This window comes from Notolepis coatsorum (assembly GCF_963971535.1).
Source record: "Notolepis coatsorum genome assembly, chromosome: 14".
NCBI classification, from domain to species: Eukaryota; Metazoa; Chordata; class Actinopteri; order Aulopiformes; family Paralepididae; genus Notolepis; species Notolepis coatsorum.
This window is the reverse complement of record NC_140178.1, coordinates 57,334,038-57,478,216: the sequence shown is the minus strand read 5'-3', so window position 1 is coordinate 57,478,216 and position 144,179 is coordinate 57,334,038. Positions and strand designations below refer to the sequence as shown.

General features: G+C 43.7%; 3 protein-coding genes across 3 annotated transcripts in view; 2 read left to right on the top strand and 1 right to left on the bottom strand.

Moving 5' to 3' along the window:
* The first annotated feature begins 28,534 nt into the window (after positions 1 to 28,534).
* Positions 28,535 to 124,526, top strand: nde1 (nudE neurodevelopment protein 1). The gene is made up of 9 exons (XM_084329796.1): positions 28,535 to 28,726; positions 29,984 to 30,150; positions 34,750 to 34,903; positions 93,156 to 93,304; positions 108,871 to 109,007; positions 114,154 to 114,402; positions 118,653 to 118,738; positions 120,015 to 120,166; positions 121,889 to 124,526. Exons 2-9 carry the CDS (start codon positions 30,062 to 30,064, stop codon positions 121,935 to 121,937), a joined length of 1,065 nt encoding a protein of 354 aa, XP_084185922.1. The 5' UTR covers positions 28,535 to 28,726; positions 29,984 to 30,061; the 3' UTR covers positions 121,938 to 124,526.
* Positions 124,527 to 136,161: 11,635 nt separating this feature from the next.
* Positions 136,162 to 136,659, bottom strand: hoatz (HOATZ cilia and flagella associated protein; the record flags this gene model as incomplete). Its single annotated transcript, XM_084329114.1, has 1 exon — positions 136,162 to 136,659. One exon carries the CDS (start codon positions 136,657 to 136,659, stop codon positions 136,162 to 136,164), a length of 498 nt encoding a protein of 165 aa, XP_084185240.1.
* A 7,305-nt stretch (positions 136,660 to 143,964) lies between these two features.
* LOC311240534 (myosin-14-like) overlaps positions 143,965 to 144,179 on the top strand; it is a gene marked incomplete at both ends in the record, with an annotated part of 182,806 nt that continues 182,591 nt past the window's right edge. The window contains one exon of the mRNA XM_084329113.1: positions 143,965 to 144,129. Coding sequence (XP_084185239.1) covers positions 143,965 to 144,129 — 165 coding nt within the window. The remainder of the gene's footprint in view (positions 144,130 to 144,179) is intronic.

The window sequence follows — 144,179 nt, the reverse complement described above, 5'->3', positions numbered from 1 at the left end:
AACAGTACGACCCCACCAAATCGACGACCCCAGCCAGCACAGACGGTGTATGTTGAGTTTGCCTCTTTTTTTTTCTTGTTCCCTCTAGCTCCCCTGTTAGCCCTGTTAGCTCCCCTGTTAGCTTGTTAGTCTCCCCTCTAGCTCCCCTGTTAGCCCTGTTAGCTTCTCTGTTAGCCCAGTTTAGCTTCCTTGTTAGTCCTGTTTAGCTCCCTTGTTAGCCTGTTACCCCCCTGTAGCTAGCCATGCCCTGGCAGCTAACCCAGTCCCTCAGCAGAGCCCCTGTCTGCTAGCTTAGCCCCGGCTGCTAGCACAGCCTCTATGTTTATGCAGCCCTTGCTGCTGGCATAGGCCCTGTAGCTAGCCATGCCCTGGCGGCTAACCCAGTCCCTCAGCAGAGCCCCTGTCTGCTAGCTTTGCCCCGGCTGCTAGCACAGCCTCTATGTTTATGCAGCCCTTGCTGCTGGCATGGGCCCTGTAGCTAGCCATGCCCTGGCAGCTAACCCAGTTTCCCTCTGCATGGCCCCGGTCTGCTAGCTTGGCCCCGGCTGTTAGCACAGCCTCTATGTTTATGCAGCCTTGCAGCGGGCATAGGCCCTGTAGCTAGCCAGGCCCAAGCAGCTAACCCGGTCCCTCTGCATGGCCTCCACTTTTTTGTGTAGTTTATCTCACACTGCTAGGACTGCCCTTCAGCTAGCAAGGTCAGTATTCCCACAGCTAGGACTGTCCTTCCAGCTAGCTTGTTCTCTCATGCTGGTCCAGCCCTGTCTGCCAGCCTAGCTCCGGCAGCTAGCGCCGCCTCTATGTTAATGTAGCAGTACAGCTAGCATAGGCCCTGTAGCTATCAGTGCCTTGGCAGCTACCCTTTCCCCCTGCTAGCCTAGCTCGGCAGCTAGCGCAGCCTCTATGTTGATGTAGCAGTACAGCTAGCATAGGCCCTGTAGCTATCAGTGCCTTGGCAGCTACCCTTTCCCTCTGCTAGCCTAGCTCGGCAGCTAGCGCAGCCTCTATGTTGATGTAGCAGTACAGCTAGCATAGGCCCTGTAGCTATCAGTGCCCTGGCAGCTAACCTTCCCTCTGCTAGCCCTTTCCCGGTGCTACCATGGTTACCCCTTTGCTACCCTGCTTGCCCCTCAGTTCCTCTAGACCAGTTGCTCTGGACCAGTTCTCTAGACCCAGTTCCTCTAGACCAGTTCTCTAGACCAGTTCTCTAGACCAGTTCTCTAGACCAGTTCTCTAGACCAGTTCTCTAGACCAGTTCTCTAGCCCAGTTCTCTAGACCAGTTCTCTAGACCAGTTCTCTAGACCAGTTCCTCTAGACTAGTTCTCTAGACCCAGTTCCTCTAGACCAGTTCCTCTGGACCAGTTCCCCCAGTTGCCCCTCTGCTACCCTAGTTACCCCTCGGCGACCCTGTTTCTTTTGCTAGCCCCACTCTTGTGGTGGCTTCCCCTGCTGGCTTGGCCAGTACCTCTTGTTTTGCCCCCTGCCACTCTGTCTGTATTTGTTTTGGGTCGCCGGGTGGCTCCCGTTGAGGGGGGGGTACTGTGAGGTTTTGTCCGCTGCTCACCAACTTTCTCTGTTTTCTTTAAGCCTACTGTTAGGAATTCCCTACTCACTCTCTCTAGCCCCCACCCTCTCGTTCTTTACTCTCGTTTACTCTCAGTGGCCACACCTGGACTATTTATCAATTACCTCTCGCACCTGTGGTGGCAGGCTAATTAGTTCCCCTGTGGGCTTTAAATACCAGGGCTCTTCCCCTCGTTTCGGCGTGGGGTCGTGTTGTATACTTGCAGAGTCATATTCTCTAAACATCTAGACTCTTTCGGGAGATCCTCTGTCTGCCTATGCTGTTCCATTCTCCGGCGTCGAGATGTTTGCTCCAGCCTTCGCCAGCTGTCGCCGTTGCCTGTGGGGGAGACTGGTCCTCGCTCCCTGTACTTCCACGGGAGGCACCCCAGCGTTCCACTGCAGAACCCCGCGCAGCTGTTCGTCCTGACGCACATCCAGACCAGCGCAGACGCTCTCCAGTCCTCAGCGCGCAACGCGCATCTTCCAAGGACGCTCGAGCTTGGCACGCTCTCCAGACCAGCGCGCAACGCGCATCTTCCAGACCCTCGAGCTTGGCACGCTCTCCAGACCTCAGCGCGCAGACGCGCATCTACCAGACCTTCGAGCTTGGCACGCTCTCCAGACCAGCGCAGACGCGCATCTACCAGACCTTCGAGCTTGGCACGCTCTCCAGACCAGCGCAGACGCGCATCTTCCAGACCTTCGAGCTTGGCACGCTCTCCAGACCTCAGCGCGCCGACGCGCATCTTCCAGACCTTCGTGCTTGGCACACTCCTCCACGCACACGCACCAGATGCGTCTCTCGGTTCCGACGCGCACACCAAGGTGTGGCGCGCCACTCTGTTCCTCGGCTCCGACAGCGGCTACCCGGTGGACGACACCCTCGCCACCGCCGCTGTTCCAGCACTCTGTTCCTTGGCTCCGACAGCGGCTACCCGGTGGACGACACCCTCGCCACCGCCGCTGTTCCAGCACTCTGTTCCTTGGCTCCGACAGCGGCTACCCGGTGGACGACACCCTCGCCACCGCCGCTGTTCCACCACTCTGTTCCTCGGCTCCGACAGCGGCTACCCGGTGGACGACACCCTCGCCACCGCCGCTGTTCCAGCACTCTGTTCCTCGGCTCCGACAGCGGCTACCCGGTGGACGACACCCTCGCCACCGCCGCTGTTCCAGCACTCTGTTCCTCGGCTCCGACAGTCGGCTACCCGGTGGACGACACCCTCGCCACCGCCACTGTTCCAGCACTCTGTTCCTCGGCTCGGACAGCCAGCCACCCGGTGGCGATGCCCTCGCCCCGCTGCTGTCCCTGTACCATTACGCATACGCCTGGGTGAGTTTTGATTGTGATGTCACTCACCCAGCGTAATGCCTTTTGCCCCCGTCCCGCTGCGTTTCCTGTACCATTACGCATACGCCTGGGTGAGTTTTGATTGTGATGTCACTCACCCAGCGTAATGCCTCTTGCCCCCGTCCCGCTGCGTTTCCTGTACCATTACGCATACGCCTGGGTGAGTTTTGATTGTGATGTCACTCACCCAGCGTAATGCCTCTTGCCCCCGTCCCGCTGCTGTTTCCTGTACCATTACGCATACGCCTGGGTGAGTTTTGATTGTGATGTCACTCACCCAGCGTATTGCCTCTTGCCCTCGTCCCGCTGCTGTTCCTGTACCATTACGCATACGCTTGGGTGAGTTTTGATTGTTAAGTCACTCACCCAGCGTAATGCCTCCTTTTTTGTTCTCACTTAGTTAGTAGTTCGGACATTTCATCTCCCACTCTGTTTTTGTTCTCACTTAGATAGTATCTTTGGACATTACATCTCCCCCTGTGTGTTTGTCACACGAAGATATTATTACTTTGTTACTTTGTTTATTTGGACTGTTCTGCATCTGCTCTGTTTGTTCCCTTTTGAATATTAACCCTCTCCTCTGTTCTGCAGAGCGGCCCAGATGTTTTCCCACCAGTCCCCAGTTCCTCCCTGTCCCCAGCCCGCCTCCACGGGCCTCAGTCCCCTCTGTCCCTAGTTCTCCCCTTTCTAGTTCCACCTAGTTCCTGGTCCCAAGTTCTCCCCTTCTAGTGCCACCTAGTTCCTTGTCCCTAGTTCTCCTAGTCCCTAGTCCTCTGTCCCTTTTGTCCCTAGTCCTCTGTCCCTAGTTCTCCTTGTCCCTAGTTCTCCTAGTCTCTAGTTCCTCTGTTCCCTAGGCGTTCCCTTATACCTTCCCTTAGTGTTCCCTTTTCCTGCCCGCCTCTTAAAGGCACTTTACCTTCCCCTCTTTTGTTATTCCAGTGTTTTGTGTTTTCTCCCTTAAAGGGACAGTGCCCTTTTTCCCTGTTCTCAATAAATATCTGTTTCTTGGCAAACCATCATACCTGTCTTGTGTTGTGCGATTGGGGTCGGTTACAAACCATAACAGTACGACCCCACCAAATCGACGACCCCAGCCAGCACAGACGGTGTATGTTGAGTTTGCCTCTTTTTTTTTTCTTGTTCCCTCTAGCTCCCCTGTTAGCCCTGTTAGCTCCCCTGTTAGCTTGTTAGTCTCCCCTCTAGCTCCCCTGTTAGCCCTGTTAGCTTCTCTGTTAGCCCAGTTTAGCTTCCTTGTTAGTCCTGTTTAGCTCCCTTGTTAGCCTGTTACCCCCCTGTAGCTAGCCATGCCCTGGCAGCTAACCCAGTCCCTCAGCAGAGCCCCTGTCTGCTAGCTTAGCCCCGGCTGCTAGCACAGCCTCTATGTTTATGCAGCCCTTGCTGCTGGCATAGGCCCTGTAGCTAGCCATGCCCTGGCGGCTAACCCAGTCCCTCAGCAGAGCCCCTGTCTGCTAGCTTTGCCCCGGCTGCTAGCACAGCCTCTATGTTTATGCAGCCCTTGCTGCTGGCATGGGCCCTGTAGCTAGCCATGCCCTGGCAGCTAACCCAGTTTCCCTCTGCATGGCCCCGGTCTGCTAGCTTGGCCCCGGCTGTTAGCACAGCCTCTATGTTTATGCAGCCTTGCAGCGGGCATAGGCCCTGTAGCTAGCCAGGCCCAAGCAGCTAACCCGGTCCCTCTGCATGGCCTCCACTTTTTTGTGTAGTTTATCTCACACTGCTAGGACTGCCCTTCAGCTAGCAAGGTCAGTATTCCCACAGCTAGGACTGTCCTTCCAGCTAGCTTGTTCTCTCATGCTGGTCCAGCCCTGTCTGCCAGCCTAGCTCCGGCAGCTAGCGCCGCCTCTATGTTAATGTAGCAGTACAGCTAGCATAGGCCCTGTAGCTATCAGTGCCTTGGCAGCTACCCTTTCCCCCTGCTAGCCTAGCTCGGCAGCTAGCGCAGCCTCTATGTTGATGTAGCAGTACAGCTAGCATAGGCCCTGTAGCTATCAGTGCCTTGGCAGCTACCCTTTCCCTCTGCTAGCCTAGCTCGGCAGCTAGCGCAGCCTCTATGTTGATGTAGCAGTACAGCTAGCATAGGCCCTGTAGCTATCAGTGCCCTGGCAGCTAACCTTCCCTCTGCTAGCCCTTTCCCGGTGCTACCATGGTTACCCCTTTGCTACCCTGCTTGCCCCTCAGTTCCTCTAGACCAGTTGCTCTGGACCAGTTCTCTAGACCCAGTTCCTCTAGACCAGTTCTCTAGACCAGTTCTCTAGACCAGTTCTCTAGACCAGTTCTCTAGACCAGTTCTCTAGACCAGTTCTCTAGCCCAGTTCTCTAGACCAGTTCTCTAGACCAGTTCTCTAGACCAGTTCCTCTAGACTAGTTCTCTAGACCCAGTTCCTCTAGACCAGTTCCTCTGGACCAGTTCCCCCAGTTGCCCCTCTGCTACCCTAGTTACCCCTCGGCGACCCTGTTTCTTTTGCTAGCCCCACTCTTGTGGTGGCTTCCCCTGCTGGCTTGGCCAGTACCTCTTGTTTTGCCCCCTGCCACTCTGTCTGTATTTGTTTTGGGTCGCCGGGTGGCTCCCGTTGAGGGGGGGGTACTGTGAGGTTTTGTCCGCTGCTCACCAACTTTCTCTGTTTTCTTTAAGCCTACTGTTAGGAATTCCCTACTCACTCTCTCTAGCCCCCACCCTCTCGTTCTTTACTCTCGTTTACTCTCAGTGGCCACACCTGGACTATTTATCAATTACCTCTCGCACCTGTGGTGGCAGGCTAATTAGTTCCCCTGTGGGCTTTAAATACCAGGGCTCTTCCCCTCGTTTCGGCGTGGGGTCGTGTTGTATACTTGCCGAGTCATATTCTCTAAACATCTAGACTCTTTCGGGAGATCCTCTGTCTGCCTATGCTGTTCCATTCTCCGGCGTCGAGATGTTTGCTCCAGCCTTCGCCAGCTGTCGCCGTTGCCTGTGGGGGAGACTGGTCTGCGCTCCCTGTACTTCCACGGGAGGCACCCCAGCGTTCCACTGCAGAACCCCGCGCAGCTGTTCGTCCTGACGCACATCCAGACCAGCGCAGACGCTCTCCAGTCCTCAGCGCGCAACGCGCATCTTCCAAGGACGCTCGAGCTTGGCACGCTCTCCAGACCAGCGCGCAACGCGCATCTTCCAGACCCTCGAGCTTGGCACGCTCTCCAGACCTCAGCGCGCAGACGCGCATCTACCAGACCTTCGAGCTTGGCACGCTCTCCAGACCAGCGCAGACGCGCATCTACCAGACCTTCGAGCTTGGCACGCTCTCCAGACCAGCGCAGACGCGCATCTTCCAGACCTTCGAGCTTGGCACGCTCTCCAGACCTCAGCGCGCCGACGCGCATCTTCCAGACCTTCGTGCTTGGCACACTCCTCCACGCACACGCACCAGATGCATCTCTCGGTTCCGACGCGCACACCAAGGTGTGGCGCGCCACTCTGTTCCTCGGCTCCGACAGCGGCTACCCGGTGGACGACACCCTCGCCACCGCCGCTGTTCCAGCACTCTGTTCCTTGGCTCCGACAGCGGCTACCCGGTGGACGACACCCTCGCCACCGCCGCTGTTCCAGCACTCTGTTCCTCGGCTCCGACAGCGGCTACCCGGTGGACGACACCCTCGCCACCGCCGCTGTTCCAGCACTCTGTTCCTCGGCTCCGACAGCGGCTACCCGGTGGACGACACCCTCGCCACCGCCGCTGTTCCAGCACTCTGTTCCTCGGCTCCGACAGCGGCTACCCGGTGGACGACACCCTCGCCACCGCCGCTGTTCCAGCACTCTGTTCCTCGGCTCCGACAGTCGGCTACCCGGTGGACGACACCCTCGCCACCGCCGCTGTTCCAGCACTCTGTTCCTCGGCTCGGACAGCCAGCCACCCGGTGGCGATGCCCTCGCCCCGCTGCTGTCCCTGTACCATTACGCATACGCCTGGGTGAGTTTTGATTGTGATGTCACTCACCCAGCGTAATGCCTCTTGCCCCCGTCCCGCTGCGTTTCCTGTACCATTACGCATACGCCTGGGTGAGTTTTGATTGTGATGTCACTCACCCAGCGTAATGCCTCTTGCCCCCGTCCCGCTGCGTTTCCTGTACCATTACGCATACGCCTGGGTGAGTTTTGATTGTGATGTCACTCACCCAGCGTAATGCCTCTTGCCCCCGTCCCGCTGCTGTTTCCTGTACCATTACGCATACGCCTGGGTGAGTTTTGATTGTGATGTCACTCACCCAGCGTATTGCCTCTTGCCCTCGTCCCGCTGCTGTTCCTGTACCATTACGCATACGCTTGGGTGAGTTTTGATTGTTAAGTCACTCACCCAGCGTAATGCCTCCTTTTTTGTTCTCACTTAGTTAGTAGTTCGGACATTTCATCTCCCACTCTGTTTTTGTTCTCACTTAGATAGTATTTTTGGACATTACATCTCCCCCTGTGTGTTTGTCACACAAAGATATTATTACTTTGTTACTTTGTTTATTTGGACTGTTCTGCATCTGCTCTGTTTGTTCCCTTTTGAATATTAACCCTCTCCTCTGTTCTGCAGAGCGGCCCAGATGTTTTCCCACCAGTCCCCAGTTCCTCCCTGTCCCCAGCCCGCCTCCGCGGGCCTCAGTCCCCTCTGTCCCTAGTTCTCCCCTTTCTAGTTCCACCTAGTTCCTGGTCCCAAGTTCTCCCCTTCTAGTGCCACCTAGTTCCTTGTCCCTAGTTCTCCTAGTCCCTAGTCCTCTGTCCCTTTTGTCCCTAGTCCTCTGTCCCTAGTTCTCCTTGTCCCTAGTTCTCCTAGTCTCTAGTTCCTCTGTTCCCTAGGCGTTCCCTTATACCTTCCCTTAGTGTTCCCTTTTCCTGCCCGCCTCTTAAAGGCACTTTACCTTCCCCTCTTTTGTTATTCCAGTGTTTTGTGTTTTCTCCCTTAAAGGGACAGTGCCCTTTTTCCCTGTTCTCAATAAATATCTGTTTCTTGGCAAACCATCATACCTGTCTTGTGTTGTGCGATTGGGGTCGGTTACAAACCATAACAGAGGGTTAATAATTATTATTTTCAATCATTTCACAATAATTGCATAATTGTGTTTGAATAGTAATTAAGTAATATTATACATTTGTCCAAAATAGCTGGTTCAGATATGGTTAATCCAGCTGCCCTGTGATCAGATGAATCCATATTCCGACATCAAAATTTGTGTAATTTTTTATCGTACAAATATTGTCATATTTATTTAAATTATGATCAATTAATTCCAAGGAGGCCTATAGAGTTGACATGAATGAATTACTATGATTCCTCCCAAATAAGCCGAATCCAAGCTTAGGGATGGTTGGTGAATCCCAAAATCTAAGATGTCTTAAATGCCCCTAAGAGCACATTTTTGTCTTAAGTCCTTTGGAGAATGAGACCCAATGGGAGGTGAAATGATTTGCTGTCACAATTCCATGCAAGCCATTCCGTTTACTTGCACAGGCTGTAGTAATATTAAGAATAAGTAATAGAACTGGTTGAAAGGACTTGCGTGTCATTCTGAGAGAAATGGATTATGCCAACAGACTTGTACTCGCATTTCTAACAAGTGTTAAGAGGAGTGATACACATGGCAACGTTTTGAGGAATAGTGCCAAAAAAAGGGCACTGACAAAACAGGGTCTCATTCCCGAACGAAGTTACGACAAAAAATGTTGTCTTAGCCAGATTTTGGCCCATTTAAGACATATTAGGGCTGGGAGTGGGAGTCCCCAAATTTTCCTGAGATCAGATTTGATCGTGGCTGAGAGCAGATTTAAGAGTGCTGAGGAGCACTCTTAAATCTGCTCTCAGCCACGATTAAATCTCATGATTGATTCACTAATTTAAAATTTCATTATAACTTGACAGACTGTGTTCTCATAGTGATTCCTTCACGTCAACACTACAGGCCTCCTTGGAATTAATTACTTAATCATAATTAAAATAAATATGACAATATTTGTACGATAAGAAATTACGCATTTGATGTCAGAAAAATAAATAATATGGATTCATCTGATCACAGGGCAGCTGCTTAACCATATCTGAACCAGCTATTTTGGACAAATGTATAATTACTTTAATTACTCAGATATTCAAACACAATTATGCAATTATTGTGAAATGATTGAAAATAATAATTATTTAATGCCTTCTGTGGAATTTGTATTTCTTATTTGTTACACATCTGTTTTAATGATTAATTATATACATTTGAAAGAATGCAGGTCAACATGCAATGTATCCCATTGATTGGTATACAATGGGACAGACCTTTGTTTGATTGATTGATTGATTGAAAACTTTATTAACAGATTGCAGAATGGGTACAGTACAGTACAGCTCAATACATACAATTGCTAAGGGGATGCAGACCAGAGAAATAATTTCATCTTGTTTACATCAGGGTCCCCCATTTTCAATTCATCATAACATATATGACACACACGACACAGATAAACAGTACTGCTACATCTATACATTTATGACATACCAGATTTGCAAATACAGTACTGTTTGTGATACAAAAAGAGTCCAGAAAAGAGAGTACATTTGACGTAGAAACTGTTGGAGGAGGTTGTGTAGGAGGGGTGGGTGGGGGATAGACTTACACTGTACAAGCAAAACTGTACATTGGAATATTGACAAAACCATACTTGGTCATTTACTGTACATTGGAGGGGGTTGATATAGCTATAAACCTGCATTCCTTCGAATATATCATTAATCAATTAAACTTATATTTAAATACACTATATAGCCTATACACCAACACTGAAATGACAGTGGATAAATAAATAAGAACTAAAGCTAATCGGTGGAAATAGACTGCATTAATATTCCATAACAAGTCTTGTGTGCGCCTACGAATGAACAGTAGCCTATAGGTTTAATTATGGAATAATAAGCCATACTGCGTTCATTCATTACGCCCGCCGTAGGCTATATATATTATATTTCATTCATTCATTCATATACAGTACTGCGCTCTCGCGTGTGTGTGTGCGCGCGCGCGCTGTGGCAGGTGTACCGCGAGCTGTATATGATGCCAATACATTAATCTAATCTAGTTTTGATGGCGCGCGAAAGCGTGATTACGAAACCTAGCCGCATTTCTCGGAGATGCTCTCTGATTGGCACTGACTGACGCTAGGTTTCGTAATCACGCGGCTCGCAAGACTCGCAAAGCACTTCCGCCATTCCATTTGCACACAGCTGCGTCACTAGTTGCCTTATAAGGAGCTCTGGAGGCGTTGTTTTGTATGCAAATGAAGTGAACGGGAACACGCTTTCGAGTTTAAGACAGAATGCCATTCTCCAAGCAGATATCAGATCATATAATTTGTGCGACCTTTTCAGCCACTTAAGACATATTACCAGCACGTTCAGGACTCAGAGTGAACTTGTCATTGATTATGTCTCAGTGGTTCCAAGATAAGTCTTCCAGAATATATCTTTGAAACATTTTCGGGAATGAGACCCATTGACCTTTACTTGTGTTTCGTCCATATTGCTACCCTAAAGGTGGTGATACACTGGTCAACGTTTGGGCGACTGTGGGACTGTCCCCTCCCCCTCAAATACCTTCCCCTTTGTCCCTATGGTAGCCCCCTCCCCTAGTAATTGAACCTACCTTGAATATTTTTCCTATCCCACCTTACTATGTCTATCTCCCTCCTTCTAGTCACCCTCCTTTGTTTCCCACCCCCTGTCCTATCCTATATCCTCACCTCCTCTCTTCCACCTGGTTACCTGGCCCCACCCCTTCTATCATGGTATAAAGATCGACGTACACAATGAATCTAGGAGATATTCCGGGGTCCGCAGGCCGCGTGTATGCTTTCCGCAACGGATTTCGGTTTCCGGGTTCCTCTGATTGGCCGCGACCCCCATGTGACCGCTGCCGCTCTGCTGTGTGTTGTGTTGCAGCGCGCACCACAGCGGCAGAGGTTCCTGCCTTCCTCAACAATTTATACGCATGGAAGTATTGACTACGCCGTAACGAATAATTAAAAAAATATACCGGTAACGGGAATATGTTGTGCCTTTACACATATGTTGGATTATGTAATTGGTTTGTCATGACAAACAAATAAAAAAATCGCGATTTACCCGCTGGCTACAACAACACACAGTGACTGCATGTAGTCGCCCTCCTCAGAGGCAGGAATACTAAGCTCCCCCTTAAGCTCCAGGAGAGAGAGAGGCTGAAAACCCGCAGTTCTTGCCTGACTGATGGGAGCCGAATCCCCGGATCCGATTTGTCTGATGAATACCCCCAAAACATGGAGGTCCCGAATGCATGGAAGTATTGATTGCTCCGTAACCAATCATTAAAAAAAGATACCGTTAACTGGAATATGTTGTGCCTTATCACATACGTTGGATTATGTAATTGGTTTGTCATGACAAACAAATAAAATATCGCATCGCCGGCTGTCTCTGGCTTGCTCCAGCGGACTCTGGTGTCCTCTGGAGCAAGCCAGAGACAGCCGTGTCCGCTGGAGCAAGCCAGAGACAGCCGGCGATGCGATATCTTATTGGTTTGTCATGACAAACCATATTGTGCCATATGTGTAAAGGCACAACATATTCCAGTTAACGGTATATTTTTTTAATGATTCGTTACGGCTTGGTCAATACTTCTATGCGTATAAATTGAGGAAGGCAGGGACCTCTGCCGATGTGGTGCGCGCTGCAACACAACACACAGCAGAGCGGCAGCGGTCACGTGGGGGTCGCAGCCAATCAGAGGAACCCGGAAACCGAAATCCGTTGCGGAAAGCATACACGCCCCCAGGCCAGGGACTTTCGGTGGGTCCTCTAAGGTTAACTCCTGTTTTACCTAATAAATAAACAACCAACTATTTGACCAGAAAATGATTGCCTCCGACATCCACGACAGCAACGTTGGACAAGTGCGTGTTTCTACAGGTTCATACTGATCAAATCAAATCAAATGTATTTGTAAGGCCCGACAACACACGTTAATGTCCCCATGGGCCGGACACGTCTTCTTTAAACAAGTCAAGAAGAAACATCACAATAAGTCAAGAACAAAACAAGTCAATTTTTTTTTATTAAATGCAAAATAAATAAATGCAACACTCCCAGACATACCCCACGCGAAGGTAAGGAAAAACTCACTAAAACCTAGCAATAGGAAAAAATGCACCACAGGCAATGTGGAGGAGAAAACCCTTAGAAGGGCCATTCAAGGGGGGATCTCCCTTATAGATGTCGGTGATAGTAGTGTTGCAATAAAACAGGTGAACAGTTGGTAGCCATGCCATGATGGCATGGCAACCTCTATGTACAGTACAGATATATTCTATTGTGTCTTTTTCTCTCTGTCGGCAGCACATTGCCCTATCATGTTGCCATGTTTATCGCCATCCTAACAGAAGGCTATATGGCCAATTTCTAAAAAGAAGGCAAAAACACCAGCATGAAAACCTTTTGAATTACCTATAGTCTTTTTTAACGTTTTATTTTATTATTATTAAAGGAACACACCAACATTATGGGGAAATTAGCTTACTCTTTTCCAGAGTCAGACAAGAAGATTTTGTCCTCTTTGTGCGTTCAGTAGAAAGCTATCCGGCTGCAAGCTAGCCTAGCTTAGCACAAATTAATGAAAGGGGATATGGACCAGCTAGCGCAGCTGTTGGCCAAAAAAATTTCTCCCGGAGTTTTATGTTAGGCTAGTTCGCTAGTTGTCCGTATTCGCTTCCATTCATTTGTACTAAGCTAGGCTAGCCTGTGATTCTGGAGAAGACAATAAACGCGTCTCCCATAATGTTGGCGTCTTCCTTTAATAATCAATAGGATGGGCCTCCCCTTTTGTGCTCAATCTTCTAGTCTGACTGTTGAAGTCAGAGGCTCTGTGTAGGATTGTTAGTAACTGTCTAACTGCATATATAACTGTTTCCAATAGAGGGCGCTCTAGGCGGCGCCACTCAGGAACACCACCAGGTGGCGAGTATAAATATAGATGTCTCCTCCCACTCTTTCTCTTTCCCCCCAGCCTCTCAGTGAGAGGAGAACTATAGAACTGCTGCTCTGCCATGTATAAGCATTACATCACGCGCAGGAGTGGTTTGTGAAAAATAAACCATGCCTAGGGGTGGTCGTTAACAAAGTCGTTCACAAATCACGACTGCAAGTGGTGTAATGCTTTTATACAACTGCCACATTCATCCAACCTTATTGCTATACAATAAACACACATTAATCGAAGATTTATTGAAAAAAACATCCGCCACAAAAAGTAGTTCCCACAACAACAAAAAAGAGAAATTGCCTCCATGTGGAAGCAGCTCGGAAGTGCATCCAACCAACTAACACATCCAACTGTCTTTCAACTAAGACATCCAACCAACTAACACATCCAACTGTCTTTAAACTAAGACATCCAACCAACTAACCCAACTGTCTTTCAACTAAGACATCCAACCAACTAACACATCCAAATGTCTTGCAACTAAGACATCCAACCAACTAACACATTCAACTGTCTTTCAACTAAGACATCCAACCAACTAACACATCCAACTTTTCATTCGTTTTTAATTATGAAGTTAGCGGTTGTTATTGGAATGATTGATTGATTGAAAATTGTATTACCAGATGCAGAATGGGTACAATACAGTACGGCTCAATACACACAATTGTTAAGGGGATGCAGACCTACTTTCTATAGAACTTCATTCTTAGATGCTTCTATAGAAAGTAGGTAAAACAAATTAAAAAGTTTTCTTTGCCCTATAGGAAGAAAAAAAGTTTTCTTCGCCCCTTTTTTTTATTTATTTTTTTAAACCTACTTTAGAGGGCCTAAACTTAACCAGTTGGAAACCAGGCATACAGTAATAAAATTAGCAATCAATCAATCAATTCAATAGGCCATGCTCACTTAAAACAGCGCAGCACTCAGCTGCTTCTATGTCTCTCAGTCCTCCGCCGTTGCAGACAGGAGTGTGTGTGTGTGTGTGTGTGTGTGTGTGCGTGTGTGTGTGTGTGTGTGTATGTGTGTGTGCATGCGCGTGTGCATGTGCATGTGTGTGGGTGTGCCAGACAGTGTACGCGAGTGAGTGAGCTCTGCAGTCAGGGGCAAGGAAGAAATTATAAAAAAAAAAAATGCAAATAATCAATCAATCAATCCACGATTTTTCTTTTGTTCCACAATGACTCATGACCCATAGATTACACAATCCAACATTGTGTAAGAGACTGTCACTAAGACATTCGCCGTGACAGAATCGGTTATTAGTCGTTATGACCAGTGGTGCGTTATTGAAATCAACTGGGGTTGCACGCACCTAATGGCGCCACATGCACGCACGCTCGCGGCGCATGCGCGCGCTCCCGCGAATGCGCATTTAATGTCCCCTCGCTTGAGCACAGACTAAAGACTCTACGAATGGCATGTAACACATGTCATCAAGTTGTGAATGTATCTGAGAACGTATTTAACACACCTGACGACCGGCGCTATTGATATGCAAATAGCGAGTACTTATCTGGGGTTGCACGTGCAACCCCGTCCCATGAACAACGCATGCCTGGTTATGACGCTATCAACATATCCATTTGTAAAGATTATTGTCCGCCATCTTGTTTTTGTTTTTAAATCGCACGCGGAGTGATAGTGATTCGGTTGTGGGCGGGTCCTGGGATCAAGAGCGTGGAATTGTGACACATACATAGGTGTAAATTGACTGTTTCAGCCAATCAGAATCAAGATATTTGCATGCCGTTGTATAAGAATAAATAAACCACGGCAGTTAAAGGCTAAAGATAGAAACCATGCCTCTTGACCACATTATTGTCGCCCTATAGCCGGATTCTGTCAACACTGACCGTTGGAGCTAGTGTCCTAAATCCTGTCTTGTTACTTGAAATGTCTCTTTAAGAATAGGTTGCCATCAACCCAGAAACCTTATAATGCAACACATTCAATTTACTGTAGTTGGTCTCACCTAAACCCATGCTTACCCAATTTAGAGTATTGTATTGTATTCTACTCTATTCTAGTGAAGCTGTGACAAATTCTCAGTTTTCATAATTTACTGGATCTAATAGAGAAGTTGTGGAGAAATACCTTTGCAAAGGTTGAATACTGTTATAATGTGGGTTACTTTTCATTCAGGCAGTCAGACCTTCACCTGCAGGGTCCCATGCGGGTCCTACTTAGGTACTGTAGGATAATGAGTAACAGCTGTGTATTGCAGTGGACCTGTATTGCACTTGACAGCTTGAAATAAAGATCACAAAAGAGAATTCGAACTGGACCTTTACATTATTACATTATTACTTTACAATTAACTTGTCGAATGCATACATATCAAACATGCCGCAAGGAAATTGATTGGTGTGGATGAACTTGTATATAGGCTTGGTTCTTCCTACCATCCTGTTCCAATGGAATACTGTAGTCTTCTACCAATCCTTTGTACAGAAAACAATGGGCCTCATTCACGAAGCGATATAAGAACAGATTTAATCTTATTTTGTTCTTAACTAGCATTTCTTCTTATTTTGTTCTTACCTGGGATTCAGCAATGTTTTTTTGTTTTTGCTTTTCTCTTAGGCAAGACCACATTTTTAAGAGTGGTCGAGAGCACTCTTACCCAGATAAGAAACTCTTACCCAGATAAGAAAAATTTTAAAAGCCTACCATTGGTCAATTGCCCCCAAATACGACTGTTTTATTAGGTATTATAGTAGTATGTCTTACTGTAGAACATGACATATTAGCATGACATCTCATTAGTAATGTCAATACTGAACGAATGCGAGATTGGCTACTTGACAAGCACACAGTCGTTCAGTATTGACATTACTAAATGAGATTTCATGCTAATATGTCATGTTCTACAGTAGGACTTTTAACTATAATACCTAATAAAACAAGTCATTAGAATAATAGAAGCTGTTGAGATCAGAGGTTCTGTGTAGGATTGTTAGTAACTGTCTAACTGTACATATGGCTGTTTACACTAGTAACTGTTTACCTGCATATATAACTGTCTCCACCAGTGACTGTTTAGTTGCATATATCTGTTCCCACTGAGGGCGCTCTAGGCGGAGCCACCCAGGTACACCACCTTGTGGCGAGTATAAAAGCAAATGTATCCTCCCACTTCGTTCTCTCCCCCTATGTCTCTCAGTGAGAGAAGACCTATATGTTACTGCTGCTCTTTCCATGTGAATAAAAGAAACCACGCCAGTTCAGGCTCAAGATAGAAACCATGCCTCTTGACCACATTATTGTCGCCCTATAGCCGAATTCTGTTAACAGGTTATGGGCCCAGATAACGCCGGGGCGAAAATAGTGGAGGTACTGTAGCAAGCTTAGCTGAAGTATAGGCTAGGATAGCGCCGGGAGCACCGCGTGGCTAGACGCTAGGCCAACAAGAGCAAAAGCTAAGCATACCATTAACGAAGAGGATGGAAAACAAGAGAAGAGACAAATGGCCAACATTCAATGGAAAAGCAGAGAACTATGAGTTCTGGGTAGAGCGCATGCTGTGCTGCATGCATGGGGCGGGGCTGAAGGAGACGATCCTGGGGGCCCCCACGGGAGAACTGACGGCGGAAGAGCAAGCCCTGGACGACCAGCGGAACGCAATCGCGTACTGTGAGTTAGCGCCGATGCTCGACGACACCAGCCTGGGGCTGATATTCCGCGACACTAAAGACAGAGGCAGAGAAAGCCTGGCGGTATTGAGAGAGCATTACATCAGGCGAGGAAGACCCAGAGTCGTGGCCCTAGCACTAATGGGCCTGAGGAAGGGGACCACCGAGACCGTGACCGAATACGTCAACAGAGCGGAGCAGATCACAACGCCATTGAGGAGTTCCGGAGAAGCACGAAGCGATAGGCTAATGATGGCGATGATAATGAGAGGACTACCGGAGCTGTACAAACCGTTCACACTCCTGGTAACACACGGTTCAACGGACATGACGTTGGGACAGTTCAAGGCTAAGTTAAGGAACTTCAAGGCCTCAGAAGACACCCACCCAGTCGCCGCGGAGGAGGGGGAGAGGGTGCTAAAGGCCCGAGCAACGCCAAGGGAGAGAACCAGGACCACGACGGAACTGGCGTGTTGGCGATGCAGAGATAAAGGCCATCGGAGAAGCGAATGCACAAAGACTGTCTGGTGTAGCTTCTGCAAATCCACGGGGCACACAGACAGAGCGTGCTGAAGAAACACAACCAGAGCGTGCGATACGCACATGGACAAGATGGCGGCTACGGACGAGACGACGGCCATGAACGAGGCCGAGGCCACGGACAAAATGGCGGCTACAGACGAGACGAAGGCCACGGACAAAATGGCGGCTACGGACGAGACGGAGGCCACGGACAAAATGGCGACTACGGACAAGATAACGACTGTGGACGGGGTGACGACAGCGGACACGATGACGGCGACGATCGACGTGAGATGAATCGAGACGACGCCCGGAGAATCGATGGCGGCGACGATCGACGTGAGGCAAGTCGAGACGACGCCCGGAGAATAACGGGACAAGAAGACTGCGCTTTTGGAGCGCAAACGGCGGGCATCGCCGGAACGGCCCAGCTGCAGCGGGCCCAGAGAAGGGGACTGATCGTGGACACGGGTGCGTCGTCCCATGTCATCAACGACAGGAGTCGGTTCAAGAACTTTGACGACACTTTCCACCCGGAGAGGCACTGCATGGAGCTGGCGGACGGTAGACGCATCTACGGATTGGCACAAGAGAGGGGAGACGCACAGGTATGCCTCACGGACAGCAAGGGGCGCCGGCGTACGGTGACGCTCAAGAACGCTCTATACGTACCATCGTTCCCACAAGGACTATTCTCTGTAATAGCTGCTACTGCAAGCGGCGCCAAGGTATTCTTCGATAAAGGTAAACATTTTCTTGTAGAACCTGACGGTACCCGGTTTGACATAAAGATGTACCAGAGAATATTTTATCTGAAAACGGAATGTAATGACAACGACCAGTGTAATGATAATGATAAGGGTACCACTTGCACTAGTTGACATGGACCTAGCAGGCCCAGTAAGCAACGAGTCCATAGGAGGTTTTAGATATGTACAGTCTTTTACAGACGTGTGTACAGGGGCAGTGTTTGTTTACTTTATCAAAGTAACACACTCCAGGCCACAGAGAAATTCCTGGCAGACGTAGCCCCTTATGGTACAGTAAGATGTTTGAGGTCCGACCCACGAAACCGAGTTCACAAACAGAGAGTTCCAATCACTGTTGAGAAGGTATAAGATAAGACACGAGATGTCACGTCCATATCCCACACACCAGAGTGGGGTGGCAGAGAGGAAATGGCACACCCTTTTTCGAAATGGCTAGGTGTAAGCTAGCAGATAGTAACTTACCAAAGAGCCTGTGGCATTATGTGGTGCAAGAAGCCGCTTACACCAGAAACAGGTGCTTTAATAACACAACTTTTTACAATATCAACACCCTTTAAAAATTTTTATTATTGAACTCTCCCCTCACAGGTCAAGTCTCTGGACAGGTTTAACAGGTCTACCAGACGTGGTTTGGATCAGTCCATCAGTGTTCCTTGTTGGACCAGGCGAGCCATGGTTTGGGCTCATCTGAATGTCAGGTGTGTTATTCCTGGGATTTGTGTGGTCATTCGCTGGAGGCCCCGCTACGGGCACCACTTGGAGATGTCGACGGTTACGCCTGTACAGAGCACCCTGCTCTGTCTCGATGAGATAAGACCTCTGTGTAACCCTCTCACCTGCCACTACTGCAGGTGTGGACCAGGTCTTTTGATTGTCCAGTCTGGTGAGAACATGGTCTCCTCGCTGCAGTGGTGTGAGCTCTCTCACGCCATGGCGCTTGTTATAGTAGAAGGCCTGTTTGCTCTTCTCCGCAGCATCTCGTGCTCTGACGTGATGTTTGTTCGGCCACCTTGGTTGCAGGTTCTTGGCCAGAGTGGGCAGCGTCGTTCCTGATTTTCCTGCCCATTAGGAGCTCTGCCGGACTGACACCCGTACTGCTGTGTGGAGAAGAACGGTTAACCATTAAAGCAGGTAGGGGGTCCTTTTGTCTCAGAATCCCCTTGACCGTTTGGACTGCACGTTCAGCATAACCGTTTCCTTGTGGGTTGTGGGGACTAGAGGTTGTGTGCTTAAAGTCCATGTCACAGGCAAAGCCTCTGAAGACATCACTGCTGAACTACGGTCCGTTGTCACTGACAACCTCCTCCGGTATTCCGTGCCGGGCAAACGTGGCTCTCAGCTTCAAGATCACATGTGCACTAGTCGTGGTAGGCATGTGGAGTATCTATCTAGAGTAGTAGTCAGCTATGACTAGGTAACTCTCTCTCTCTCATGTTCACATAAATCTATGCCAATTCTCTTCCACGGCCTGTCTGGGAGAGGTGTTGACAGGAGAGACTCCCTGTTCTGTGCTCTCCTCTGCTCATGACAGTACATGCAGTTCTCAACTTTGTGTGTGATCTGTGTGGCTATGCCAGGCCACTACACCGAAGTGTTGGCCCTGTCTCTGCACTTGTTAAGACCTTGATGGCCCTCATGTATGCGTTCTAGTATATCCGGCCTCAATCTCCCTGGTATCACTATTCTACTCCCTCTCACTACCCCATCGTGCATAGACAGTTCGTTCCTAACGGGAAAGTACTCCCTAACACAGGTGTTTATATGTGCTAGGTGTTCAGGCCACCCCTCTTGTATATACCTGATCACTTCTTGGAGCTGTTCGACCGCCGCCGTCTCTGCGTGGATGCTGTCTATCTTTTGTGGCGATGCTGGAATGCTGCTCATCACAGCTGCTACGTAACACTCCACGTCTGTGTCTCTACTGAGCCCCTTGTCTGCCTGTGGGCTCCTGGACAGTGTGTCTGCCACCACCAGAGTTTTCCCCGGCGCATACTCAGCCTCCGGGTTGAACCTCATCAACCGCATGAGGAGTCGCTGGCAGCGGAGTGGCACATTGTCGAAATCCCTGGAGTTCATCAGTGGGATGAGGGGTTTGTGATCCGTAATCAGTTTGAATGCTGGCAGGCCATAGAGATACATCTGAAACCTCTCACACGCCCACACGCTCGCCAGGCACTCTTTCTCTATCTGAGCGTACCTGGTTTCAGCGTCGCTCAGTCGCCTTGAGCAGTATGCTACCGGTCTCCAGTCCTCGCCATGGAGCTGCAGCAGGACACCGCCTATCCCATAACTGCTTGTGTCTGCTGAGACCACTGTGCTCCTGTTAACATCATAGTACACCAGGGTAGGTGACGTTGTGAGGAGCTCTTTAACTCGCTCAAAGGCTGCTTGTTGCGCCGGACCCCACATCCACACTGAGTCTGCTTTTAACAGTGCATATAGTGGCTGGCCCACTGTGGCGAGGTCTGGAATATATTTCCCCAGGTAATTGATCATGCCGAGTGCTCTCTTTAGTTCCTGCACGTTTTCTGGTGGTTCCAGTTTGCTGACTGCAGACACTTTGGCTGTGTCGGGTCGTACACCATCTTTGTTGATCACCTGACCCAGGAAGTGCAGCTCCTCCTTTCTCAGCACACACTTCTCATTGTTCAGCTTCAGGCCTGCAGACTCCAGCCGATCCAGAACCTTCTGCAGCCGCTCATCATGTTCGCTGGTGTTGCTGCCATGGATGATGATGTCGTCCATGTAGACGGCAACGCCGTCCAGCCCTTCCAGCGTCTCCACCATCTTCCTCTGAAATATCTCAGGTGCACTGCTTATCCCAAAGGGAAGACGTTTAAAACAGTACCTTCCGTACGGCGTGATGAAGGTGGTCAACCTCTGGCTGTCTTTGTCCAGTGGGATCTGACAGAACCCTGACGCTGCGTCAAGTGATGAGAAGACTGTGGAGCCGCTGAGCTGAGCTACCATACCCTCTGATGTCGGCAAGATGAATCTCTCCCTTTTGACAGCCTTATTAAGCTTCTTTAAGTCCACACAGATGCATGCTTTTCCAGACTTTTTCTGGACTGGCACCATGGGTGCGCACCACTCTGTTGGGTCAGTCACGGCTTCAATGATGTCGTTGGCTTCCATCCTCTCCAACTCCTCTTTCACTGCACTCAGGAGCGGTATGGGGACCCGGCGTGCTGTGCATACTGCATAGGGCTGGGTATTGTCCTTTAGAGCTATCTTCACAGGCTGTGTTTTCAGTAGGCCAAACTCCTGTTCACTGGTGTTGACCTCGCCCACTCGCTTTACTAACCCCATAGCTACAGCTACTGGCCTGCTGAGTAGGTTATTCACACTCTGCCCTCTAATGACATAGAGCCTGCATGTGTATGTTTTCCCCTTGTAGCTGGTCTGAGTTATAAACTGCCCTAAACAGTTCAATCCACCCCTGGACCACTCAGCACCTTCTTTGGCCTCTGTAGGACCCGTTTTGGCTCCAGTGTTTTGTACACAGTTTCACTTATGATACAACAATCGGCTCCAGTATCTATTTTAAATTCTACAGGTGAGCTGCCAATCTCTAATGTGACTGTCCATTCATTATCATTGTGAGGCATGCTATTAACTGAGCCCAGATAATAATACTGTCCATCTTCTGATCCCTCACCCTCAGTCACTTCTCTCACCTGCTTGCTTTTGCACACCCTTTCCCAGTGTCCACTTTTCCCACAATTATTGCAATTAGACCTCCTTGCTGGGCAGTCATCCTGCTGACTGTGTGGCATTTTGCCGCACCGCCAGCACTTCCTGTGGTCATTCTCACTCTCTCTCTCTCCTTGCGCCTCTCTCTCTGTGGGTGCCGCCACTTCTGTGTTGCACCTCTGTTATGCCGTTGTGCTACTTCTTGCACGGCGTAAGCCTGCTCCCCCTGCTGGTTAACTTGAGCTTTTACCTCCTCTGATTGACGCGCCTCTTGTACAGTCATCTCCAGAGTGAGGTTAGGGATCAGCTGTAGCCTCTGAGACAGATCCTTATCTAGAATCCCCACCACGATTCTGTCTCTTATGTTTTCCTAAAGAGCCGTTCCGAAGTTGCAATGTTCCGACAGCTCATATAGTGCGTGGATGAATGTCTCTGCGCGCTCTCCCGGGCGCTGCACTCTCTGGTTGAAACATGCCCGTTCATGTATAACATTGCGTCTCGGGATGAAATATGCATCAAATTTGGCCAGTACAACATCATACTGCGAGTCATTTTCCCCTTCCCCGTAGGTAAAAGAGCTGAGAATGTTCTCTGCTTCCTTCCCGAGCGCATACACTAGCGTGCTTACTTGTACTGGACCTTCTTCTTTGTCCAACTTAGTAGCTGTCCTGTACCGTGTAAACCATTTCTTCCAGTCTGACCATTCGGCGGGTTTCTCGAAACAAAAACTCTCTGGTGGTTGAAACTTTGCCATCCTCGACCACTTCAGACACCATGATATCTTGGATATTAACGGACAACGGAACAGTTGGTTGGTAAACAAGACGCTTTATTACTACCTCCCATGGTTCATCAATCCCAACAATGACTACCTCTCGCGCCACTCCCACTTACTGTCACTGTGGTAAACATGTCGTAACGTATACTCCTCTTGTAGTCAGTTAACATGACAGTGACATACTATGACAGACAGAGGAGCCAGAGCTGGACTCCAGAGCAAGGTGTGTAGAAACAGAAACACATCACCCCAGTGTACTTAGTACAGTTGCGCAGACAGACAATCAGCAACCCCCAGAGGGCGATGACGAGGAGCACCTGAGGGTGACGTCAAGTGCCCCAAGCAGTGGGAGGTATCCCCCAAGGGAACACAAACCCCCAGAATATCTGCCAGACTATGCCAGGAAAGGGAGTGACGAGGAGGACAATACACCTACCCCCGTTGAGTACTACTACAGGGTAGTCAGTGGGGTGAACCCGACCTTTAAGGAGGCCACATTGTCCCCCGAAGAGGGCAGACATACAGTGGGAGGGAAATGGGTGTATTCAACCAAGTTACCAGAGGGCAGACAGACAGTGGGAGGGAAATGGTTGTATTCAATCCAGGAGGGTATTGCAGACCACGGTAAATACAAAGTATGGTTCGTAGAAAATTTATTAAATGCTGAAGGAATAGAATCCAGGTTTGAGAGTCTGACTAGAGACCATGTTAAAATACTGAAATGGATCTTATGTTTAACCCCATGTTTAACTACAGAGGTGGGTGGTTTACAATGTTTAAGTACAGAGGTGATTCAATGTTTAAATACAAAAGAGGATCTATGTTTAAAATACAGAAGTGGAGGATTTGATCATCGCTCCAGACCACAAAAGAAAGACCTAGGCAGGTTAAACCATTTTATAGGTATGGACTTCAAACAGTCTGCCAACTGTGTAAAAATATCCCAGAAGAGATATGTGGGAAAAGGTCCTGAGATGTTTTTGACTGAAGTAAGAAATGTATAGATAAACTGTGGGTAGCTTCATTCTGTTGGACAACATGTACTCGCCCTGACCTATGTTCTTTAGTGAGTAAGAGTGTCATAGTATTTTTGTTGACCCCACAGAGAATCATTGAACTACGTCAAAAATATGTTTTTCATTATCCCAGAGGTACAGCAGACGGACAGCAGTGTTTCAGGAAAGACAACAAAGGTTTAAGGCTTAAAGCCTACAGCGATATTATCATCCGGTGAAGCTGAGTATATGTTTTTAGCTATGACAATGTGTTTATCTAGAGCAACTGCTCAAAATGCAGTAGGTAATTGAAATGTATCCTCTATACCGAATATGGTGTTTTTGAAGAATGGGCGTTCTGTCAAAACCGTTTAAAATGATGGACATTGTGTATACGGAGACGGTTGTTTATGGGGACAACCAGGGGACCATTGTGATTGCTAGGAACCCAATGTGTCAATATAGATGTAAACATGTCATTATAAATAATATTATCTCATCAGGTATGTCATCAGATAAGAACGAATGACACCGGTTTACTGTCCAATGGACGGCAGAGTAGTAGATACTATGAGGGAACCTGTTTCAAATTAAAATTGAAGGGATTTGCAAGGGTCATGTTTAATGTGAAGATATTAACTGTCATACCCTATTGATGTTTTTGGTTTGTAAAATGTTTTGCCAAGATGTCAGCCAGTGTGCTAATACAAACCTAAGTGGGAGTGTTGAGATCAGAGGTTCTGTGTAGGATTGTTAGTAACTGTCTAACTGTACATATGGCTGTTTACACTAGTAACTGTTAACTAGTAACCTGCATAATACTGTCTCCACCAGTGACTGTTTAGTTGCATATATATCTGTTCCCACTAGAGGGCGCTCTAGGCGGAGCCACCCAGGTACACCACCTTGTGGCGAGTATAAAAGCAAATGTATCCTCCCACTTCGTTCTCTCCCCCTATGTCTCTCAGTGAGAGAAGACCTATATGTTACTGCTGCTCTTTCCATGTGAATAAAAGAAACCATGCCAGTTCAGGCTCAAGATAGAAACCATGCCTCTTGACCACATTATTGTCGCCCTATAGCCGAATTCTGTTAACAGAAGCCTACTTTGCTGGAACGATTAATTTAGCACATGTACAGTACGTGTGTGTGTGTGTGTGTGTGTGTGTGTGCACGCTCGTGCGCTGAGCCTGAGGCTGCCTCACTAAGCCGTTTCTCCACGCATTTGGATGGGGATGTGGTAGGGATTGATGTGTGGGTGTTTTGCGGGGACTGACTGTTCCGGGGGGGTTCACATGCCTTCAAGCGACATTGTACTTTTGTACTTACTTTATGCCATTATTAAGTCTGCATGTTTACATTGCACTACTTTTATTGTCTTTTATACCTATTCTTATGTCTGCAATTTATGCATTGTTTTTTTATTCTGTCAATCTGTGTGCTGATTTTATGCCTATGTTCATTTTATACTATATAGATAGTTATTAATATTTATTGTTACATTGTAGAAATGTGTGCATTGAAATGTCTAAAGTCTTGACGACATTGAAAATGAGGGTGACCTCAATTGTCTTTTAGAGTATAAATAAAGGTTGATGATTATTTCCCATAACCCTACTAAAAGTGTGTTACTTTTACTTTGCTCATTGAACAGTGCATTTATGGACTATCTGAGTGTATTGCATACTTAGCTTGCTGAGTAGCATTAGCCTAGCTCCCTTGAGCCTTCTTTTTCTTTATATCAGAGTGGCCTATTGTGGCGTGCTAGTAGAATGTAGAGCTTTGTGTATGTTTCCACCTAGTGCGAAACTCGCACATTTGTTGCAGTGATACTAACACTGAATATTAACCCCTGCTGTTCAGACAGTAAGTGTGTCAAGTATAGTGGGTCAGGGTCATTTGTCTCCTCCTGTTACTGCCTGTCCACAAGAGGGCCCCCCCAACACCCCCAACCTGGTGGGAGAGGCTTTGGCTGCGCCTCCCACCAGCTGAAACTTTGATGTGTTGATTGTAATAAAATGCATTGTTCTGTTTTTCACCTGTTGTGTCTGTCCACTCTGTCTCAGAACCTACCACCCCAATTTATATACGTTCAGGTCCATTTAGGTAAACATGTGACAATATCATCATCCTAATGGAATGTATCCAGGGTTGGTTCAGGTCCAAGGTCACGGCAATGTCACCTAAATGCTAAAAGACAGACGTTTGGAGCATTGTAATCTGGTGTTGGTATATAGACAAGTCCTCATAGCAGCTAAAAAAAACTAGCTATGCCGCCTGGACATGGAGCAAGGACAGATAGAGTAGATTGGATTTGTGTGTGTGGCAGCTTTATGCTCCAGTGATGGTGCGTGTGGATTAACCAGGATCAGATAGGCCTGGTTAATCTCTCTGAAACGGACATCGTTGTTGACCCCATACAACCTCTGACCTCACAAACAGGAAGTGAAACTCTCCAATAACCAAGACTCTCAGGGTCACCCTGTATGCCCAGATTCCCCTCCTGTCTCCCAGAAGTCGCCACTCTTCATACCCGCCCTTCAAATCCTGAGGGAGGAGTTAGCTTGTGCACATGTTTATCAATATCCAAACTGGTAGCCTACTTAGTACTGATACTATGCACTGTGTTTGTTTCCGATTGGTTTGGTCATTTACGCTTGTCTAATGTGAATTACAGAAGAAATATATAAATATGCCTTGATTTGGTTGCAGATATTTTCAACTGGGATGTATTAATACAAGATGTAAAGACAATTTTATGTAGAGTAATCTTTTCTTTAATAATACACCCACAGAGCTTTTAGAAATGTGCAGAATAAAAGTATTGCTTTTCCCACCAAGAAATTATTATGAATGATAATGAATTTATCATACAAACATTTTTGCAGGTCCAAAATGTATGTTGTTTAAATGTTGCAGGCATGTATCCCCTCCCTACTTCTTCCCATTTCCACATGTGGAATACACCTGATTGGATAAATTACATGCTGGTGCTCTAGTGAGACATCTGGTGGCTATCTATAGCACCTTTAACCAAACTATATCTTTCTTGTGGTAGCTTTGCTGTGGTTCAACTTATTCTTCAAGTAATTGATAGCTTGTAAAACTATGCTTTCAGAGTAGCTTATTCAACACTGCCAATAATACATAATTTGGAATGTAGGGCTATGTCCTGGTGTAGGCTATGTACTGGTATGCCTTCAATTTACTTCACTTTAATTTGACACGGAATTTGGCACGGAACTAGGCAAAATCTGCATATGGCTCGCTGATAACAAACTATCATTACACATGGGCAAAACAGAGTCCATTCTCTTCGGTTCAAATAACAAACTCAGCAAGACCGACGGTTTCTCAGTTACAGTGGGTGACAATATTGTCACAAGGAAAGACGAAATTACCTACCTGGGTTCCATCCTAGAGGCAAATCTTTCCTGTGACAAAATGGCATCCAATGTAATAAAAAAAGTCAACCAACGAACTAGATTCTTGTACCGGATCTCCTCTCTGGTAAACAAGAATACCCTGAAGACTCTGGCAGGAGCACTCATTCAAGGGTACTATGACTATGCGTGCACCTCATGGTACCAAAGCACCTCAAAGGCGCTTAAAACAAAATTACAAACATCACAAAACAAACTGGTCAGACTACTACTTGACCTGAACCCCAGAACCCACCTCACCCCTGCCCACTTTGCCAACCTAGGATGGCTTAGAGTAGACGACAGAGTACAGCAACTTGCAATGGGCCTGGTCTACAAGATACACTACGCGACCAAGGTACCCATGTACATGTCAAAATACTTCCCAAAGGTCAGTGAATACCACAACCACTACACCAGAGGAAGCTCAACAAATCATGTTAAACCCAGATTCGGCTCAAACAAGGGACTAAACACGTTCCGCAATTATGCCACAACAATGTGGAACGCCCTACCCAAAGCTGTAAAGGAATGTGAATCCCTGCCCACATTCAAAACCGCCCTTAAAGAGCACCTACGGGAGGCTGCAATTCGAAACTGGCCACCGTAAATGCCCAAAACCCCCACCACCTCCTAATAGACAGTCTCCTCCCCACCGCATGTATATATTCCCTCCCCGCCGTATGTATATTTCCCTCCCACCCACCCACCCCCTCCTAATGTACAGTCCCCTCCCCATCATATGAATATACTCTGTCAGGATCTAGGGGTAACAGTACTGTATATTTGAATACCGCCTATGTCACAAATGTATCAGTACTAAATACCTATATGTCCCTATGCCATAAATGTCATGTATGTTGTGTATGTCATAAATGTCTATGAATTGAAAATGGGGGACCCTGATGGAAACAAGACAAACGTCTTTCTCAGGTCTGCATCCCCTTAACAATTGTATGTATTGAGCCGTACTGTATTGTACCCATTCTGCAATCTGTTAAATAAAGTTTTCATTCATTCATTCATTCACACCTACTCGACATGTCCTGTCTGTCAATACAATCACAATCATATTATGGAAATGGTTTTTTAACTAGTCTTTGTATGGATTTGGCAGTCTGAGATGTTATTTAGGAAATAACATTTAAAATTACATTATTTACCTAGCTGTTTCAAGTCGTCAGATTAACAAGCCTAAACAAACTGTTCAACAAGCTGATTCCCTCTGTGATGTCAAAAGGGGGACCCAATGAATTTGCTTTGATTAATCAATTAGCTGTGCTTTTTGGAGCAAGAAGCACTGCCTACCTAATGCACTGCCCAGTTTGTAAAGTACATTTTACTGTGTGGTAGCCAGACAGGGAAGTAGATAAATAATGTAACATTTGGTGTGTGCTACACGGCTACACTACACCCACTAAAATCTAAATGTTTATTAGATTTAGACTAGTTTCTTTGCACAAAACGTAACGAACATTTCCACATATTCAAGTAATACTCATACAATTATTGATATATTCCCTTTATGTTAATACTTCTACTACAATAGACTGTGATTATGGTATGCATAATGCATCTAACCTCGTTCCCAGTTTTATCAACATCAGTAATCCAATTGGCCAATGATTCTGGGACTGCCCCTCGACATGATTGTCAGTCAATTGGCCAATGGTGAGAGGGAACGAGGTCGACAGCTGACTCGTGGTTGGTGGATACGTGTGCACAAAAATAAGAAACGACTTGCATTGTTCGTCTTTTTTAGAGGAACTTTGTTGTCACTTGTATCCAAGCGGATTTCTAACTTTGGACAGCTCGCAATACGTTGTAATTCACCTTACTGTTTTCATTGTTAACCGTTAAACGGACACTAACAACAATCACTCGATTCAATACAACAAGTCAAGGGGGGCGGAACAAAAGTCCCCGACAGAGCGACCCGAAGACGGCTGACGCTACCCGGCTTGGTAATGTGTATGTGGTTGTGTGTCATCTGGGATTTAAATGGTTAATGCTAGGATCGCATGACAGCTAAATGCTAACGCTAGCTTGACGTTGGTCCGACTTATCATTTGTTTTGTAAATTCACGTTAGAGAGATGACCGTTAGCAAGCTAACACAAAGCTACTGATCTAAGCCAACATAATCATAACAATGTTCTTGGTAACTGGTAGGTTGACATGAATCCAACTAACGGTAACGGACGGTATTCAATCTGAGACAGAGAGAGAGAAAGCCACAAGCTGTCTTCTAACGTTAGGTGACTTAATTGTTTGCAGTCGAACTTGACAGTAATGACACGACAGCCAACCTAGGATGGCTTAGAGTAGACGACAGAGTACAGCAACTTGCAATGGGCCTGGTCTACAAGATACACGACTACACCACTAAGGTACCCATGTACATGTCGAAATACTTTCCAAAGGTCAGTGAATACCACGACCACAACACCCGAGGGAGTTCCACAAATCATGTTCAACCCAGATTCGGCTCAAACAAGGGACTAAACACGTCCCGCAATTATGCCACATTGATTGATTGATTGATTGAAAAGTTTATTAACAGATTGCAGAATGGGTACAGTACAGTACATCTCAATACATACAATTGTTAAGGGGATGCAGACCAGAGAAAGACTTTCGTCTTGTTTACATCAGGGTCCCCCACATCAATGTGGAACGCCCTACCCACAGTCGTAAAGGAATGTGAATCACTACCCACCTTCAAAACCGCTCTCAAAGAGCACCTACGGGAGGCTGCAATTCTAAACTGACCCCCGTAAATGTCTGAACCCAGCACCCCACCCACCCACCCCCTCCTAATGTACAGTTCCCTCCCCCTCGTATGTATATTTACTGTTAGGATCTGTTTAAAATTACTGTATATTTGCATATCGTGTATGTCACAAATTTAACTACTGTATATCTGTCATAAATATCATGATTTGATTAGATTAGATTATTATATCTATCTATGTACAGATGTTGTGTATGTCATTATGAATTGAAAATGGGGGACCCTGGTGTAAACGAGACGAAAGTCTTTCTCTGGTCTGCATCCCCTTAATTGTACTGTACCCATTCTGCAATCTGTTCATTAAAGTTTTCAATTCAATCAATCAAAACAGTAATGACACGAAAAATCGTGTCATTACTGTTGAGCTAAAACAGATGTAGAGATCTGTTTGCAATACTGTCTAAATTACAGTATGTGTCTGGTTTTAGGTCTGACTGGAGTGTAGCTAGAAGAACCTGTAGTGTTTTCTGCCAGCATAGCCCCCCTCTACCTAACCGTGGCCAGAGATGGGGGAGACGCCGGAGCCTGCTCAGTTTGCGTCGCTGGAAGAAGAGCTCGAGTACTGGAAGGAACAAGCTGCCAAACACAGCCAGAGGTGTGTTGTAGACTGTCTTTCAGAATGGAAAGCAAAGTATTCTTATCTGTGGTTATTTCCCAGTGTCCCCTTGGTCAGCCACCTTACACCCGTTTCCAAGTCCTTCAGTCGGTTTTGTGATCTGCACAGTGTCAGTCAGCTAATCACCCAACCCACAAGAGTGTGTGATTCAACACAAACTACCATTGATCTCATTCTGACCTCTGACAAGTCCAGGATCTCCAATAAAGGGATTATAGCATGTGGGTTAAGCGATCATTATGATATTCTGTACTAGCAAAAAGCTAAAACAAAAGGCTGGCTGTCACAAAACAGTCACATCTAGGGACCTCAAAACCTACTCTAGCGAGGCCTTTAACCAAGAACTGGAGAGACTGGTCAGATCTCCAAGCCCACGTGGTTGAACTTAAACAACAAAGAAACAGACTAAGAAACGATGTAAACACCATGATCAAATCTGCACACAAAAAATTCATCAATGACAAAACTGAGGAACAAAAACAAACCCAGTGAACTTTGGAAATTACTCAACAACCAACTAGGCTGCAGTAAAAAACTAAACCAGATTTATAAACATAAAGACAGAAAACACTCATCACAGACAAGCTGGATGTGGCCAATAACTTAAACATTTTATTTACAAACATAGCCACAACACTGGTTAATAAACTACCCTCCCACTCAGGGCATTTTGGGGTAGAACACATCTTAGCCTTCTACAAAAACCTAGGGGTCCGCAAAGATGACTTCAAACTTGAAACGGTAACAACAGTTGAGGTACTCAAAAAACGAAGTGTCTCTATTTGATCAACCACATCAAACAAGAGGTGCACGCAGGCAAATACTGCGGCATGGTCATGCTGGACCTCCAAAAGGATTTCGACACTGTCAATCACTCCATTCTGATTGCCAAGTTAAAAGCAATTGGTTTTGATAGTTCATCAGTGAGCTGGATGCAATCCTACCTGGAGGGAGAGAATAGATGGTGGAGGTAAACGGTACACTATCCCCCCCCTCCCAGTGACTGTGGTGTTCCACAAGGAAGCATACTAGGACTGTTACTGTTCTTAATTCATGCAAATTACATGTCATCTGCTGGTCTCTGACAGGGACAAGTTGCAGGTTGAAAAAGCCCTCAGCTCTGAACTCGGCAGATTCTGCACCTGGCTCGCTGATAACAAACTATCATTACACCCTCTTTACCCTGCTCCCCTCGGCCGTGTCATCAGCCAGCATGGAATCTCTTTCCATTGCTACGCTGATGACACACAACTGTACATTAAAACGGACTCTCCCCCCTCTGCAGCCCTGCCATCACCACCACCCCCATCATCTCCAGCCCTGCCATCATCATCCACCCTCACTTCCTGCCTGGAGGAGATAAAGTCATGGATGAAATCAAACTTCCTACAGTTAAACAGCTCAAAAACAGAAGCCATCCTCATTGGTACCCCACCAGGTCCAATCTTCCCCCATCACCAGCATCTCCTTCTCTGCCAGCCATGACCTTCCCCTCTCATCCACCGTCACCAACCTCCTTTTTCCACCTCAGGAACATTTAAAAAAAAATCCGTCCCACAGTCACCCTCCCAGATGCTGAAAAACTGGTCCACGCCTTTGTCTCCTCCAGGCTGGATTACTGTAACGCACTTCTCATCGGGATTCCTAGCAAGAGTCTCCAGAGGCTCCAATACATTCAGAACAGCGCTGCTAGGATCCTGATGAGAGTGCGTAAACACGACCACATCACACTAGGGATGCTCGATATTGGCTTTTTTACCGATACACCGATATTGTCCAACTCTTAATTTCCGATACCGATATTAACCGATACCGATATATGCAGGGTCCCCCCCCCCCCCAAAAAACTTAATAATTTCAGGTAATTAACATTACATCTCTTGTCGTGTAATTAACACAACATTATGCATACTTTGACAATAAATAAAATAATAATTTGTTCTTACTTGCTTGCCTGGGTAAATAAAGGTTAAATAAATGTAAAAGAATTTGAAAACCGATACCGATATTTTCCGATATCACATTTTTATGCCAATATCGGCCGATAATATCGGTAGGCCGATAATATCGGACATCCCTACCAGCGTTTCCGTTAGCCGGTAATTACCAGTATTTGACCGGCAAAATCTGTTGAAGTCCGACATATTTAATCTCTCTGGTCATAATGTCCGGTGAAAATAATTCCCTCTAAGCACAATTTGATTATTTGAATTGTATAAAATAGGCTAAAATTAAATAGCCTATGCGATGAACGAAACAATCATTACATTTGTTTCATCGTTGCTTCTAATAATGACAACGATGTTGTCAGCGAGAGCTTAGTGCTGGGTTTGCGAGTGCATGTGCAGCTGCAGAGCCACAGCTGCACACCAGCAGTGCCGGCACAGTGCAGTACTCCAATTCAGCCATTGGCAATTCAGCTGTTGGGTGGGGGGCGCTGCTGAGCGGTCCCCAGATAGGGCCTGAAAACAGCTGAATCTGCGACTCTGCAGCGGCATACTCTCGCAAATAAGTCGTTGGGAGGTGGAGATTCATCACGCAAACCCACGATAATGTTGCCGTCTCTCTCTGCAAAATTTCTCAGTTCTTTGCTTGATATAATTAATACAAATGTCCAATATAACGGAATTCGTTAGCTCATAAAAATGTGATTATAACAGACTGCTGTTTATTAATGTTGGGCCGACTGCCCACAGACACCTATTTGATTTAAAGTCAGCAGCAGCATGGAGTCTCGGGACTTATTTTATTTGGAATATAATGACTGTATACGCAAAAGTAGCCTAGTTTTAAGTTAAAATATTATAAATCTACATGCCTTGAGGATGTCATTCTTTTGTTTTGTTGTCATTCTTTTGTTTTGTTGTCATTCTTTTGCCTATCAATTGTTTTTAAGCTCAATAAACTCTGACCGGAATTTCTCTCATTTGACAGGTAGATTGAAATCTACCGGACACTGAGGCCAGCAACAATTTTTCTAACGGAAACCCTGATCCCTACATCACACCCATCTTCCACTCACTTCACTGGCTCCCCATCACCACCCGGACTGAATACAAAATATCCCTTCTGACCCATCAATGCATCCACGGAAATGCCACCCCCCTACCTCAAAGATCTCCTCACCCCAGAACCCTCCACCTGTAACCTTCGCTCCGCCAACACAAACCGCCTCCTTCCCCCCAGGACCAAGCTTCTTCTGCTCAGTTGCTCCTCGCCTATGGAATGCCCTCCCTCCCTATTTGGTTTCCAAATATAGAGTGCACTATAAATCGAATGTATTATTATTACACCTGGGTAAAACAAGAGTCCATTTTCTTTGGATCAAATAACAAACTCGGAAAGGCCAACGGCTTCTCTGTTACAGTGGGTGACAATATTGTCACAAGGGAAGATGAAATTACATACCTGGGTTCCATCCTAGAGGCAAATCTTTCCTGTGACAAAATGGCAACCAATGTAATAAAAAAAGTCAACCAACGAACAAGATTCTTGTACCGGATCTCCTCTCTGGTAAACAAGAATACCCTGAAGACTCTAACAGGAGCACTCATTCAAGGGTAATATGACTGCTTGCACCTCATGGTACCAAAGCAGCTCAAAGGCACTAAAAACAAGATTACAATTTGTTGGGGGGACTCGGCATTCTAATTTGTTGCGCTCTGTGTTTACTCGCCCAATAATTAATTGCTGCCACTGGCAGTCAGCTCTTGTTGTCATAGTATCAAATCCCTTTCAAAGTTCTGTCAGAAAACGTATATTTAGTTAAATATCTCTACTTTTCCATGAGATTCACATGGACCACATTATGTGTACGGATGGGACATACGCAGCCAAACAGAGCCAGGTGTGTTTACAATTGCCTAATTACCCCTCACCATATTTGTGATAAACAGAAGTTTTCATGTGATAATGGTGCTGCTGTGTTTGCCATCCAGTAGAGAATGTGGTTCGTGTGAATCCTGTGGAAAAGTGGAGATATTTGATTAAATATGTTTTCTTCCAGAACTTTCAAAGCAATTTTGAATAGCGCCCGGAGTGAATTAAACGTAACACCGGGTGTGAAAAAAGGTTTTGGTTTTGAAGGGTGGGCGATACTGCCACCTATCAGAATGCGGCTGGTATTGCACTCTAGCGATCTCAGAGTGGTGCCCTATGGTAACCCCGAGTTCTGTGTGAGAGAAATTAATAAAAATATCGAATAAAATAAATAATGATGAAAACCCGACTATATTCGGGTCTGGCGCTGAACGGTTGGCGAGTTAACCCGACTTTCCTCGGGTCTGGCGCTGATTGAGTTAAAAGCTCTGCTGTAGTTCTTCTGTGATTTACAAACACGTACACAAAATCTCCCCACCCACAGAAATTATGACCTTTTGTGAATGGTTCAAATGAAACCTGGCTAATATTTCATGAACTCCATAATTGTCCACTCTTGAGTGGGTGTTTTTGAAAAGACAAGTTTGAACAGGTGTCTTTACCTGTTCCATTGTCCTTTTGTATGAGCTGCAAGGTGGATGACTGACCTTTTGGGAACCTCCCCACTTATTGTGTGTGTGTTCTCTGCTTGGCCCACAGTGCGGAGGAGGCCCATGACGAGCTGCAGGAGTTCCAGCAGATGAGCCGTGATTACGAGGTGGAGCTGGAGACTGAGTTGAAGCAGTGTGAGGCGAGGAACCGGGAGCTGCTGACTGCTAACAACCGCCTCCGCATGGAACTGGAGAACTACAAGGTGCACAGAGAAGGTCTAGGTCCCAGGATGTTGAACTACAAGGTGCACAGAGATAGTCTAGCTCCCAGGATGTTGAACAACAAGGTGCACAGAGATGGTCTAGCTCCCAAGATGTTGAACTACAAGGTGCACAGAGATAGTCTAGCTCCAAGGATGTTGAACTACAAGATGCATGCACAGTGTTAGTCTAGCTCCCAGGATATTGAACTACAAGGTGCACAGAAATAATAATAAACTTTATTTGTATAGCACTTTTCATACAGAAACTGCAGCTCAAAGTGCTTCACAACAGAAAAAAGACACATAAAATGAGCACATAAAGTTCAGACATATAAAATCAGTTTTTCACATTAGGATCTAACATCTCAACAGGCCAACTTGTTTATGGTTTGATTAAGTTTTAAATAGACAATAATAAAAATAAAAAGGTAAGATAAAATAGTGCAATTGTACAGTGCAATAAAATAGTTCTGGATTACTTTTTAACAGTTAAAAGTCGTCTTTACCTCCTCTGTTTGGTATCCACAGTTTACAACTTCAGTCTTCCCTCCTGTTTGACCCACTTTGACCCTTCAAACCTCCCACTCAGGGCAACCCTCCCTCTCAGGGCGCAGTTCCCTCTCTCAGGGTGCAGTTCTAGGCCTGGGTCCTAGACAGTTTTAAAGCCCGACAGTCTTTCTTGTTTGATACCCACACAGTTTAATACCTGACAGTTTTGAACCTGTAATAGACAGAGTAAAATAGTACAGTGCAATAAAATATTAGAATAGAATAGATAGTAAAATGATGGTTTATTGCAGTGCAATAAAATAGAAAAAATGGACAGAGTAAAATAATGCTACAGTACAATCAACAGTGGAGTGTATTAACACTTTGATCGCCGGGGTTAAATTCATAATTTACCATCCCTCGCCAGCCCTATTTAACATGGAGAAGTTCCCCTTCTTTGCAGGGCTATAACTTTTTAAATTGTATTGCTAAATTGACATTACTATGGCCCATTCAACGTCCTATATCTATTGTTCAGGGTGTAGCAACGTTATACTTTTTCATTCACATATTCATACTAAAATACGGTCTAAAGTATAAGTATGTTTTTATCGTTTTCTGCAGCTTTCTCCAGAACTTGATTTATAGCCCCAAATGCATTATATTGATGATGAAATACAGTTTGATAGGAATCTGTGCGAGATAAAAAATGTCAACTGGACGTGCTTCTAGGAGTTACTAAGTATGATCTGATGTTGACCGGATGGGCGGGGGGTCGTTTATAATTCCGTGGGCAACGTTATATCATTCATCTAGTGTGGGTGATATGATCATTAGAGCAGTTAGTAAAGAACATGTTGAAAAATAACGCTGGATCTTACCGTATCTTCCTCGCGCTGTTGGACGAAGAGCGTGGAACTGAAATATTCCTATTATGGGATGTAGAAATATCCGATCCATTTCCAGGTTGTATAATAGTATATACGTCCAAATCATGTTGTTTATCGAGTTATTTGCAACCGATCGACATCCAGTGTGTCAAGATGGAGTCCTGCTAACGATAGCGAGTGCCCGGACGAAATATGGGTGAGCACCACTTCATCCGCATCACTTCCTGTTTGGGCGATCGGCCGATCGGCCACCAGATGGCGCTCTTGAACCGTTGGAGAGTTGAGAGGGGCTCACCAGTACATATAATGTCTCCGGGGGAGAAATATGATTTCGATCACAGATTTTTGAAATATTGATATCAAAGACGCTGTCCAGCGTCTTCGGCAGAATAAGCATGGCGGGGAAAGACGCTGCCCAGCGTCTTCGGTGATTAAAGGCTATGGTGAAGAGGTAGGTTTTTAGCAATTTTTATTTTATTTTTTTTTAATATTAAGAGATCTAGCTTCCCTAATGTCCATACTGTAGGTAGTGTGTTCCATAACTTTGGTGCATAGTTTGCAAAGGCTGCATCCCCAATTATCTTTAGACTGTGGCTTGGAACCTTCAATAGATCACTAGTAGATGATCGCAATGTTCTAGAAGGCACATATTTGACTAGAGAATTTGCAATGTAGCTTGGTCCTCTGTATATATATATGCTTTGTATATAAGGAGGAGGACCTTGAAATCGACGAAATGTTACCGGAAGCCAATGTAGGTTAACTAATACTGGACTGATGTGGTCTTTCCTCTTGGTTCTAGTTAGTAGCCTAGCTGCTGAGTTTTGAACGAGTTGGAGTTTTTTTTGGGAGGCCGGTGAGGAGTGCATTACAGTAGTCAAGTCGGCTTGAGATAAAGGCATGGATCAGTTTTTCAGCGTCTTTGATTTATAAATGACCGTACCGTAGCTATGTTTCTAAGGTGGAAAAATTATGTTTTCGTCACCTTGTTGTGTGATTTAAAGCTTAGGTCTGAGTCTATTATAACACCAAGGGCGGGATCCACAAAGAATGGATTGCACGGTGCTAATTGCACCCTTACTTACAATTCATTATGAATTGAAAATGGGGGACCCTGATTGTAAACAAGATGAAAGTATTTCTCTGGTCTGCATCCCCTTAACAATTGTGTGTATTGAGCCATACTGTATTGTACCCATTCTGCTATCTGTTAATAACATTTTCAATCAATCACCTGTGCAGTGATTGATTGATTGAAAATGTTATTAACAGATTGCAATAGATTACGGCTATAATGCTGTGGGTATAGGGTCAATACAGGAAGTGGAGGAGTTACATTCCATGACAGTTTTGTAAAGCTCAGTTCATGTAATGCAAGCGAATTTTCCTATGGTTACTTTTTCGCAGGGTTTGCTGATGGTGTCCATGTTTGTTTCAGGATAGTCTAGCTTCCAGGATGTTGAACTACAAGGTGCACAGCGTACAGCAAACGCCTCATGTTGACAATGGCGTCCATTTGCATGTTCTTGGTATCTGATTCTAGGGACATCTATGGATCTCAGGGAATGTATTTTTTAAATCTTTGACTTTGAATTTGCTAACACCATGCTAAAATTGACCAGACCTGAAAAATCTAAGCAAATGAATAAAGGGAAGATGATTAAACAGAAGGTTTTGTAGATACAGTACTCAATTCTGCCATCCGGACACATATTTGAAATATGATTATAATTATATGAATATAAGTTCTATAAATGACCTTATTATGGCCAAGTTGCACATCTATGGATCGGGCCAAATCTCCCCTTTCCAATGGCAGAGTTCAATCTGGTTTTAGTATCACCAGGCGTGATTCACAAACCGTGAATGAAATCTACTGTAAGTACAGTTACTTTTTTATAATGTACATTTCTTTTTATAAATTTCTTTATTACAGGAAAAGTAAGTTGTACATTTACAATTGGAAAAAACATCATTCATTTTCCATCTTTTTCTCTTTTCTTCCCCTTTCATTTCCCCTTCCCCTCCCTCATACCCACCCCATCCCCCCCACACCGGAGTTGTTGAAAACACATCTGCAAAACATCCAAACATACAGCATAGATGCTATTGGGAAAGAAAAACAAAAAAACAATAATAATATCAATTAGACCCACCTGTATTATGCACAAACATTTAGATAAAAAGAAGTAAAGAAGGAACTAAAAACACAGAAAGAAAACTCTCCAGCACGGCTGTGGCTGTGGAAGAAAGTCATCAATGAGATTATTTCGCTCTTTCCCTCACCCCTGTCTATAGTATTGTGGTAATTCTTGGGTAGTTTGACCTTCTGCAGCTGTGTCTCCCGTTCCCCTCTCCCTCCCCCAGTTACCCACCCAGCCCCCGGGGGTCTCATTCACACCCATATACATACCAGGACAGGTGTAAAGCTCTATCCTAAGTCTCTTCATTGATAGTCAGGGTATCGATGTGTTGCAGAAATGGTTGCCAGGTCACATGGAATGTTTCAAGGGAGCCCTTTAGGGAGAATCTGATTAGCTCAAGCTTAACGCAATGTAGTATCTCATGTATCCATCTGTTGTGAGTAGGTGGGGAAGGGTGTATCCATTTAAAGAGAATAAGTCTCCTAGCGAGGAGGGTAGTGAACGCCACAACTCGTTTTGCAGCCCTAGATGCAATCGTAGGGGTATTCGGGATACCGAAAAAGGCAGTGAGTGGATCAGGGTCTAACGTCACACCCAGGACCCTACTTAGTGTATCAAATATTGCAGTCCAAAACTCTGAGTTTGGGGCACGTCCAAAACATGTGCATATAATTGGCTGGACATTGTTTACATCTATTACACGCATCCGTTCTATCCGGGTATATCTTTGCTAACCTCGCATTGGTGTAGTGAACCCTATGCAGGATCCTACACTGCAGCAAACTGTCTTGCACATACTGTATAGAGGAAGTGTGTACAAGGTCTAATATATGATCCCATTGTTCATCTGTAATGATAATTCCCAGATCTTCGTCCCATTTGGCTTTTAGGGAGTCTAAGCAAGTTGGGTTCATCCAAAATATTTTATCATATAAAATTGAGACGAGCCCTTTCCGCCCGGTACCGAGCGATAGGAGAGGGTCAGTCCTAGAGTCTGGAGGACCGCCAGGGAATTGTGGGAATTGGTTCTGAACAAAATGCCTGATCTGAAAAAAACGGAAAAGGTGACAATTTGGGAGACACATTTTTTTTGATAGTTCTGCAAACGACGAGAACACACCTCCGGAGTAGAGGTCATTAATGGTTAGCAAACCTTTGTTCGCCCAGCTTCTGAATACAGGATCAGAACAGGACGGTAAGAATAGGTGATTACGAGAGATTGGAGCTAGCCCCGACGGAGCGTGTAGGCCAAATTGTTTCCTAAACTGATTCCAGATTTTCAAAGTGTCCGTCACAATTTGGTTCCGAGCCACCTGTTTAATAGGGATCGAAATGGGTAGTTGAGATGTTGCCACAGACCAGAGTGAGTACTTTGAAGAGGAGACTTCCATCCGAGCCCATTGGGGTTGGTCTTCTTCCTCCCTCCTGGTCCTCCAGTAAAGGAGTTTGTTTATATTACATGCCCAATAGTAATAGCGAAGATTGGGCAAAGCCAAACCCCCTTCCGATTTGGGAAGTTGCATGATCGTCCTCTTAATACGTGCTCTTTTGTTACCCCACAGGAATGAACCTATAAGTTGATCAATTGAAGTGAAAAAGGCTTTATTAATAAATATTGGTATATGCTGAAAAGCGTATAGAAATCGGGGTAAGACCACCATCTTTATCAGGTTAACCCTTCCCAGAAGCAAGAGGGGGAGAGAGGACCATCTCGTCAGATCTAGCTTAAAGCGATCCAGCAGAGGACGAAAAAGTTTTGCGAAGAGCTCTGTCTGTGATTTGGCCATAAAAATCCCTAGATATGTGAATCCTTCCGTGGCCCTTTTTAAAGGGGAAAAGCGATTGAGGAAGCCGTTCCGCAGATGCATTAACAGGTAAATATTCACTTTTCTGGAGATTAAGTTTGTATCCAGAGAGCTGCCTATGTTGTTCTAGAATATCCAGGATAACAGGGATGGACGATGACGGATTGGAGACATAAAGTAGGAGATCGTCGGCATACAATGAGAGTTTATGAACCAGGCCGAACCTCTCAATCCCCTCAAATCTGTCCTCCCTGCGAAGCCATATGGCTAAAGGTTCTGCGGCGAGCGCGTAGAGCAAGGGAGAAAGCGGGCATCCTTGACGAGTGCCGCGATAAAGCGCAAACTGGCCCAACTTGGTACCATTCACATTAACCGAGGCCACTGGGGACGAGTATAGGAGTTTTATCCATGAAATAAAACCCGGTCCCAAACCGAATTTCTCAAGAGTATGGAACAGGTACCTCCATTCCACTCTGTCAAACGCTTTCTCAGCATCCAGGGAGAGTACCATTTCTGGCGCGCCAGTCGTGGTTGTGAAAAGGATATTTAACAGCCTCCTGGTGTTAAAGAAGGATTGCCTATCCATGATGAAACCCGTCTGATCCGGGTCTATCAGGAACGGGACCACCTTCTGAAGACGGCATGAAAGGACCTTAGCCAATATTTTACAATCCACATTAAGGAGGGAGATTGGTCTGTAACTGCTACAAAGGAGAGGGTCTTTACCTTTTTTGAACAACAGGGACAGTGACGCCTCTGATAGCGTGGGCGGCATTTGGCCCTTTAGAAGGGAGTCATTATATACTCTCAGTAGAAAAGGAGCAACCAACACAGAGTAAGTTTTATAAAATTCTGTAGTATAGCCATCTGGCCCGGGTGATTTGCCACTTTGTAAAGATTTGATTGCCTCAGTCACTTCAGAGATGGTTATAGGCGTGCCTAACTCTTCAGCTTCCGCTTTATTCGCCTGAGGGTATTTGAGAGACTTGAGGGGGTTTGGGCGATCCCAGTCCTGCTGGGAGGACTCCGACGTGTAAAGTTTGGAATAGTAGTCAGAGAAAATTTCAGAAATTTCCGTAGGGTCTGTTGTAGTGACACCTAATTGGGATTTTATCCTGGGAATCAGTCTAGAGGCACTCGCCACTAGGGATGGGTACCTTTCACATTTGAACCGATACCGGTACCTGTGAATCGATACCGGTACCCAACGGTACCTTTTTTCTGTACTTTAGTCTCAAGAAATTTAATTTACCTACCTCAGTCGTAAAAAGAAAATTCAAACTTCAAATAACTACAATTTCGACAGTTTTCGGCTTGTCATTGCTCCGACTGCTTTGTTGTTGAATCAAGTCAAATCCTAGGTAAGCATATATTGTGCGTGTGAACGTTGACATGAAAAAAAAAAAGTTAAAAAACCAAAAAAAAAAGTTAAAAAAAATAATAATAACAGTTTTTTTTAAATAAAAAAAAAATAATTTGGTTTCTCACTTGATTCGATACTCGGTAGTACCGACGTGTTTCGGTTCGGTGCCTCAAAAGTACCGAATTCGGTACCCATCCCTACTCGCCACTCGTGCTTGGTACGCAAGTAATTTTCCGACCTTATCCCCCTGCTCGAAAAAACGCTGCTTGGTGTGCAGGAGTAGTCTCTCGATCTTACTAGTTGAGAGCAAATCATATTGTGATTGGAGCTGGAGTCGTTTCTTATATAGAGCAGGAGTTGGTTTAGATGATTACTGGATGTCCAATCGTTTAATCTCATCTGATATACCCGTTAATTTGGATTGTTCCTGCTTCCCAAAATGAGAGGTAAAGGAGATGGCCTGTCCACGGAGATATGCCTTAAAGGCCTCCCAGAGCATGTCACTGCTAACTTCAGGTGTGTCGTTTATCTCAAAGAAGATTTTTATTTTTGCATGAATAAAATCCTTAAATTCAGGTTCAGATAATAAGTGGGAATTGAATCTCCAAAATTTTGAGGGTGTTCTACCCTGGGGGAAGTTAATTTCAACGGATGTCGGGGCATGATCGGAAATGACTATACTATGGTACTTAGTAGAGACTACATTATGTAGTAGTTTTTCATCTAGTAAAAAGAAGTCTATCCTCGAATACGTGTGGTGGACATGGGAGAAGAAGGAGAAAAGTTTATCGGTAGGAAATTTTGCTCTCCAGGGGTCTATAAGGCCAAGCTGTTCCATATGAAATTTTAGGATGCTCGCCGCTTTGGAGATGGTAGTACGTCTATCCGAAGACCTATCCAGTTCCATGTTTTGGACCTGGTTAAAGTCTCCTCCGATAATTATGTGATGATCATTAAGGTTGGGTATCGAGGAAAATAAATTGGATACAAATTTATCATTGTCCCAATTCGGTGCATATATTGAGGCCAAAACCACCGGAATGTTCTGCAGCTTGCCCGACACTATAACATATCGTCCGTCAGGATTAGGGGTGGGAATCACCAGTTTCATCATGATACGATACGATATCGATTCTTTGGACAACGATACGATATTTGCCGATATCACAGTCTCTCACGATACAATACGATTAGATTAGATTCAGGTGCCTGCAATCGATATGAGATGATATCATATGCCCATTTAACACAATCGGTAACATTTAGATCAACTAAAAAAAGGTAACGAAAATATCATTTGACATTTGTATTTTTGAGCTCTTCCAGACATTTAAAGGAAAATCAATCTATTGTTTTTAATACAAATAGACCTCCTGTTCACTGTAAAGTGCCACGTTTTGATATATTGAGCTTTAAACTTTAAGCTCCATTTTTTGGAACTCAAAACTCAACCTAAAACCCCTCCCTACCTCCCTCTCCCAAACCGTTCCTACAACAATTTGTTGATGTTGCATGATCATGTATAGGCCTACATTTATTATGTATTATATTGTTTATGTTTAAATAACATTTAAACATCAAACTCCTCTGACCTCATCTGGTCTTTCCAAAGACGCGCGCACACACACACACAGAAAGGGAGAATGCTATGCTGTAACGTCTACACACACGGAGCTACTGCTGTTGTTCTTGGGCGGATATGAGACTCGCCACAGGATTTTCAAAATAAGAGTATCGATATGAATCGATCTTATTACATTGCATCGATCCGATTCGATCGTTGATAATTACATCGATGTATCGATCTGGATCGATGTATCGTCCCACCCCTAGTCAGGATCAGTTAAAATGGTGGAAGGCTCGAAGGGTACATCCCTATATATAATAATTGCAGCTCCCCTGGCTTTTGCTGAGAATTTAGAATGAAAAACGTGTCCCATCCATGCTCTCTTAATGCGGGGGATATCTGAGATGCAGATGTGTGTCTCTTGTAAAAAACAAAGGTCACCCTTGAGGTGTCGTAGATGGTTAAGTACCTTGTTAGCCTTGGTGGGGCGGCGTGGCTCAGGGGTAGAGCGGGTCGTCCAATGATCGAAGGGTTGGTGGTTCGAATCCCGCTCAAGCCCATGTCCATCCCACTGCCGTTGTGTCCTTGGGCAAGACACTTAACCTACTTGCCTCGTATGAACGTGTATGCATGTGAATGAATGTTGGTGGTGGTCGGAGGGGCCGTAGGCGTTGATTATTCGCCACGCTTCCGTGAGTCTGCCTCAAGGCAGCTCTGGCTGCAATTGTAGCTTACCACCACCGGTATGACTGTGTATGAACGAATAATGGACTCTGTAAGCGCTCTGGGGTCTCTGGGGTGTCACAAAGAGCGCTATATAAATCCAATCCATTATTATTATTATTATTATTTGATAGAGTTGTTCATCCCTTTGACATTCCATGAGACGAAACGGATGTTCCTGCCCGTCACTGCCATGTTCTGTTAAGTATATACATACCTGAGTCGAAAAGATAAAACATTGGAAGAGAGGAGAAAGGTAGAGGGGGATAGAGAAAAGGGGGGGGGGGAGGGGGGGGTTGATGCACACACATACACCCACACAACCATACACAAACATACTCACCCGGGGGTACATCCCTTGGTCCCTAAGGGAATAGCAACAGCCTCTGTACCTCTCCGGATACATTCCTTCCGGTGGAGACTCCATCCTCACTCCCCTTTTCCCCCTCTCTCCCGTCAATTCCGAACAGCCTCCAATACTGTTATGGATAAACCTTTAAATTTGAGTTAAAAGAACATTCGAACAGCCAAAGAAATAAGAAATAAAAACCAAAATAAAAAACGGGATGCTTAAATTCAAAAATTTAAGATTGGGATAACAATGAAAGATATTTGCAACACAACTCGAGGCTCATCCATTAGAGCATGGGCATAAAAGCGCTACCAATGACTCCCAATAAGGAGTGTGACCCATAGAAAGTAGAGGGTGAACAAGTAAACCGAGGTGTTCCAGTGTGTGTAGGTCAGCCTATAATTCAGTGGACCTGGGCAAAGCCCGCCTCCAGCCTACAACAGCTCGGGGAGAGTGTCTTTAGCCCCTGCTACCAGGCCCACTAGGGATATAAAGATTGCAAAACCAAAACAGAGTTGAAACAGAGGTGCCACTCTTCTTTTCTTTTCTTTTTCCCCCCTTTCTCCTTCTGTCTAAAAAAAAATATATATATATACATACATTTAAAGAGTAACATAGTAATATAAACATGAGGTATATGCAGTTACAGGGGTTACACGATTCAGGGACCTCACAATGTACCTAAAATATGTATAGAGAGGTAATGAGGTTAGTTACATCCGGCAATGTCAGAGACCTGTACCCTAAGATGAATTGAGAATGGGGGACCCTGATGTAAACAAGACGAAAGTCTTTCTCTGGTCTGCATCCCCTTAACAATTGTGTGTATTGAGCTGTACTGTATTGTACCCATTCTGCAATCTGTTAATAAAGTTTTCAATCAATCAATCAATCAAGACAGTAAAAAGAAGCGTGTACAAGTCGAGTTGGCCCAGTCAGTACCTTGAGTGCTTCCTGAAACATGCATACAAAACCCCTACTCAACAGATACTATCCGGCTTGTTTGTATTGAGACTAGGGATGTCCGATATTATCGGCCTACCGATATTATCGGCCGATATCGGCATTAAAATGTGATATTGGAAAATATCGGTATCTGTTTTATTTTATAATTTTTTTTCTATAGAAATGATGTCCGATCATCGAGAGGTTTTGTTTCAGAATTTTATCATCAATTACTAACGTCCTCGTATGAAACCCTCCAACTTGACTCTGTCTGGAGGAGGGATATACCAGACCTGGAAAATGACTTTGATTGGCAAGGAGCCTGGGCAAATGTCCGACTTACATCAAGGAACCCGGATCATCAACAAATCAATCTTAACTATATTCACAGGACATACTTGACTCCTATAAGACTGTGCCGAATGGGGCTCAAACAAGATTCCAAATGCACCCAATGTACAAATGGGGACGAAGGGACATTTATGCACATGTATTGGGACTGCTCACCAGTTAAGGCATTCTGGAAAGATGTGACCCAACAAATATCAAAACTCGTATCTTGGAATATACCTGTACACCCCTCGGTATTGCTGTTGAATGATGTTTTTGAGTTTGCAGTGAATCCACAGCTAAAGAGATTGGTTTTATCGGGTATCACAGTAGCCAAAAAGCTGATCGCATCACGCTGGTTTCAACCGGAAAAAATGTGCCGTAAAGTTTGGTTTCTTACATATCTCGATGTAATTTACCATGAAATATCTACAGCAAGAATTCTGGGTCTCAATGAATCCAAAATGTCAATGTGGTTAGAAGTGGTGGAGAGAATAAAAGCTAGCTTATAATGGTAGTGTCTGGTTAGGTGCGAGGGATAGTGGAGGTACTTCTCAAGGTGGGGTCCGGGAGGGGGGGGTTCGAGCTGAGCATATGTATGTAGGGTTTTTTTTTTTTAGATAACAGGTATTATGGGTATATCTTATATAAAACAACTAACCAAAATGTGATCTCATTGGATGTGCCCTGACAATTAATGCTTGTATATCTTATCGTGTGTTGTCATGTTTGTTTATATGTTTGTTTTAAAAAAGAATAAAAAAATAAAATACAAGAAATGATGTCCGATATTATCGGCCTACCGATATTATCGGCCGATATCGGCATTAAAATGTGATATCGGTTGATATCGGTATCGGAAATTAAGAGTTGGACAATATCGGTATATCGGTATCGGTAAAAAAGCCAATATCGAGCATCCCTAATTGAGACCCTCAAATATTAGTATGTGCACCCTGAGTATGATCACCCTGCATAGAGAGTCATATGTATATAAATCCATACAAAAGAAAAGACAAATTAAGTTAAGAAAAAAAAGGGGGGGGCAAAGACAAAAAAAAATGAAATAGGGAGCAGAAGAAAACGGCATGCAATCATTCACAAGGTCATGGCTATAGCAACCTGGTTGGCATAGGGTTCCTTTTGAAGGAGTCACTCCGATTGAAATAACAATATTCCCCTTCTGAGGCATAGGTGGCCAATCTATAGTGACTGGGCACTATAACATAACCAAGGTCCACAAGTTCAGCCGAACACTCAGTACGTCGTAATCATGCCTATTGCTGTTGGTGTTGGTTTCAGCTGGCCCCGAATTGTCCGTTAGACCTAGGTAAATGGCATAGTAAATTCAGGCCCAGTCTCTGCGCAATGAATACTCCTAAAGCATACAAATAGAACCTTCATTATCCCGTCAAACAGTTCCATTCCATGTATCTAGCAGCCTCTAAACAGAGGGAACGTCTACAGTTTGAATGCGAGAGAGACGCATGTAAAAATAAGGGCTATTAAAGAATATTAAGAAAAACAAAAAGGAGTTAGAAATACGGGCAAATATAATCCGCGTCGGCCATTTGGGAAGCATAAAGTTCAGTTTCAGAAGCCAGTCCGCTTAATGTCGATAGCCTCTCCCCATGAGGTCTCAGTGTCAGGCCTAACGCGGTCGACCAGTTTAGCCCAACCAATGTCTATAAATTCAGTCTCGCATTCTACATTCATTGTTCATTGCTCCCGGCGTCGGGTTAGCTTACCGCTGGGTACTCGCTGGGTAGCCGTCCACACTAGGCTAGCTTGGTCTTGAGGTACGCTTCGGCATCCCCAACAGACATGAAGCGTAGCCTGTCCCAGCTCTCTTCCGTAATCATCAGTTTGGCCGGGTAGTGAAGACTAGGCCTCAGTCCCCGCTTGTAAAATAGTGCCATCACATCGCGGTACGGTGCTCGCTGTTCCAACACAGCCGGGGTATAATCCTTGTAGAAGGCAATTTGTTGACCGTTGTACTGCATCTCCGCTCTTCTCTTTCTGGCCTCCCGGATCACCAGTTCTTTAGTTTGATAGTTATGGAACCTGATGATAACAGGCCTAGGCTTTTCACCCTGCTTCGGTTTAGCTGCCAGAGACCTGTGTGCGCGGTCCAATTCTGGAGGGTTAGGGAGGGTCTCTGCCCCAAGAACTTGGGTTAAAAGGGTGGGGAAGAAGGGTGTTTGTCTCGGGCCCTCAATCTGCTCTGGTAGTCCAACAATCCGAAGGTTGTTACGTCGTCCTCGAGCCTCGAGATCCTCCGCCTTAGCCCTTAGCATAGCCTGGCTAGCCCTCAGATCACCACATGTAGCCTCTAGCGACGCAATTCTTTCGCTTACAGAATCCGCATTCTCCTCCAGGGACTTGACCCGCTGTCCGTTGTCGGCCACGTCCGTTTTCATTTGGTCAAGTTTATTTTCCAGAGTGGTAATGGCTTTTCTGAACTCCGTGGTAATAGCTTCTTTGTGGCTCTCAAGCAGGGTGGCCAGCCAGGCCTTGCTAACACTGTCATCGGCCTCCTCCTCATTTTGAACATCGCCCCGTTTTGGAGTCTTGGATGACATCTTTGCAACGATAAATATTTAGTTAGCTATATCGATACTTGCATATAAACAAGAATTATGAGGGTTTGGAGTCTTAAAACGTAGAATAAAAAAAAAAACTTGTTGTTGCTTTTTGTAACTTGTTGTCTCTACAGCGAGCTGGGAGAGTGTAGCGGACTAGCGGGGCTCGCTCAATGTGAGAGAGTAGTCCGTCTCGTCCAGCCCTATGAATTTCATGACTTTTCTTGTGATCGCCTTAGCCTTCTGACTATCATGGTTATACGCACGGATGCTCTCTAAAGTGGTTTGCGTTAGCGGTCGTTTTGGTTCTTAATCTGCCTTTTTCTTTTTACTCCGCGGTAAACATAACAAACGCCATGCTCCTCTGGGTGATGGGACTTCGAGTGTCTTATTAAATTTGTTGTGTTGAAACTTTTTACATTGCTTCCCCCACGAGGTATTTTATCCTGGCATACATTGCAGATCTGTCTCAGACACTTTGTAATAGTTTTAGGTTACTTAACCTGCGACAATGACACCAACTCCACTGAGAATTGGCTCATGTTTTTTGCGTCATCGATCAGTTTTCGCAATCGGCGACTAGAAAGCATTATCGGAATTCCCCAATCTCATATTTATACTGAATATCGGCCGATACTGATCGCTGGCCGATCGATCGGGGCATCCCTATTGACGGGCTGGCATGAGCTGGGTATCGAAAGCCCTTAATTCATACATTCTGTAGAGATGGATTTATGGCGTGAGGTCATTTGCAGTCCAGTACCGAACTGCTCGGGCTTAAGAGGTTAACCCTGTGAGGCCCAAATAAAAAAGACATTAGCAACTTCAGAGGATGGGACCTATAAACACATTTACTATCCAATAGCATTGTGAGGCTGAACAACAGGACCCATTGACTATGTACATGTACTTACATTTCTTTAAATAAACATTTACAGACTTTCTTTTAACTCATTCAGCGCCGGGGATTAGTTGGGGCCCTGTGGTCACATTGCCAAACGTTAAAATATAGGACTGAGTCACCTTGTTTGTAGAGCTATAAATTCTATATTATAGCTATGGATACAATACTATGACCCATTTGACATCACCTATCTTCCGTTCAAGATGCAAAAAAGAATTTTTTTCCATCCATACATTCCTGTTTTATACCGTGGTGAATATAAGTATGGTTTTAGAGCGGTCTAGGGTAATTCATGAAATCCTGATTAAAGCCCTATACGTCGATTCCACTATACACGTTGCCATGTCTTGCCTGTATACGCTATTATCCCGATATCAAATCTAGATCATAGCTATTATGTTCCATCATGAATGCATGAAAGGGGGGGGGGGTCGTTTCTGATTATTTGATTGTCAGTAACGGCATTCACATTGAACACTAAAAAACGGTTATCAGCCCGATCGGTATGAACGCATTGCAGGATCAAGCTAAAATGTATGTCAAATCGACCTTACCTGTGGCCGGGAGTAATCCAAAAATAATATTCCAATTGTTTGATCGCCATCTGGTGTATCCAATGTCCATTTCGTCAACGGCATAATTCACCCCAACATATGGATCGGAGATATTTGACGCGCTTGGATGGACCCGGGACAACCGTTCGCCTCGCCCAACAAGGAAAAATGAAACCCGAGACCTGGGGCCATCCCACAGAGAAAGATACAAGGGTAGAAAGGGTGCTCAATACCGCCGTCTAGCGTGATGCGGCCGGTATTGCACTTTTACATTATTATGAGGATTCCCCATGTTAACCCCGAGTCCGTGCGCCTGTAATGAATAGAAATAACGATCAAATAACGAGACGAGTATACTCGTTGTTGGTGTTCAACGATTGGCGGCCAGTAACGAGTATACTCGTCAATGGCGGGGAATGAGTTAATGGCTAAAAGTGATTTTGTAATTTTGCAACCGTGGGTCTCACAAGGTACTTTTAACCATGTGAGGTCCAAATAAAAAAGACATTATACAATGGCATGCACATTTCTTAATTCTGATTGGCTGAAACAGTCAAGTTAGACGTTGTTATTTCTCATAACACACTCCACGTGATCCCAGAACCCGCCCACAACCGAATTACAATCACTCCGCCGTTCGTGGTTTTAGGAATGAAACCAAGATGGCGGACAATAATCTTTATGAATGAATGTATTGATAGCGTCATAACGACTCATTCAAAAATGATTCTGTCACATGGAATGTGTTAGTTGCTTACACAATGTTGGATTATGTAATTGGTTGGTCATGACTCATTGTGAAACAAAATATAAATCGCGCGAAGTGTGTTGTTAGATGCCATTCGTTATGGAACCTCCCTCTCCTTCAAAAGGACACTCATTTCACTGTTAATAACATTTTCAATCAATCAAACCAATAACAACCGCTCACTTCACTGTTAGACGGCATGCTTTGAAGCAACCTATTGCTTCGAAGTGGTTATGCTTTGGCCCTCTTTCGAAGTGGGTTATGCTTAGAGTTTATCTTTAGAGCAGGGCGATAGACCACCAGCCCAGCGTGGTCAGTGGCGGAGGGGTGATACGTATAGTGAGAGAGAGAGAGAGAGAGAGAGAGAGAGAGACTATTTGCGCACACTGGGCTGTTGTTGATATGCAAAGACAGCTGTGGTACTTAGCGCTGGGTGCTCACCTGGCTACTTGACTTTCCATGACAATCAGAGATGGCCAAGCAGCCGTTTTCCGTGTGGTCCTATCACGTCGCGTCACCGTTTATTATCGTGCAGGGGACACTAACTGCATTCTGAAAACATGCCGGGGACATGTCCCCCCCCATAGTTACGCCCCTGCGCTCACTTCATTCTTAGACGGCATGCGTTGAAACAGCGCACCTAGGTGGTGCAGTGGGCAAGGCACTCACCACCAATGCTGGAGACACTGGGTTTGAGCCCAGCTCTCCACATTGTTTTCAGTTTGGCTGGTCGTCCGTACTAATACAATTGGCAGTATTAGGGGGAGGGAAAACTGAGGGGTGGGGATCGGACGTTGTGGACAGCGACTCCTACAGGTCGGTTGGTGCGCCTGCGCAGTAGAATCAAGAAGCGATGGGGGCGGCGTCCCTCCAGAGCACAGACCCCTGACGCTGAAAGATCGCGCCGCGCAGGTGAAAAGATGCGATGGCTGCTACCTCGAGTATGGGAGGGGACTCGTGCTATGTATGGCTTCGTCCACATTGCAGCCGGCTTGTGGGAGGCAAGAAACAGCGTTCGAGACAGGGGAGGATTGAATTGGACGATACGAAATTGGGATGGGAGAGAAATAGAAAATGGGAGAAAAAGTGGATAAAAAAAAAAGAAACGCCGCACCTCCGAGCTGCTTCTACACACAGAGCCAACTTCTCTTCTTTTTTTTGGACCTACTCTTTCTGCGGATGGTTTTGTGAATAAATCTTCAATTAATGTGTGTTTATTGTATAGCAATAAGGTTGGATGAATTCGCCAATTGTATAAAAGACATTACACCACTTGTAGTCGTGTGTTATGAGAATTAGAGTCTAACGACCACCCCTAGGCATGCTCTAATTCTCATAACACACGATGTAATGCTTAATTAGCAACTTCAGAGGGTGGGACCTATAAACACATGAAGAGTGCCGTGACTGAAAAAAAGGTTGAGAAACGCTGGTATAATATTATATATCATATGGTGTGGCTCTTTGTGGTACCACAGTAATTTTTGTGGCTCTTAGTCTCTGAATGGTTGGCCACCCCTGACTTAGACCATTAGTGTGCGGTCATTGGACAAAAAATATTGAGATGTATAATACATTTTTCTCCTTAGAGCGATCTAACATGCTTCTGTGTGTCAAAGATTCCGTGAATAAAGTCCCTTTTCATTTAGATTTCTAGCATTAGGTTACATGTTTCTTGGTATCAAGATTTTAGGGTGTTATTTGGATAAACTGACCACATATTGGGAATCTATTTGCTTTATTACCTGAACAAATATTAGAACTTAATAAAGTTGCATAATAATTGGTCCTAGATCGTACATTACTGCTGTGTCTCACAGCATTCAGCCTTCTGCCATCGCTGCTGGTTGTTGTGAAATGCATTCTGGGATACTTGGCTGTCCTGAAGGATCCATCTGTCCAAATTTGGGGGAAAATAAGGCTGCATTTCTCTGTGCAACATTTGAAGTAGCCTTCGGAATGGGACAGCTCTTGTCCATCTTTTTATGTAACCTAAGCCACATTATAAAAGGGCATCGAGATCTAGAATGTTCTGCATCTAAATTAGGGATGAGTTAGAATTTTCTAATAGTCGTGCCAGTCTCTACATTCGATTTTCATGTCTGAGTCGCAAAATATATTATATATATATATATATATATATTTTTTTTAAGTGAAGCAAACTATTCTTATTTAATACATTTTTATATTTAGAGGCAGCCTAATTTTCATAGCCTAATTGATCTAAAAGATGCACATGCTACTGTTTCTGTTTGTTTATTAACTCATTGGCTGCCACGCTGTTTCCGGGATATGGGATATTAACTCATGCGCTGCCACGCATTAAACCAATGGAGTCCATCACCTTGTTTGCAGGGCTATAACTATATTCTATATTATAGCTATGGATGCAATACTATGGCCCATTTGACATCGAGTATCTATCGTTCAAGATCTGAAAAAGAAATAATTTTTCCATCCATACATTCCCGTTTTATACCGTGGTGAATATAAGTATGGTTTTAGAGCGGTTTAGGGTCATTCCTGGGAGGCTAGTAATAGCCAGCGTTGCGACGTGTATTATACTAAACCATTGGCATTTCGTCCCTACACACGCTACAATTAAAAATTCAAATGCATATGATCGGTATTATGTTCCATCATGAATGCATGAAAGGGGGGGGGGGGCGGGGTCGTTTCTCATTAATTAATAAAGAATATCCAATTATTTGATTGCCATCTGGTAGATCGTATGTCCATTTGGCCCACGACATAACCCACCACAGCATAATGAATCTGGTGCGATCGGGTGAAGCCCTAGGTTCAGGTTACTAGAAAAGTCCGCCCGGACCAATATAATTGACGCACAGCCCAATACAGAGTTTCAAAGGATGTGCAATACCGGCCGCATCCTACCAGGCGGCGGTATTGGACTTTTGCGATCTCAGACTCATTCCCTATGGTAACACCAGGCTCCCTGGATGGATAATTAATGGAAATATCGAATAAAAGAAATAACGATCAAATAACGAGTATACTCGTTGTTGGCGTTCAACGATTGGCGGCCAATAACGAGTTTAATCGTTGTTGGCAGAGAGAGTTAAAACCAGTTGATAGGCCAATGCAATGCTGTTATTATAGGCTACGATGGTGAATGGTCATTTTGCTTTATTGTCGGTCAGTTGAGCCGATCAACGTTCTGAAGGATTATCTGAAGTGCCTATTTATGTGCAATACCCTTTGTTTTTAACACATTCGGGGCCATTGGGATGAGTCTAATTAATCTCAAGAGGACCGGGGAATGTAAACAAACGTGGGGCTGTTTGTACAGCTAAATCTATATTTTATAGTATTGCTATCTGTCCATTCTCATTGTCAATTGAGTCTATAAACCGTCCCTTCAAAATTACTTAAAGAAAAAAAAAATCATCAATAGGTTCTCATTTTATAGCGCCATGAATATAAGCGTTATACCGGATTTGGGTCTAGTATATTTCCTGGGAGGCGAGATACAGGGCTAATAGCTAATAACGTTAAATCCAATGGCATTTCGGTTATAGATACGCTCCAGTTAAAACTCAAACTGCATATGATCGGTACGATTCTCACGCATGTATGGATGAAAGGGGGGGGGGGGGGGGGGGGCGGGGGACGTCGTTTCTGATTATCGATTACCAATAACCGCGTTAGCCTCATTAGCCACATAGGCCGAACGCCTGGTTGGCTATCAAAACAAGGCCAGATCGGGATGTACTTTACGTGAAAAAGATCTTACCGTGGTCCGGTGGGATCGTCCCGAGCATTTCCCCGTTATCGATCGCCATCTGGTAGATCGATATGTCCATTGGCTGATGATAAATCCCCTTATTGCATGGTGAAATCTGCGATGCAAAACGTAATCCAAGCTACTATGCTACACATCCAGAATCCTGCTACTGGAAACTCACAAAAAAAGTCAAAAAAAATAGTCCACCGTTCGGCCACAGGGAACACTGCATTATCGCGATAGCGCCCCTAAGAGGATCTGGCCGGTATTGCACTTTGTCGAATTCATAGAGTAGGGTAGATCTGCAGTGCCGCTCGTTGACCTTGAATAGGTTATTAAAATCGAATAAAAGCAATAACAACTTGCCACAGATTTATCCGTGCCTCTGTCCACAATGGCTCAGTGGCCTCGTGGGTAGAGTGTCCGCCCTGAGTTCGGGAGGCTGGGAGTTCAAGCCCCGGCCGAGTCATACCAAAGACTATTTAAAAAATGGTACCCATAGCCTCCCTGCTTGACACTCAGCATCAAGGGTTGGTTTGGGGGGAAGTCCTTGCAACATACTAGCGTCATGTCCAAGGGGTGTACTTGTACATCAAGCTGCCTCACGCTACGGAAACAGGAGATAGGCTCCTGCCCCATGTGCCGTTACGGCTCGAGAACCATTGGTTCTCAAAGGTAACTTCTTCTGTCCACAACGGGTGGAATCGAAACACGGAGATATACGTCCTTGGGCGCCATTGTGTTAATCAATTCTATTAAAAAGAATAACTGAATTTAATTGAAACTGAACATTTTAACTGAATTTAAACTGAAACAGAAACAGGGGCTTCGCATTTTAGAATATTCTGTCTTAAGAACAGTAGACTATTCGAAAATGATTTTGGTCAGTCATGCACATCCCTAAATTAAATCTGATCTTTGAACCCAGACAATGTTTCGTTAAATGCTTCACACAAGCACATGATAACCCTTCAGAGAAGTGTATTTGACTGGGGATTTTGATATCGGAAGCCAACTTGCCTGCTGGAATAGATAGGGGAGGGCTTGTGTGTGACACACACACACACACACACACACACACACACACACACACACACACACACACACAGGGCTGATTCAGTGATGAGAAAGCAGCTGATGACTAGCTGTGTCTCTGGAGGGGATTGGTGCTCTTGTTATGGATGCATTCCAAACATTTCACAGCTGAGTCTGCCAGTTTGTCTTTGCTCATTATTAGTTGAGCTGAAATCTGATCTGCACCACTAAAAAGCCCTTACAGGGGAAAGGTCCTACTTTAAACGGTAAATTATTGTCTCATTCGAGGCTTTCAAATCCCAAGATTCACTTTGTCGCTCAAACTGGGAGAAAACTCTGCATTTTATTAATTTATATATATATAAAATATACATACTTTTTTAAATTAATTTATATAATGTATTACAAAAAATACATATGTGATTGTCTATAATTATTTTTTTTATGAATACATTTTTTCAATTACTAACAATAATAATAATGATCTTGATGATTGCTTTTGGGTGCATCTTTTCTTTTTAACCAAAGGTCTACTGACCACAGCACATTATCTTAGATCAGAGACGGGCCCCAGCACAGATGTAAGGACAGTGGAATGAGTGTGGAATGCACAACACTCTGGAACTTGCCTAAGCTTGACGTGATGCCATGTTGCAATGCCTGATACAGGGTTATTATTATTATTATTATTATTTTTTTTTTATAATTATCATTTTTATTTAAAAAATTGTTAGTTTCCACTGTTTAGCTAGTTTCAGTTTAGTTTTTATTGTTTACAAATGTTTAGTTTTTTTTTATAACTCTTTATTTTGGTTCATTTTTTCAGTTTATCCACGCACATTACAATAAAAAGACAACCACCACCACATAACAAACATGACATACATGACATAACAATGGTGTATGGGAGGGAGCTGTTTTCGTTCTTGGTTAGTCCGGTCCATTTTAGTTTAAACTGTGGTGCTCTTTATTTGCCCATCAGCCTATATAGAATCCACTTCAGCCAGCGTCGGTCGTGATACTTTGCTTTCGTTCTCAGAGAGTAAGTAATTTTCTCCATGTATTTCCTTCCCTCTGGGGTGGTCTCTTTGAGCCAGCTCCTTGTAATGGCATTTTTTCCCACGAGTGACATGATCTCTAACAGATAAAAGTCTTCTTTGTGAATGATCTCCTCTGAGAGCAGGCCCAGGTAGACTATCTGGGGCTCCATGGGAAATTCATAGCTTAGAATTTTATATATTTCCTGGATGACACTTGTGCGGGAGCTTAGAGGACTGTATATAATTATCACCTTAGGGGGTGTGGTAGGATGCCTTAACTCTTAGGCCCCGTTTAGACGGAAACGCTAGCAGGTGAATCCGCAAAAATATTTTTTCGGATGTGCCTTTCGTTTATACGGAAACAGCGTTTTTACGGGGTGAAACCGCAAAAAAGTGAGACTACCTTCCAGGGTGGAATTCCTAGAAACGCAAAAGCTTTGCGCTCTCGTCTAAACTGTTAAAACGTATATAAATCTGATAAAACGATGACGAAAGGGTTGTCACGGCTCTGGTCGCGCGTACTGCTTACGTCACAGGTAGCAGGTATGCGCCAGTAACCGAGACGTAAACAAAGCAAGTATGTCTGACTTATATCAACGGAGATCACCTGAAGGCTACATTGGCAGTACTTTTAACCCTTTCACTGCCACACGACAGAAGGTTAACCCTTTACTATCACACAACCGGCTGTCGTGTGGCAGTGAAAGGGTTAAATACACAAGAATCTGTCCCGCGGCGTGAGTGGACCCACTGTCTGTGAGTGACTCTGCTTTGGTGCAATCACATTCCCCATCCACAGTCTGCGAATCAGAGGCAGAGTAGGGCGGGTCTTCACAGCACGTCATGTGACATATGCGCCAATCGTGTGACAGTGGGGCTCCGTCGTCTCGAGTCGTTACAGCGTCGTCTGCACGCAGAATTCCATCCCAAAACGCTTGTCTAAACGTAAAATTAAAAGTGAAACCGCAAGATGACTTTTGCGGTTTCTGTTCACAAAACGCTCGTCTAAACGGGGCCTTAAACTAATTGTACCAAATACACAACTGAGTGAATAACTTAAAATGGAGTCACCTAAACTAGAAAGAGCGAGGAAACTGTTTGAATCATAATGCTTTTATATAAGCAAAAAAGGGGAAAAAAGATACATACAAAATATTGTTATCACGTTACACAATGCCTAATTAAATACTATTACTAAATTTAGATGGGCGCCCAAATAGTTCTATTAAAGTGTTCTGGCCAAACGTTGCCGCGGTTACCACTGTCAGAGGAACAATTCCCTCTGCAGGATGAGAGAGATGGAGAGAGTTAATAATCCTGGGGGTGAGAAAAGGACCCGGATGAGTTCTGTGATGAGGAGTAGTAGACCGCTGCGTGGTGATGAGGGCGGGAAGACGCTGCCCGGTCCAATAGGCGCCACCAGTCTAGATGCTCCGCTGTGGTGGATCCGAGTGTCTCGCTCCGCTCCGTGGTGCTGCACGGCGCACGCCGACAGCTGCTGCAGACACGCTGGTCCCCTCTGTACCACAGGCTACTGCTATGGCTACTACTTAGGACTAGTTGTGTCCTTTTACAGCGACACAGACCCTATCTAAATGTTCTCTGGTCTGTGTTATATATCGACTGATATGTCCAGTATAGAGCAGCTATCGAAGCATGAGCCGAAGCTACTTTAGGTATTAGCGCCGAGCTAGCTAGCTTCGGCTAACTGGTAACGATAGATGGGGAATACTATAGTCCGCTGTAATATGCTAATCCCAGACGTTTACTAAACATCGAATTAGCTGGGTACTAAAACTCACTCTCTCTTGGTGGTATAATGTCCGCTTGGTAAGCCACTTTACATACTTGGTCACCGTCAAACTATAACGTTAACAAGAGCAACGCTAGGTGTACGTTTTCTCTCTAACGTGTCCGGTCAAGTTCAACGTCAACAAGCTCATAGAGGAAGTGACGCAGATACGAGGGAACACTACCACCTCTGGCCTACTAGATGGCAGCACTGTCATATAACCTGAGATGCCATCAATAGGCAGACAGTGTAACATTATGTGGTAAATAATAACTTAACTCCCACATATTAACTTAAAGGGGGATTATTTTAGGTCTAATTTTACCTAATTGCAGACCCTTCAGCACAGCCGCCCCCTGATTTGCGGCGCTAATCAGTACTGAGGTCTGCTGAATGTCTAGTAGTCACTCAGGCTGGTCAGAGTACGGGGGTAGTCGGATCAGTCGAGCCACTGGTCTGGTATGTTCTTCCTCCGACATCCACGATAGCAGAGCGGACTCTTCCGTCTTGCCCTTTTACCACACTCTTCACCCCTCCGGTGAGCCAGCGGGCTCGGGGGAGTGCCTGATCCACGATCATGACTGGGGTTCCTGGTTCTAGGTTGCCTCTTTCAGTGATCCACTTGCGGCGGCCTTGCAGCAATGGGAGATATTCGGTGGTGAACCTCTTCCAGAATTGGTCGGCTAGAGCCTGACTATACCTCCATTGTCTTCTTTTTTTTTTATATTTTTTTTATTATTGCAAAACAGAAATTATTAAAAGTCAGTACTCAACACATAATGCATAATGAAACTAACAGTCAAGGTGGTTAAAATTACATGCAAGTACAGAAACAAGACAAAAAAAAAAGTCTATAATAACATTTTAACCGTATACAGTGTATATCCAGCGAAATTAACAATTATATAAATGTTTATATAGGACATACCCCTAATACCTATTTTCTAAAACCCTACACACATATGCTCCAGCTCGAACCCCCCCCCTCCCGGACCCCTCCTTGGATAGTACCTCCATTATCCCTCACTCCTAACCAGACACTACCATTATAAGCTAGCTTTTATTCTCTCCACCACTTCTACCCACATTGACATTTTGGATTCGTTGAGACCCAGAATTCTTGCTGTAGATATTTCTTGATATATCACATCAAGATATGTAAGAGACCAAACTTTCCGGCACATTTTTTCCGGTTGAAACCAGCGTGATGCGATCAGTTTTTTAGCTACTGTGATACCCGATAAGACCAATCTCTTTAGCTGTGGATTTACTGCAAACTCAAAAACATCATTTAAAAGCAATACAGAGGGGTGTACTGGTATATTCCAAGATACGAGTTTTGATAATTGATGGGTCACATCTTTCCAGAATGCCTTAACTGGTGGGCAGTCCCAATACATGTGCATAAATGTCCCTTCGTCTCCATTTGTACATTGGGAGCATTTTGAGTCCTGTTTCAGGCCCATTCTGTTCAGTCTTATAGGAGTCAAGTATGTCCTGTGAATATAGTTAAGATTGATTTGTTGATGGTCCGGGTTCCTTGATGTAAGACGGACATTTGCCCATGCTTCTTGCCAATCAAAGTCACTTTCCAGGTCTGGAATATCCCTCCTCCAGACAGTGTCTAGTTGAAGGGTTTCATACGAGGACGTTAGTAATTGATAATAAAAACCTGATACAAAACCTCCCAATGTTTCTCTTTCATAGAAAAATTTGTGGTATCTGTGGTGTTCAACTGGTATGTGTAATGGAACACCGTGAGACTTCAAACATAGGCGTAGCTGTATGTAAAAAAGCCATGTGGACTCGGTGAGGTTAAACTTTGTGCATATTTCTCCATAACTACAGAAGCCCTGGTTATTAAAAATATCCCCTAATGAGTGTATGCCTTGCTCTTCCCATATAGGGAATCTTATAGGACGTTTTCCCATTAAGAGTGCATTGTTATTGAATATGGGAGTGTGATTATGCCATTTTTGAGGGTTAGGATATTTTTTTTGTGTTTCCCGTCATGTTCTGATTGCATGGGTAATTATGGGGCCAAATTTCCGCTCACAGTGCTTGATTGGAAGTTTAGTGTGTGCTATGTCCTTCAGTCTCTGTGGGGCTACTATATTTTCTTCCAATTCTCTCCAAGATACCAAAGCCTGGGGATCAAACCATATTGTCAATGGTCTTAATGTGAAAGCCTTAAAATATTGTAAAAAATCTGGAACTGCCATGCCACCGTCTGCTTTATTTCTCTGTGCGGTGGATCTTTTTATGTGAGGTGGTTTGTTATTCCAAATAAATTTGTATGTGGAGGAGTGTAATCTTTTCCAGTAGCCCTCTGGAGGGGGTAACGGTAGCATTGAGCTGATGAAGTTGATTCTTGGTAATACATCCATCTTAATTATTGATACCCTTGCCTGTACTGAGTTTTTAAGTTTTGCCCACCTGTCCAGGTCGTCTTTGATTTTGTTCTGTATTTTTGTGTAATTGTGCTTCACCGTTTGTCTTATGGTGGGAAATATTTCCACACCCAAGCATCTAAAATGTTTTACCATGGGTATCGCACCTGGGAGGGTTGTGTCTTTTTTTGCATGGATGTTAAGTGGAAGGAAAGCCGACTTCGGCCAATTTATTTTAAATCCCGATAAATCACCAAAGTTCTCTATCAACTTGAGTAGATGCGGCAATGTGGTGTTGGGGTTTTGCATGAACAATATTACGTCGTCCGCATATAAACTAATTTTATGTTGTGTGCCCTTGATTACGATTGGTTCTATGTATTGGGATTGTCTTATATATTGTGCTAAAGGCTCTAATGATAGATCGAATAGTCCGGGACGCGTGTTGTTTTTTAACAGCGCAGCAGTGCAAGAATGTGACAATTTGACCGCGGCAACGCGGGAGAGCGGCAGTGCGGAAATAGGCTGTCTCTAAGACAAACTCTAACCTTAACCAGCTCCTTAACAGCGCCTAAACTTAACCGTTCTAACCTTAACCAACTCCGAAACAATGCCTAACCTTGGCTTAACCTTAACCTTAACCATGCCTAACCTTAACCATAGAAAGAATATTGCCATTCTCTAAGACAAACTCTAACCTTAACCAGCTCCTTAACAGCGCCTAAACTTAACCGTTCTAACCTTAACCAACTCCGAAACAATGCCTAACCTTAACCTTAACCTTAACCATGCCTAACCTTAACCGGCGAAAGAATACACGTTAAAAAAAAAATCATGTTAAAAAAAAAAAAATTATTGGATTCGAACTCGTCAACAACGGACCGCAGGACCGCAGGACCGCTGCTCTGCCAGGTGAGCTGAAGCGCCGAATGAAAATCATGGCGGACATGACATAATTCCGCTCGCGCTCTGCCGCTCCGCTCGCTCTGCCGCTCCGCTCTGCGGTTGCCGCGCCTGCCGCGGGGCATGGCGCAGCCAATCAGGGAAAACGCGGAAGCAAAAGCAGCACTGCTGCGCTGTTATTAAACAATAGGCGTCCGGGACTAAGAGGGCAACCCTGTCTGGCTGAGCGTGATACCGGAAAGATTTCGGAGATGAATGTGCCTGTTGTAATCATGGCCGATGGGTCCTTGTATAATACTTTAATCATATCAATGAATCCTTTTCCTAACCCCATCCTTTCTATTACTGCCCATAGAAACGACCATTCCAGCCTGTCAAATGCTTTCATAGCATCCAGGGATAGCATCGCCTTAGGTGTGGTGTCCTCTTTGTCTGCATCTAGTACGTGCAGTATACGTCTTATGTTATCATTGATCAGGCGACCTCTTATGAAGCCAGTTTGGTCCGGATGAACTAAAGACGTCATATGCTTTTGCAATCTGATGGCTAATACCTTAGAGTACAGTTTGACATCGGTTCCGAGGAGGTTTAAAGGTCTGTAACTACCGCACTCGGTGGGGTCTTTGTCTTTTTTGAGAAGGACTGAAATGAGTGCGATATTGTGGTGTTTATGGAAGCTCCCCTCCTTGACTGAGTATAAGATCATATTTAGTAATAAGGGTCCAAATATGTCCCAACAAGAAAGGTACATTTCTGATGGGATACCGTCTCTTCCCGGAGCCTTACCATTTTTCATTCCGGATATGGCCTTCTTGAGTTCTTCTAATGTGATCGGTGCTTCTAACTGTTTAGCGTCGTCCTCCGAAAGTTTAGGGAGAATAATTTGATTAAGATATGTGTCCAATTTGTTTTGATCAAAGGTCGTTTCTGAATTATACAAGTCGGAGTAGAATTCTTTGAATGTATCGTTTATTATTTTGGGGTCTGTTACAAGTACTTGTTGTTTTCTAATGGCAGTTATATCTGCAAATTTTGCATTAATTCTTAATTGCATGGCTAATAGGTGACTAGGTTTAGAACCTTGGAAATACTGCTGTTTTGTGCTGCGTATTTGCATTTCCGATTTTTGTCTGTATATTGCATTGATCTCTGTTTTTAGAACGTTAACTTGATTTTCTAGTCTAGTTGAGTTGTTGTATTTTAAAGAATTAAATAACGTTGAGTAAAGCGTTTCCATTTCAGACAGTTTTGTGCATTGATTTTTGCGCAATACGGAGGAAAATCTATACGTGAAATCCTTGATCATACCCTTTACCGACATCCATATTATTCTGGGGTCTTGCACCGCGTTTGCATTCTCCCGTAGGAATACTGTGAGAGCTTCTTTGAGTTGTGTAATGAATTCCTTGTTGTTAAGCAGCATAGTATTAAAACGCCATCTTGGGGCCCGGGAAGATAGTATACCAAATGTTGCTTTTAGGATTAAATAACAGTGATCTGAAAGCGCATTGGGTATCATTTCCACTTCATATTTATCAAATAGTCTCGGGGATGCAAAGACGTAATCAATTCTGGATAATGTGTTGTGTCTCGCCGATCGACAGGAGTACTTTCGGGTCGTGGGATTAAGTGAACGCCATAAATCAATTACCCCTGTAGTCTTTGACCAATCTTTTAATGCTTTAGATGAATTTTTTTGTTCGCTGGAAAAGGCAAGGTAAGATTTGTCCATCCTTGGATTCCAAATGGCATTAAAATCCGCACCTATTATAAACGAGTACTCGGGATGGTTTAACATTTCATCGGTTAGTGAAGTGAAGAAACCCACTTCGTACAAATTTGGGGCATATACCGCTGTCAACGCTATTTTCCTGTTATTATGTACAATCCTAGCTATAGTTATACGCCCCTCAGCATCCGACCATACCCCTTTTAATTCAATATTTAATTTACGTCTGACGACTATGGCTACACCTCGAGTTCTCGTACCAAAAGAAGAGTGACTAATATTATGGTATATGTTATCCGCTAACGTATCTATGTCTTCCTCTAAAATGTGCGTTTCGCTTAGTAGAGCCACGTCCACATGTTCTTTTTTCATCAGTGTGAGCACGCTTTTGCGTTTGTGTTGTTTGTTTATCCCACCGGTGTTCCATATCATTATATTCAAACTAGCCATAATCTATGCATGTTTTTGTATAGTTTTTGGTAATGCTTCTGGAGTGCGAAGCTACAATAGATGTACATCCAATTAATGAGGTCCCGTTGAGAGCCGAGCTTAAAAACATATTATATACAAATAAAAATCCCCTATTTTCCCCTCACCCAGAGAGTCGTACAGGCCTGTGTTCCAAAAACACATCCTCCGCGTATGACTTTCTCCCTTAGTCCACCGGATTGCCCAAACTGAGCATTGTAATCCTAATCTTCCTATGCTAATTGCCATAGGATCTAACATTTTCATTCTAATACAATAGAATGTCGCTTTTGGTCTTGCACCTTCCCTTACTGTAATGAAATATTGTGAAAAAAAAATTAGAAAAAAAGAGAATAAACTTTCATCGACATATTCATTTGAACCCTCTACTAACATGTAGGAAAGTCAGGAAAAAGGAAAAGATTGTAGAGAAATATTGACACCTTAATGTGAAGAACAATGGAAAAGAACAATGTAAGTTAAAAGAAAGAGAGAAAAAATAGAATAATAAAAAAAATATATAGATAAGGAGTGAGAGATAGAATAATACTCAACGTGGAGAAGCCACTAGAACCGAATTAAGTGATTCGATAAAATAGAAAAACAGAGCCTTTTAGAGCTTCAATGTGCCAGTCTCTTCATCAGTGGAGTGATTACTTAAATTGTTAGAATAACCTTGTTGTGTTCATACGTTTAGGTGTGGTTGATTTTTTAAGTATTATTAAGGACTGATTGAACTTCAGTCAATTGATTATATGCTATGTTTATACACACCGGATGTTTAATGTTAGAGTTGCAGGCCTTCGTTGTCATGGTGCATTATATTCTAGAAGGTTGTAGAATACACTAGTACTAATAGACTGTTGTTGTGTTCCAGAATGATCTAAGAGACCCAGGGCAGTCGAGCGATAAACCCAGAATATTCCAGATTGATCTTATTGCCAATGATATGTTCTTGTCTCCCCGGAGACCAGAGGTCTGAAATTATAATGTATAACGAATCGTATTATACACAATACGCATTGGTATAGACGGCCTGCATATCATCTGCTACTTTGATGAACACAATAAAAGTCATTCTAATACTGATATACACAGAGAAAGATACGCATTGGTATAGACGGCCTGCATATCATCTGCTACTTTGATGAACACAATAAAAGTCATTATAATACTGATATACACAGAGAAAGAGGGAGATGAATCGGCTTATCTGTTTTCAGACAATGTCGTTCTGCCTTGGGGTATCTGCTCCATATCGATTCCAATAATCCTCAGCCTCTTTAGGTGTGTGTAATCCAAACCTGCGGCCGTCCCTGCCCACGATCGATAACAGCGCCGGGTATGTTAGCCTTGGCCTGTGGCCAGACTTGAACAATTTTTGCATCACCTCCTTGTATGGTAGACGTCGAGCTAGGGCTGGGCATTATAATTTTTTTATTTTTTTTTACCTGCAACAGGGCAGAGACAGTGGACAGACTTGTCTTTCTTGCCTGCAACTTAAAGTAATGGCTTTGCTTGTCCAAATGACAATACTGACCAAATTCAGATTTCTTTTTCTCTTGTCCATTTATTTTGTTTGCTTTCTAATTTAAAATACATTGAAACCGTCTGTACACAGTAGGCTATGTGTGCTAGCAGAACTAGACTCCAGTCACGAGTCACGGTGCACATGTGCGGTGGTTTGTCCACCAAAAAAGCGCCAAAAGATCGAAAATAAACTAGCAGAGCCAGAACTGTTCAACTCCTCTGGAGCCACAGCCAGCAGAGAAGCCGGTTTACTTTAGCTTTTAAACCAGCTGCAGCCTGAGAACTGGAGTGTGAGGGGATGTAACACTAAAGATGGCGGCAATGACAAAGAATTGCTGCAAAATAAACATACATATTGTTAAAAAAAAAAAAAAATTATACTTATAACAATTCGATAATTATCGATATCGAGAAATAAAATAAAATTATCATATCGTTATCGCGATATGATTTTTTTCCATATCGCCCAGCCCTACGTCGAGCGATGGCGTCTTTGCTTAGATCTTCGTAGCAGCGTTTCCGTTAGCCGGTAATTACCGGTATTTGACCGGCAAAATCTGTTGAAGTCCGACATATTTACTCTCTCCGGTCTTAATGTCCAGTGAAAATAATTCCCTGAGTCTAAGCACAATTTGATTATTTGAATTGTATTAAAATAGGCTAAAATTAAATAGCCTATGCGATGAACGAAACGATCATTACATTTCTTTCCTCGTTGCTTCTAATAATGACCGACGTTGTCAGCGAGAGCTTAGTGCTGGGTGTGCGAACTTTTGTGAAGCTGCAGAGCCGCAGCAGCAGCGGCACAATGCAGTATTCCAGCAGTACTCCAATTCAGCCATTTTCAGCCAATGTTGGGTGGGGGGCGCTGCTGCTGTGCGGTTCCCAGAAAAGAGCCAATAACAGAGAATCAGCTGCTCTGCAGCGCCATACTCTTTGCAAATAAGTCGTTGCGAGGTGGAGAGAGTCGTCACGCAAACCACGATAATGTTGCCGTCTCTCTGCTTTCTCAGTTCTTCGCTTGATATAATTAATACAAATGTCCAATATAACGGAATTCGTTAGCTCATAAAAATGTGATTATAACAGACTGCTGTTTAGTGTCGGACCGACTGCCCACATACGCGGTCTATTTTATTTCAAGTCAGCAGCAGCACGGAGTATCGAGGGACTTATTTTATTTGGAATATATTAATGACTGTAAACGCAAAAGTAGCCTAGTTTTAAGTAATAATATTATAAATCTACATGCCTTGAGGATGACATTCTTTATATAGCCTGCCTATCAATTGTTTTAAAGCTCAATAAACTATGACCGGAATTAATCTCATTTGTCCGGTAGATTGAAATCTTGCAGGTCACGGAGACCGGCAACAATTTTTTCTAACGGAAACCCTGCTTCGTAGATAAATATTGAATGATCACCATGTTTCAGCTTCCCACGTTGGCTGCGAGCAATTTTGATGATGTCATCTCTTATTGATGTCTTCCGCAGAGTAACAATGATGACTCTTGGCCCGTTGTTTCTTTGCTCCCGAGAACCGATTCTGTAAACTTGGTCCACTTTCGGCACTGTGTTTGGAAAGTTGTTACCCAAAATCACTGATAGCACTGTTGGAAAGTTGTCGTCTGCGCAATTGACTGCTTCATCAAGCCCTACAATGCGGATGTTATTTCGCCTGTGGTAGCGTTGGGTTTCGAGTAGCCTCTCCATCGCTTCATCTTTAACCTCTTGTATTTCCCTCCGGCATGCTTCTTTCACACTTTCTATCTCTTTTGCCATCTCTGTCATGCCAATGCAGATGGTGTTTTCGTTCGTGTTGACTGCCCGTGTAATATCGGTCACCGTATTCTCCACTGTCGTGATTCGCTCGGACTGTGCAGCGACCGCTTTCTTAACTTCTTCTAATTTAGCATCGATGTGATCGAATTTAGCATCGACGTGTGCTTTGAGTTCCTCGATGTGTGTAATCTGTTCTTTCATCAGGTTAGTCAGTGAGTTGAAATCGGGTGGTGTGGCTGTACTGCTTGTGTCAGTTGGTGGTATAGGTGCAGTGACGATGACGATGGATTTGTCTGCTATTATCTTCTCAAGATCAGCTGCTATATCTCTCACGGAGCTTGTTCCTGTCGCTCCTGTTATGTTGACAACTATTGTCTCTCTGTCGGGGACAATAGTCGATGGTCCCGGTGTATTTTCCTCTTTATTCTCCTCGTCGGGGCTTGTCGCCAACGGATCTGTATCCGCGACGCTTTGAACGTTTCTTCTTGATCGTGTTTCACTCTGCGCCGCTGAAGTTGCCGTTTCTTGTTTCTTTCCCGTCCTTCCCTTATCCTTAACCATGTTGTCTTTTGATATAGTTAGTAGAAGGTCTTATCAATACATATGATGTGGTCTAATCTCTTTTGGTATTGTCCAAATAAGGTTTTTAAACGAAATTAACGTTGATGGGAGCGGAGCTATTGCCAAATGCGTGCGCTACATATTGCAGCTAAACCGGAAGTCAATACCTCCATTGTCTTCTGCAGATGATCTCGGTGGAGGCGTAGACCGCAAAGGGAAGGGCCGCGTCTCGCCGCCCCATCAAAAGGCTGTTGGGTGTTATGGGGTCGAGATCGGCTGCGTCGCTACTGACGTACCCCAGTGGCTTGGAATTCAGAATGGCTTCAATCTCCACCAGCACGGTGTTGAAGACCTCTGCCTTCGGAACCTGTCCTCTGAGCGCGGCTGCTAGAGCAGCCTTTACTGACTTGACCTCTCTCTCCTACGTTCCACCGAAGTGGGGTGCATTTGGAGGGTTGTAGGAGAAGGTGACCTGTTGGGAGGCCAGCTCGTCCCTCAACTCCTCACTCATCTGGTGGTAACTCTTGATGAGTTCAGCTTCTCCTCCCTTGAAATGCGTCCCGTGATCAGACCATAAGGTATGGGGTCGCCCTCTCCTTCCAGTAAATCGACGGAATGACTGGAGGAAGCTGTCTGTTGTCATTTCAGCCAGCACCTCGAGATAATAATTTATAATTTATAATTTAGGACCTGCTCCGAGGTCATCAATTGGCACACATGCGATGCATGCATGCAATTCGTATCTGCGATTAACCCATCCCGTCGTCCTTCCCCCCCATGGGCACCCGGGAGCAGACAGGCGTCAACGTGAGCCGCGCCAGGGGACCAATCCAAGTGCTCCTGTCCGTCTTCGTCAAGGACGCCACAGCGTTAGCGATCTTGTTGTTGTGCATGTTTTTCCATTGGGTTTATCTTATCGGGGGGGAAACCCTTGCGAGCACGGGGAGAACATGCAAACTCCACACAGAAAGGCCTGGGAGATACCCCACCTGGGTAGCGGGAATCGAACCCTGGACCTTCTTGCTGTGAGGCGACAGTGTTAACCACTACACCACCGTGCCGCATGGACGGCTCTCGTGGTGAGGCACTTGAAGATGATTCCCCATCTCTTAGCAGTTGCTCTCCCGATCTCCGCCTTGATGGTGAAGGGCCCGAAGCAGTCCATGCCCGTGTTGTGGAAGGGCGCTTCTTGGAGACGGAGGCGGCAGGATGGGAGGTCAGCCATTCGTGGCATGATGGGTTGGGCTCTGAGCTTCTGGCAGTCTGTGCATGACCGTTGGTAACGCCGCACAGCCTCCCGGCCGCGAAGTATCCAGAACCTTCTCCTGAGCTCCGCGAAGAGCCGCTCCGCTCCAGGGTGATACAATTTGGTGTCATAGTGACGAATCACCAAGTTAGTCACCGGATGCTTCGAGGGGAGTAGGATGGGGTGTTTGCTGTCCTCAGTGAGGCCCTGAGCCCGTCGTAGGCGGCCTCCGACACGTATGAGGTCTTTCTCGTCCAGTTCGGGGGCCAGTAGCCTCAGCTTGCTGTCTCTTGGTAGCTCCATCTTCCGTCCCAAGCACGCCATCTCGATCTGGAAGACCTCCCGCTGCACCCTCTGCAGCGACATGATCTCAGCTGCGGCGTAGTCGTCGGCGCTGAGAGGGGTCGGGTCTCCGGGACCGGGGTTCCAGTGGTGGAAGGTACATACTTGGAGCTCTTCTAGGGTCTGGCAATCCTCAACCTTGGGACCGTCAGTATTTGAAGGGTCTTGGAGTCCAGTGAGGCCGCAGAAGATGGACTTCTTAAGTTCCACCTCCACCTCTGCGTTCTCCAAGTTCGGAGGAGAAGGCCAGTCTTCTTCTGGCTTGCGTAGGTAGTCGGGTCCACGGTGGTAGAGGTTGGGACGTGCCAATTCCTCGAGGGTCGCACCTCTGGTGATCACGTCCGCCGGGTTGACATCTGTCGAAACGTATCGCCAGCAGCTGATCCCCACAAGCTCTTGGATCTCTGTCACCCTTGTTCCTACGAATACTTTATATCTGCACGAAGTCGACTGGATCCACTGGATGACTGTTGTGGAGTCAGACCACATCGACACCGCGTGAAGGGGGAGGTGCAGCTCTTCCTTCAGCATCTTTCCCAACTGGGCTCCACTTAGAGCTGCGCAGAGCTCCAGCCGGGGAATGGATTGCTGCTTCTTGGGTGCAACTCTTGAGCGTGCAAGAATGAAGGAGACGTGGACTGTCGTCGGGCTCCATCGCGCGCAGCTACGCTACTGCACCATATGCCTTCTCAGACGCGTCACAGAATACATGAAGGGAGAGCTGGCTGCCGGTCAGACTGACGCTCGAGGGAAAGTAGCTCCTGGGAAACTCGATCTGTTGGAGGGTGGGGAGCTCTTCTTCCCACTTCTTCCACTTCGCCCCGAGTGTCTCTGGTAGGGGGTCATCCCATCCCTTCGCCTCAGTCCACAGCTCGCTGACCAGAGCCTTGGCACGAGTCGTGTAGGGGTTGACTGTAGATCGACCTCCTGGTTACGTAATGGCGAGTTTCGATTTTCTTTTGCCGGTAACACAGGGTGTCAGACTTGAAACGCCAGAGGAGACCCAGAGTCATTTCCTGGGCATCCTCACTTGACTGGGAGAGCCAGGTCTCGCTGCTGTCAGCCTTTGCTTCGTCTGGGAGGTCTCGGACGACCTCAGGGTCGTTGGTGGCCCACTGGCGGACCTCAAAGCCAGCGGTGGCCAGGAAGGTGCGTATGTCATGCACCAGCTTGTAGGCCTCTTCCGCGGTCTCCACGCTGTGGAGGCAGTTGTCCACATAGAAACTGTGGTGGACAGCATCGGAGACTCCGGGGGGTGCGGCGCCGTCGTCGACATGAAGCTGCAGGGCGTAGGTGGCGCAACACGGGCTGCAGGTCGTCCCAAAGGGCAGCACCTCCCACTGATAGATGGACGGTTCCGGGTCGTCTGGGTTTTCTCTCCACAAGAACCTCATGAGTGGCTTATCTTCGTCGAGCAAACACACCTGATGGAACATGCGTTTGATGTCGCCACTGATGGCGGTCTTCTGTCGTCGGAAGCGCACCATGACTCCGAGGAGAGGAGGGGTCAGAGTCGGACCGGGCAGGAGATAGCGGTTGAGGTTCTGCTGGCGCACTTGAAAGCTGCAATTAAAGACCACTCTGTTCTTTCCGTTGTGCTTAACGTTATGGTGTGGAAGGTACCATGACTCGGTACTCCTTTCCGCCTCCTCAGGCTTCAGCCTCCTGACGAGTCCAGACTCTATGAGCTTGCTCATTTCTGTGGCGTAGGCGGCAGCCGTCTCGGGGTCTCTGCTGAGTCTTCTTTCAGTGCTAAGCAGACACGGCTTCGCTACTCCTGGGGGAACCTTGAAGGTCGGCATGGGCTCTCTTCTCAAGAGCGGTGTGGCGTATCTGAGGACACCGCGCACGCAGACACGCTTGGTCTTGGCTTGGAGAAGATCCATCGCCGCCTTATCTTCTTTGGAGCGAGTGTGTATCTTCTCGTTTTTGTATGGAGCAATGTCCAGCTGCCATAACCTCTGAACATTCTCCAGCAATGCCTCGTCTTCGTGCCCCGCTCCAATGAAGAGGCAGTGGGTCTGACGGGCGTTCAGATTTCTTAGACTGATGGGGCCCTGCAGGGTCCAGCCTAGCGGAGTCTCCAGGGCGACGGGACATCCGGGTGGACCCGGGATGATGTGCTTGGGTAAAGTGAGGTTCACATTATCGGAGCCGAGCAGGAGGGTGGGCTTCACCTCCATTGCAGCGTTGATCCCCAGATTACGGAGATGTGGGTACCTCTTCATGAGGGACTCCATCGGGTAGCCGTAACTGGAGAGGCACAACCCGGCAGTTGTGAATACGCGGCTCACTTTGAAGACTTCCTTCGGCCGGTGTGAGGGTAAGGGCCACACTTTCTCCTTGAATAGTGGTGCGCCCTGGTTGGATGGTGAGGAGATCCAGCTCCTCTGCGTCGCCCACGAGTCCAAGGGCGATGACAGCCTCACGCATCAGCAGCGTGCGCTCCGAGCCATCGTCAATAACCGCGTAGGTCTCCAGAGTCTTGTCGCGGTTCCGCAGGACCACCGGCACAATCTTCAACAGCACGCGGGGAGTGCTGCCCCTCACGGGGCCCACGTAGTAGTTGCGTAGCTCTCTAGAGGGCTCATCACGGACTTCCGCCACATAAGGCTTAGCCTTGTCGTCTCTATTGTTGAGGTCGTGGAGGGCCGTGAGGTGGATCTTCCCGCACCCGCTCTGTCTGCAGGGTCCCTTGAGGGTGCAGTCCTTTGCTCTGTGCTCACGGGCGCACTTCCAGCACCGCTTATTCTCTATTATCCACTGTTTCTTTTCCTCTGTAGTCTTCTCCTTGAACAAGGGACAGTTGTCTAGCCAGTGGACCTCTGTGCAGCACTGGCATGGCGGCGGAGTCTTCTTCTCTCCTTTCTTCTGGGAGGAGAAGCCTCGTTGGCCTTTCGGGGGCCCTTGGTGCTCCTTTGATCTGGTTTCATGTACGGTGGTCAGCACCCTAACGGGCCGCCCCGTTCGGTCGGACTTGTCTCGTCCACTGCCTCTCGGCTCTTCCCGCTTGGGGAGGCGGATGTGCCTCATCTCCGACTTCAGGAACTCTGAGAGCTCCATCAGGGTAGACAGTGGCTATTGGGGGTGGAGACGCTCGTGTTCCCGTCGGAACCTCTCTTCCCTTTCCTTTGGAAGCTTCCTGACGAAGCGTTCTACGTTGGAGCCTGCATAGAGCTCAGTGCGGCCGGCGGCTCCTTGAAACGTCAGGAGGCTCACCAGGGCCTGTACCTTCAAGGAGTATGCGTCCAGGGCGTGGTCGTCCTTTATGTCTGCCATTTCTCCCAGCTCGTGGATCTCATCCAATATGTGGTCCCACGGGCGTCCCCAGCGCTCGTCCAGGGCCTGGATAGACTAAGTATAGGGGGTGGGGGAGTATGCGTTGGCAGTGCATATGAGCTTGGCCGCAGGCAGCGTACAGTGCATAGACAGCTCGAGGAACTTCTGTTGCTCGCTGTGGTTGGCGGCGCCCAGGAGGAACTCCAGACACATCCTCATGTCATGGTACTGACTTCTAGAATTGTCTTTGAAGAATGGGATGGCGCTCCCTGGTGGGCGCTGTGGGAGCGGGTCGTACCTAGGGGCCGGTGCAGTTACGGGCCAATGTTGATGGGATCTGGAGGTTGCTCTGTGTGTGGCGGGTAGCCGCTCACATTGAGAGCGGGGTGGCACCTCTCTTGGTGCCGTATATTCCTCCTGCAGACGAGCCAGTCGCCTTTCCAGGTCTTCGGAGTCGGCCTTGTCCCTTCTTCGGGGTCGGGGATACGTAGCCGGGTGCTCCTCCCTTTCAGGCTGGCGGCGCTGGGGTGAGTTATTCCTAGTGGATGCTCTTGATGATTGCCTGGAGGCAGAGGCCGATTGCAGTTGGGCGGTAGCGAGCCGGGTGTACTCCAAGGCCTGGGCTGCCGCTCTATCGCGCTCCCGCTCCAGTGCTTCCGCGGCTCTTCTCTCTCTGTCGAGCGCATCTTCGCGTTGTTGTTGCATGCATTGGAATATGAATTCTGTTTGGCTGGTAACGCTCCCTCTGCTTTGTGCTCTGCTGGGGGGCCTACTAGTTCTGCGAGTGTCTAGGAAGAACTCTCCTGGTTGGAAGTGATTGAAGTCCTGCCTGCCGCGTGGCTCCACTCTGTCTGGGGGATTGATATCCTCTCCAGGTTGCGAGTCGTTTTCAGCGGAGTCACTCTCCTCTTCTTCTTCAGGCTCATCTTGCTCATACTCATCTTGGTTGGCGGTATCCAGTGGCGAGAAGGTAGTTATGTCTTTACTACACGAGACTGCCACCTGGTGTCTCTTCTCTTCAGGCCGCTGGGGGGTGTCAGTCGGGTCTGACTCTGTTCTCAGAGTCTGATCTAACTGCGGTGTGGCAGCAGCACCCTCTACTAGCTGGGGTGTGCCTGCCATCTGATCTAACTGTGGTGTGGCAGCAGCACCCTCTACTAGCTGGGGTGTGCCTGCCGTCTGGGTTGTAAAGTCCCCTACTGTCCGGTCAGCTGATGTGTTTAGCACATGCTGATTGCTCTCCGAACTAGGGCTAAGATAAGATAGATAAGATAAGATAAGATAAGATATTCCTTTATTAATCCCCTTGGGGAAATTCGTGACACACACATACAGCTCAACGTCTCATTAATAATATTAACAACAACACAATCATTACATTTTTACAGTAACAATGGCACAGCATAAATTCAACAGACATGTACATTTGTTGACACATGTCATCATTACAGGAGGCCTGAGACACTGTATGCGCGATAGTCGGCTGCATTCACACCATGTAGAAACAAAGTGGATCGCGCCTGGTGAACTGGAGGGAGGACGGAGTGGAGGGGGGGGGGGGGGCATGGGAGACTCGGGTACAGGAATTTGGTTGTGAAGCAGTCTAAGGGGCCCCCACTGACGCGCATCAGAGGCAGCCGGCCAACAGCATTGGCGCCAGTTAACTCACGACGACAGGGGTGGGTGGGGGGGGGGAGGGGGGCCTCATCAATCTTATCGCTTCCAGACAGTACAGTTCGTCTCCTCCTTCCCAGAAATCACATCGCCGGAGAGTCACTCCTCCGCGTTGACCCTGGCCTTGGTCTGTTCCACAGCAGAAAGGGATAAGGGGGGGTGTGGGAGGGGGGAGGGGGGGGGGGGGGGTGATACTACATGCAGCGAGGCAGATAATGCCGCATATGGTCAGAATCAGGTCAATTTTGTCTAATCATCGTCACCATCATCGTATCCCCTATTAGCACGGTACGGTGGCATCTTAATTTTCACGTCCCTAATTTCCGACATGATGTCCAGAATGGCCTGTGACCGCGACAGTTCCTCTGCATGGTTAGAAGCAAGTCTCTCAAGAATTGTCTTAAAGCACGACTGTTCGTCTACATGGTAGAGTTCGCCCCTTTCCAACATGGTCTTGGAGCTCAATTGTTCATCACCGCGCAGGGTACTTAGGTCAGCGATCTTCTTAAACAGTTCCATTTGGTTTTCCTTGATCCCGGCCAAATCCCTGGCCAGGGAAATCAACTTCTTCCGAATTAGCTTCAGGCAGTACCAGATCCAACAGCTGACGGAGCCCAGGCCGAGCAGCATGACAATTAGAAGATATACGTCCTCAACGTTGTTTATCTCCAGCGGGAAAAAGCATATCGCGAGCCAGGTCCCGTATGAATTTATGGTGTATCCCGCCTGATAGCTCCCAAGAGGGCATAATGGGTCATCCGCATTCTGCTTCCTTGTAGAGAATATGCGATCAATCGCTGTAAAAGCCCAGCTTATTAGATCCATATTGCGGTCAAAAGTCAAGTCGAGTTGAGGATTCTGTTGTAAAAAAGAAAGAAGAAAAAGGTCAAAAACGTCTGAGCGTCTCCAGCGAGTGCAGATCCAGGCTCCGGTGAAACGAGCTGTAAGGGCTGGTACGGACGTCTCCAAACCGATAAGAGAGAGGCCTTGAGGTGTTTCTCTGGAGGAGGGAGAGGAGATAAAAATGCGACTGCTTCTGGGAAGAGAGTGAAGGGAAATCTAGTTGGGAGGGTAATCTACGTTCCCTAGGAGCACGTGTCTTCCCTTCAGGGAAGGGGGGGGGGGGACCCTTTGAACCTACCTCGCTCTTTCGTGACATCCTATCTGGTTTAACTCCGGCTCGAAGTGACCAAATTGTGCGGGAGCTTAGAGGACTGTATATAATTATCACCTTAGGGGGTGTGGTAGGATGCCTTAACTCTTAAACTAATTGTACCAAATACACAACTGAGTGAATAACTTAAAATGGAGTCACCTAAACTAGAAAGAGCGAGGAAACTGTTTGAATCATAATGCTTTTATATAAGCAAAAAAGGGAAAAAAAGATACATACAAAATATTGTTATCACGTTACACAATGCCTAATTAAATACTATTACTAAATTTAGATGGGCGCCCAAATAGTTCTATTAAAGTGTTCTGGCCAAACGTTGCCGCGGTTACCACTGTCAGAGGAACAATTCCCTCTGCAGGATGAGAGAGATGGAGAGAGTTAATAATCCTGGGGGTGAGAAAAGGACCCGGATGAGTTCTGTGATGAGGAGTAGTAGACCGCTGCGTGGTGATGAGGGCGGGAAGACGCTGCCCGGTCCAATAGGCGCCACCAGTCTGCTCCTGCAGACCAGATGCTCCGCTGTGGTGGATCCGAGTGTCTCGCTCCGCTCCGTGGTGCTGCACGGCGCACGCCGACAGCTGCTGCAGACACGCTGGTCCCCTCTGTACCACAGGCTACTGCTATGGCTACTACTTAGGACTAGTTGTGTCCTTTTACAGCGACACAGACCCTATCTAAATGTTCTCTGGTCTGTGTTATATATCGACTGATATGTCCAGTATAGAGCAGCTATCGAAGCATGATCCGAAGCTACTTTAGGTATTAGCGCCGAGCTAGCTAGCTTCGGCTAACTGGTAACGATAGATGGGGAATACTATAGTCCGCTGTAATATGCTAATCCCAGACGTTTACTAAACATCGAATTAGCTGGGTACTAAAACTCACTCTCTCTTGGTGGTATAATGTCCGCTTGGTAAGCCACTTTACATACTTGGTCACCGTCAAACTATAACATTAACAAGAGCAACGCTGGGTGTACGTTTTCTCTCTTAACGTGTCCGGTCAAGTTCAACGTCAACAAGCTCATAGAGGAAGTGACGCAGATACGAGGGAACACTACCACCTCTGGCCCACTAGATGGCAGCACCGTCATATAACCTGAGATGCCATCAATAGGCAGACAGTGTAACATTATGTGGTAAATAATAACTTAACTCCCACATATTAACTTAAAGGGGGATTATTTTAGGTCTAATTTTACCTAATTACAGACCCTTCAGCACAACACTTGTATTTTAGTACATAATAATAATAATAATAATAATAATAATAATAATAATAATAATAATAATAATAATAATAATAATAATAATAATAATAATAATAATAACTTTATTTGTATAGCACTTTTCATACAGAGGTTGCAGTTCAAAGTGCTTCACAACAGTAAAAAATACAGACATAAGCGAGCATAAAAATTTAAATTTTAAATACAAAGAGATAGAGAGGTAGCAAGGTTAGGCAAATCACAGTTCTTCAGCAATACAAATAATAAAATAGAATAGATTAGATGGAGTAAAAAAGTGCGGTTTGATTCAGTTTAAAATAGGCTAAAAATAATAAGATAGAACGGACAGTAAAAAGTGTGATAAGATTGTTCAATAAAGAAAAAATATATATAACAACAGAGCAGTGTATCGCTCTTAGTACTTTGAGTTTCCATCGCTCTTAACACTTTGAGTTTCTTTACAAAGTACAGTTCTAAGTTACCTTATAGAACAACAGCAGTGTGTCGCTCACAACAACAGAGCATCACTCTAACATCATAGAACCAACATATGAATTTCATTGGAAGTGTATGAAAGTAGGTAGGGTAAGAATATAGCAAGGTATGGTAAATCACAGTGTTTCACATTAGGATCTAGCATCCCAATAGGCTCTCTGTTTACAGTTTGATTCAGTAATACAAATAATAAAAATAGTTTAAAATGATTCAGTTTAAAAATAGTCATCAGTAAGAAGTAAAAAGTGTGATTAAAATAGTTCTCTTAAAATTACAGTGCATACAGTAGGAGGTAGTGAGATAAAATTAGCATAGAACCGACATGAATTTGATAGGCAGTGTATAAAAGTAGGCAGGGTAAGAATAGTGCAGGTAAGTACAATTTGTGTCAGGATATCCCTGATGTTTCTATAATAATATTTCCCCTTGCCACTAGGTGGTAGCAGATATCTATCTTCAAATATTTGCCTGCATTACCCCACAGTGAAATGCCTGAGCAAAGAGATAGGTTTTAAGCTGTTTTTTTTAAAGATGTCTAGCGAGTTGGCTTCTCTGATGTTTTGGGGTAGTTTGTTCCACAGTTTTGGGGCATAGTTGATAAAGGCTGCATTACCAATCCTCTTTTGACTGTTTCTGGGAGCCTCTAGTAGTCCAGCAGTGTTCATGCTGGTGTGTAATTCATTAGTGTTGGCGATGTAGCTAGGTCCCTGTCCATTTAGAGCTTTGTATGTAAGGAGAAGGACCTTAAAGTAAATTCTAAATGTTACAGGAAGCCAGTGTAAAGCAGCTAAGACTGGACTAATGTGCTCTCTCCTTTTGGTTCTAGTTAGCAGTCGGGCTGCAGAGTTTTGGATTAGCTGAAGCCTCTCTGTGGTTTTCTTAGGGAGACCTGTGAAAAGTGCATTACAGTAGTCTAACCGGCTAGATATGAATGCATGAATTAGCTTCTCAGCATCGTTCTGATTAATAAATGGTCGTATTGTAGGCGGTCAGGTGGCGTAGCAGAGATTGTGTTTGTCACCAACGCCGGAGACGCTGGATTCGCCTGTTCGAATCCAGCTCCCGGCGTTGTCACCAGCTTGGCTGGCCGTTCACACTAATACAATTGGCAGTATTAGAGGGTGGGAAAGCTGGCGGGGTGGGTCCGGGTCGTTGTAAACAGCGACTCCTACAGTTCGGTCGGGGTGCCTGCTCAGCGCGGATAGGATCTAAGGGGGGTAGTGTGATCCTTCCACACGTTACACCCTCTCAGTGAGAGTCCGCGCTGCCAGGTGAAAAGAAGCGGTTGATTGGCTAGACGTGTGTCGGAGGAAGCACATGATAGCCTCCACTCTCCCAGACCGCGCAGCGACCAGGAAGGGGATTGGGAATTGGCATAACGACTAACATTGGGATGGGAGAAAAATCGGAGGAAAAAGGAGGGAAAAAGATCAATATATATATAAAAAAAAAAAGACATTGTCGTACTTTTGCTATATTTCTGAAATGTTAGAACGATGTTTTCGTCACTTTGCTAATATGAGAATTGAAGTTCAGTTCTGAATCTATGATAACCCCGAGACTAGTGACCTCAGATTTGATCCAAGGGGTTAGTCCTCCCAGGTTCTTTATTAATGTTTCTTTTTTAGTTTTGGGGCCGATAATTAGAATTTCAGTTTTGTTCTCGTTTAGTTTCAGGAAGTTCTTACTCATCCATTTATTTATTGCCAGTAAGGAGTCTGTAATGGAGCTAATCGCTGTATCATTTGGTTCAGCAGATATGTACAGTTGTGTATCATCCACATAGCTATGGAAATCTACATTATGTTCTCTGATTATATCACCCAGCGGTAACATGTAAAGGGAGAAGAGTAAAGGACCTAAGCAACTCCCTTGTGCAACTCCATAGTTGTTGTCGTATATATCAGACATGTGATCTCCTAGTTTAACATAGAATTTTTTCCCTCTGATGTATGTTTTAAACCAGCCTAGCACATGTTCTGAGAAACCAACATGATTTTCAAGACGATCGATTAGAATATCGTGATCGATTGTATCAAATGCTGCACTGAGAGCTAGCAGGATAAGGATGGAGATCTTATTCTCGTCAGATTTTAGCCTGAGGTCACTGATTATTTTGGTGAGGGCAGTTTCAGTGCTATGATATTTTCTGAATCCCGACTGAAATTCTTCTAAGATGTTGTTTTCTTCAAGAAAGGAATTTATTTGAACTGAAACTATCTTTTCAAGTACTTTATTAATGAATGGTAGGCTTGATATTGGACGATAATTTGCCATTACATTACTATCCAAGTTAGGTTTTTTTAGTAATGGCTTTACAACTGCTGTTTTAAAGGCATCTGGGAAAATACCAGTTCTAAGGGAAGTGTTTATGATATCTAGCACAGGGGTTGAAACACTATTAAACACCCGTTTGAAGAAAGCTGTAGGTATAGGGTCAATGTCTGAGGTGGAGGAGTTACATTCTGAGACAGTTTTGCAGAGTACATCTAATGTGATGCATGTGAATCTTCTCATGGTTACATTGCGCGGTTTGCTGCAATCAGCTTTATTTCCATCATGAGTAATGCTGGCCCTGATCAAGGTTATTTTGTTGTTAAAGAATAGTGCAAGTTCTTCACACTTAACCGTTGATTACTGATGAGTTGTAGGGCAGCGTTTCCGTTAGCCGGTAATTACCGGTATTTGACCGGCAAAATCTGTTGAAGTCCGACATATTTAATCTCTCCTGTCATAATGTCTGGTGAAAATAATTCCCTCTAAACACAATTAGATTATTTGAATTGTATTAAAATAGGCTAAAATTAAATAGCCTATGCGATGAACGAAACAATCATTACATTTGTCGTTGCTTCACCAAGCAGCCGGTCTAATAATGACATCCTGTTGTCAGCGCGAGCTGGCTGCTGATATATTTGCGAGAAGCATGGCTTGGCAGGGTGCAGTACTCCAATTCAGCCATTGGCAATTCAGCTGTTGGGTGGGGGCGCTGCTGAGCGGTTTCCAGACCGGACCTAAAACACCGCTGCTCTGCTCTGCCTGCTCCATGCTTCACGTAAATATATCAGCAGCCAGCTCGCGCTGACAACATGATGTCATTATTAGACCGGCTGCTTGGTGAAGCAACGACAAATGTAATGATTGTTTCGTTCATCGCATAGGCTATTTAATTTTAGCCTATTTTAATACAATTCAAATAATCAAATTGTGTTTAGAGGGAATTATTTTCACAGGACATTATGACCAGCACCAAGTCGTTGGGAGGTGGAGATATACATCACGCAAACCCACGATAATGTTGTCGTCTCTCTCTGCCAAATGTCTCAGTTCTTCGCTTGATATAATTAATACAAATGTCCAATATAACGGAATTCGTTAGCTCATAAAAATGTGATTATAACAGACTGCTGTTTATTAAGGTCGGGCAGACTGCCCACCGACCAGGCCACGTGAGCGGATCGGCGCGGCCGAGAAATCCGCTCTTCGCTCTTTAAAGCTTGGTCCGCTCCGCTAATCGCTCATGTTGACCCCGCCCCCAAGTCGCTCTCCGCTCGCTCCCCGCTCACCTTGAATCGAGCGCTCCCCGCGCCAGATCGCTCGGCATTTTTTTTTTTTTTTTTTGGAGCATGGTGTAAATTAGCTCAAACTACAACAGTCTACACCCCCTGGGCCCCTTAACAATTGTTTGTATTGAGCCGCATTGTAATTGTACCCATTCTGCAATGTTAAATAACATTGTTTATCCATTCACTAGCTCTATTAAGCGATGATAGGCTAGCCGAGCCACAATGCTATGGTCGCTGCCATTAACGTTAGCATGTAAGCTAACGACAACAACAATGGCGTCGATACTTTTTCTAACAGGAGTGAGTGAAGGAGGAGGAGTGAAGCCTGAACCGGATATCACAGGTTCACCCTTCTCATTGGTTGAAAATGGCCTTCATGTTTGTACATCGCCATCTGTTGCTTTGGCATTGTACTGCATGTATATTACATCAACAGTGTTAAACCACTGTGAGCGGCCTGGAGTGGATTGGAGCGGAGGAGAACTCTCGCTCCGGACGTCGCGCCGACTCATTTTAAAACCCACTCCTTGCTCACGTCAAAACCGGCCGCTCCGCGCCCCGCGCCGCTCACGCTCCGATCCGCTCACATGCACTGCCACCGACACCTCAAGTCGGCAGCAGCACGAAGTCTCGAGGGACTTATTTTATTTGGAATATATTAATGACTGTATATATGCAAAAGTAGCCTAGTTTTAAGTTAAAATATTATAAATGCCTTGATGATGTCATTCTTTATATAGGCCTATCAATTGTTTTTAAGCTCAATAAACTCTGACCGGAATTTATCCCATTTGTCCGGTAGATTGAAATTCTAACGGAAACCCTGGTGTAGGGGCAGTGTTGAGTAGTACATTAATAGTGGAAAAAAGGATTCTGGAGTTTCCAGCGTTTTCTGTAATGATCTTAGAGAAGTAGTCTTTCCTTGCTAAGCGGATGGTTTTATTATAAGCAGTTAAAGCATTTTTGTATAATTATATCACAGCATATGGTGTTTTTTGTTTTTCTCCATTTTCGCTCTGCTGCACGACATTTCCTTTTTTCTTTGTTGACCGTATTATAGTTCAACCAGGGCGAGGCTCTGGTTTTCTTCTTTTTAGTTTTTAGTGGGGCGACAGAATTTAATACAGATGACCGTGCATTATTGAGATTTTCTACCATTTCATTTAGAGAGCTGTCATGATTGTGTGGTTCATGTAGTCTGATAAGATCAGTGAACTTTGATTCAGCCTTGTCGTTTAGGGGCCTCTTTTGAACTATGATTTATTTTTTTGTTTTAGTAAGGGTTATTTGAGTATCAAAAAATACGGTCCGAGAGAGGTAATTCAGTTATTGAGAACTTTTTTATGCTTAGCCCAGTTGTTGTTATAACTAAGTCTAATGTATTCCCAAGCCTGTGAGTTGCATTTGTTATATGCTGTGTTAGGTCAAAGCTATCCAGTAGATTTTTTTGTTCTATAGTTTTGGAGTCCGTTTTCTTATTAAAATGGATGTTCAAGTCTCCATTTAGGATCACCTTATCATATCCGGTAACACATAGTGAAATCAGTTCAGAGAGCTCCTGTATAAATATTGGTGAGTGTCTATTCGGGCGGTATATTGTGACGATAATGGTTGATTCTGTTTTGAGTTCAATGGCAAGATATTCCATCGACATGAACTTGCCTAGTTCTGTGATTCTAAACAAGAGTTTTGAGGAGAAAATTGCTGCAACCCCTCCCCCCTTCTATTTTTTCTGGGTATTTGAAGAAAATTATAGTCTGGTGGACAAGCCTCTATCATTATTGATGTAGCTGTGTCATTATTTAGCCATGTCTCTACTAGGCAGATGCAATCTAAGTTATTTTCTTTAATCAGATCATTTACTAAAAAATTTTTATTATTCAGTGATCTGACATTTAGGAGGGCTAATTTCATTTGTTGGACTTCTTTAGAGGAGGTCTGCTTTGGCTTGACCTTGATGGCCCTGAGGTTAATAGCAGGTAAACGCATTGATGGTGTATAGTTTTTACCATGCCATTGGCTGGTTATGATTACCGGTATGTTTTGAGAGATGGCATGGTAGTTGTACTATACTGTACTGTACTCAGGATGGGTTGATTTGATTGGCAGACTGTCCATCTCCTCTAGTGCATGATGACGAGCTGATTTGATTAGCTCTTTCGGGGACATTAGATCAGACGAAATGGCCTTGTGTGATATGGGGGGGAGGGGAGGACGCCTTGTGCTGCTGCTGCACCTCATGGCGAGATTGTGTCCTTCGTGATTATCTCTCATGCTGGTATGAGTTTGATATCCTTGGAGGCCATTAAGGCATGACACATGTTTGCTGCCAGAAGCCTCGATCCTAAGCGATTTGTGAAGAAGCCATTTCTTTGAAAGCGTTCTGGGTTATTCCAGAAAACATTGAAATTGTCAATGAATTTCAGGCCGTGTATAAGACGGGCAGACCCTAACCATGAATTAAAATTTAGGAGTCGACTAAAGGCTTCTTGTCCTCTGCGAAAGCATGCAATTGGTCCACTGATGGACACATCCAGGGTTTCCGTTAGAAAAAATTGTTGCCGGCCTCAGTGTCCGGTAGATTTCAATCTACCGGTCAAATGAGAGAAATTCCCGTCAGAGTTTATTGAGCTTAAAAACAATTGATAGGCAAAAGAATGACAACAAAACAAAAGAATGACATCCTCAAGGCATGTAGATTTATAATATTTTAACTTAAAACTAGGCTACTTTTGTGTATACAGTCATTATATTCCAAATAAAATAAGTCCAGAGACTCAGTGCTGCTGCTGTCTTTAAATCAAATAGGTGTCTGTGGGCAGTCGGCCCGACATTAATAAACAGCAGTCTGTTATAATCACATTTTTATGAGCTAACGAATTCTGTTATATTGGACATTTGTATTAATTATATCAAGCGAAGAACTGAGAAATTTGGCAGAGAGAGACTGCAACATTATTGTGGGTTTGCGTGATGAATCTCTACTTCCCAACGACTTATTTGCGAGAGTATGCCGCTGCAGAGTCGCAGATTCAGCTGTTTTCAGGCCCTATCTGGGGACCGCTCAGCAGCGCCCCCCCACCCAACAGCTGAATTGCCAATGGCTGAATTGGAGTACTGCACTGTGCCGGCACTGCTGGTGTGCAGCTGTGGCTTTGCAGCTGCACATGCACTCGCAAACCCAGCACTAAGCTCTCGCTGACAACGTCGTTGTCATTATTAGAAGCAACGATGAAACAAATGTAATGATTGTTTCGTTCATCGCATAGGCTATTTAATTTTAGCCTATTTTAATACAATTCAAATAATCAAATTGTGCTTAGAGGGAATTATTTTCACCCGACATTATGACCGGAGAGATTAAATATGTCGGACTTCAACAGATTTTGCCGGTCAAATACCGGTAATTACCGGCTAACAGAAACGCTGGACACATCAGTGTCTATGTACACAGACTGATGTTTGTCTAGTGTGTTCATTAAACGTGTGAAATCCTCTTTCAATGTCTCTGTGCCCTGTCTTCTTTCGCAGGATGTCAAACGATCCAGAGTGAATGACAATTTTTGTTATGCCCGGTCTGATGAGTGTTGGAAGTATTTCGGTCAGCTCTTTCACAGATGTGTTTTAGACATATATTTTCTGTGTTTGCCATTTGTACCGACTCGTAGGAGAACATGCATACAGCGCCAGGTAGGGGAGGGGGGGGAATTGGCACAACGACTAATTGGGACGGGGAGAAAATCAGAGAAAAATCAGAAAAAGATAAATAGAGTCAATGAGTTGCTCATCCTGTTGGATTTGGTGCAGGATAGAAACTCGAGCCTCCAGCTCTACAATCCTCTTACTCATCCTCAGGCAGCTAGTACATTCTGTGGGAGAGCCGAGTCCCGGCATCTTCCCTTAATTCTTGTCTTTTCAGGTTAGGCTAAACTGAAGCTAAGCTAGGTAATTAGCTGGTGATGGTGGGTCTTGTTTTCTTTCAGCCGGGGTCTTTATGCAGTATTCTCGCCTTTCATAAATATCCTCGCCTTCAGCAGTGCCCGACATAGTCCTTTGTGTATAGCTGATAAGACGGAGACGTCTTCATCTCGCTGGTACTCCCACGGAGAGATCTCGCTACTCGTCCTTTCGGCGAAGTACTGCGGATTTGAGAGTGATTGGCATTAATCTGCCCACACTGTCTCCAGCAGGGTTGTTGCTCACCTAGTTGCTTATTTTTAATTTGTGGTGTGATGAAAAATCTTATCACGTTTTTCCAGACTAATTCTCTCCATCCTGGTGGAATTATGTTGCGTCTCGCATATTGAATGCCAATCATCCTCTGCTAAATTTATATTCAATTCACTTTCCCATTTCGTCTTCACATTATATGAGTCACAGTTATTACGGATTTGTAGATTTGTGTACATTTCGGATACTATTTTCACTGGGGTTTGTAATATGCTGCCACCATCATCCCTATCACCCGTTACCTCCTGCTGAAATCTTGCTCTTAATTTCTGAATCATAGACGTGACGTAACTGTAAATATCTAAACAGATTGTCATTTCCCAAGTCAAATTTCCTCATAAATTCCTCAAAGGACATGAAAATGTGGTCTTCTAAAAGTGTACACGGCTGTTATACCCCTGTCCTTCCATCTGTCAAATCTGTTATCCAGTACTCCTGGTCCAAACCTGGGGGTCTGAGAGGGCCATATCAAAAGTATACGGTCTTCTTTTAATTAATTTATTTCCTGACCACCTCCCTCCAGACCGGCAGGGAATGGTCCACTATGAAATGTCCTCCCTGTTGGGCTGTATGTTCTTTCCCCCCCAGTCTATCTTGAGGCTGAACCTGCTCCAGGTGTGTCTCTGTCTTTTCACCTGACCCGGTACATTTGGGAGCACCAGTACACTACATGGTGTATCTCAGCTGAGCCGTGTAGTAGTGGTAGGACTTGGGCTGTGGAACTGAAGGACTTGGGCTGTGGAACTGAAAGCTACTGTAGGCGTGATTGTTAGGAGTAACGCGATTGGGCGCTGAGAGAAACGTCAGTGGCCAATCAGATCGCGCAAACCGAACGCAGAAGTACAACTGGCTTAGGGAAAGTATTCACGCGGCAGGGTCAGACCTCCTCCCTCCTTTACAATTTGCAGTGTTTTAAATTTTACTCTATGCCTGCCTCCTGCCCATAAATCTGGAATTCTTTTTATCCCATGCTATGAATTGGGAGTCTGGGACAACAACCTTGGCACTACATTCATTTTGATCACCTCTATTCTAGAACTAACATCCATCAGGAGCGTGGCCCATCTTGTCCAATCCTTCTGTAGTTTATTATTAATTATATTGTAATTTGCGGCTTCCAGTTTACTCATATCCTTGGTAATAATGATCACTCCCAGGTATGTTATTGATTCAGCTTCCCATTTCAATTTGTAGTCCTTCCTCATTATCTTACTGGGTATGAAGTTAACACTTTCAGTCCCAGGCCGTGTTTTCCTTTTTACCCTGTTGATGCCACGGTCCACGGCCCATGTAACGTTAATATCGCCTAATCTATGTTTTAAATTATGCTATGTGTCTAATCTGCCCATCGCTTATCAAAGAATCATTTTCCAGTCAACATTGGCAAAGCAGATTGTGTTTTTATCGCTTCATTTCCTTTTTATAGCATTTTGAAAACCACTCTGTTTCGAAGAAAAAACAACACATTCCCTGATAATCGCCTTTTACTGGAATATTCCAGAACGTTATCATTTGTCGGTCTATTTATGAATCGTTTTCAAATAAACGCTAGATGGCCGATAGTATATGTGTGCGCACGCACGCTCGTGCCGTGCGCTGATAATCGCTGCTATTATTTCCTCATGGCTTTTACAGTGAAACAGCCATATCACATATAGTGGAAACGCTTATATCTCCATGAAAACGAGTCCGATTATCCTAACACTGATAACATAGATTCCTTACCTGACATCAGATGGTATCCAAATGGTATATTCCAATTCCTGATCACCATTCGAAAAATCGATAAGTATATTGATCCAACGTGTGTACAGTATAACCCATGCTCGCCGCGGCTCAGAGGCTCCAGAATGAACTCTGGTAACTCCGGCTGCATCAGTGGACTGGAAAATGTGGACTGGAATATTTTTTTCCCCCATACATTTTCATTGAGTCCATTCCAAAAGGGTGATTTACCATCTGGGAGACGATAGGGGGCGCTTTTTTCACATCTGATCGCCGGCGGCCCCTGGATCTCCAACGGTAGGCTCGCGTGATGCAATACGATTTCAGATCACTAAAAAAAAAAGAAAAAAAAAAATCAGAGAAAAGCCGTGACGTGGCTTTCAACGTCACAATCGTAAACCCGAGATTAGCCATGAGTGGCGCTCAAAGTGTTAAAAGTGAGAATTTGGGTTTTGGAGACGTTCAATTTATATCCAGACATCCAGCCGTAGTCGTTTAGAGCAGTCATAAGGTTAGGGAATGTTAAACCTGGATTTTTGAGGTATATGATGATGTCGTCTGCAAAAAGGCCTATTTTGTGCTCTCCCCTTGCTATTTGGATGCCCTGTAACTCTCTACTTTCATTAATAGCCTGTGCCAACGGTTCAACAAAAATCGTGAAGAGGGCCTTTTTAAGTGTCCAATTCCAACATTCCAGATTCCAACATTACTGGAGCTAGGTCTCCTTTAACTCATTCTCTGCCACGCTGTTTCCGGAATATGGCTATGCTAGGCCTGCCGCGATAAGCAATAAATCGATTAATTGCCGCGATAATTAAAATGAATGCAATGATTTTGACGGGCGCGATTAATTGCTATTTGCGCGTTTGTTTTAATGAGGCGGACCCAGTGCCCCTTGTCAGTCACTGTCCGTGTTACTCATACAAACAGAGTAAACACAGTTTTCAATCAATCAATAACAACATTAACGAGACCCTCGTTGTGTCTATTCTGCTAACGCTAACGTTACCTCTCATTGTGTCTATTCTACAAGCGTTAACGTTAGCTAGGCTGTCTATGCTAACGTTAACGAGCATTAGGCTAACAAGCTGTAACGTTACCAGTCGCGTCTATTTGCTAACGTTAGCATTAGGTAATAACCGGTTTAAAATGGATGGTGATTACCTCACGTTGTGTCTATTCTACTAGCATTAACGTTACTCATACAAACAATCAATAGCGAGTTATATTGATCACGCTATGTACGATAGCCATGCTAAAACGCTAGCACAACATTAGCACCTAACCTAACAACAAGCCTTAACAAGTCAGCGATCTTTTTGCGAGACTAAACTCTCCGCTCGGTGGCAAATTGTGTTGATGTCGGTTTTGTTTAATCAATAAATGAGGCAGAATACACAGTGACTGTATCCTTTGTTTATTGCACTTGTGCCTGCTGCAACCATAATGATTATGAAATCCTAGAGACGCGTCTCTATTCAGTGGTCTGCAGTGTTTCACGTGACTTTTCTGGTACCCAAAAAGTACCTGATAATCACAACATAATCACAACAATACTTCCGGTCCGGTCGGTGGGCTTCAAAATAAAAGTCTTAAACACCGGAAAAGACGGAGCGGTGGGCTTCAAAATAAAAGTTTTGGGAAATAAATTTCTCCAAAAAAAAAATTCTCTAACCGGTCGCAATAATATCGCTTATCGCGATATTTTCGGGGGCAATTAATCGCCCAGCAAAATGTGTTATCGTGGCAGGCCTAGGCTATGCGCTGCCACGCATTAAACCAATGGAGTCAGTCACCTTGTTTGCAGTGCTATAACTATATTCTATATTATAGCTATGGATGCAATACTATGGCCCATTTGACATTGAGTATCTATCGTTCAAGATGTGAAAAAGAAAAAAAATTCCATCCATACATTCCCGTTTTATAATATGAATTCCCGTGAATATAAGTGGTTTTAGAGTGCTTTGGGGTAATTCCTGGGAGGCTAGTAATAGCCTGCAACCAGGGCCGCCTGGGAGAAATGAGAGAGAGAGAGAGAGAGAGAGAGAGAGAGAGAGAGAGAGAGAGAGAGAGAGAGAGAGAGAGAGAGAGAGAGAGAGAGAGATATATATATTTAGCCGGCTACTGACGCTGGTCCACAGAACGTTAGCCAGCCAGCTAGGCATTGCTAGCTATTTGAAAGAGAGATATCCACGGCGGGAATAGAATAGAGTGCATTTAAAAACTCACCAAACGTCCAAGAGGAAGGAGACAACCGTGGAGTTGACTAAGTTCATCTGCCGAACGACGTCCTCTTCGTCTTGGCATAACCTCCAATGCTGCACACGCTCCCGTGGAAATAGTCAGCCGCACGCCGGCCGACTGTACCTTACCTGTAACCCCTCCCCTCATTGAAACCAATAGTGTATCTGCAGAGCCACAGAGCTCCAATAGTATATCTGCAGAGCCCGGAACAAGTCAGACGCATTCTACAAACGTGTCTAATGTGAAATATATAAGCGAAACTAGATTTTAGGTCTGTGATGAAAAGCGGCCTCGCGGGAAGGGGGGCCTCGCAAAAAATAAAATAATAATATTAAATTTTTTTTTTCTTTTCTTTGGCGAGGCCCCCCTTCCCGCAAGGCCCTGTGCGACCGCACTGCTTGCACACCCCCTGAGGCGGCCTTGCCTGCAACGTATATTATACTAAATCCATTGGCATTTCGTCCCTATAGGGAGGTGTAGTCTGACGTCACTGGTTGTTCCACCCGTATAGGGATTTATCATTGGGAAAATGGATTATCGGCTATTGTAACAATTCTACCGCATGGAAATTGAAAAGCTTTCCATTTTTGCACAACATGAGTTCCCTTCTATCACTAACATAATTGTTTAAAGGGGAACTATTTTACTATTTCTTTCACTATTTGGGCACTTTTACACAATTCCTGTGAGTCTATGGAACACCTCTGTAAGGTGTAAAAAAAAATATTGTTTTGTATTTCTAATCAAGTACTCAAAAACAGCATTTTTCTACCTCAAGATCTTAAGCCGTTTTGAGGCTGGGCTCTAACCACTGTGTGGCCTGGTGCCAACTGCCACATCAACTGCCACATTATTATGCAGCTGAGAAATCTCTGACATCACAGATATGCACATTTTCAGATGACTCAGTTCAGTGAGGGTGAATATTGTGAGAGGAGAATTGGAAGAATGCGCCAATATGAGAATTGGAGACATAGATCCTATTAATATAAGTCCACATAGCTAGGAAACAATGCTAAACACTGAAAAAGGCCATTTATAAGATAGTTCCCCTTGATGATTTTTGGTTGAAATAAAATGTGGCGATTGTTTTTGATTAATTGCAAATATTTTCATGTTGAGCTATAGATTGTGGATGAATAACCACAGAAAGGTACACCATGCAAATGTTAATGCTTTATTTGTTTTAAACGAGACGGTTTAGAAATGGGCAATGGGGAAAGAAATACATTGCGTTGGACAGAGGGTGGAACACGAAAAACGGCAATGACGTAACCACTACACCTCCCTATACACGCTACAATTAAAAATTCAAATGCATATGATTGGTATTATGTTCCATCATGAATGCTTGAAAGGGGGGGTAGTTTCTGATTAATTGATTGTCAATAACGGCATTCGTTAGTAAAACAACATACGCTGATCAGGGCGATGGCTATGAAAACAAGGCACAATCAAGCTGAAATTTACATTAAATTGCTCTTACCTGTGGCCGGTGGGATTCCAAAAAGAATATTCCAATTATTTGATTGCCATCTGTTAGATCGTATGTCCATTTGGCCCACGACATAACCCACCACAGCATAATGAATTGGGGGTCCCGAAAACTATTCAATGTGAAGCCCTAGGTTTAGGTTACTAGAAAAGTCCGCCCGGACCAATATAATCGACGCACAGCCGAATACAGTTTCAAAGGATGTGCAATACCGGCAGCATTCCACCAGGCGGCGGTATTGGACTTTTGCGATCTCAGACTCATTCCCTATGGTAACACCAAGTTCCCTGGATGAATAATGAATAGAAATATCGGAAAAAAGGAAAAACTATCAAATAAAGTATATATACGTGGTTGGCGTTCAAAGGATGGTGCGCAATAACATATATAATCGTTGTTGGCAGAGAAAGAGTTAAAGATTCTGTACCACTCGTTCGTTCGGGAAACCATCACTTACTGGAGTTTTGTTTGCTTTCAGTTTTCCTATGGCTATATCCAATTCTTCTCTCGTGATGGGGGCAACTAAAGCTTTGTTTTCAATTTTTCCTATACTTGGGAGATCTAAAGAGGTTAGAAACTGTCAAATTTTTTCCTCATTTTCCATCTCAGGTTGTGAGTATAGTTTCTCATAATATTCTTTGAATATCAATCAATCAATCAATCAATCAAATCCTTTATTTAACCAGATAAGAATCATTGAGATTAAAATCTCTTTTTCAAGAGCGATCTGGCCAAGCAAGGCAGCAGAAAGTTTCAACATAAAAAAGAACATCACAATAAAATACAGATAAAACATTTACATCAAGCTCCAATTTCAGGCAAGTTATCAAACAGGCAAATGATCAAACACAGTTGCACTGTCCGAGGGAACTGAGTTCGTAGGATTTTAAAATGGCTTTGAATTCTCCGAGGGTGACCAGTCCTGGTAATTTTAGGTCCTCCTGTATCTTGTTCCAAGATGAAGGAGCAGCATATTTAAAAGCCCTTTTTCCCAATTCAGTTCTCATATGGGGAACTTCCAGTGTTAGAGCAGCTTGAGAACGAAGGGCATACTTATATTGCTTTGTGCACAGAAGCACACTTGGGTACGAGGGAACCCGTTTAAGCAGAGCTTTGTGCACAAGAGAGCCATCAAGAAAATCGCCGTATTTGTAGAGATGGGTAACTTGCAATGGTATATAGGGTGCAATGGTGCACTCGATTTCCACATCCCGTGACAAAGCGTAAGGCAGAATGGTACACAGTATCAAGCTTTCTAAGGTACTGATCAGGTGCATACATGTAGAGTAAGTCACCATAATCGAGTAGTGGTATATATGTTGAATTTCGTCAGGTTCGTAGGTCGCTTCATCAGGGGTTCCCTAATCTTGTGTATAAAGTGTCTGTTGTGTCTGATTTTGGTTGCCCTTGGCCCAGATTCATAGGTTTGTTTAGCAAATCTCAATTTATTTTCTAGTTCCTCCCTCCCCATCTCTTCTAATTGTTTCTTTATTTCTTTCATCTGCTCCCTTGTGCCCCCCCCCCCCCCCATGTGCTTGTTTCTCAAGTTCTCAGATTTCCCTGTAACTCATCATATCTTAACCTCCTATTCTACAAATGTTTAGTTTTAATTCAGTTTTAATTTTGTATTCGTTTTTCTTTGTATATTATAATATGGGGGTATTTGTCAGGGGCAAGATTTAAGAAGTTCAGAATAAGTATTGTGTAATACAAACACATCACACATACTAAATAAAAAAAATCACTTTGTGAAGGCAATTCACTCAGTCATATAATGTTAGACATCCCAGCCTCAATGAACATTATGCACCAATGCCTCCTCATGTTTGCTGTGTTGACACATTTGACAGTGACTAAAACTAAAGAATCTTCTGTGTATATTAGTAAGTGGTTAGTTTCAGTACAAAATATAGTTTCAGTTTGTTTTAGTTTTTTTTCTTCTAAAGTCTAGTATATTTTTTTATTTCAGTTAACCTTAACTAAAATCTTATTTTTTCACACCTAGTTTTATATTTTTGTTTGGGTTTAGTTAACTAAAATAACCTTGGCCTGATACCCCCCAACACGCACACTTGCGCTGATACTTCCTGTCACATGCTGCCCAACCCGCTCAAAAAAGGACATCACCAAAACTCATCTTATGTCTACAGGGAATATGAAAGTCATGTGGTGTAACTCCCTGTTTATAGCTTGTCGACTGTTGTACCAACCCTCGGGTTTTAATTTTTTTTTTAACTTTTTAAATAGCTGGTACAGATTTAAATTTTGTTCAGTGTTGGTACAACCCCACATTGCTTGAAAACAATGCAAAACACTGGAAAAGGCCATTTTTACAATAGGGGACCTTTAAGATTTCCATGGTTTACAACATCAAAGTCTCAAGAGAAGTCTGCTCACTTTGCCACCATCTTGATAACGGAAACTAACGAGACCTGACCCCATTTTACACATGTGCCATCCTGTTTCTGCCTCAACGTTTTTAGTTACCCAGGCAACCTTACCTGCAGAGGTCATGATTCATTATACAACTCGCATTTCACCTCAAAATACAGATTATAATTTTACTCTACATAAAATAACATATTTCATTATTTTCTCTGAATGTTTGTTTTGTAGCAAGTAGTTTTGCCATCTTCAGCATTACGAATCTGATTTTAATTTTCGCAGAGGTCACTGGGGTGGAGTGAAACTAGGTTGCCTATTGACTCACACATATGTCCCTATTAGTCACTAGGCTTGACTATGAATAAACTACTTTCATTATGTTTACTCAGATCTACCCGGCCAAGGTAGCAGTTATTAAACCAAGGTTAGTTATCCTTCCTGGGGTCCGTAACATACATGGACAGTATTCCAGTAGAGAACACAAATAGAACTTTAAGGTTTTAATTGGGTGATGATGATTCAGTTTTAATAAATGATGTGCATAATTATACACACATTATAACAGATTTGACTGAGCTCTTGATACAAGGACTCCTAACATACATGAGTTCTTAATTCTAGTCACTGTTCTTTTTGGCTATAAAAGGTTTGTTTACATTGGTCATGTTTGTAAACACTGGAGTGAAACATGTAAATGAAAACATTTCCCATAATCTTGGCGTGTTCTTTTTAAGAAACCCTGCTCTAAAACTCATAGGAATGATTGTAATGTATTTTGCATCGGCTTCTACCAGGAGAAGTATGAGACGCAGCACTCTGAGGCCTACCGGCAGATCTCCACACTGGAGGGGGACCTCGCTCAGACCACGGCCGTCCGAGACCAGCTGCATAAATACATCAGAGAGCTGGAGCAGGCCAACGACGACCTGGAGAGAGCCAAGAGGTCAGAGGTCACAGAATATTTATATATATATATATATATATATATTAACCCTTTATTCGCCAAGGACGAGTTTCCACGTCATTCTCCGCCATGCGTATTCTGCCAATGATGCCGTAAGGCGTCTTTGAGATCAATATTTCAAAAATCTGTGATGGCAATCATATTTTACCCACGGAGTCTTGAGATCCCCTGTTGATCTCCTCTCAACTCTCCAACGGTTCAAGAGCGCCATCTGGTGGCCGATCGGCGGATCGCCCAAACAGGAAATGAGCGGCAGGAAGTGGTGCTCATCCATATTCGGTCAGGCCACTCGCGGGACTCGAGCTCGACACTGGATAGCGATCCATTGCCAATAACTCGATAAACAACATGATTTGGACGTATATACTATTATACAACCTGGAAATGGATCGCATATATCAACATCCCATAATGGCAATCTTTTTGCTCCACGCTCATCACCCAACGCTACGAGGAGACTGGGGTGAGTTTCAGCCTGTTTGTTTACCATTTTTGATACAAACTGCTATGATCAATATATCACCCATACTACATGATTCATTTAACGTCGGCCACAGACTTATAACCCCCCCCCCCCCCCCCCCCCCCCCCCTCCGGTCACCAGCAGATGATGAGGCAAGACGTTTAGGACCTTGTGCAATTGAAAGTTTTATTATTACGTCAATTGGTATCAAACTACATTTGATGATCTAATATATGTATTTAGGGCTATAAATCACATTCTGCAGAATGCTGCAGAAAACGATAAAAACATATTTATACTTTAGACCGTATTTTAGTATGAATATGAGAATGAAAAAGTAGAACGTTGCTACATCCTAAACGAGAGATAATTGACGTTGAATGGGCCATAGTAATGTCAATTTATCAATATAATTTAAAAAGTTATAGCCCTGCAAAGAAGGGGAACTTCTCCATAGACAAATAGAGCTGGCAGAGGACGGTATAATGATGTACATAAGCGTGGCAGAGAAAGGGTTAATATTAGGGGTGTAACGGTACACATGTACCTCGGTTTTGGAGTCACGGTTCGGTACAGGGTTTTGGTACGTGGTGGAAAGTTTGGCTTTCCATGTTCCACTCAGGGGTGATGTATTGGGCAGTTACTGTTAATTAGGGCTGTCGACAATTTATGGGACGGAGAGATAAATGTTCAATTATGAAGGAGAGAAGATAATATCTCAATTCAGATACAATTGAACACGCATGGTTCCAAAGATATTTAATGTTTCTCTGCATATTTTTACACTGCCAACAAAGTACTGGGTCAATGACCGTTGTCTCTTCTTCGGAATGGATTTGGTGCCAGATGTCATTTCTGCCCGTCTCCGTCATCAACCTGAGACCGAAAGTACTTAGCCACTCCCCTCCTACAACTAGTTTTTTCACACAGCATGGGAAATAATTAGAGCTGGGCCGGACTATTATCGCACGATAATACAATTGACGCCGTTAATCTATTCTCAAACTTGGGTCTCCTCTCCTCTCTCTGTCTGCACGAGAAGCGAGCCGCAGTGACTCAGCGAGCCACTCACACTAACAGAAAATACACATACGGGTACTTCAGGGAGGGGCCTGTCTGGCTCCGTGTGATCTCTCCGTTTGAGAGAACAAAACGAAAGTCTGGGTACACTTTACGAAAGTCAATGCCGACAACGCACGTTGCCACAAGTGCAATAAAACATTTGCAAGTATGGGTGGCAATACAAGCAATTTGTTAAAACATCTGTTGTCAAAACATAACATTAGTCTGCAGAAATGCGCCGTTTTCGACTGCTTTGCTTGCAGTGTTCCATCTCCATACACGTCCACTGCAGGTAAGCCAAGATAATAGGGAGTTAGCTAGGCTAATAACGAATTATTACGAATAGGCTAATAAATTAAATATAATTGCTTAGCTAATTGTTTAGCTACAAATATATTTGAAAGATGACAACTTTTTATAGATCGCCATTCGTCAGGCTGAGGCTGCAGCCACCATGTCCCAGCCCACCCCTCCTCCCTCTACACCACCGGTCCCAGCCAAGCCAAGTCCCTTCACCCTATACTAGCAGCTAGGAAGGATGACGGAGGATAGGGTGGACAGGGCTGTGACCCAGTTTGTTGTCAAAGGCCTTCTGGAGTCCAAGGGCTTTAGGTAACAACTAATCATTCAGTGTATATCGTTTTTTTTAATCTTACATTTGTTGTTTATTATAAAAAGTCTAATTCAGACACATTTAAAACATTGTTGCTGCTGTTGCTGAATAATATTTATTTATTATATTTATAATTTATTCATAAAGTTATATAAAAGACAGGGTTCGTACGGGTGCTGGAAATCCTTGAAAATGCTTGTATTTCAATGTGGTGTTTTCAAGGTTTGAAAAGTGCTTGAATTGTGTATAAAGTGCTGGAAAGTTATTGAAATTGTAATTGCACTGTATATACTTTCATAATAAATCGCTATCTGACTGAATAGTTAGGTTTTTAGATAAAGAAATACAATTTTGGAGATCGCCTTTCACCAAAATGAAGAGGAATCCTCTCTCGAGCCTCGCCACTCTCATGCCCGCCCCGCCAACGGCACCCCCGCCCCTCCTGAATGTTAAATGTATTATTATTATGTGCGCCCTTACTAATTTTTGTTCTACAGAGGCCGATGTAGTAAATCCAGTACGTGACGTCACTGACGTTTCCTTTCCATTCCTGTTCCGGTCTATTATTTGTCAATGATTGTTGTTGATATATATAGCGGCACTACGACCGCATCTCGCCCCGCCTGAGAAATAAATATGCCTACGAAGCTAAAGATGATCTGAGTCAATTGAGTTCCATTCAATCGCCACCGCAACGCACTCCGTTTAACACTGAAAAGCTTGCTTTAATCCCAGTAACGTTAGCGAGCTAACGTGAGCAAGCTTCTTATTTAATTTTTTAAGACGTTAGCAAGCTAGTGAGCTAGCGTTGCCACAGACACTGAAAGCCAATTTACCTTCAAACAAGTTTTGTTTAGCTAACGCCATTATGCATCGGAGCTGTGGTTTCGCTGTGATCAACATGGCTAACAAGCAAATCAATTCTTTCTATTTAAGGAATGTTCTGTAGGATATGTCGGCAACATAAGAAGCCAGGCAGCTACTAGGGGTAGCTGTTTGTGTGAAATAACAAGAGAGGAGAATAGAACGTGCGTCAACTAACTGTGCGTCTGTATTGCAACCAATAACACGGGCAATCATATAGCTTACATCCTGGTCCCTGCTGGGACGTACCAACTGAACACACCACTGTAGGGGGTTATATAAAAATCCTAGGTTGATTTGATTTTGTATACATGTTAAGGCTCAATGAGCTGATTGACTGCCTACCTCAAAGACTGTTCTTTTGCACATTTTCAGTAAATATTTGATTGAAATTGAAGTTTTATCTGGTGATTATTTGAGTGATTGTTTCATATTGGCTCAGCCAGGTTATATAGGATGCCAAGTCTACACCATGTTGGTTGTTTATAGCACAATAACATCTGATTTAATGTGATGGAAGAAGTAAAATGATCATTTTGAGTAAATATTTAATTTACCACAGCCGCATAAGATGCTGGAAAAGCTTGAAAATGCACCTTGAAAAAGCTTGAAAATGCACCTTGAAAAAGCTTGAAATGTGCTTGAATTTTGCTTTGGAAAAGGTGTAAGAACCCTGAAAAGAACATTGCTGTTGCTGAAGAAATAATATTTATTTATAAAGTTATAAATGATAAAGCAATGTCGATAAAGTACCGAACCGTTAAGCAGTATCGATAAGAGTAGTAGTATTGATAAAATCCTAACGATACCCATCCCTAGGTAGAACACACATATTTTGAATGCCTTCGGCAGACTTTAAATGAGCCATTTTAATCTAGATTAACTCCAGGATTGCAGATAGATTCATCTAGATTAAAAAAAATTATCTATGCCCACCTCTAGAAATAATAGAGCCGGACTATCCAACAATAATTAACATATTTACAAGTTGGATTACGTTTTGTAAATAAGGAGACGGATAGAGAGAATTTCTGAGGAATTGTGAGCTCCTTAACTCATTCAGTGCCAGCGTGTATCCCCATCCTTGCTGTCAATGGGCCACGCTTTAAAAGATAGGCATTTTCATATAATATAATAATATTCTATATTATAGCTATGGAGACAATACTATGGCTCATTTGACAGTCACTATCTCTCGTTCAACATGTACAAAATTGTTAACCTTTTCATGTATACGTTTGCGTGTTATCCCGTGGTGAATATTGTATAGTTTCAGAGTGATCTGGCATATTCCTGGAAGCTGAGTTATGGAGCGCTATGTGAATTTCTATTTTTATTTTTATTTCCAAATCAAAGGTATATAATAGGTTATATGTTTTATCATGAAGGCATCAAAATGGGTGGGGGGGTGTTTTGTGATGCTCTGATCATCCGTTTTTGAGTATGTGACATATGATCGTTGCGATCTATGTGAAATCATTGTAGGATCAAAGTAGGATTGATGTCATATAGGGCTGACCTTCGAAGCTTTTTTCGGCAATCGAAGCTTCGGGGCCGAGCTTCGATTTTAATTCGAAGCTTCGAATTTTTTTTTTTTTTTTTTTTTTTTTATCTTTTTTTTTAATTTTTTTTTTTTTTTTTTATCTTATGTTGTGGGACTTGTACAGCACTTTCGTGAACGTTGTTGTTTTTAAATGTGCTCTATAAATAAAGTGGGTTGGATTCATTAATTAAGTAGCCCCTTTCGTGACTGACTCATCCAACAAGGTTTCACTCGGCTGTGTGATTTAATTCAAGGTGGATCGCTGTTGTCGTTTGAACAACTTCAGATTTCATGGGAACTACCAATCCCCCAAATCAAGAATGTTTAAGATGAATGAAGTAAGATTTTGATTATTTGAAATATGGCCTGTGTAGACTAAACTATGCACAGAATTATGTCAGTCTACAAGGTCCGGCAATGTAGACCTTGTAGACTCCACTACAGACCAATTATCAGTGAATGTTCATGCATTTTTAAGAAGGGCAACTTCCACAAAAAAACAAAGAACTCACCAAAACATCTCAGTAGCACCTTATCTAAATGTTATATTTCATATATGGAGATTCATATTTATTTATGTATTGCATGCATTTCTACATTTTATTTCCTATTTTGTTTATTCATCCCAGTATCTTTCTTTCTTATGTGTGGAATTCTACAAGGTGCGCGCGCACACACACACACACACACACACACACACACACCTACACACACACCTACACACACACACACACACACACACACACACACACACACACACACACACACACACACACACACACACACACACACACACACAAATCGAAGTAAAAAAAAAGAAAAATTGAGATTTTATTTTTATTTATTTTTTTACTTCGATTTTTTTTTTAATGTTCGAAGCTTGTGCCATCGAATCGAACGTTCGAAGCTTCGAAGCATTTAAGACAGCCCTAATGTCATATAGTCCTTACCTTTGCTAGGAGGTATTCCAAAATGAATATTCCGATTGTGATTTCCAGTATTGATGTCCATTGGGTCCCTGACATGAAATGGGACAACCTGTGCATCAAGTGTGCTGGACGCGTTCCAAGTGGCTCGAATGAAGCCTTTCACTTGCCCGGGTCCCATTTCTCCGCCCGGACCATATAAAATGTAACACACAGTGTGAAATAATGTTTCAAAGGGTAGGCGATACTGCCACCTAGCATGATTCGGCCGGCATTGCAATCTCGAGGTCTCAGAATGAGTCCCAATAATACACAGAGGTCCGTGAGACTGTATAGAATATTAAAAGTGAATAAAAGAAAAAAACGATAAACCGATAAACCCGAGATTTCTCAGGGTTCTGGCGCTCAACCGCTGGTGAGATGACCCGACTTTTTTCGTGATTGACGCAGAATGAGTTAACTCTTTGGGCGCCAAAAACGAGTATACTCTTGTTTCGTCACCACCGCTCGAGCGCCGTTTTTGGATCCTTTGATATTTTTCCTTTGATCCCCATTCGAAACACTCGCCATGTGGCTGTATCGCCTACCTTTTGAACTGTGGATATCGGTTGTCTTCCAGTACTGAGTTACCTCCAGCTTCTTCCGCCTCGGAGTGGATCAGGACATAGCAATCGGCCGGAGATTCGGTGCCTCAGACCTATTCTTTCCCGTAGGGTAGCCAGGCCCAATATACACGACTAATTGCGATCGCCATCGGACGACTGGGATTTATTCATTTTGGAGTACCTTCTGACTGAGGTAAGGTCTATGTTAGTATATATATCTTGGTTTTTTTTTTACCTAAAACATGCCTCTTATGTACCGATCAGTGTCGTATTTTACCGGACCTATGCTTTTGGTAACGATGATTTTTTTGATTTTGTGAAGACACATATGTATATGGTATATACCTTTTTGATTTGGAAGTATTTGGAGTTTCAGGCGAGCAACCCGAACGATTTGGGCATAATGCATATAACCTGTCATATCTCGTGATCTAGGAAAGAGGACTGGATTATTTTGGAAAGGGGCGATGTTTAGCATGGAATAGCGCACAAACTACAGTATGTAGAAATGAACTGGTTAGTCAGTGTTGGACTATGAACAATGCCTGTCAAATGAGCCATACTATTGCCTGCATAGCTATAATACAGAACACACGATGGGTCCACAAACATCGCTAAAATGGTCAATAACGCTGGCACCATTGAGTAAAGATGGGAAAACAGCATGGCGGTCAATGACGGCGGCAAGTCACATATTATACATCGAAGAGCTGGAGCAGGCCAATGACAACCTGGAGAGAGCCAAGAGTTCAGAGGTCACACAGATAATTTTTATATATATATATATTATATATATATATATACACATAGGGCTGCAACTAACGATTATTTTGGTAATCGACTAATCTGTCGATTTATTTTTTCGATTAGTCGACTAATCTAACGATTATTTTTGTCATTCGATTAGTCGACTAATCTAACGATTATTTTTCTCACACCCTCAATCTCTGCTTCCTGTGGGCATGGCTCCTTCTCCAATGCATGTTTTTACCTCACATGCTCAAGTCTGCACACCTGTGAATGTCACCCTGTTGTCCAGTCCCTCTGCCTTAACAGTTAACTTAACAGGCATTAAAGCGTTCCGTCTTGGGACGGATATCCGTCCATTTGATTTGGAGATTCCGTCATTTGATTCGGAGTCGTGACGGATTTTAACCTGAGCCAATCAGAGGCGTCAAATATCCTTTTTTCCCCTACCGCGGCCAATAGGGGGTATCTGCAGAGCCGCAGAGCCAGGCTGGACGGGTATAAGTGGTCTGGACAAGTATAAGTGGTCTGGACAAGTAGTTGCGAATGGGGGGGGGGGGGGGGGGGGGGGGGGGGTTCGTCTCGTTTACATAGGTACATTATACATAGACAGTAATGTTACATCTAGACATGTAATAATAGAGTAAACTTGTACCCATACAGTGTTACATCTAGACATACCAGATCTAGTAATAATAGAGTAAACTTAACTTTCGTCTCAGTAACAATGTTCATAAAGTGTTGAGTGCTACAGTGTAGGTTAGTTTATTAGGACAATTCCACCATTGTGGGGCAAGGACTAAGAATAGGCGACTTCTCTTTGATGACCCGACTTCTCTTTGATGACCCTCCCGGAGCTTGGATAGGAGTAGGAATAAACTGTACATATACAGCACTGTTTGAACCTGGCACACAACATACTTCACATGTCATTTTTTTTTTGTGGAGACGAAGATGATGAGTACCGGTCTTCTCCTCAGACATAAAATCAGTTTTTCAATACAAGTACGACTCAAGACACAGAACATTAGTATGCAAAATAAAAAATGAACACAGATTTTGAGTGTGAATGAAAACTTTATTGCAACAAGATTGCAGAATGGGTACAATACAGTACGGCTCAATACACACAATTGTTAAGGGGATGCAGACCAGAGAAAGAAGTTTTGTCTTGTCTTCTCGTACTGAAAACGTGACTGTTAGCACAGAGACGGCTGCAGTTACACACAGGGCCATTTTCGTTTCGTTTTCAGGGTCAGTTTCGCTTTTCAGAACGAAACGTAATGGCAGGCAAGTTGCCCAGTCCACACGAGCGCTGGATTTAATATAACCATGATTGTATGTGCGCAGTTGCACTGTTCCACAGTCATTTGCGAGCAATCGGCAAATTCTCAGGCAAATGCAACCAACCAGAAGGCGAGATTGTTCTGAGTTTACAGCCCTTTCACCCGCCTCCGCTGTGCTCAGCACCAATGGGAAGCGCCCATTTTGAGACTCTCTAGCGTCTAGCTCTACTCGCGAGTAAACTTGACTCATCAACAACATGCAGCAACTTTTACGAGACCGTAAGTTCATTTGACTTATTCTAGTCTAAAGAAACATATATATTACTATTGCTATTGATACATCTAGGTAACGTGAATGCCACAAAACGAATGCCTTTTGTTAATCAGAGCGTTATTTACGCGACAAGCAGTGTGTTGTTGTCGTTGTTGTTGTTGTTGGTGGTGTTTCGTGTGTGTGCTTGCGCCGCTCGCTTTCTGATAAATGTATGAATGTTGATAAATCTAGATAACGTTAATGCCACAAAACGAATGACTTTGTTAATCAGAACGTTATTTGCGTTATCAATTGTTTTTAAGCTCAATAAACGTATTTCTCCCATTTGTCCGGGAGATCTCTGGGTAACAGTACTGTATATTTGCATATCATATATGTCACAAATGTAACATTACTACCTGTATGTCATGTATGTCACTATGAATTGAAAACGGGGGACCCTGATGTAAACAAGACGAACGTCTTTCTCTGGTCTGCATCCCCTTAACAATTGTGTGTATTGAGCTGTACTGTATTGTACCCATTCTGCAATCTGTTAAATATTGATTGATTGTTATTAACAGATTGCAGAATGGGTACAGTACAGCTCAATACACACAATTGTTAAGGGGATGCAGACCAGAGAAAGACTTTCGTCTTGTTTACATCAGGGTCCCCCATTTTCAGTTCATCATAACATATATGACACACATGACATACAGATAGACAATACTGCTACATCTATACATTTATGACATACCAGATTTACAAATACAGTAGCCTATTGTTTGTGATACAAAAATAGTCTAAAAAGAGTATATACATTTGACGAAGAAACTGTACATTGGATGTGGTTGGGTGGGATGGGGGGGGGGGGGGTTGTAACTATACATTGGATTATCGACAACCTTACTTGGTCCCAAGAAGAGGGTCTCGTGTATTAAATAAAGTTTTCATTCATTCATTCACTCTGGATCTTGTAAATCCAGTAGCAATACACACAATTGTTAAGGGGATGTAGACCAGAGAAAGGCGTTTGTCTTGTTTACATCATCAGGGTCCCCCATTTTCAATTCATAGTGACATTTATGACATACACAACATACATGACATTTATGACATAGGGACATGCATGCCTTACAGGTATATAGTAATAGTACTGTTACATTTGTCACATATACGATATGCAAATATACAGTACTGTTACCCAGAGATCCTAACAGTAAATATATACATATGATGAGGAGGAGACTGTCCATTGTTGTTGTGGCATAATTGCGAAACGTGTTTAGTCCCTTGTTTGTATGATAACAAGCCGTTTAGTTCATGGTTCAAAGTGGGGAGGGGTGCTAGCTCGCCATCAATCAGAAGCTAGCCACAAGACTTGCATTCACGCTCTCCAGCACACAACAGTAGGGTCTATAGTCACAGTCAGGACAGTAGGCTCGCTCTACAAGTAGGCTCCCTTAAAACGCTAACACTATTAAAAAAAAATACAGTAGAGGTTAAAATAAGAATATGACTTGGCCAGAAAAATTCAGTCAGGAGATTTTTTTTTTGCTTTAATCCCTGAGACTTAACATAACATGATGATCCCATAGCAAATTAAAATAATGACTCATGAAACATTTGAATTTGGATCTTAAGCAACTTTAAATCAATTTGACTTGACTTAAACCCTTTTGCTCTTTGGGGAGCATAGGTCATTCATGAAATCTCTCCAGCTGGTTCGGTGTTGGGCGATTTTCTCTGCTTCCTTCCATGATGTTCTTTCTTCCTTGAGATCCGCCTCGACAGACCTTCTCCAGCTGTTTCTGGGTCTTCCTGGCTTTCTCTTCCCCTGTGGGTTCCAGGTTAAGGCCTGCCTGGTTGTGTTGGAGGATGGTTTTCTCAGGGTGTGTCCAATCCAGCCCCATTTCCTGCGTTTGATTAGGGTTTCAAGTGGTTCTTGTTGAGTGGTTTGCCAGAGCTGTTCGTTTGTGATGGTGTTTGGCCAGTAGATTCCCAGGATGTGTCGTAAACATCTGTTTATGAAGGTTTGCAGTTTGTTTGAGGTTGCTTTTGTTGTTCTCCATGTTTCTGCTCCGTATAATAGAACTGATTTGACATTGGTGTTGAAGATGCAGAGTTTGGTCTTTGTGGAGATGTGGTTTGAATTCCATGTTTGCTTCAGTATTAAAAATGCTGTTCTTGCCTTCCCTATTCTTGCTTTGATGTCTTTGTCGCTACCTCCGTCCTTCCCCACGATGCTTCCCAGGTATGTGAAGGTGTCCACCTCGTCCAGTGCTTCTCCGTCCAGTTGTACGGCCTCTTCTAAATTGTGGTTCATCTTCATCTCCTTTGTTTTTGCTTTATTGATGTGTAGTCCTGTGGTAGCTGCAATTGTGGCAAGTTTTGTGAGTTTGGTCTGCATTTGTGTTTGTGTGTGTGAGAGGAGGACTATGTCGTCGGCAAAGTCTAAATCCTCTAATTGAGACCACATTGTCCACTGAATGCCCAGATTTTGTACGGCTGTGGTTTGTTTCATGATCCAGCCGACTGCCAGAAGAAAGAGGAAAGGGGACAGTAGGCAGCCCTGTCTGACTCCTGTCTCTACTGTAAAGCTGTCTGTGAGCTGGCCGTTGTGTATTACTCTGCAGGAATATTTGTAGGTACAGCTGTTGGATGATGGTTATGAACTTTGTTGGGATACCGTAATGTGCCATGAGTTTCCATATAGTGTCTCTGTCTAGACTGTCGAATGCTTTGTGGAAGTCGATGAATGTGAGGTGGAGAGATGTGTTCCATTCCAGGGTCTGTTCTATGATAATGCGGAGGGTGGCAATGTGATCTGTACATGATCTGTCCTGTCGGAAACCTGCTTGTTCTTCTCGGAATTCTTTGTCCACTTCTTTGGACAGTCTTTCCAGGATGATCCTGCTCAAAATCTTCCCTGGCACAGATGTGAGCATGATGCCCCTGTAGTTGTTACAGTCCTTCAGGTTGCCTTTTTTTGGGAGCTTCACCAGGTATCCCTCTGCGCAGTCGTTGGCACCTTTTCTTCATCCCAGATCTGTCCAAAGAGTTTGTGGAGTAGTGTTGTTGCCATTTCTGGGTCTGCTTTTATGGCCTCTGGGGGTATTCCGTCAGGTCCTGGTGCTTTATTGTTTTTCAGTTTTTGAATGGCCTTTTTTATTTCTTGTTTATTGGGCTTGTTGGTATTGACCGGTAGGGAGTGTACCGCTGGATGGATGTTGGCTAGCGCTGTCGGTTTGGGTCTGTTCAGTATGTCTCTGAAATGTTCTGCCCATCTCTTCAGCTGAGCCTCTTGCTTTGTGAGTGTTTTTCCTTCTTTGTCTAGTATTGGTCTGTCCGGAGTTTTGCGTTTATTAGCCAGTTTCCTTGTGATGTCGTAGAGTTCCTTCATGTTGTGTTGAGCTGCTGCTTCTTCTGCTTGAGTTGCCAGGTTGTTGATGAATTGTTTTTTGTCGTTCTTGATGCTCCTTTTTACCCGCTTGTCTGCCGTGGTGTAGTCTTGTTGTGCTTTTACTTTTGCAGCTCTTGTGCGACTATTGTTGAGTGTCTTTGGCTTGTTTGCGAGTCTGAATTTTCTGTAGTGTTTCTCCTGTCATCCACTCCTTGTGGTGCCTTGTCTTCCTCCCACATGTGTCCTCACATGTCTCCGTCCATGCCCTCTTCATGTTCTGCCAACGTTCATCGATGGATTGATGTTCTTCCAGTTGGCTCAGGGGGTGGAACCGGTTTGAGAGACTGATTTTAAATGTCTCTCTGGTGTTCTGATCTTGGAGGAGGCTGACATTGTACCTTGTACTGACTTTTTTTGCAGTGTTGGTGAATTTCTTGAGTTTTAACCGGAGAGTACCTATCAGGAGGTGGTGATCTGTAGCTGCATCGGCTCCTATTTTCACTCTGACGTCTTGGATCACTCATAACAAGATAAATAAATTAAATAATACAAATTAAAGTGGAAGTGTTTAAATAACAACAAAAAATATATAGCAGACTTCTTAGTGTCGTATATTCTATACATAACTCAGGTTATTTACAGTACAATGAGGTTGCTATCTGGAAAGGAAGAAGGATCATAAGATAGTGATGGTCTTCTCTACTGATAGAGAAATAAACTGTGCAGCCCAGACAAAAGGAACGTTTTGTATTTTATTTTTTTATTATTTTTTAAACAAACATAAACAAACATGACAACACACGATAAGATATACAAGCATTAGTTGACAGTGCACATCCAATGAAATCACATTTTAGTTAATTGTCTTATACAGGATATACCCTTAATACCTGTTATCTAAAAACCTACACACATATGCTCTAGCTCAGGGGTCAGCAACCTTTTTGACATGGAGTGCCTGTTTGAAATATAGTTGTAACTAGTGTGCCTCAACAATATTCCATGCATCGTAATATTTTTTTCTCATAATCAGGTCTTTTTAATGATAATTTTTACATTATTACATCATTATTGTTATTGTTATTATTAACAATATTATTATGATGGTTGTATCAACCCTAAATCTGAGTTGGGGGGGGGGGGGGGGGGGGGAATGCAATGCAGACAAAACAGCTGCATACAGTGCGACCATTTCACTCACATTTGCCCATTCATTTGGATGTGGATGGAGGGTGAATGTGAGGTATATCGTGTAAATAAGTTTTGATTGATCGCAAGACTACACTGTAAAAAAAAATATAATAATAAGTTACCAGAACTTAAAAATATTGAGTTCAGTTACTGTGCATTAAGGTTTTCAGTTTTCAATCCATAATAAGTTAACAGAAAAATAAGTACACAACCACATTATTTCAACCTAATAAAACTATGTTTATTTTAATTGTTTTAAGAACACAAGTTGACTTGGTAATACTCACATTTTGAGTAAAAAAATGGCTTTTAACATGTGCAATGTTCAATGAAATAGAAAAATAAATAATACAATTTGTTGATTAATCCCACTGGTCACAATGGTGACCGTAATAATGTTTTTGTTATAAGGCTCTGCAAATGTTACTGAATGATGTAGCAATGTATTTCCAGCTAAATTGAAATAATAAACAAATAAAGGGTCTCAATTAAATATGTGGTAGTAAAAAGAACCTGTGGGAGGATTTCAACAAGATAAATGCGACAACAGTGCAAAATATTTCACTATAATATTTTTTTTTTTTTTTTTTTATTACTGCTGTGCCTATGCAAATGCCCCCGCGTGCCTATGCAGGCACGCGTGCCTAGGGTTGCCGACCCCTGCTCTAGCTCGTACCCCCCCCTCCTGGACCCCCCATTGGACAAAAGGAACTATAGTTCAACTCAAAGCGTTTATTTTGCCTCTGGGCTCAGAGTGAATTCAGAAGGTTGTTGTTTACATACAAGGATTATTTCATAGTACATCAAACATGTTTGTACATGGGCTTAATAAGGTTTGCACATCAAACCTAGTATGCACATAAACAGTAGTCATGGTTATCAAATGAAATAGAGAATCTTACTGAGCATTACACATGAGTAAACCTGGTTTCAGATGGATATCTGTATACATGTTACTCTAACCTAAACAACAATGGTGTTTCCCATGATTTACTCGCATGCAATCAGCTCACAGTAGTCTCTGGATGGGCGGTAGTGAGAGACGCAGAACCCCCTGGTGGGGGGTCTGGCCTGTCTCTCTAACACTGTGTTTTCTATTATATACCCTGATATCCACCAATAATAGCAGTCTAGTAGTACGTTTTGGTCAAATCAGGTTTGTCTTCTGGGGGCGGTCCGCCCCCCTCCCTGTCTTCCTCCTCGGGGTCTTCTTCCAGTATCAACAGCGGGGGGTCTTCATGTGGCTTTTTGATGAATGGACAGTTTAACACTAAAACCTTTTCTAATTTGTACCTTAAATGTAAGAAGTTACATATGTATTCAGCATTAACCCAATGTGGAGTTTGTCTATATTTTAATACCAGATTTCCTATATAAAGTATCACAAGCCTGCTTTTTTCCAGACTGAATTTATAGTTCTAAGGTTTAGATTCTAGCAAGCTTTACAACCAGAGTGAAATAGCATTATTACTTAAATAACCAGTTTGACATTCTAAATGATATTCAAATACCTTTTATCTACTAAGTCAGTTTAATTAATATGATCTTGTTTGTGAAATAGTTTCATGAACCTTTAGCAAAAGCAAGTTAGGTCTGTGACCAGACCTCTGTTTCTCTGCCTGTAATCTGTTAGGTGTGGCCATATTTACATACAATCCTCAGTCACACAAGTGGGGGTTGAGTGGCTGTTTCCTTCTGTTCCAAGCAGTTGAGTACATTTGTTTAGAGTGGGGGTTTGTTGAAATGACTTTCTGTAACACCAGTATCACTTCCTTACTTAGCACTGTAAATCCACTCTGCTGTTAAAAAGGTACACCTGGCTTTTGCATTATGGTTTTCTAATTATTACACGCATATTAGTTATGAAATGCACAGTCAAGAATACCACATTAGCTTAACATCCCAGGGAACTAATGGGATAACTGGGGATGTTGTTTGCTCCTGACAAGAGTCTCAAAGTCTGGGGTGATGGTAGACAAAGCAACTCTGAGGTCATGCTCAATGTCCAATCTGTTCCTCTGCTTTGTCTTCAGCTGGACCAGAGCTGAGAAGCCACTTTCACAAAGATAGGTAGTGCAAGGTAGTGCAACGACTAATCGACGCAAAAATTCTGCGTCGATGAGTTTTTATGATCGACGTCGTCTATTATCTCGACTAATCGTTGCAGCCCTAATACACACACACAATATTATACATCAGAGAGCTGGAGAGAGCCAAGAGGTCAGACGTCACACACACAGAATGTGGATTACATATAGGCCATTATGCATAGATGCAGTATTACACACACACACACACACACACACACACACACACACACACACACACACACACACACACACACACACACACACACACACAGTATTGCACATTTATACACAACAGTATTACATACAGGAGAACATTCCCACCCACAGTATTGGATACAAACACATGTGAACATTGCACTCACACTCAGTGGTATATATGCATACTGGAACCCACACCCCAGCCACTCCTGCTTGTATGCATTGGGCAGGGTGCATAACCACAGTCTCTCCTCTCTCCTCTTTCTCTGTCTTCCTCTCTCTTCGGTCTCCCTCTCAGGGCGACCATCATGTCACTGGAGGACTTTGAGCAGAAGATGAACCATGTGATTGAGAGGAACGCCTTCCTGGAGAGTGAGCTGGATGACAAGGAGAACCTGTTTGAGTCTGTCCAGAGGCTGAAGGACGAGGCACGAGGTGAGTCTCTCTGTTCCACTAGCCTGCCATCACCACCTCAGGAATGGACCGATACCGGGGCTTTGGGTATCACCCGATACTGTGTAGCGGTCTCATCCATTACTTTTAATGAAAAGTATAGACTTGGACAATCATTTTGGGGTCATTGGCCAATTTAGATATAGAAAACCAAGTCACTTTGCTTTGATTTCTGGCATGTTAGACATGTTTCCTGCTATCAGAATTTATGACATGAAAACATCTTTGTTGGATACAGATTACAGAGTCCTTTGCAATTTTTCTGGCACGGGTGGTTGTGCGGGAGGTGAAGATGGAGTCCAGGGAGGAAGGTCACGACCTATAATTTTAGAGGCCTTGTTGATGATGCGCTGAAGTTTGTGAATGGAGTGTTTTTGTGTAGAACCGTACCAGACTATGATTGATGAGGCGAGTATGCTTTGAATGATGGCAGTATAGAATTGGACCTGAGGAAGTACAGACGCTGCTGGGCCTTTTTCGTGATGGAGGTGATGTTGGTGTCCCATTTTAGGTTATTGTTAATGTGGGTACCGAGGAATTTGAGTGAGTCCGTCAGGGTTATGGATTGGTCAGAGATTGATAGTGGGAGTTTGTGTTTTTTTTGGCAGTCCTGAAATCAATGGCTATTTCTGTGGTTTTGGAGGTGTTGAGCAGGAGGTTGTTGATAGAGCACCATCTCGCTGCTTTGTCCGCCTCTCGCCGGTATGAGGACTCGTTATTGTCTTTGATCAGGCCTCGGATGGCGGTGTCGTCTGCAAATTTGAACATTTTGACAGCTGTCCAGGGAGATGAGTTGGTTAGTGTAGAGGGAGAAGAGCCAGGGGGAGAGGACACAGCCCTGAGGGCCACCAGTGCTAAATGTCAGGGAGCGGGATGTGAGATTGTTCACCTTGACTTTTTGGGTTCTATTGCTGAGGAAGTCAAGGATCCAGTAGTTTATGGCCGGGTTGATGTTCATGCCTGGTTCGACAAAGGCCCCATCACCCCCCGTTCCCCCGCTCCCCGCTCCCCCCCCCCCCCCCCTTCATCATCCACGAGGACAAAGTGAGAGCTGTCTTCAAAAAGACCAATAAAGGGAAAGCCTCCGGGCCTGACCTCCTCTCCTCTGCAGTGTTCCACTACTGTGCAGACCAGCTGGCCCCCGTCTTCACTGACATCTACAATACATCCCTACAACTCTGTTCAGTCCCTCAGTGCTTTAAGCAATCCACCATCATCCCAGTCCCCAAAACCACCAAAATGACTCAATGACTACAGACCCATAGCCCTTACATCAGTAGCGATGAAATAATTTGAACATCTGGTCCTGGACTACCTCAGAACTGCCACAGAACCCCACATGGACCCACACCAGATTGCATACCGGACCAACAGGTCAGTAGAGGACGCCATCAACCTGGCTCTCCACCACACTACAGCACCTGGAAACCCCCAACACCTACACCCGTATCCTGTTTATTGACTTCAGCTCAGCTTTTAACACCATCTCCCCCAATAATCTGTTCCATAAGCTACAGGACATTGACATCAACCCAACCATCAACCACTGGATCCTCAATTTCCTCAGCAATAGAACCCAAACAGTCAAGGTAAACAACAAATCATCCCGCCCTCTGACCCTCAGCACTGGGGCCCCCCAGGGCTGTGTCCTTTCCCCTTGGCTCTTCTCCCTCTACACTAACCAATTCACCCCCCTGGACAGCTCAGTCAAGGCCTTCAAATACGCAGACGACACCACCATCCTGGGCCTCATCTCCAACAACGACGAGTCCATTTACCGGCAGGAGGTGGACAGAGCAGTGAGGTGGTGCTCATCCAACAACGTCCTGCTCAACACCTCCAAAACCATGGAAATTGCCATAGACTTCAGGACTTAAAAAAAAAAACCATACTCCCAATAACCATCTCAGACCAACCCATAATCCTAACTGAATCATTCAAGTTCCTCTGCACTCACATCAGCAATAAACTCAAATGGGACATTAACACCACTGCCATCATCAAAAAGGCCCAGCAGCGCCTGTACTTCCTCAGTTAAGTACAGAGTCCAACAACACCTGCTGGTCCAATTCTACACTGCCATAATTCAAAGCATCCTCACCTCATCCATCACAGTCTGGTAAGGTTCCACTGATAAACACACTAAACACAAACTCCAACGCATCATCAAGACAGCCTCCAAAATACTTGGCTGCCCCCTCCCCTCTCTGGACTCCATCTACACCTCACGCACAGTCACCCGCTCTGGTAAAATAGTCAACGACCCCTCTCACCCAGCACACCACTTATTCCAGCACATGCCCTCAGGTCACTACAGGTCCATTCTAACCAGACACACACGCTTCACAAACAGTTTTTTCCCCACAGCAGTCCGAACACTGAACACGCTGGCCCGCCCCCCTTTGCACAGACGGGCAAGCATCTGTCACTGACTGACACTGTTACCGTGACTGTCCTATATGTATTTATTGTGGGATTGGGAGGTGGGAGGGGGGCGTTTTTGATGTTTGATGTCTGTTTCATGTTGATGTAACCAGTGTTTAACAATCTGTACCGAAAACAATTACCACCAACCATTGTTGTGTGGCATTAAAGTATCTTGTATCTTGTATGTCCTGTAGCTTGGAGAATAGTTTATTGGGGGAGATAGTATTAAAGGCTGAGCTGAAGTCTATAAACAAGATGCGTGCATAGGTGTTAGGGGTTTCCAGGTGTAGGAGTGTGTGGTGGAGTACCAGGCTAATGGCAGGGCTCTACGCTAACCTTTTTCCTAAGGAGCACATGTGCTCCTAAATTTAAAAAAATTAGGAGCACACAAAGATGTTTAGGAGCACACAACTATTTAGGAGCACAGTGAAAATATTTCAAGTAACAGAGTTTATTATTTTTTTTTTTTTTTTTTTATAAATGTATATTTGTACTGTGCGTGCGTGTGCAAACGGGACACACATCTGTGCAATAGCACATACCACCAAAGTCACTGGCCCACTGTGTGCGTGTGTGTGTATCTGCGTGTGCAAACGGGAATGGGACACAGACATTTGAACTATTACGTGATTAATGCCTACTGTGGCAAAGTTGTAGGCCAACAACTAGGCCTAATAAAAAAGGCAGTGACATTGAACTGCTGCTACAAAAGTAACAGTCACTAAACTTTAGCTTTTGCCCCTTTTATGCATACAATGTCTATGTTTTGGCTAGTGTTGCTCTTCTAGAAAGATAATCCTTTCAGGGTTGCCTATTGAAAATAAATACTGTACACCTCCAGTACAGAAACATTGTTTATGAGATTGCGTGTCAGGTAGACCATTGATTGACAGTCGATTCTGCCAATTACGTCACACCGCTTCCACCCACCTCTGCTGTTGATAACACTAGCCAAGTTAGCACACACACATACACACACGCACAGTGGGCCAGTGACTTTGGTGTAGGGGTGTAACAATGCATCGCAATGCATCGATCCTAAGGGGAAAATTCAACTACATCAATTTGAAAATGTTAGAATCTATTATAATCGCAATTTTAATGTGTACACAGTGTTGCTATTCTCATGTCCGTTACAGCCAACACAACGACATACGCTACTGCATCAACGTTATGATTAACAAAGCAAGGCATTCATTTTGTTGCATTAACGTTATATTACTATTGCTATCGATGATGATCGATGATGAATGCTTATGATGAATTGAAAATGGGGGACCCTGATGGAAACAAGACGAAAGTCTTTCTCAGGTCTGCATCCTCTTAACAATTGTATGTATTGAGCTGTACTGTACTGTACCCATTCTGCAATCTGTTAATAAACTTTTCAATCAATCAATCAATCAATCAATCAATCAATCGATAAATCTAGGTGTTCTAAAATCTATTGCTATTGGTAAGACTAGAATAAGTTAACTTAATGTTACTGTCTCTGAAAAGTCTCGCTTAGGGCAATGGCGGACTGTCCGGAAGTAAAAAAGCAAATGAGAGCTTCCGATTGGTCATTTCCTTTCTTTCGCTTGAAACCAGTCACGTCACTCTACTGTGATCATTGGACCGTTGGCTTGAGTGCAATGTGGGACTTGTAGTTTTTGAACGATTAGCAGCGGAGAGAAAAAAGTACGACTGAGGTTGTAATCTTCACTCGCACACTGTGCGAGTAATCACACTGTGCGAGTAATTGATTTTTCCGGTTTGCACACACTTATTAGGGGCAAATGCGAGTAATATGGTCGCACTGTAGAGCCCTGAATGGCATCCTCTACTGACTTGTTGGCATGGTAAGCGAATTGGTATGGGTCTAGTTGGGATGATATGGAGGATTTGAGGTCTAGGACCAGGTGCTCAAATTACTTCATTGCCGTAGATGTGAGGAATATGGACGGAAGGTATTGCTGTCCATTGGTTTATTTTTTAATTGGAACCTAATGTCAACTCCGTCTGTCCAACAAATGGATACTAGTCATTGAAAATGAATTAAAAACAGACTAGACGCAGCGGATCAATGTAGCACTATAAGCGCTCTACAGATATTCTGTGTCATTATGTAAAATGTCCGGTGTCATCAGTAATACAGATATTGTCATGAGTTTATTAGTCATGGGAAATTTCACATCACCGCACCAACCCTAGTACTGTCATTATTCCGATGCATGATTCCGACAAATCCACACGCATTGTTGGCAATTCACATCAGCCATCTAGCATCATATGCAGTTGTCTTAACGGATTTATTGATTTGAAATGCAAAAATGCAAAAAAAAGTTATTTGACTGTTAATGTAGACTAGCACTGGAATGCATGGCAATATATTTAGCCAGAATGTCTTATGAATAGACTTCACATTTTTTTTTTTATAATATAAAACAAATCCGATTCGACTAAGACCATTCTCAGCCCGAATTCCTTCTAATATTGTGAATCATATTGCAATATCAGTCAAAATAATAGCAATTAGATATTTCTTATAGTTCAGCCCTACTATTTCTACTACGGTATTTGTTATCTCCTCTTTCTCTCTCTCTGTGTCTGTGGGGGTCTCTCTCTCTTCTCTCTCTCTCTCTCTCTCTCTCTCTCTCTCTCTCTCTCTCTCTCTCTCTGTCTGTGGGGGTCTCTCTCTCTCTCTCTCTCTCTCTCTCAGACCTGAGACAGGAGCTGGTGGTGAAGCATGTCCAGGAGAGAAGGCCATCTCTCAGCATTGTGGCCAAAGACCACACCTCCATCTCCTCCACTGCCCCCAACCTTACCCCTCCCTACACCCTACTCGCCTCCTCTCCTCCTCTTCCTTCGGCTGCTGTCCCCCCCAGACCTCACATATTTGCTGTCCCCTCCACCCTCCCGAGACCTCCTGTCTTGGCCAGTCCCTTCGCCACACCATCCTATAGTAGAGGTATCTGTCTATTGTAGATCTGTATCTGCTCTGTGTGTGTATGTGTGTTTGCATCACACCCCTACGCAGAGCTGCCTGTACGTCACACAGCCTACAAATCGGCTCTGCCCCAAGTGCCTCATTACTGTAACTGTGAAGTGAAATGATTTAACTTTTTTCCAAAACATTTTCAGTTACTATTTGTAAAGGAGATTCAAAAAGTTAGGGAAACGATTAATATACAATAAGAACATGTATTCAATATGTAACACATTGACCGCCAAAAACGGCTTACGACGGGTTTGCTGGTCATGCAAATTCTGCCAAACCACGCTGTACGACGTTATTGAGATCATATTTCATTTTTTCGCCATGGCATTCATAATTCCGCCACCCAGCCTCTGCTGATACAGTGGGACTCTGCACAACAGTACAACGCCTCAATACCGCCGCCTGGTGGATGATCGGGCGAGTTACAACCGGAAGTGCATCTGGTGATCTCGGTGCATCTGGGAAATCCGTCCGGCAGTCGCATATCGTTGCGGGACTATAGACACACACTGGCGTGCAATGGATCGCTGCCATAACTCAATAATCGATATGATTTGGGCGTTTATTGCGCCATACAAACCGGAAATGGATCTAGTCGATCGACGTCAAATAAGTGGGATCTTTTTCCTCCAGTCTCATCGGCGAACGGTAAGACAGTAACGTTACTTTCAGCTTGATTGTTTATTCTTTTCAATGCAAACCGCGCTGATCAATATATCACACATACTACATAAAGCATTTACTGACGATCACGGAATTATAAACGACCCCCCCCCCACTTTCATCCGCGCATGATGAATCATAACGTATACGATCATGTACTGTTGAATTTTTTAATATAGCGTGTATCGGCAATAAACGGCAGTTGATCATCTATATATGCGTTTATGCCTATAACTCACGTTCTATGAATTACTGCATAAAACGATAAAAACATACTTATATTCTAGAAGCTATTTTTGGAAGAATCTATGAATGAAAAAGTATAACGTTCCTACATCCTGAACGATAGATAATCGATGTTGAATGGGCCATAGTAATTAGAGTTGTTCCGATACCGATACCAGTATCGGAAAAGCCGCCGATACTGCCTAAAATGCTGGTATCGGTATCGGCGAGTACCCTCTAATGCTGCGCTCCGATACCATATGACGTAATTTATCAACAACACTGCGGTCTGTTGAGTAAGCATTATAAAACAAACGTGTGCTTAATCGATTAAAGTGTCAATGCCATTTGTCATTTTAACAGCAGATACTTTCTTAAATGTCATCGTCCCGACAGAGCGGTGTTGACGGGGAGCTCATGGGTTCGCTTGGTGGCTGGTGTTATTAGCATTGAACAGCATAGAACAGTGCATAGAAAAAATAACTCCGGTCCACGTTTTACTTCTGGGGCATGCATCTACTATTGCATTGACTGAGGGTACTGGAAGAAGCGTTGATTATCTGTTTCGGAGTATAACGTTGGATCAATAAACGCGATCGATATTTGGAATGGCGATCAGGAATTGGATTAATCTTTTTGCAGAACATCTGATGTGAGGTAAGGACTCTATGTTACCAGTTTTGGGTTAATCGGATGTTTTTTTCACAGCGATCACAACGTGTGTGTGCGTAACGTTAACGCTAAGCACGGCATGGATAATCGATTTTTCAGCCCGCTTCTCTAGCGTGCATAAGTACACATATACTATCGATAATCTAGCGTTTATTTGAAAACGATTCATAAATCAGCCGAAAAATGACAACGTGTTTTGTGTATTCCAGAATATTCCAGTAAAGGGCGTTAATCACAGCATCTTTATATTTTCCTGAAACTTTCCAAAGAACGAACGTTTTTCAAAATGGTATAAAACGGAAATGAACCGATTATTAAAAAAGAAAAAAAAAATCTGTTTCGACAATGTTGACTGCAAACAAGTCATTGATAAGCGACGGCCAGATTAGACACATAGCCATAATTTAAGACATAGTTTATGCGTTTGCAAATATGAGAGCTCTATCATTGAAGTGGGTGGTGGCATTCAACCATGTTTTGAGACTGGGAGGCGTGGCATCCAAAGTGTTAAAATCAAAGGGTATTGCACATAAATAGGCACTTTAGAATCTGAAGTTCAGATAATCCTTCAGAACGTTGATCAGCTCAGATGACCGACAATAAATCAAAATAACACCATTCACCATTGTAGCCTATAATAACAGCATTGCATTGGCCTATCAACCGGTTTTAATAAACAAACAGAAACGGTAGCATGTGCATCTTTTAGATCAATTGGAAATTAGGCTGCCTCTAAATATAAAAAGGAATTAAATAAGAATGGTTTGCTTCAATTAAAAAAAAAATATTTTATAATAAAAAAATATATATATTTATTTTAATTATAATATAAAAAATATTTAGACTGACATGAAAATCCAATGTGGAGACTGGCATCGGCTATTCAAATATTCTATCTCATCCCTAGCAGGAACCTGCACTATTACTATACTACAGGACATTTACTCTACCAGGGCCACCAGGAGAGCACATAACATAATTAAGGACAGTACACACCCCCAGCACAGACTCTTCAACCTCCTGCCATCAGGCAGGCGATACAGGAGTCTGTGAAAGCCAGAACTACGAGACTGACAAACAGTTTCTACCCACAGGCCATCAGACTTGTGAATGCCAGCTCCCCCACCTAGCCCCCCCCCCCCACAGACACTTCTTGAAACTGATCCCCCCCCACCCCACTTTTGTTCCACACTGTCACCCTTCCCCTGAACTATGAATTACTAAAGACACTTTTTTTAATCAAATAAAATGTATTTGTAAGGCCCGACAACACACGTTAATGTCCCCATGGGCCGGACACGTCTTCTTTAAACAAGTCAAGAAGAAACAATAAATCAAGAACACAAACACCATAAAGTCCAAAAAAACGACCAGCCATACCCCACGCGAAGGTAAGGAAAAACTCACTAAAACCTAGCAATAGGAAAAAATGCACCACAGGCAATGTGGAGGAGAGAAACCTTAGAAGGGCCGTTCAAGGGGGGATCTCCCTTCTTAGATGTCGGTGATAGTAGTGTTGCAATAAAACAGGTTAAACAGTTGGTAAGTATCCACTCATATGCGTAATATAAGTGCATGCAATAGCAACTGAACATTTTGAAAGATATAAAATAGAGCTGATGGCTGCTGCTGTGACCCACTAACTGCTGCTGTGACCCACTAACTGCTTCTGTGACCCATTGTCACCTCCATTTATATTGTAAACACTGATCGGAATGTGCAATGTTACTCACTGTGCCTTGTATATATTTATCTATTGTATTTGTTACCTTATTTTCTAGCACTCGCTTGTATTTAAATATGTTTTAGTTAAGTATTGTGTGATTTTGTGTGAAGGGCGGACTAGCAAAGTAAGATTTTCATTGTATGGCAAACTGTCTGTTTAACTCATTGGGCGGCTGACCCGAGTGAAGTCGGGTTATCTCGCCAGCGGTTGAGCGCCATACCAGAGTATAGTCGGGTTTTGGCAGTTTTTCCTTTTATTCGATTTTTTTTATTCATTACCGGTTCACGGACCTCGGTGTTGCCATAGGAAATCATTGAGATCCCTAGAGTGCAATACCGGCCGCATCCTGCTAGGTGGCAGTATCGCCCACCCTTTGAAACCTTATTTCACACTGTGTGTCACATCTAATTTCGTCCGGGCGGAGAATTTAGAAATTTTAGATCAAGCCAAGTAAATTGCTTCATCCGACCACTTCCAAACGCGTTCAGCACATTTGAGGCATATCTTGTGTCACTTCATGTCAGGGACCCGATCGACATCAATACTGGAAATGGCGATCAGACAGCAAAATTCACATATCGCTCCATAGCACCGTTACCAGGAATTAGCCAGGATCACTCTGAAACTATACAATATTCACCACGGTATAACACGCGAACGTATACATGAAAAAATTCATTATTTTTCACATGTTGAACGATGGATAGTTAATGTCAAATGACCCATAGTATTGTCTCCATAGCTATAATATAGAGACCTGCAAACACCGCGACGCACAGTGAAAATCCCTATCTCTTACAGCGGTGGCGCAATGGGTACAAGGATGGCTTAAGCGGCTGGTGCTGAAAGAGTTAACTGTGCAATGACAATAAACAATCTTGAATCTTGAACTATTATTATTAATAATTCAAATAAATTGTGTGTGTATTCCCAGGTGACAGTCTGAAGGGGAGTCCTCTCACCACGTCGGCCAGGATCTCTGCTCTGAACATCGTGGGAGAGCTGCTGAGGAAAGTTGGGGTAAGACGACCACTGCGTTAGGGTTAGAGTCATATATTGGTCTCTTGTTGACCTTTCATAAAATATCAGACATCGACCTGTCAATGTTATCCATCAATGTATTTTTGTTTTCTTTCATTCCAAAAAGGATTTCAGTGCACCCTTTATCATTTATCATTTTATTGCATTTGACTCTAATAATGCTGTTTGCATAGCATAAAGAAAAGGAACAATCATTCTTCATTTGAAGGCTGAGTGGCAGTGCAAGGAAGTAAGGCATAGAATCTTGAAATATAATCTAGATTGGTTGTTTTCTCTTATAATGCAGTCTGCATCTAATCCGCTCTATCTATCTATCTATCTATCTATCTATCTATCTATCTATCTATCTATCTATCTATCTATCTATCTATCTATCTATCTATCTATCTATCTATCTATCTATCTATCTATCTATCTATCTATCTATCTATCTATCTATCTATCTATCTATCTATCTATCTATCTATCTATCTATATCGTATATGTCTGTCACTATAGCCAATGGAAATGCTAAAAATGGTCACGTGGGCTGGGAGAACCAATGGAAAATTCCTTTTTCTCAATAGTCCAGTGCACTCCACAGATTGGGCCGTCAGACAGACACATGCTGGTTTCTTGTTTTTAGAATAAAATGGCAAAAAGACAAAGGTAAAATGTTTAACAAGCATTGGAACTGGTTGAGGATAATATAAATGAAAAGGACTCTGAGCCAGAATGCTGGGGCTGACAATCATAGTGAAGGATTTGATGCGTTTGAAGCTATGGTTTGAAGTGACCGACACTATAATATATTGTGCAGCTTGAATGAAAATCACCTGTTCACATTGTGTGTGTGTGTATTTTCACATTGTCTGCAAAAAAAATGCTCAGAACAACATCACTCACTGAGGAAAAGGTGTATTTGCACCATATTTCACATGGAGGTACAAAACCTAAATTGAACTTTCCATCGTAGAGGGTGTGTCTGTATGTGTGTACGTACGCTGCATGCAAACTCTTATTGCCTATAGAGATGAGTGTGCTTTCCTCTCCAACAGCACTCGCTGTGGATACATTACAAGATGCGTTAAGAAATCATTTAAAAGAAAATATATTCTTTTATATTTGTTTTATGTATTTAATATCTATTGTATTTTAGGTAGTTTTTTTCATTAATGTTATATGTATATATTTTATATTTTTTTGACTGACTGAAGGGAAATGAGTTCAAGTTCTTATCTTGCATACAATTCCCTGTTTTCCCCTCTCTCTTTAGAACCTGGAGTCCAAGTTGGCATTGTGTCGAGAGTACGTCCAGGAACAGACGGTGACCCAGAACCTTGGTGGCCTGGTCAGGGAACAGGGGGTGACAGTGGGCCAGCGGGACATCTCGGAGACCCCCCCCACCAATGGACTGTACGGCAAGGGGTGAGTTGTCCTGACACACACAGCTATGCCCTTTTTTACAGTAGCCACCGTCGTTGGGGGAGTCTTTTGTTACTGGTTCTGATAAATCACATTTGATACCGGTTCTAAAATGATACTAGGGCTTTCTTTGTTTGATGGAGTTGTAGAGTAATGGTGATCCATGCCATTTACCTTTTGACCACATGGAATGGGACCATGCATACGAAGCTAATGTTCGTATATCCTCAATGAACTATTAGAAAAACATGTCAACTGAAAGTTGAATAAAGTATGATCCCTAATGCCTGGGATCCCATTTGTAAGAAGGCAACATTTGCAAGCTTTTGGATGCCTTAAAATGGATATGGCGAGTGGTTGCCTGGTGCAATCACATAATGTCCTTTTGTGGGCAAATCCTGAGCAAAAGTGCTATGTCATTTAAAGGAACAGGCCAACATTATGGGAAATGCACTTACCATCTTCTCCAGAGTCAGATAATAAGATGGATACCAATTTCAGTAGAAAGCTATCTGGCTATGGACCAGCTACTGTAGCTTATCTTTTGGCCAAAAACACCTCTCCTGCAGTATTAAGCTATGCTAGTGGTCTGTATTTGCTTCCATTCATTTGTGCTAGGGGTGTAAAGGTACACGTATCCGTACCGAACTGTTTCAGTACTGGACCTTAGGTTCAGTACGGCTGTATACCTAACGAATACAACGGTATGTTAACCACTAACGACCGCCCACCGGGAGCTGTTTTTTTCACAATCTAATATAATTCTATAATTCTAAACAAGTCGATTATTAATTTCAATATAGAATATTCGTTTGACAGCCCTACAAGTACAATTAGTTACTGCACACTACATCACAACTGAATGGAACATGGAAAGCCAAACTTTCCCCCACTGTATCGAAAACCCGTACCGAACCGTGACTTACCCTAATTTGTGCTAAACTAGACTAGTTTGCAGCCAGATTTCTACAGAACACACAGAGAGGAAATTGGTATCTATCTTCTTGTCTGACTCTGGAGAAGAAGGAAAGTGCATTTTTCATAATGTTGGCGTGTTCCTTTAATTTAATTAAATGTCACCAAGAATGCCATAATTTACAACTAGCTGGCTAGCTAACGTTGGCTAAGGTTTAAAGGGGAATCATAATGTCATAATGACACGTAGCTCTACCCTCACAACATTTTGAAGAACTACAACAATGGTGTTTCCTGATAACTATCAGTTTCCCACTCTCTCTCACTAGTTAACAAAGTAACCAGTGTGTTTGGTAGGAGTGTCAACCTTTGACTAGCGGTGTCTGATGCCTGCCCTTTTTCACCTCAAGTGTAGTTCTTTGTTCATGTGCAGTCGTTTAGGTCTATATCTCTGGCCTGATGATATGAACAGAGCTGGCTGTGAGTTAATTTTACTCTGTAGTAAAGCAACATTTCCCAGAGTGGAATTCCCCCCTTTTTTTTGCTTTAGGTAAAAATAAAAAATGAGTGTCACTCTAATCTAATCTGGTGCGTTCAATGTCTGATGCTTCTCACTTCTGTAAATGTGACGTGTTCTCTGGGTATTGTGGTGTTATGTGATCTAATTGGTGTGTATGTGATCTGATTGGCAGAATTCTTGGGTACAACATATATACATAGTACACAGTACACACCAAAGTCAAAGGACTTTTCTCTCCTCTGCCAAAGTAAGATGTGCCAAAGTAAGATGTGTGTGTTTTTATGTGTTAGGATGGTGAAGAGGCTAGACTTTGGACCAGGACCAGCGATTCTACTGTGAAGACGACCCACCACATCCTCTCCTCATCCCATGTATTGAATACCAGTGGGCAGGCATACCCAATATAAAGGTATATTGTCATGGATCCATGCAAAGGTTTGGATCCGTATTGTAAAAATGAATTACGTATATACATACTGTATATTTATGTTAATCCAACCCCCCTTTGCAGCAGTATTAAAGAAAGGAAATTGGCCGTTATGAATGAAACGGCACCATGACAATTGTATTACAAGATAACAATATGAATATTGTATCACATTGTAATTTGTACTGGAAAACTATACCGTCAAAACTGAGAGATATTGTGGTATGATATAAGCCTTACCCTCCCCGCGTCTACACTGCTTTGTAACGGTACTGTATAACTATATCACTACTGTCAGTGACCCCCCCCCCCCCCTTCCAGCCAATTCACACAGTGACTCTGTCATGGACGTTCGCCTCTGACCCTTCCTTTGCTCATCTCCCTGGATTGGTCAGAGCATCCTGGCGTGGCCCGAAAGTATATATATATTTTTTTTGGCACTTGCACTTGGTGTGTTGTTGACGTTAAGGTATCTGTCTGCTGTGCTGCATGTCTCTCACCTCCTCTGTATCTTCTCTCTTTTGTTCCTCTGGGTCCGGTCTGTGTCATGCTGTTTTTGTGTCCCTCGGACAGAGTTTAGTGTTGATCACTGGAACGACACATTTATGGGGGAAATGTATTATATATTTTTTTTTATCTCACCTTACAGCTGTTCTCTGGTTAATGTCTTCAACCTAGGGTCCATGCTCTCTCAATAGGCTGCAGTTAAACACTATTTTGCTGAAATGGCCCAATTCCAAGTATTGCTTCCATTTCTGAAATATGGATTTGGGAGAGAGAAACGTTAGTGTTCACTAATATCTTTGGACTGATTTAGACCATATGACTTATAAATTGGTTGTAGTTCTCCTTTTGATACAGTTATCAAGGAGTTTAGATTCCTGTGTGAACTGTTTTGAGAGCATTAACTAGTTTGGAGAAATTTCCCAAAAGTAATAGGGGAAACTATGTGTTAGGCACAGTAATAATTACTACCTTCTGCCAATGTTTTAACATGACTGAATGTGACTCAACAGCGACACCTACTGGTTATAGCACGACAGTGTCGATAATGGTAATGGTAGAAGGAAAAGACGATGCACAAGAGCTGTAGGGAGTAGACTGTTTTACTGATAACAGATTTTTATATAGGTGTAAGCAATACTCTGGGATGTATGTAAGCAATATGGTGGAATTCTGCTATCGTAGCATTATTGAGTTGGAGCAATTACCTTATAGACCAATACTCATCCAAACGTGTCACATAGTGCTAGTGTCTTGGGGTTGGTGGTCAATATGGGTGGTAGGGAGATGGAACAAGGTAAATACCTTCTGAAAGTGACTGTTGGTCTCAGGAATTTTAGAGTGTAAAACAAAAGGTTTCACTAAAGACTCAAGTAGTTGGATAGAATACCACAGTGAGATATGGTTCTTTTGAAATGGATGTATAATGTACAGATGTAATATTGTGGGAATATAGGAGGGTAAATATTCTGAAACCATTTGTAAACTTGAGGTGTGTTTGTGTGGAGCTCTTACACTCAAATTAAGTTTGAATTCTGGTTCAGACCTTTTGGCATTAATGGGATATTAACCTAATTTGGGTGTAAGAGCTCAAATAGTGCAATATCGCTGTATCAATCTTTTCCCCCACCCCTACTGGAAACCATAGACCGAGCCTGATGGTAGGTTTAGAGTGACCACAGAGCAACTGTATGGACGCTGTTACCAACAATATGAGGAATGCATAGGTGAGCCATATCAGCCATTTTTTTATTATTTATTTTATACAAAACACTATCAGAAGTCAAATTTTTGGCGGCTAGGTGATTTAAGTGATACTTTGACATTTAGAATTTTAGTCTTTTTCCCCCATTTCTTCACTTGTAACATTATGGGGGGGGGGTTCAGGATTTGTGCTTCCGATGGTCTCAATTGAATGAAGACTTCCTACACTTAGAAACACCATGCAGTGTTTCACTTTTGTTGGTAGATTTTTAGCAAGGTTTGCTTGCCTCATTGATACCAATCATTACCACTACAACTTTTTGCTAGCAGCTACTCGTTGGCATGCAGTGCAGACTTTTTTTCCCCCTTCAATTAGCCAATTCAACCCCCCCCCCCCCCCAGAAGTGTTGGAAGCATGTGAAGACAAATAAGACAGAATTTCCAAATATCAGGGTAGCCCTTTCTTAATAATTTTTTTTAATATAAATTGGTTAAGTCTGTAGGTAGGACCGACTGATTGTTGTTGCTCAGGGCTAGTGAAGCAATATTAAAACATTGGAACATTCCTCAAGCCTCTGACTACCACGACGTCACAGGGATGGATGTTCAGTGTGCTGTTGTATTTATTCTTTGTGTTGCTTCCTGTAGCTACTCAGAAGCTTACCTACTATAAGCACAACCACGCCTGTGCTAAGTTAAGTTGAACTTTTATTAATCCCCTTGGGGAAATTCACAATAAATATGTATGTATATAAATTATGTCTGCAATAAACTTCTTTTCAAATGTCAACAAAGTAGTCTTGTTTTTATTTAGCAATGCAGAAGAATTCACAAACTCATATGGATTTAGGGGTAGGGCCTACTCCTGTACCTCTCCAAGACCACCCAGCTCTCGGAACCTCTCCAAGACCACCCAGCTCTCGGAACCTCTCCAACCCTCCACCCAGCTCTCGGAACCTCTCCAACCCTCCACCACCCAGCTCTCGGAACCTCTCCAACCCTCCACCCAGCTCTCGGAACCTCTCCAACCCTCCACCACCCAGCTCTCGGAACCTCTCCAACCCTCCACCTCCCAGCTCTCGGAACCTCTCCAACCCATCACCACCCAGCTTTCGGAACCTCTCCAACCCTCCACCACCCAGCTCTCGGAACCTCTCCAACCCTCCACCACCCAGCTCTCTGACCCTCTCCAACCCTCCACCACCCAGCTCTCTGACCCACCCAGCTCTCTGACCCTCTCCAACCCTCCACCACCCAGCTCTCTGACCCTCTCCAACCCTCCACCACCCAGCTCTCTGACCCTCTCCAACCCTCCGCCACCCAGCTCTCTGACCCTCTCCAACCCTCCTCCACCCAGCTCTCTGACCCTCCACCACCCAGCTCTCTGACCCTCTCCAACCCTCCACCACCCAGCTCTCTGACCCCCTCCACCACCCAGCTCTCTGACCCTCTCCAACCCTCCACCACCCAGCTCTCTGACCCTCTCCAACCCTCCACCACCCAGCTCTTTGACCCTCTCCAACCCTCCACCACCCAGCTCTTTGACCCTCTCCACTACCCAGCTCTCTGACCCCCTCCAACCCTCCACCACCCAGCTCTCTGACCCTCTCCAACCCTCCACCACCCAGCTCTCTGACCCTCTCCAACCCTCCACCACCAGCTCTCTGACCCTCTCCAACCCTCCACCACCCAGCTCTCTGACCCTCTCCAACCCTCCACCACCAGCTCTCTGACCCCCTCCACCACCCAGCTCTCTGACCCTCTCCAACCCTCCACCACCCAGCTCTCTGAACATTTACATTTAGTCATTTAGCTGACTCTTTTATCCAAAGCGACTCAAGTTCTGTATGACATGTCAGCAGGAAGGGTTTGATTGATTGATTGAAAACTTTATTAACAGATTGCAGAATGGGTACAATACAGTACAGCTCAATGCTAACAACTGCTAAGAGGATGCAGACCAGAAAAAGACTTTAGTCTTGTTTACATAAGGATCCTCCATTTTCAATTCATCAAGACATTTTGCCCTTTACCGGGGCCAGTTTATAATTGCAGCCACCTGTAGGTGCTCTTTGAGAGCGGTTTTTAAGGAGGGTAGGGATTCACACTCAAAACAATTACAAACATCTCAAAACAAACTGGTCAGACTACTGCTTGACCTGACTCCTAGAACCCACCTCACCCCTGCCCACTTTGACAACCTAGGATGGCTTAGAGTAGACGACAGAGTACAGCAACTTGCAATGGGCCTGGTCTACAAGATACACTACATGACCAAGGTACCCATGCACATGTCAAAATACTTCCCAAAGGTCAGTGAATACCACGATCACAACACCAGAGGGAGCTCCACAAATCATGTTAAACCCAGATTCGGCTCAAACAAGGGACTAAACGCGTTTCGCAATTATGCCACATCAATGTGGAACGCCCTACCTACAGCTGTAAAGGAATGTAAATCACTACCCACTTTCAAAAACACTCAAAGAACACCTACGGGAGACTGCAATTCGAAACAGGCCCCTGCAAATGTCCTAACCCAACCCCCTCCAATGTACAGTAAATGACCAAGTATGGCTTTGTCAATATTCCAATGTATAGTGTACAGTGACCCCCCACCCACCCAACCCCCCACCCCACCCACCCAACCACCTCCAATGTACAGTCCCCCCACCTACCCAACCTCCTCCAATGTACAGTTTCTACGTCAAATGTATATACTCTCTTTTCCGGACTCTTTTTGTATCACAAACGGTACTGTATTTGCAAATCTGGTATGTCATAAATGTATAGATGTAGCAGTACTGTCTATCTGTATGTCGTGTGTGTCATATATGTTATGATTAATTGAAAATGGGGGACCCTGATGTAAACAAGACGAAAGTCTTTCTCAGGTCTGCATCCCCTTAACAATTGTATGTATTGAACTGTACTGTACCCATTCTGCAATCTGTTAATAAAGTCAAGAAGAAACATCACAATAATTCAAGAACAAAGACAAAAACACCAGGAAATCCAAAATAATATGTAAAGTAAATTAATTAAATGAACGCAACACTCCCAGACATACCCCACGCGAAGGTAAGGAAAAACTCACTAAAAACCTAGAAATAGGAAAAAGCACCACATGCAATGTGGAGGGGAGAAACCTTAGAAGGGCTGTCCAAGGGGGGATCTCCCTTCTTAGATGTTGGTGATAGTAGTGTTGCTATAAAACAGGCGAAACAGTTGATAAGCATGTACATATACGTGTAATGAAACACAAATAAGTATGCAATAGCAACTGGGGTACATAAGAACATTTTGAAAGATTGAAAATAGAGTATGGGGTCGGCATAGAGAGGGTCGCATCCTCCCGGCCATCATCACGGGACGTCCACCACTCCGGTCATCACCACGAGACATCCACTCACCGGGAGACGGGCACAGGCGTTAGACAGTTTGCGTGTTTGTTATGGGCGGACATAGCAATAGATACATGTAGTAAGCATATATGTGAATAGAATAGATACATGTAGTAAGCATATATGTGAATAGAATAGAAGTACTTAACCCAGCAATGAACTCAACCTCTAAACCACAGACATGCCTGTGGTTTAGACGTTGTAGGTCGGACAGAAGACTGTATGAAGCTGATCCATGACCTCAATGGTGCACATAACCAATGTGGGGGTAGAACAGTCACTGCAATCTTGGCCAACACCCCGAGACATCCACCACCTTGGTCAACACTACAAGACAACCACTCAGAGAGATGGGGACAGGGGTTAGAGAGTTCCCATGTTTGTAGTGGGCGGAGTTGGAGCAATAAATACATGTAGTGATGCATACATGGTGACAGTAGAATCAAAGTATATAAGGAAATTGTGAAATTAAGTAATAGATAGAACTAAGAACTACTGCAAGCGTATGTATACAGGATGAGATACAAGACGATGGCTCAGGGCCATATGCCCCGGGGGGCAGGAGATACCACTCCGAATTGGTCAGGGCAGAGCAGGCAAGGTTCAGCGCTGCAGGCCAGACAGAAGGCGTTATGAAGCTGTTCCATGGGGCCGGTTGGTGCTCATGTCCAGTATGAGGTAGAAGGTCACTGGAATGTCTATATTGATAAATTCACTCGGAGACAGAGACGGGGGTTAAAAATGTCTCCCATGTCTGCAGAAAAGCAGACATCCTAACTAAACTAGACAGATTAATCTAATATTAGCTAGACCATCCTATTCAAAATAATTGATGTACATGGGGGGCATCTTCCCTCAAAATCCTACCGTCATGGATTACAAAAAAGTATTTGTTATTCTTTGTTCAAACTAATGGATCACTCTCCCTTTGATTCTCACAGTAACTATAAAAAAGATGATCTATGTACATAAAAAAAGGGCACCTACTGCACAACATGGGACCCCATCAGCAAGCAAAAAGCTATGCGTCATGTATGTAAGGGATAATGTATAGCTACGAGGTCATTGTCGCAAAATAATTGATCGACACGGAGTTTATAATACCGAGGCGCCTCGCCGACGTGTTCTAAACATCAGTGAAGGTTGATTGATTGATTGATTGAAAACTTTATTAACAGATTGCAGAATGGGTACAGTACAGTACAGCTCAATACATACAATTGTTAAGGGGATGCAGACCAGAGAAAGACTTTCGTCTTGTTTACATCAGGGTCCCCCATTTTCAATTCATCATAACATATATGACATATACGACATACAGATAGACAGTACTGCTACATCTATACATTTATGACATACCAGATTTGCAAATATAGTACTGTTTGTGATACAAAAAGAGGGTCGGTAGTAGGGGTGGGTGGGTGGGGGACACTGTACAACTGTACAAGCAAAACTGTACATTGGAATATTGACAACCATACTTGGTCATTTACTGTACATTGGAGGGGGTTGGGTTACAACACAGGAGCAGAGTATAAACAGTACAGGAATGAGAAACAATCTAAATGGGTTTTAACATTTTAGTTTATTTCATGCGGATATGATCTGTAATACCTGATCGGTACAATATCTACTAACCTGATCAATACAAGATATTCCTACCTGATCGATATACGTTCGGTAACTTCGCCCCCCCCCCCCCCCCCCCTCTCCTCTCATGTTGATAACGGAACAAGGAACTCTCCAACCGTATTGTACCCATTCTGCAATCTGTTAATAAAGTTTTCAATCAATCACTCTCAACAAATCAAACAACCGCACGTCAGCGCAGACGTACTTGCTTTTGATGTTCAATTAACGTTCGCTAACGTAGAGAAACGTCCGTGGTCAATAATTTTGCGACAATGACAGAGTATAGGCTATACATTATCCCGCTTATTACATGGCTAACTTACTAACAATATACCTACTGTAATTCATTTTACACCATCGACAAGACGAGATCAAATGCAGACGCAGTTCTGTTTTGTCGCTCCGCGCTGCTTCGCCGGCAGCCGGCAGGTGTGTCTGATTGGCTGCACTGATGCAGTGTGTGTCAGTGGGCTTGATTGCTACAGCTGCGAACAGCGGTCATTATTGCTCGGCAGAGGTCCGTTATCGAGTAATTTGACCAATCACAATCAAGCATTTCGGCTAATGTTAAAACGCCATGTAATAAGGTGAAATAGTCCTCATCCTTGATTAATATTAACATTAGATTAACATGTAGTCTACTCTAGGCAATCCAGATTAAAAGTATAACCACACAAGTCTAAAAAAAACAGGGAACAATACACATTTAAAATGTTTATATCACAAACACCCCCAAAGAAAATATGTTGGTTATTTTCATGCTATATGTTAACTCATTGACCGCCGGGAATTAGTCGGGCCCCGCTCTAGCACTGCCACGCTTTAAAATATAGGAGTGCATCACCTTGTTTGTAGAGCTATAACTATATTCTATATTATAGCTATGGATACTGTTGTGAAGGATCAGATTAAACCGAATATATATATTTATTTATGGATATATATTTAATAGTATTTGTATATCGTTTGATATCCCCTGTATATTCCTTGTACAATATGCACTGAATATCCCTTTAGTCTACTAAACAGCCCATAATAGTTTCATTCTACCATTGGACGAGAACCTGGCGCCAGCAGCCATACCCCTAGGTTCAAGTTCAATCGTGCCGCCCAACATGTCGTGGCAAGCCCGGTTCCGCGTAGGAATACGTCTGGCGAAATACGAATGGTACTATTTGTTCACAGCGCATATATATATGGCGCAAGTAAAGTAGAACTTTCTTTTAGTCCATTAGTTCTTTACCCTCCAACCTAGTAACAGACGCGAAGCCTCACCCACGACGCACGTGTGGTGCAGTAAGGCCTACTTGGCCTCAGAATAGGCATTGAGATATCGTGTGGATTAATAGTTGAATTGTCATAGTTTGGCACTATACCGTCGAGTTGGACGTATTTCTATTAAGCTAATAATAGTCTATTATGTATGGTGCATCGTTCGGTTAGAGTTATAAAGTGAGCAGCACCCCCATCGTTCCTGACGTTATCTGGAGTCTTAACCAGGCTGGGCAGACCACTTGTGGTGCTTGCATCCGAGGAGCTCCGGGCCAGGACGAGTGGACCTGTACATTGGATTACTTTACCCGGACGACGGCGAGCCTTCCACGGCTTGGATTATCTACATGCTTTGGGTGCTTTGATTATTCCATGGATAACGGCCAACACTGCTGAGTGTTGGAACTACCCCCCCCGGAGAGGAGTCCAGGTGAGACGGCGCTCTACACCAGTGAGGTCGCCTCACGTCTCTCCGTTGTGGACCGGCAGCTACCGTCCACCAGAGGGTCCAGCTGTATTCATCTGCGGACCGAGGTTCTGTGGGCATCGTGTTCAGGACTCTGAATTCTCCCAAGAAATCGTCGGCCAGATGGGATACCGCCAGCGGCTCTTCTAACCCCCCCCTCCTACTGTCTTACAACCAGCGGGACCCCCCCCCCCCCCCTTAGTGTATCCAGCTATAATCATTTAAGTACCATCGCTATAGTTCCCTAAAGAACCGGGTTGTATACTTACTCCCTGCGTAACCAGAGATTGGACATTCAATGTTGATTTACCTACGAATACTCATTTGCCATACAAGTGCATTTCAAATCATAAATGTCATCAAGTGAACGTTGTATATACCCTTTGCTATATAAAATATTCGATTTGTACATTTGTGTGGACTTCGTTTCATCAGGTGGGAAAGTGTTCATCATATCTATATCATGTACTGGATGGCCAGAAGTTAAAGTACAAGAGGTAGTGGTTTAATAATACCATACTTATCAATACAGTCAGGGAATTGTACCCCTCAGTTACAGATACAATACTGTGGCCCATTTGACATCACCTATCTATCGTTCAATATGTGAAAAATAATAAATTTTTCCATCCATACGTTCCCGTGTTATACCATGGTGAATATAGGTATGGTTTTAGAGCGGTCTAGGGTAATTCCCGAAATTCTGAGTTATAGCCGTATAAGTCAATTCCACTATAGACGTTGCCGTTTCTTGCCTGTACACTATTGCTATTATATGCTATACTATGCTATTATTCCGAAATCAAATCTATATCATAGGTATTATGTTCTATCATGAATGCATGAAAGGGGGGGGGGGGGGGGGGGGGTCGTTTCTGATTATTTGATTGTCAGTAACGGCATTCGTATTGAACACTAAAAACTCAGTCCGATCGGTATAAAAGCATTGCAGGATCAAGCTAAAATTGACGTCAGATCGTCCTTACCTGTGATCGGGAGTATTCCAAAAATAATATTCCAATTATTTGATCGCCATCTGGTACATACAATGTCCATTTGGTCCACGGCATAATCCACCACAACATATGGATCGAGGATATTTGCCGCGCTTCAATAGAACCGGGAGAATCGCTCGCCTCGCCCGACAAGGAAAAATGAAACCGGAGACATTTGGCTGTTCCACAGGCCAAGATACAAGGTTACAAAGGGTGCTCGATACCGCCGTCTAGCTGGATGCGGCCGGTATTGCACTTTGGCATTCTCAGGATGATTCCCCATGTTAACCCCGAGTCTGTGTGCCTGTAATGAATAGAAATAAATATTGAATAAAATAAATAACGATCAAATAACGAGTATACTCGTTGTTGGCATTCAACGATTGGCGCCCAATAACGAGTAAACTCGTTGTTGGCGGGGAATGAGTTAAGCTATAAGATACACTTGATTCAAGAAAATAATGTGAATTTATTTTGGATTATAAAAGACCCAACATTAGAGTCTGTAACTGAAAAGTGTTCTCATTTGAAAATAACTCTGCATGTCCATTAAAGGCACATTGGTTTAAGCCGGTGTGTTTAGTTCAGCACAGCTTTAGGACCTGGGGACTATACTACGTTAATGAAAGAGAACTAGTTACTTAATTGAATTCAGTAGTAGTTAACTTGCCATACAAAGTGAGTGTTAGTGTTAGCCAGCGGTTTGTTGTTGTTTTTATTATAACCCAGTGGTAACTTTCTGTTGAGAATAATTGTCTAGGCGGTCAATAAAGTGCCTGAAGAAAAGACGAACTGCCTAATTTTTCACCGATCGCCACAGTATGTGTTCAACACTGGAATTGGGAATGAGTATTTATGTATCAATGGCAACAATTTATTTAGTCTTTTAATTTCAAATACAGTTAAACAAATTTTCTCTAACCTAACCTAAAGGATGCATTGAAAAAAAAAATAGTTCAGATCGAGAAACATCAAAATGTTAGCTAGATATTAGCCCATCGGTCCCTTGCAAAAAATATTTGCTAATGGTCATATAATGTGTTTTGAAAATAAGCAGGGTTTAACTATTTGGCAACACCCCTAGACTGTCGTCATATGGCACCCACTTTGGGAAAGCCTGCCCTAGTAAGCTGCATCACATTTTATCCACTAACAGAGCACTCATTAGGATACATTATTTAAAGGGGGCATGCATTATAAATGGATTTTTTTCTGTGTTTAGCATGGTTTTATAATAATAGGGGTTAGTATCAATGGGTCTGTGTCTCTAATTACCATATTGACTCATCAGTCTAGTCTCGAGTTCACAAGATCCTCCCTCACTCAACTAAGCTGTTCTGATTTGACAGTTTTGCTGACGTTAATATAGCACTGATTTGCATAACTAACACCCCCTCTATGGTTGACAGCGACAGCAGAGCGAGTGGCAAATCTTCACTTCCTCAAACAGAGCGAGGCAGATAGTGTAACCCGATGTGGCTTTCCAATGATACCCCATGATATGATATTTCTCTGGTCTGCATCCCCTTAACAATTGTGTGTATTGAGCCGTACTGTATTGTACCCATTCTGCAATCTGTTAATAAAGTTTTCAATCAATCAATCAATCAATCAATCAATCAATCAATCAATCAATCAATCAATCAATCAATCAATCAATCAATCCCCCTGAGTCTGCCAGTGATATTGTGTAACTGAGTGTAAAACCCAACAATTCCTCAAGGGAAGTGGTGCAGTGCTCATGGGACACGGTAGCACACCATTCCACCTCCTTTCTGAGCAGAAGCATGCGCACGCGCGTGCACACAAAATGCGTTCCACAACTTTCACTCGACTCGTCGTGCCGTGCGCCAAGTACCTGGCTACTTGTCTTTGCATAACAATAGCATAGCAATAGCATAACAAAGAACGAGAAAAGCAAAACCAAAATACAAGCCGTGTACCAATTGGTGGGGGTTTGCTTGAGCTGTGGAACCTCTCACTATGTGACAAATGGTCCCGACTGGAAGGATGAGACATTTCTTGTGCTTCAGAAGGAAACTGTCCTCCTCTGGAAGATAAGGGTGTTGTACAGAGGGCTAACATTTTCAACAAAGGCAAATATTGATTAAATAGCTTTGATAAAGCATACTGTACCCATTGGTGGGGGCTTGCTTGACTGTTTTGAAACCACTTTGTTGTGAAACAAGTTACATTGTTAATTTAGTTTGTATTTACTTTTCTATAGTTTAAGTTAATTCAATTAAAGAAATTAAAACATTGATTGTTTTTCCACCATATCTGTTGAAAATATATATATATATTTTTTTGATCAAATATTTTTTTTCCCAACATGAAACAAAAACATATATCACAATACAATAATAATAATAATACATAAAAATACTTCCCAAGACAATAACTTAACACCGCATGACAAGACAATAACTGATACAGACTGTACAGTGATCATCCTACATGGACACTCGCTCGTTCCCCCCCCCCCCCCGCTCACCCAAGGACCTCAACATGAGTCACACTCACAATACATTATTCAGTAAAAAAAACAAATCAAAACAAATTCCCAAACTTATATGCGTTCGTTTAACTTTGCCACTGCAGCCAACCAAATTGCGATATTAGATTCCTTAACCCCTACAACACGTGTCGTGGATATCTCCAAATATATCACATCAAGGTAGGTGAGAAACCATACCTTCGGGCAGAGTTTGTCTGGGTGAAACCAACGTGAGGCAATACATTTTTTTGTGGCTGTGAGGCCGGCCAAAATGAATCTTTTCACCTGTATAGAGGTCGGTAATTGAGAGAGATCATTCAATAATAATACAGAAGGAGATACAGGTATGGTTAAAGAGAAAATGTCTGAGAGCTGATATGTAACATTTTCCCAAAAACTCACAACAGGAGGGCATTCCCAGTACATATGCATAAATGCAAAATATAATTTCTTTATATATTGAAGGCTACATCCTGCTACCTTTTTCAGCTTCTCTATTTCAAGGCAATATTTACAAAAAATGTAACTAAAACTAATAATTTCCTATACAAACATGTTTCCTACTATTTATGCACATAATAATCATAATGCTGGTCGGAGCTGTTCTGTGCGCAGGCGAGGGAACATTTATGCGCATGCGTGCGTGCACGTGATGTCATTCAAACACAGTGCAACCACTTATGAAATCACCACTGCACCACTGCTCAAGGGGGATATAACGTGGCGACTTGCTGGTGGTGGTGGCATTCACTTTTCATTTTAAAGTAACTAGTGGACTATCTGACGGGCAGACCACAGTACGTGCGCCTACGGAGCTGTGTGTCAGACAGACTGGTCAGCAACACCGGGGCCCCGCAGGGGACAGTCCTCTCTCCCTTCCTCTTTACTGTCTACACCAACGACTTCCACTATCGGTCAGAGTCCTGCCACCTTCAGAAGTTTTCTGATGACTCTGCGATAGTGGGATGTATAAAGGACAGTGACGAGAGGGAATACAGGGAACTGGTAGTGGACTTCGTCACATGGTGCGATAAAAACCACCTGCAGGCTGCAGCTAAATGTGGCGAAGACCAAGGAACTGGTTGTGGAGCTGGGGAGGAGGAGGAGTGCACCTGTGACCCCCGTTTCCATCAGGGGAGTTGATGTGGACATGGTTGAAGTGTACAAATATCTCGGTGTGCACATCGACAACAAACTGAACGGGTCAAAACATGCAGAGGCACTGTACAAGAAGGGCCAGAGCCGACTCTACTTCCTCAGAAGGCTGAGATCCTTCAATGTCTGTACAAGGATGTTGAGGATGTTCTATGAGTCGGTGGTGGCGGGCGCCTTCTTGTACGCTGTGACCTGCTGGGGCAGCGGACTGAGAGCGGGGGACGCAAACAGGCTGGATAAGCTGGTCAGGAAGGCCAGTAACGTGGTAGGGGTGGAGCTGGACTCCCTAGCGAGGGTGGCAGAGAGGATGAGCCTTGCTACAGTAAGCTCCAGGCCATCAGGGAAAACCCCTCCCACCCACTATACACAGACTTGGCTGACAGGAGGAGCATGTTCAGTGCTAGGCTCACACTACCCAAATGCAGCACTGAACGGCACAGGAAGTCCTTCATTCCAACAGCCATCAGACTATACAATGCATCACTGTGCCTCACTGCATCACTGAGCACAGAGTGGCAGTTACCATCTTCCTGGACTTAGTTCGAAACAGCAATGTGCAATACTACACCAGTAGACCTCAGTATATTTTACTGTATTTATTTACTGTATCTTTTATTCCATTTTTATTCTATTTTACTCTACTCTTATCCTAGGCAACTTGATTTGATTCGTTTTATTATTCTAATTCGTGACCTGTTCTGTCTAAATGTTTAAATGTTGAGCGATTTGCAGTGTCAAATTTCCCACGGGATAATAAAAGTATTTCTATTCTATTCTATTCTATTCTATTACCCTAAAATTGTTTCAGCTTAATTGGGATTTTCTTTCCCTGGGGAACCCATTTACAAATCAGTGGGGGGTCGACCGTCCTGACAACAAGGTTGGGCAAGCCTGCCTCCACAAAAATGAAAGTGAATTCACAGGAGCACGAGATATTTCAAAAGTATTCAATTTTACTTAATTATTTTACAGGTTTACTATATCACCCCACACCCCCCCCCCCCTCTCCTATTGAAGCTGTTTGACAATGGCTTTGTCCATCTCCAGTTCTAGTGAGGGTTCCCCCCTGTGTCCTCCTGTCCCCTCTTGCTGGGCTGAGAAAGACACCAGCTCTTTCTCGAGTTGAGTTCTCTGTTCTCTCTGCCTCATCAGCAAAGCCAGTATCTCCTCCCTCTGGTTCGCCATGGCCAGGTATCTCTGTTTTTCTTCCCGTCGTCGCTGGAGCGGAGCGTTTACTACTAGGTCAAGCCGCTCGGGTCCGGGTGTTTTGGGGCCACAGCGATATGCGCCACCGGCGTGGTCTCTGTGCGCCCGAGCCACCGGTAGCCTCTGACGGATATCTGCCGACACTAGTCGCGACTCCTGCGGAGGTGGAAGCCACACGGAGTTCCACATCTGCTTGGCGTAAGACACATTCTCCGGTGACGAGCCGTCGAACACAGTGAAGTACTTCTCAAACTCATCATCATCCTCCTCCGCCGATAACTCGGTCTGTTGGACTGACATTTGCACGGGTTTTGGGTTCAATATATCCCCCCGAAGACACGAAACAGTAAACGTTAGCTAGCGTCAGCTAAAATTGTGAATATCTGCTGTTGTCAGATTTGGTCACCAAGGTAACGGAGGATCGAGGCGGACCGCGCGCACCGCTCCTCCCCCAGGTGTCGCGGGCCACTTTAAATAGGATGCTGCAAGGGCGGAAAGACACGTTTGGTATGCAACCATCTACCTGTCTCACTTCTCACTGGAATACCACTGCGTCCAACCGACAGAGGACCTCCCGACATAACCGAGAAAACAAGGTGAGACTGGAGACTTTTTTTTGGTTCAGTGCTATGTGATGAGGACAGGTATTTATGGATTGATAACTCTACGAATAGATGCTATTCTAGAACAGTGGTCGTCAAACTATTTTGGTGCCAAGGGCCCCCACATTGCTACACATCAGGCAACCCTGTTAGATAAAATGTTGTCTAAAAGGGACCCTATCTGAGAATCATTTAGTTATTTCACAACTGTCTGTATACTGTAGGTGATCAGATAGACGTGGAGAGAGTGAAACCTATGAACAAAACAGTCATTCTTATTTACATTCTAAAGGGCTAAAGTCTATGAAGTAATAGTGACATTTAAAAATGATTCTGGGGACTCCCTGCCCCCCAAGGCTCCCAGAGGCCCATGTTGAGAAAGAAAGGATATCCCATTCAAGTCATTGCATCCTGTTTGTTAGCGTAGTCTCATCTCCACAATAATTGATGATTAAACATGATCAGAAATGACCATATATCCATTCAGCCAAATTGTAAATCAGCTTAAAGTGAGCTACATTTGAGTTTTAACTCGACTGACCCAAAATGTTTACTTTTTAAGGTGACCAAAATGTCACCTTTTACATTCATACTAAACCGTTTCTGGTAAATGAGGCCAGATATAAAATTATGTCAATATACTATTGATGTTTTGTCCCAATTGGCCACACTGCTTTGTGACCTGTCATCATTTTGGTGTAAACGGTAAGCATGGCTGGGCACATGAGGCTACCGTTACACCTTATAAGGTAGTATGGCTGCTAAGTCCTTAGGTGACTTGGTGGCCCTGTAAAGAGGAACACTGAGACAAGCCAGCCAAACATGGGCATTCCAGCATGGCACCTCAGCTGTTTGATATAGGGGTTATCTGTGTGCTCCTTTACATGTTTTATTATCTTGTGTTCAATGGGAGCTTAAAGCTGAAAGTGCAGCCATGTGACCCGCAGGCAGAGACAGAGAAGAGGATAAGTGAGTAAGTAGCCCAAATGCAAAGCTAGGGAAATGCTGGCGTAACGCTATATCAGGTGCCCTGCCGCTCTATCTGTCAGGTGAGGTCATTATGCACTTGACGGCAGTTTGAGATGTAAGGGAGCAGCTTGGCCTTTATCACTGAAGACAAATGTCCAAGCAAGGCCTGTGGTGTAATTTTGCTGTCTCCTCCACATTGTTATTATTTAATAATTTTTTTTTACTGTATATTTACTTTTACTTTTAAAGGCTCAATCAGTGATCCAAGTGTAAACAAATGGGTAGCCTCGCTGCCAAAAATAAGAAATAGGAGACATGTGGGCCTATTCAGTTGATTGGCTGAGCTCTTGATGCAAGGAGGAAGCTAACACACTTTTCTATTTGTATTTGCTGTATTTTGTGGCTATAAAAGGGTTGTTTACGTTGGCATTGTTTGTAGACAGTGGACACTGGAGTAAAACAGATCTTTATTTACACCGGGTTAAGAAATGCCCAAATGGTGTATTTTCCATCTCCAAGCCGGTAAAGAATGAAGGCTGTGTGACTATACTGTTAACCCTGCTGTGTGTTTATTAAGAGATCAACGTTTCTTCACAAGATCCTAATGAAGATCCCCGTGATCAGAAAACACACATCAGGTTTAACAGCACGAGGACTCTGCTCGTTCTGTTGCTGCTCCCCTGTTTGTCATGTGTTTGATGTGCTCTACCTTTGGAATAGAATGGGCAGTGCTATTATTTAGCAGGCCAAAGTGTGACGTTACGTTAGGCTCACATTTTTTAGGTGATGTACTAAAAACTAATTTAATGACGAAGTAGGTCGTTTATTTTCAGAAACTAAGAGTTATTAAATGCAGTTTTCCACATGAAATGGCTGTGAATAGATTTGTTATTTGATAATTTGGCCTGTTTGAGCTACAACACTGAACTTAAAGGGGCACTTCACCAAAAAATAATGCTGATTTATTTTGCACATCATCTCAAAAACATCCAAAAACTCTGAACAGTTTTGCACACATTAATTTAGTCATTGAGAGTGAATGAGTTTGAATATGGCCACCAGTGACCAGGGGACATTGAATCCTTGTGTTGTGTTAATTACAGCTCAATGAAATGATAAGGTAGCAGTCCCTATAAATCAAGGTATTGCTATGTTTACATCTAGGCCTACATCATTTCATTGAGCTGTAATTAACACAACACAATGATTCAATGTCCGCAATGACATCACTGGTCGTTATATTCAAAGTTATAGTACTCTCAATAACTGCCAAACTAAATTAATCTGTGCAAAACTGTTGAGAGTTTTTGGATGTTTTTGAGATGATGTGCAAAATAAATCAGTATTATTTTTTGGTGAAGTGCCCCTTTAAGAGAGAGACACAGAGAGAGAGAGTCAAGATCAGCTCCCCCTTAGTAGCATAAAACCCCAGACTGTAACACAAATAGCCTACTAATATCTTTACCCACTGATAATAATCATGACCAGAGAGAGAGAGAGAGAGAGAGGGGGGGGGGGGAGACAGAGAGAGAGAGAGAGAGAGAGAGAGAGAGAGAGAGAGAGAGAGAGAGAGAGAGAGAGAGAGAGAGAGAGAGAGAGAGAGACTCTTGACCCAAGATATCAGCTCCCTTCATTCCCTTTTCTGTCCAAAACATACAGGTAGAGTTTCCAACTAACTCAAAGTGGAACATGTGTGTAAATGGGTAGATGTGTCTCATGCCAACATGCTGTTGCTGGCTTCATAGGCTACAACCAAGATAGACCTAAAATATTTCAGCTCAACCAAACATGGTATAGTATTTCATGGATGGGACTTTCAACACCATGTTCAAAATTCCCTTATATGCATTACTCACAGCTCGTATCCTATCAGTCTATTATTAAGAAACTAGTACCTCAGACGAAGAACCATATAAGTCCGTTTTAAGTTTTCAGAGGAACAATGTTTTCAATCTTTATTATCTAAAGATGGTAAATTAGAGTGTCATGTTCACTCGTAGGTTATCACATTCACACTGCCAAGTGATTTAGATTAACGACAATATATATGGGCTGTCCAAAAAAAATCTAAACAGACTTATATGGTTCTTCAGTGCAAGGGACGGGAGAGGCTTCTCTTTTAACTTTCATGCACCTTTTGAGGAGCTAACTCATCATGCTCTTCAAGAAACACACCACTTATAGACAAGCATCTCCCCTCATTTTTAACAATCCACTGCAACAAGATAAGAGCTGAAACCTTCACAAACATAAATCATCATAAATGTCTGTGATTTCTCAACCAAATACTATAACATTCCTATATGAGCGAGAGAGACAGAGCAGTGCGCCAGTTAAATATAATAAAACAACAGCATTCTTGTGTTTTCTTTTGCAGAAATTATTATAGGAATATTGTGAACAGTGAATCACTATAGAAATAATCATATATAGTATTTCTATGGTAAAAGCACAGCAATACTATAGTGATTCACCATCATTTCCAATATTCCACTATTGAAATACTATGGTGAATCACTATAGCATTTATGTGGTAAATCTATAGTTGTGTATCAAAGAAACACTGGAATACTATACAGTTTATAAATCAAAAAGACGCTGAAAAACTGATCCATGCCTTTATCTCAAGCCAACTTGACTACTGTAATGCACTCCTCACTGGGCTCCCAAAAGAAAACACAGAACGACTCCAACTCATTAAAAACTCGGCAGCTAGGCTACTAACTAGAACCAAGAGGAGAGACCACATCAGTCCAGTATTAGCTAACCTACACTGGCTTCCGGTAACATTTAGAATTGATTTCAAGGTCCTCCTCCTTATATACAAAGCACTAAATGGAACACAGGACCAAGCTACATTGCAAATTCTCTAGTCAACTATATGTGCCTCCTAGAACATACTACTGGTCTATTGAAGGTTCCAAGCCACAATCTAAGGAAAATCGGGGATGCAGCCTTTGCAAACTATGCACCAAAGTTATGGAACACACTACCTATGGACATTAGGGAATTAGGGAAGCTAGATCTCTTAATATTTTCAAAAATAAGCTAAAAACGTACCTCTTCACCATAGTCTAATACACTCCGCTGTTCATTGTACTGTAGCACTATTTTACTCTGTCCATTCTATTGCATAATTTTACTATCTATTCTATTCTACTATTTTATTGCACTGTATTATTTTACTCTGTCTATTACTTTTATTACAGGTTCAAAACTGTCAGGTATTAAACTGTGGGTTTTAAACAAGAGACTGTCAGGCTTTAAAACTGTGTAGGACCCAGGCCTAGAACTGCACCCTGAGAGAGGGAACTGCACCCTGAGAGGGAGGTTTGCCCTGAGTGGGAGGTTCGAAGGGTCAAAGTGGGTATAAAACAGGAGGGAAGACTGTCAAGTTTTAAACTGTGGATACCAAACAGAGATGGTAAAGACGACTTTGAACTGTTGAACAAATGTGTGAATCACTGTGAAATACTGCGGCATGGTCATGCTGGACCTACAAAAGGCCTTCGACACTGTCAATCACACCATTCTGATTGACAAGCTAAAAGCAATTGGTTTTGATAGTCTATCAGTGAGCTGGATACAATCCTACCTGGAGGGGAGAGAACAGATGGTGGAGGTAAACGGTACCCTACCCCCCCCCCCCTCACAGTGAGCTGTGGTGTTCCACTAGGAAGCATACTAGGACCGCTACTATTCCTAATTTATGCAAATGACATGTCGTCAGCTTGTGACTGCAACTTGTTCCTGTTTGCGGACGACTCAGCCCTGCTGGTCTCTGACAAGAACAAGTTACAGGTTGAAAAAGCCCTCAGCTCGGAACTAGGCAAAATCTGCATATGGCTCGCCGACAACAAACTATCATTACACATGGGCAAAACAGAGTCCATTCTCTTCGGTTCAAATAACAAACTCAGCAAGACCGACGGCTTCTCGGTTACAGTGGGTGACAATATTGTCACAAGGAAAGATGAAATTACCTACCTGGGTTCCATCCTAGAGGCTAATCTTTCCTGTGACAAAATGGCATCCAATGTAATAAAAAAATTCAACCAACGAACTCGATTCTTGTACCGGATCTCCTCTCTGGTAAACAAGAATACCCTGAAGACTCTAGCAGGAGCACTCATTCAAGGGTACTGCGACTATGCTTGCACCTCATGGTACCAAAGCACCTCAAAGGCACTAAAAAACAAATTACAAACATCTCAAAACAATCTAGTCAGACTACTGCTTGACCTGACTCCTAGAACCCACCTCACCCCTGCCCACTTTGACAACCTAGGATGGCTTAGAGTAGACGACAGAGTACAGCAACTTGCAATGGGCTTGGTCTACAAGATACACTACGCGACCAAGGTACCCATGTACATGTCAAAATACTTCCCAAAGGTCAGTGAATACCACGATCACAACACCAGAGGGAGCTCCACAAATCATGTTAAACCCAGATTCGGCTCAAACAAGGGACTAAACACGTTTCGCAATTATGCCACATCAATGTGGAACGCCCTACCCAAAGCTGTAAAGGAATGTGAATCACTACCCACTTTCAAAAACACTCTAAAAAAACACCTACGGGAGACTGCAATTCGAAACTGGCCCCTACAAATGTCCTAACCCAGTTGTACAGTAAATTACCAAGTATGGCTTTGTCAGTATTCCAGTGTACAGTGTCCCCCCCCCCCTACCCAACCCCCCCACAAATAGTACTGTATTTGCAAATCTGATATGTCATAAATGTATAGATGTAGCAGTACTGTCTATCTGTATGTCATGTATGTCATATATGTTATGATGAATTGAAAATGGGGGACCCTGATGTAAACAAGACGAAAGTCTTTCTCTGGTCTGCATCCCCTTAACAATTGTATGTATTGAGCTGTACTGTACTGTACCCATTCTGCAATCTGTTAATAAACTTTTCAATCAATCAATCAATGAACGGCCAGCCAAGCTGGTGGCAACGCCGAAAGCTGGGCTCGAACCCAGCATCTCCTGCGTTGGTGACGAGCGCAATCTCCGCTACGCCACCTGACCGCCCTATTCTACTATTTTATTGCACTGCACTATTGCACTATTTTACTCTGTCTATTTTATCTTACTCGTTTTATTATTGTCTATTTAAAACTGAATCAAACCATAAACAAGGTGGCCTGTTGGGATGTTAGATCTTAATGTGAAAAACTGTGATTTTATATGTCTGCACTTTATGTGCTCATTTTATGCCTGTTTTTTTTCGGTTGTGAAGCACTTTGAGCTGCAGTTTCTATATGAAAGGTGCTATACAAATAAAGTTTATTATTATTATTATTATTATTATTATTATTATTATTATTATTATTATTATTATTATTATTATTATTATTATTATTATTATTATTATTATTATTATTATTATTATTATTATTATTATTATTATTATTATTATTATTATTATTATTATTATTATTATTATTATTATACATAACTACAGTATTTCTGTGGTAAATATCTATAGTATGTTTAAACCTTTTTATTTTAAATCTTTATAAAACACTACTATACTATAGGTTTTACTATATAGCTAGACTTGGCTGCTTAGGGTGAGAACAAACCATGAGTGTCACACCGAAGATGGAATGGAGTAAGATCCCAATCAGAAGCAGTTCTCTTGGGTCAAGAATATATAATTTTCTCTGTCTCTCAACTCGCCCCCCTCACTACTCTATGTAGGGTTGAACGATTTGGAAGAAAATATGTTATATGATTCCTGTCAGGGATGTACTATTACATATATGTGTACTGTTATGTATTCCTGAACAGTTGTGTGTCTGTACTGTTGTTTATTACCTTAATTTAATTAAAACAATTCTGATATTTTTTTGTCTTCACCAGGTCAGAGGTCGACTCAACTGCACGTGAGGCTGTAGAGGTTGGCTCAGTCGGCAGTGACACACCAGAGACCGACCCAACCACCATCGACAGCAACGACATACCAGAGGAGATTGAAGCGCCAGAGGCCGACTTAACGTCCAGTGATACCTCCAAGATGGCCGACGCAGCCGGCGACGACAGCAAGTTCCTCTTCACAGAGAATGACTTTTCCACTGGTGGGATGGCGCAAGCTGATTGGTCAGCCAAGAAGATGGTGTGGGTCCCCTCGGCGAGGGAGGGCTTTGAGGCGGCCAGCGTCAAGGAGGAGAAGGGGGATGAGGTAGGGCGGGGCCTGCCTGGGGGATGAGGTAGTGCTTGCTGGGGGATGAG

Excerpts from the sequence above, each read along its gene's own strand:
- nde1 (XM_084329796.1), top strand. The coding sequence starts at position 30,062 with ATGGGGGAGACGCCGGAGCCTGCTCAGTTTGCGTCGCTGGAAGAAGAG. Across the intron at positions 109,008-114,153 it reads GCTGAAGGACGAGGCACGAG|ACCTGAGACAGGAGCTGGTG; the intron begins GTGAGTCTCTCT and ends TCTCTCTCTCAG. Across the intron at positions 114,403-118,652 it reads CACACCATCCTATAGTAGAG|GTGACAGTCTGAAGGGGAGT; the intron begins GTATCTGTCTAT and ends GTGTATTCCCAG.